Source organism: Rhinolophus ferrumequinum, chromosome 5 (assembly GCF_004115265.2).
Source record: "Rhinolophus ferrumequinum isolate MPI-CBG mRhiFer1 chromosome 5, mRhiFer1_v1.p, whole genome shotgun sequence".
Classification (NCBI taxonomy): domain Eukaryota; kingdom Metazoa; phylum Chordata; class Mammalia; order Chiroptera; family Rhinolophidae; genus Rhinolophus; species Rhinolophus ferrumequinum.
In genome coordinates this window covers 150,231-294,409 of record NC_046288.1, presented here as the reverse complement: position 1 = coordinate 294,409, position 144,179 = coordinate 150,231, and the positions used below count along the sequence as shown (strand labels likewise).

At 38.3% G+C, this 144,179-nt stretch overlaps 2 protein-coding genes across 10 annotated transcripts; one reads left to right on the top strand and one right to left on the bottom strand.

Moving 5' to 3' along the window:
* Nucleotides 1-34,660: 34,660 nt before the first annotated feature.
* Nucleotides 34,661-46,277, bottom strand: LOC117022581 (uncharacterized). Its single transcript, XM_033106703.1, has 3 exons — nucleotides 46,184-46,277; nucleotides 44,799-45,377; nucleotides 34,661-35,524 (listed from the first exon to the last, which is right to left on the bottom strand). The coding sequence occupies exons 1-3, from the start codon at nucleotides 46,275-46,277 to the stop codon at nucleotides 35,343-35,345; spliced, it is 855 nt and encodes a 284-aa protein (XP_032962594.1). The 3' UTR covers nucleotides 34,661-35,342.
* On the top strand, nucleotides 43,526-104,780 carry MKX (mohawk homeobox). Of its 9 annotated transcripts, none has more exons than XM_033105277.1 (9): nucleotides 45,300-45,505; nucleotides 45,606-45,686; nucleotides 46,197-46,463; nucleotides 46,896-47,042; nucleotides 48,248-48,407; nucleotides 56,199-56,352; nucleotides 56,785-57,120; nucleotides 102,088-102,121; nucleotides 102,227-104,780. In XM_033105277.1, the coding sequence occupies exons 3-9, from the start codon at nucleotides 46,276-46,278 to the stop codon at nucleotides 102,411-102,413; spliced, it is 1,206 nt and encodes a 401-aa protein (XP_032961168.1). In that variant the 5' UTR covers nucleotides 45,300-45,505; nucleotides 45,606-45,686; nucleotides 46,197-46,275; the 3' UTR covers nucleotides 102,414-104,780. The 9 variants fall into 9 exon arrangements, with proteins under 9 accessions (XP_032961169.1, XP_032961175.1, XP_032961172.1 ...); XM_033105285.1 differs by having other exon boundaries at nucleotides 102,232-102,366; XM_033105278.1 differs by lacking the exons at nucleotides 45,300-45,505; nucleotides 45,606-45,686 and adding an exon at nucleotides 43,526-44,019.
* The last annotated feature ends 39,399 nt before the right edge of the window (nucleotides 104,781-144,179 follow it).

The window sequence follows — 144,179 nt, the reverse complement described above, 5'->3', positions numbered from 1 at the left end:
TGCCCAATAACCAATCAACTGAAAAATAGAATGGGCTCACCTTTAGACCGATCAAACCTTCACCTGTGTGAGACAGAGCTGGCTACCTGAACAAAACTGAGGTTCTGTTGGAAGGAAGAGGGATAAATGGATTCTGGTTGGTTAACCAATGATGATTACAACACCATATAAATAGTGACCAAACAAAAGCTGAAATATACTAAACAGACTTTAATGGCAAAAAACCATTATTAACGATCAAGAGCTGCTTTACTTGATAACTTCACCAAAAAGACATAATTATTCTGATTCACTATCCACGTCAATACATAGGCTCAAAATACATGTAGCAAAAAATAAGCAGAAATACAAGGGGGGAAATTAGCAATCTACAATGATAGATCGTAATGGAAAACATTTTAACATAACTTTCTCAAAGAGAGAGCAAATCAAAGTTTAGTAAGAATTAAGAAAATAGGAACAAGATGATTAAGCTTTACATAATTGCTATATAATGTTTATATATACACCGTACATATATATATATATATATATACAGTCCCACGAATAAATAAATACATATTCATTTCAATCATACTGAACATCTTCAAAAAATGATCACATATTTGACCACAAAGAACAACTCAACAAAAAACAATGCAATAAAATACAAATGCAGTCAATAGCTAAAGATAGCCAAGAAACTGATAAATTCAGAAACTTTAGAACCCACTTCTAAATAATTCATGAGTAAAAAAAAAATCACATTGAAAATTACCATATAGAACTGAATGACAATGTAAATCCGACATATTAAAAACACACAGGATTATTTGCAAGGAAAATTCTTCTTGAGCTCACTTGAGCTAATCTTTCTTCTACAGCATATTTCCATCCAAGATGTTGACATTGATAGAAAAATTTAGGAAAACATTTTACTTCTTCCATATACATTGGGAAGACTGCCCTTTGTTCTTTCTTTCCCTGGGTGTTTTCATGAAGTCTCAGCTAGAGTCCATATGCTATTAATTTTCTCTTTATTAAGGATTTCTGTGGTAATTTTATAGAACTAGTCCAATATTGGTCAACCTTTCTGCACTGCCACCCCACATAGGAATGCTTTCCTTATTCTATCAGGTGGCTATCCGGAGAGTGTCCTTCTCCTTTCTTAGCCACTCCACAAAGAAATCTAAATGTCCAGGTATTGGCGACCTGACCTTCTAGAGGATGCTACCATTATCTCCACAACTCTGCACAATGGTAACTGCTTCTTTCTAGAATATCCTCAGATGTGAATTTAAAAACCTGTGGAGAGACATTAGATCAAAGCCATGCAACATTTTCCTTCTAACTGTAACTCAAATGAATTGCATGATCAACCTGACACAAAAAAGGAGGAAGAAAGAAATTAGCATTACAGTGTCTGCCCTGAGAGGGTTTGCAGAGTCTTTCCCTTGACTTGTCTAATGGGGATGATAATGAACCCAAATAAATAAGATAGGTAGAATGATTTCAGTTTCCAGAGTATATTATAAAAATAATACATTATTTTATTGAAAAGAGAGTTCTTCTCAAGGGTACTTAAAAATGCACAAATATTTTTACAGATCATCTGTTATGGTAAAGAGTGATTTTGCACATGGTTGCATTAAGGAAAACCCATTTTAGTTTCCTTTGACTTCATTCTAAGATCACAAGTGTTGGCACTCTTAACAGAACAAAGGATAGACTTCCTTAAGCATGTTTCATGATAATAGTTTTCATTTTATTTTGGTTGGCTGGATGTATAGTGCCTCTCCAAGACCTCAATTATATAACCTGGGATTTCCACATTGTTTTTGACAGAAAAGTAGAACAAAAATAAGTTATGCGGACCAAATTTGAAACACATGATATGGAATTGAAAGGACTTAGTGATGAAAACGTTGTCTGAGTTAGCGGTAATCAAATCTTGAAATAGATTTCTTCTTAAACAAGCAAACAGCTCAAAGTATTTGGCTATGCATCATTATATTTTCAAGCTTGAAAAGATTATTTTGCTCCATCTCTCGACTATAGTATATTTACAGCTGGACTTTGAAACTGATGCAGTAAACATCAAACTCTTACTCCAATCTCGAGTTATATTCTCCATGAAGCAGCCTCTGCAAGACTCTGGCTTCAGTATCACAGAGAGCAAGCAAGACTTTCTACACTTGAGGGAAAAAACAAGGTTTTGAAAACTATAGACTGACTGTTGCAACAAATGTTCTGCTTTTATAATTCCAAAGGATTAAGCTGCTTTCATCTTCTAATGCTGTAGAGCCAGGTTATATTCAACTCTTATTTAGTATCTATCATTCAATACCTTATAGGCTCTTAATCCAATTTGGGGTCATAGGTGCTTATGTGCATCTGATGAAAACTATGGAACTGTATCATCAAAATTTTGACTCTCATTTTAGTGCACTCATGGATTTATAAATTCACTCAAAATGGACCTCAGTTAAGAATCCCAACTCTAAGGAATCTGAGAATGTAAACTTTAACTTTTGGAATACAAGATCCTCTTACTGAATATTTGATGTACATAGGGGTCTTCTATTTTAGGTAATCTTTTTAAAGATTCATAAGGATTTTTAAAGAAAAAATATGGAATTGTTAGAAGGATTTTAACATTTGCAATTTTTTTTCTGCCACAAATCTACATCAATCTCAAAAATAAATAGCTAAAGTGTAACCATTCTATGTCCAAATGGTTTTACTTTTTCCTCTTCATTCTACTAGATAAGAAAGTTCTAACTCATAGATCATCACGACTGGCAGAAAATGTTTTATGGCTCTGACAAATGGTTCTGGATATTTGGATTGAAATTATGGAGAAATTTCCAACTGAGTACTACTTTCAGCATTCTGTCAAAGACTAAATCAAGGAGCACACCAACTCAAAACTGGACTGTTACACGCTTTGAGTTGGGAGTTCAGGGCAAACAGTTTTCACTCTTTGGTTGCATTACACTCCAGAATGTATTCCCACTTCTGTTACAGTATATGTATGTGGTTTTATAATGCACCCAATATAATGTCATTATTTTTTTTCCTCTAAAGATGGAAGAAAATTGAGTACTTAGTGTTTAAAAAGACTCATACACACAGTGATAGAGCTGTTGGCACCACAGGTTTGTTTCTTCAAGAAATCCTCTTCTTTTCTCTTCAAAAGTGACGAATTAAGTTTATTTTGGTTCTGAAATGATAGAAATAAGCTAATAACAAATCTAGTAGACTGCAACACATGCGACTTTAGCAAGTCATTTGAAATCATGGAAACAGTCTTTATTGGCATTTTTTAAAAGGAATTTAAGTATATAACATTCCCTATTGAAGTTGAGGCTTTTCTTTTCACTTTAAACATGTGATAAAGCTGAATATCACACGTGTTGTACATATGTTCACTGAGCACACTGATTGCAACTTATGACCAATCTCTATAATTTGATTCTATTCCCATTTTCTATTATTACCCCAATATTTAATCAAGAATAGGAAGAGTATTAATTGCCACTATATCAGTTAGGACACAGATACTGCTGCAAGTCAAACCAAAATACAGAGTCCGAAACGAGAAAGATTATTTTTCTCCATCACACAAATATCTACACTGGTACCATCAAATCGTCAGATGTCCATGTTCCTTCTCTTTTGCAATAGTGCTGTTTTGGAGTCTGAATAATCCTAGAGAGCCCACTAGATCCATAATTAGTCTATGGCAAGGAAGAAAAGGAAAGGAAGGGTACAAACCTTGGAAGAGGCACATATCACTTATACATATATACCCCCCCAACAGAGGACAGTCATATGGCTGCTAGAGAGGCTGGAAAATGTCACCTTTATTCTGGGTGGCCATGTGCCGAGCTAAAATAGTCTGATATCATTTGTAAAAAGGGAAAATGGATATTGAGTACAATTAGTAATCTCTGCCAGAGTCACCAGCTATTCCCTGTAAATCAAGCATTATGGGTTTGACTTTCAGTTTGTAAACTTTCATCCCCAAGCAACATTTATCTTGCACACAGAACTTGTATTCCATTAGAACTATTTCTAGCTCAACTTGTTTTCTGGTCTTCATCATGGATCACAGTTGTTAGCAAAACAAAAAGTTCTTTGTCTCTAATAAGGGTTCTCAGTGATAAACAGAATTTTAAAAAAACATTAAGCCCTTTCTCCAAATACTTTCACAGCACATATTTTTGAACAGATTAATATTAAACCTATAAATAATTTAATCCATTGTAAAGCAAAAAATCTGGAGGCACACTTACACAATTAGAATTTCTTTAGGTCCAACTTAAATTGGGGACTTGTTGGTTCTGGTAACAGTGACTTCCAAGGGCTGATGCTGGCTTCTAACACCGGTTGTCTGGAGTCCACATTTAGAGAACAGACTTAGAGGTATGTATGTATGTATGTATGTATGTACGTATGTATCAATTAGAGTTTTTTTATTGCAAACAATAGATAATTGACTCTGGCAAACTCAAAGGGAAAAAGAAAGGAATTCAGCACCATGATATAAGGGTTGCTCATATATCATGGTGAGAAAGCAAAAGGACCAGGTCTCATGAATGATAGAAACCAAAGCAGGACAGCCCTGAGGATCTGATGGAAAGACTCTTCAGGACATCCCTGACACAGTGAGTTGCCCTTGCCATGTTCTGTCCTTGGTCACCGTGCTCCAGATTCCAGCTCTGAGGAAAACACTCTGAAGCTTAGTGTTGGGGCCGAATCGTGTATGTTGACACCTGCCCCATTCAAATGTCAAAGTCCTAATCTTCAGTACCTTAGAATGTGATTATATTTGGAAAGAGAGTCTTGAAAGTGGTAATTAAGTTAAAACGAGGTCATTGAGTGGACCCTAATCCAATATGACTGATGTCCTTTTAACAAGAGGAAATTTAGAAGCAGATACCTATAAGGGGAGAATGCCATGTGAGCATACAGGTGGCCATCTATAAGCCAAGGAGAGACGCCTTAGAAGTAACCAACCCTGCTGACACCTTGACCTTGGACTTCCAGCCTTCAGAACTGTTGGAAAATAAATTTCTATTGTTTAAGCCACCCAGTCTGTGGTGCTTTGTTATGGCAGCCCTATTGGACTAATACACTTGGCTTAGCTTTTCCTTAAGACTGCATGCAGTGAAACAGAGGCAGTCTTCCCAAAGAAGGGGGAAAGAAGAAGGGAGAAAATGTCCAAAATGGAAAACAAGATACCTATCTTTAAATAGCTGAAGGCTCTTCATGTGGAAGAGACATTAAATTTATTCTGCGTTAAAAGAAAATTAGTATCATTGGAAGTTCTAAGAAAATATAATAAAGAGCTGCCCACTATAATAATCTTGTAATATAATAGTAATTAAAACTGTTATCCTGTTATAGGTAACATTTATTGAGTACTACTATATGCCAAGAATTGTGGGGGTACTTTCCTGCATTTTACTATTTAATACATCCAACAACTTCATGAGCAAGTGACCATTACTACCCCATTGTTAAAGTGATGAAACTGAAATCAGTAAGTGATAAAACCAGATGTTGAACCCAGGCCTGTCTGATTTTGGAGCTAGAATTCTTATCCTAGCAAGCAATACTCCCTTTAAAAATATTCAAACGGCAGCTCAACTTGTTGTGGAGGCAGAAATCATAATTGCCATTTTCCAAACCCGTAATCTTTGCTCCAGCTCTTGATTTCAGGAGACACTGTCCTTTTCTTGTTTCAGCCCTGGTTAGTACATTCTTGGGGAAAGCAGAGACTGGGAGGCTTAAAAAGCAGTAGCTAATTAGAAGCTTTGGAAGGTTAAGAGATTGTTGAATTACGTGCTGCACTATGTGTAAGACAGGTAGAAATTGCTAGATCAAAACAAATGCTGGGAGTGTTCCCAAGATATTTAATTCCTACCTATGTTGAATAAAAGGTCCTTTCAGTCACTGTTTATATATTTCATGTCTCATAACCACTCTGTTCTGCACTTTGTGACTATAGAAGTGATTCGGTGCTAATTTTTTGTAGGAAGACTATTTTTTGATGTCAGACTAAAATGTTTAGGACTATCTCCTCTATAATGTATCATTCCTGTTAGGATGCATCTGCCAGCCTAAGCTGTGCATTAGAAAATCTGCGAGAGCTGTTAAACAATATATAAACCTGGGCCTCATGCCCAGAAATAGTAATTCTGTGGGTCTGGGATGGGGTCTGGGCTTGCGTATTTTTGGAGATTGCCCCCAGTGTTTCTACAATACAGCCAGGATTGACAAGCACTGTCTAAGAACTGCATAATCTAACTGTACTTCAAACTAACAATGAAACTCCATTTTTCTATAAGAAATCTACTTGAATTTTTTCTAAGTCAGAAAAGCATCAAACTGTCTCTGGCTTTCATCCTCCCTAAAAAAGTCTGATGGTTTTAGTAAATCCATCTTGTCAAACAACATGAGTATGAAACTTTTGTTCATTCACTATCAACGATACAGGAGATTAGTGATATAGACGCCAAATCGGACCAAATGATGTCTATAACTTTTTATTTAAATTATGATACTTTCATATTCTATTTAGTTTTAAAAGTATATGTACATCAAAGGAAATTATTTAGAAATGGGATGGGGCCCAGGCTTAATGTGTGCTTATCTATTATGACAATATTATGACAATAACACTGCATAACAAACAGCCACAAACCCTCACTGGCAGAAAAATATTTAGTGTTCATTGCACAAGCATCCGTGGTGACTTGAGGATGAGCTTAGTGCTTCTGCTGATCTGAGCTGGATTGTTCACACAATTGGAGCCCAGCTAACCATTGTCTGATCCAGGTGACTGGACATGGCTCTGTTCACATTTCTCACGTCCTCCAGCAGGCTGGCCCCAAGATATTCTTATGGCAATGGCAGAGGTGTCAGAGAGCAAGCCACAGACACCCTTTTCAAGACTTTGCTTGTGTCGGGTCAGCTAGCATCCTATTAGCCAAAGCAAGTCATCTGGCTGGCTCCAGTGGTAAGGGATGGGCAATCACTTCACCCACTTGCAAAAGTTGTGAATACAGGGAGGGAGAAAGAATTGAAGACATCACTGTAATTCTACACTTGTTGGAAAAACAAATCCAATAATATCAACTCTGAAATGGAGTATAGAAACTAAAGCAAGATGATGATATGGTGAAATAAAATGTTGGAAAGATAATTTTTAAGCAAAAATGGGAAACAATCTCGAGAGAGATTATTTTAGATATGTGCTGCCGAAGCAAGCACTCAAGAGACATTATAATGTGAAGCAAAATAAGTCACAGAAAAAGTCAAGAACTATAGGACTTCACTCACATGTGGGATGTAAAACTGAAAGCAACAAACAAACAAGACAAACAAAAACTCAGACACAGACAATAGTTTAGTGGTTGCCAGAGGGTAAGGGTTAGGAGGGATGTAGAAGAGGGTAAAGGGGGTCAAATACATGATGATGGAAGGAGAACTGACTCTGGGTGGTGAATACACAATGCAATATATAGATAATGTATTATAAAATCGAACACTTGAAGCCCATATTATTTTACTAACCAATGTCGCCCCAATAAATTTAATACAAAAATTATTTCATCTGTGAAAAAAAAAAGAGAGAGAAAATTATGTAACTTTGTCAGTTTTCAATTTACTCACTACCAGAAAATATGAAGGAAGAAATTGGCTCCTACTTTCTACTATCTCTCTTCTATTTATTACGTGATTGTTAAACTCTATGGAATATGGATGAATTATAATGTATTCAAGAAAACTTGAAGGTAAAACATGTCACTGTGAATACATTTCAAACCATGCAGTTAAACTGTATCATAATACATCAATGAAGTCACCAAAATTTTCAGGGAATAAATGTATTTGAGCCAACTACTATGAAATACACTGATTAGGCACAAGCTATATTCTTAAATCTCTTAATAATTTAAAAATCAACTTTGAGATGCTATTCTATCAAACTTCATATTATTTGTTTACCTGACTTTAAGCAATAAAACAGATGTTTGGCAGAACATTATTAAAATAAAGAAACTGGCATCTTTCTAATAACTCTATACTGCTATTCCCTTGGTCTTCTCAATTTCAGTTAGGTGTTCTTCGAATGATTTCATTTATATACAAATCCAAATAAAAGTGGTTCTTAGACCTTTTATCATCCCCAAATTTGGCCTGACTCTTGATCTGAATAGCCAGATACAGTTTTTTTAAAGTTTACAAAAATTCTTTGAACTGACTGCATGATATTTAGTGAAACTATAACATTATTTTGAATTTAGAATACAGAAGATGAGTTTCTGTATAAATGCTAAAATTGCTTTCTTTTTAGATCAGAATAATTACAGAAACAAAGCAAAGACTTATTACTAACCATCTCCACATAGAACACAGAAAAATAGAAATCTGTGGCAGAATTTTAAAATCTGGCATAGCTAAAATAATACAAAATTACGAAGTACGCATGGTTTTTTAATGTTTAGCTATCATTTTTTCCACATTAAGGAGTACTTTTCCATAAATGTGTTATATGTGTGGTATTGGAACATCAGTATCATATTTTTTAGACAAGAACCTTTTTGTACTTGTAGGAAATTCAGAGATCACCTGATTTAGCCCCTCAATTTATACAACTGGAAAGTAATCCTCAAATAAGTTGATTTGCCAAAAATCATGCAGCAATTTAACCATCATCATAATATGTAATACTTATGTAGTTTACAAAGCATTTCACATTCACTGTGTCCATTAATTTTAATAACACCTTTGTTAAATTATATAGTGTAGCTATCATCTTTATTATTTAGATAAGTAAATCAAGGACAGAGTCACATTACATAATTTATCCAACACCACAGAACTGTAAAGGGACACAATAATAACCCCACTAGATCACTCTGCCTCCTTAGAGCATAAAAGTAGCCCAGCTGGAAATGCAAGTTAAAAACCACAGTGAAATGCCACTACACACCCATTACAATTAGAACGCCTAAGCTCAAAAAGACTGACCATACCAAGTGTTGGTGATGATGTGGAAGAAATGGATCTCTCATATCCTGCTGGTAGGATGTGGCATGGCATGACCATTTTAGATAATAGTTTGGCAGTTTCTTTAGAAGTTAAGCATATATCTACCATATGACCCAGCCTTTCCACTCCTAGGTATTTACTCAAGAGAAGAGAAAGCGTATGTCCATACAAAGGCTTGCACAAAAATGTTGATAGCAGCTCTTTTATAATAGCCCCAAACTGGAAACACAACAATATTGATGATCCCAAAATAGTTACACTGATTGAAAGAAGCCAAACAAAAAAAGAGTATATAGTTGATTATTTCACTTATTGAAAACTCTACAAAATTCAAATTAACCTTCAGTGACAAAAAGTAGTGGACTGGTGGAAGGATTTAGAAAGAATAGAAAGGGCCAAGAGAAAACTTGAGAGTGACAGAAACGTTATCATGATTGTGGTGATAGTTTCATGGATGCAAATACATACATATATATATTCCACTATATATATATATATATATATATATATATATATATATATATATAATAGTGCATATATTAAAGTATAAATAAATATATTTATTTATCAAATGGTACACTTTAATATATGCACTATACTATATGTTTCAATATGTATGCCTACCTTGATAAAGTGTTTAAAAACAAAAAGTGGCCCAGCTGAAGTCAAGATTCTGAAAAATCTATTTAGTTATACCTAAACTTGCTAGATCATGCTGAGCCAACAAGTATCTTCTTTTTTGATTGAAATAAATCATAGTAATCAAAAACTACACAGATATAAAAAAACAAAGTAACAGTAGCATAGTCACACATTTATGCCTTTTAAAGCAATTGCAATTATTTCTATGCTCTTTTTAACCCATAGTGTTAACCCATCGAAGGAAATCCTATAATACATGACAACATGGATGGACCATGTTGGACATGATGCTAAGTGACATAAGCCAGTCACAAAAGGACAAATAGTGCATGATTCCACTTCTATGAGGAATCTAAAGCAGTCAAGTTCATAGAAGCAAAGAATAGAATGGTGGTGCCAGGGCCTGGGGGGAGAGAGAGGAAATGAGGAGTTACAAATCAACATTTGTAAAATTTTAGTTATGCAAGATAAATAAATTCTAGAGCTCTGCAGTACAATATTGTCCCTACAGACAAACATACTGTATTATACACTTAAAAATTTGCTAAGAGTGTGGATCTCATGTTAATTTACCATAATTAAAAAACACATTGCTGGATAAATTCTCAATTGCATACAAACACACAAGAAAGGGTTTTAACCTGGATAACGTGTGTCCACATTTCACCCAGCCAGACTGAAATCAGTTCAGCTTTGGTAGTTTAAAGAGAACCAGAAAAGAAGTGACAATGTTTTGATAGAATTAACAACAAATAAACCTTCATTTGTGCACTGCAGCTGCAATGAAGCTGTCTTCTAGCTAATGAAGTATTACATAGTTTTATTTTATTGCCAACAAAGGTCTTTTATTTTCACACATTCTAGAATACATGTTTTAGAATTTTGTAATGGTCATTTTGCATAATTTAAGAAGTGATGCTAAACCGTTGAATATGCTTCTATCATTTGAAAAAACCTATTTCACAATATAAGTTCTGGACAGATTTTCTCTATAAAATCATGTTTTAAAAATAAATGGTTGTAAAAAAAAATAAATAAATAAATAAAAATAAAAAAATAAATGGTTGTGCTTACTTTAAGCTTAATTTACCTTTAGTAATCATACCCAATTTTTGGCAGCTTTGAACATAGCTTTTGAAATCTCCGACACAGAATTCTTCACTATCCACAGTAGTTAAATGTTCTGCTGAAAGGCAACACATTTTGAGGGGGGAGCGAAAGTGGGGGTGGGGGAAAAACACAGAAAAGTGCTTCCGCTTCCTATTTTGAAGGAACAAGATGTATTTTTCCATATTAAATATTTTGAAAAAAGTTCAAAATAAACAAACAACACACACACATACACAAACACACGGCTGAAGCTTGAAAACATCATGCTAAGTGAAAGAAGCCAATCACAAAAGGCCACATACTGTATGATTCATTTACATAAAATGTTTTGAATACGTAAATCCGTAGAAAGTAGATTAGAGATTCCCAGGAAACTGGGGGGAGAGGGAGAGAACAATGGGCAGGGATTGCCAATCCATAGAGGGTTTCTTTGGAGGGTAATGAAAATGGCCTAAAATTAGATAGTAGTAATGGTTGCACAGTTCTGTGAATACACTAAAAAAAAACTACTAAACTGTACACTTTTCAAGAATGAATTTTATGGTTTGTGAATTATATCTTAATAAAACTATTATTTAAAAAAGAAGCCAGAGAAGAGTATGAAAAGCATCTGGGGTTAGCTGGGGTAAATGAGGGAAGTGATTCTTAGCTGAAGTGCTACATCCTGAGTTGATTTTTCTACTTTGAGGTTCTAATTTGCTAGGTTTATTATGGCAATTTTGGTGTTTTTCATATATGTCCACAAAATCTTTGATACTCCTCTCTTCAAGAGGTAGAGCCTAATAAGTGACTCCCTTACGATGAATAGAATAAAGTGGAAGTGGCAGTGTGTGACTTAGGAACTTAGGCCATAAAAGGCAACACGGTCTTCTCCTTGCTCTCGATTGTGGTGCCCTAAGAGGAAGTTAGCTGCCATGTCATCAGCAGCCCTGTGGAGATGTTCACATGGCAAAGATGTGAGGCCCCCAGCCAACAGCCATGTGGCTGAACCCTTCTGGACCCTCCTTCCCCAGTCAGGCCTTCAGTTTACTGCCACCCCATCTGACAACTTTCCTGTAACCTCATTAAAGACCCTCAGTCACAACCACTCACCTAAGCCATTCCCAGATCCCACTGCCACAAACTGTGTGAGATAATAAATGTAGAGTAAATAAATGTAAGCTGCGAAATTGGGGGAATAATTTGTTAGGCAACCATAACTAATACAACCAATCTGCCAAGAAGGCTGGACTTCTTCCCAGCCTCAGTGGTAAGTGTTCACTGAAGCAAGCTAATCATGGTGGTCATTGTCCAGGACTCAATTTTGGGCAGTGAGACATTAGTGTAAGTATGTTTCAGAGGGTTGAAAAGGCTTCCTCACTTTGCAAAAATCACAAATATCCCTTCCCATTTTTGCTTCAAAAAGTTGTGATATGAATGAGATACCTGGAACTGCAGCAGCAATTTCAAGATCATGAGAAAAGGAAGGAATACCTCAATGGAAACACAATGTGCAGACAATTAGAAAAGATGAAGGAACCCAGGCCCTTGATGGATTCGTAAGGTCACCCAGCCCTGGAATTCCCTGAAACTCTGACATTCTTAAGGGAGATAACAAATGCCTTTAATGTTTAAGCCCCTTTTAATTAGACTTTCTGTTTACTTGTTTCTGAGCACACCCTGTTTGAGTCCAAAGAAAACTCTTGTATTAGTTAGCTCAGGCTTCCATAACAAAACAGTATAGACTGGGTGGCTTAAACAACAGAAATCTGTTATCACAACTCTCAAGGATGAAAGTCTGAGATCAAGGTGCCAGCATGCTCTGGTTCTGAGGCCCCTCCTTCCTCCAGGCTTATAGACAGCCACCTTCTCCCAGTGTCCCCACATGGCACACAAGAGAGAGAGTTCTTTCTTCCTTTTCTTCTGAGGACACTAATTCTATCATGGGTGCCCCACCCTTATGACCTCATCTAAATATAATTACCTCCCAAAGACCCCTCCTCCAAATACCATCACACTGGGGGTTAGGGCCTCAACGTATGAATTGGGGTCGGAGGGGTGGCACAAAAATTCTGTTCATAACAACTTTTTTAATCTGATAAATTATATCAAAAGCCTACAGTAAGTATTTTCACTGACACAACTATAAAAATGGTCTCACTGAAGATATGATCAAGGCAAGGATGCTTGATATTACCACTTCCTTTCCACGTTCAATTAATGAGTTGAGAAAAGAAAATAAATGTGTAAGAACTGGAAAGAAAGTGTTTAAGTTTCCTTCTTTTGGTTAATGGTGTAATTATTTGTACAAAACTCCAAAGGAATTTTGGAAAAATTCTTATCTATTTTTTATGTAATTATATACTGGTAGTGTTTTGAATGATAATTAGATAGCATCTACTAATATTTTAAATGTGCCATGTCTAATCAAGTATACCACATCCAGGAATAATCTTTCCTATAAAAGAACTTCAAAGTGGGTAAAAATGTATATATGTGTGTGTGTATATATATATATATATATACACACACACACACATATATATTCAGTTTATTATAGCATTATTTGTAATATAAGTTTAATTGGAAATAACCTAAATGCCCAAATGATAGAGGAATAGTTAAATAAATTCTAGTACATACTAATACCATATAATTGTTCAGAAGAATGAAGTATATTTTATATACTGACATAGAAAAACATTGGGGGAGGCTGATAAAATTTGTTGAAAATCCATTTGTTGAAAGTCCAGAAGAATATACACCAAAGTGCTAAACTGTTATCAGGGAGATTTGAATATTGTGTATGTATCTCTGAATAATTTGAAATTTTTAAATGAGAAAGTCTTGAGATTTTTAAAATTTATTCTCAATTACAATTGACATTCAATACTGTTTTATATTAGTTTCAGATGTACAACATAGTGGTTAAACATTTATATAATTTATGCAGTGATCCGCCCTGATTAGTCTAGTAGCCACCCAGCACTATACATAGTTATTACAATATTATTTTACATCCCTATGACTATTTTGTAACTACCAATTTGTCTTTCTTAATCTCTCCACCCCATCTGGTAACCATTAGTTTGTTCTCTGTATCTATGAGTCTGTTTCTGTTTTGTTTGTTCATTTATTTTGTTCTTTAGATTCCACATGGAAGTGAAATCATATATTTGTCTTTCTCTCTTTGACTTATTTCACTTAGCATAATACCTTCTAGGTCCATCCTTGTTGTCATAAATGGTAAGATTTCATTTTTTGTGGCAAAGTAATATTCCATTGTATATACGTACTAATTCTTTATCCAATTGTCTACCGATGAGCACTTAGGTGGCTTCCATATCTTGGCTATTGTAAATAATACTGCAATGAATTTAGGGGTGCATATATCTTTTTGAATTAGTGTTTTGGATTTCTTCAGATAAATACCAAGAAGTGGAATTGCTGGGTCATAAGGTAGTTCTGGTTTTAATTTTTTGAGGAAACTCCATACTGTTTCCCATAGTGGCTACAACAATTTGCTATCCCACCAACAGTGCAGAAAGGGTTCCCTTTTCTCCACATCCTCACCAACACTTGTTGTTTGTTGATTTATTGATGATAGCCATTCTGACAGGTGTGAGGTGACATCTCATTGTGTTTTTTTTAAGTTTTTGTTATTTTATTTATTTTATTAGTTTCAGGTGTACAAAACAATGTAATAGTTAGACATTTATCATTTATACCCCTCACAAAGTGATGACCCCCCTCCTCCAACCTACTACCCCTTTGACATGGCATACAGCCATTACATTATGGTTTTAATTTGCATTTCTCTGATGATTGGTGACATTGAGCATTTTTTCATATGTCTATTTGCCACCTGTATGTCTTCTCTGGAGAAATGTCTATTCCAGTCCTCTGCCCATGTTTTAATTGAATTGTCAGGTTTTTGGTGTTGAGTTGCATGAGTTCTTTATGAATATTGTATATTAACCCCTTATTGGATGTATCATTGGCAAATATCTTCTCCCATTCAGTAGGTTGCCTTTTCATTTTGTTGATGATTTACTTTGCTGTGCAAAAACTTTTCAGTTTGATGTAGTCCCACCTGTTGTTTTTTTCTCTTTTGTTTCCCTTGCCCAAGAAGATAGAGCCATGTCAGAGAGTTTACTGCCTATGCTTTCTTCTAGGAATTTTATGGTTTGGGTCTTACATTTAAGTCTTTAACCCATTTTGAGCTTATTTTTGTACATGGTGTAAGAAGATCGTCTAGTTTAATTTTTTTTTTGCATGTATCTGTCTAGTTTTCCCAACACCATATATTGAATAAACTGTCTTTACCCATTGTATATTCTTGCCTCCTTTGTCATAAACTAATTGACCATATAGGCGTGGGTTTATTTCTGGGCTCTCTGTTCTGTTCCATTGATCTATGTGTCTGTTTTTATGCCAATACCATGCTCTTTTGATTACCATAGCTTTGAAGTGAAGTTTGATATCAGATAGTGTGATACCTCCAACTTTGTTCTTCTTTCTAAAGATTGCTGTGGCTATTTGAGGTCTTTTATCATTCCATATAAATTTTAGGATTATTTGTTCTAGTTCTGTTAAAAATGCCATCGGTATTTTGATAGGGATTACATTGAATCTATAAATTGCTTTGGGTAGCATGAACATTATAATGATGTTAATTCTTCCTATCCATGAACATGGTATATGCTTCCAGTTATGTGTATCTTTTTCTATTTTAATGAGAAAATTTTGTTTTTTTATACAAATAAGTTTGTTAAAATACTTGGTAAAGAATAAATCTCCTGGAACCATGCATGTATGTGGGGTTCCCATATATATGTATGTAACTAAATTTGGTTATTTTTCACTTGTTTAAAAAATAATTTTCTTGATTTTAGAAGAATTTTTAAACAAAAATAATCTAATATGCCTACCCAAAATAAATTACTAAAGATAAGGGTATGTACAGTGTCCTACATAAGACATAACTATATCAAATTTCAGTGTTAACTTCAGATTTATGTATCAGTAACATGTCACATTTTTTTCAGGTATCTAACAGTAATTATAATCACTTCACATATAATTTTAATATCAGAGAAAATAAAAAGTCCAATCCAATTTTTTAAAATTAGACGTCACTTGAAGTTTTTGAGAGTATTTTGATATTTCATTCAATTAATAAACTCCAATATATTTCAATATTGACAAAAATAGGCATTTATACCCATTTTGCTCATATCAGTTTGTTTCAAACATCTAAAAAAATCAACATGTTTTTTAAAGAATTTTTATTGCAAACACTACACTGAGAGCAAGACATATCCTCACACCTTCCAAAACTTGCTATTCTCCTTTTCTATGTCTGTATCCCAATGACACAAAGAATTGGATGCATCAGTCCTCCAAGGAAAGGAGTTGGGGAATGCAGAAAAGAAAGAGAGGCAAATGAAGTAGTCTCCCTACTTGGAAAGAGCAAGCAATCCATTCATCAGTAATTAAAATAACCATGGGAGTCTCAAATTTGTCCAAAAAAAATAAAAAAATCTATGATTTTTCATTGATGCCAATTTGATTTGTCTGAAGTGTTATTTTCCTCACAGTGTTTCAGAACAAACTTGCCCTTGTGAAACACCTGCTCTCTCTGCCCCAGAAGCCATCAATATAATCAAGAACACTGGATTCACTGAAAGAAACTTCAAATTACAGAGTGACCTTCCCAGGACAGCGAATCTAAAGGGCCACCTTTATAAGGAATTTCACCTCCCCAGCCTAAACCACTTTGCTTTTTTTTTTTTTTTCCTGGGAGACATCGCCTATCCAACTGTCCTTCTCTCATTCAAAACTGCTTCCAGAGCAATTGTGTCCCAGTGTGCATTTGCAAGAGTTGAGTACTTTTATCCAAGAGATGGCCCATGAATTAAAACGTGGGCATCTTTTGAGATATTTTGGAAATAGAGTTTTCTAAAGTGAGGAAATTGGGTAGAGGTGGCTGTCTAGGGAGAGGATTTAACCTCCTCCTTTGCTTAAGTAGTAGTTTTCCCTTTTCTTCTTTTTGCCACTTTAGTACTCCCACAACGTTCTCTGGGGAAGTAACGCTCATAAACAACATATTCTTGTTATCATCTTGTCTCTGTGAAAGCAACCATAGACAGACAGGGAGGAGTTGGGGCTGCTGAAGTGTCTGTAGCATTTAGGGTATCTCCTCACCCAAAGGAGGCAATGATTTAAGGAAGCGAAAACTCTCACCACAGCCTGACTGACAACAGGTTTCCGAATGGTGCGTCTTGTGGACAGTTTGTGAAAACTATCCCAAGCAGCTTACGAGTTTCTTCCACGTTTCAAAAGGCCTGTTAACATTGAGCCACATGAAAAAATTATACTCTGGAGGGATTTCCCCCTCCATGATGTGATTAACATCTGAAACGACTCAAGTTATGCTCCAATGAGGAAAATTTAAAGAAGAAAAGCTCTCTTGAACATTAAAAGAATCTACTTGTTTTGTAATCTGCAGTTTTATTTCCAAAAGTCCTTTCATTCCAGGTCTAATTCTGCAGGATTCTCCAGTGCTGTTTTTTTTGGGGGCTGCATACTTTGATGTCAGTATCCATCTTATAGGTGGATGGTCACAAGTTTTGAAGTATTTTGAAAGCACCGTTCTTGCCTGTTAATCGTAGCGACACATGCGCTTCATATGTCAATCCTTTGATGGTGAAAATCTCTGACAGGATTTGGACACTGAGAGCTTTGCTTATAGTTATTCTGCCAAGTTTCATCATCTGAATTTGGCAGTTTATCGTTTTCCTTTCTATCTTTCTTTTTAGAAAACATTTTTTTCTTTCCTTTGATCTCTGTATGCCCTTACATTGAATTTTAATTTAATAAACAAAAATGAAGCTACTTAAAACTAATAAAAAGAGGCAGCAAGACATAGAGTAGAAAAATTGTCATGTCGAAGTCAGGCAGGCCCTAGTCAGACCCTATGACTTGAAGAAGCCACCAGTCTCTCTGACTTGCCTCAGTTTCCTCATCCATAAAATGGCGTTAATCAGAACTCTCTAAGGCAAGGTTTCCAAGATTTGATGAATATGTGGAGACCTTTAAAAACAACTGGACCCTAGTGTTGACTCAATGTCTCGAAATGTTTTCTAATTTAATGCAACTGAAATATGTATAAACATAAAACTAGATGTAAATTCTTTATGCTTATACTTCTCATATCAATTTTATTAGTCAACTAGTGTGAAAATAATGCTGCATAACTGATAACCCCCAAAATGTCAGTAACTTATAAATTAAATATTTGTTTCTCTTATTCACAGTGGTCTCAGCTGGGCTAGGTGAGGATTAGCACCAGGCTACAAGTAGATTCAGTCTGTTCCCCAGGTCTACATTCTGGGATTGGAAACTACCTGGAAAATGGTGTGTTTTTTGTTGTTGGTTGGTTGATTTGCGGGGTAGGGGTGGGTTATTTTTAATGATGTATACAGGACTCCAGAGGCCAAACCAAATCATGCACACACACTTAAAGCCTCATCTTGTGTTGTGTTCATTAACATTCCAGCTAAGTCCAGCTTCCATGGGGCAGTGAAACATACGCTGCTTCCTCTCGTGGAGGTTCTGCAAAGTCTCATGGCTACAAGCATGGAGGTATGAATCTATAACTGGGAGGAAGTGAAGAACGGAGAAGGATAGTTCACCACAATATCCCTCACAGAATTCTGTGTCACAGAATACATCATGTCACTTTGCTCCCTGACATGATGTAGTCCCCCACTGGCCCTCAAAATATGCCAAAGCCTCATCCAATCACAGCATCAGGCTCAAACTTCAATGATCTGTGCTCTACATTGGGGCCAGATGTGGCTCTTCTTGCTCCAGCTATTTTATGAACAAAAAGACAAAAAAATCTGTCCCCTACAGGCCAACATACAATCGTGAAATGGGGACAAGGAATAACAGTGAGACATATAGTGGTCACTGGTCCATAGGAACTCCAAAATTCTATTATGAAAGTATTGACCACTTTTCCCCTGGGGTTGGGAACATTCCATTTTTTTTTATTTTATTTTTTTTTTAGACCCTGGCTCTGCTCCCTGGGACGAAGCCCCAGTCCATTGTTCTCCGTGGCCCCACTCTGCTTCATTCATGACCATCCTTTTCCCTCATCCTTCCTGACCACATCTTAAGAAAGTATTGGCGAGACTGAGCAGCTCTCTCACCTACTTGGGCTCCTACTGTAGTTGAGAACCCAGAGCTCTTTTATCCTTCTCAAAGTAAGTCTCTTTTAATCTAGCATGGCTGTACTTTCAAAAACACAGCTCTTAAAAACCTGTTGGTTTTTGATGCAGTTAATTACCAGCAATTCCATGTGCCAAAAGCCACGCTTGTAAAATTTGTGAGGCACGTCTCTCTAGACTTAATTACAAGTACACTGGGTGCATCAGGCATCAGTGGGACCACTTATTCAATCACTTTTCTTCTAAAAGTCATTTTGTCCAGCTAAAGGTACCTACAGTTGGATATTGCCTCGAGGTTTGTCTTGGATGGTGCCAGGATTTTCTCATTTCCGTGAGGCTATTATAGTAGGTCTTTCAAATCCAAGGTGTTTTTTTCAATTTTATCATTTACTGATTGGAAACCAGAAACAATTTTATTTACCAACCCTACAGCTTCTGGAATTTCTATGCTGTCTACATTCCCTGTCTATTTTCCTTATAAACTGGCCAATTCTTTTCTGAGCTGATCAGTGTTTTGTTGTACCTTTTCAAATGCAGCAAATTGCAACCTACTCACATTATCGACATTCTGACTCGACCCAGAACGCCCTTGTCCAATGCCACAAGTTCATTTGGTATACTTTTTTGCCTGCATGTTATTAAAAGGGACAGTTTTGCTCATGTCTCACTGCCACGTTACACACATTGCCTTTTTTCCAGCCTTCTCTAACAGTCTGCCTTCTCTAGTGACAGGTGCTGCAAAGTCACAGGACACAAGCTTGGCTGTATAAATCTATACTAGAGAGGAAGTGAAAAACTGGGAAGAATAATCCCATTTACCATACTGATAAAAATTAACACAAATTTGTAAATTTGTTAAAATACTCATGAAAACAACAACATTCAAAGAAACAGCATTAACAATGTAATATCATTTTGCTTATACCAAACTATAGCTCATAATACTAATATGATACTGCTATGATGCATCCTTTAGAATATGACCTTACTATCATACGGCAGGTGATGACTCAAATCTCTCAGTCCTGTTCTGAACTGGAGCTCCTGCAAAGCCATCGCTCATTTCAAACAATATGAGGTCTTTTGATCTCTACTTGTTCATATGTGTGTCATTTACATATTAAATCTGCCTTTGTGCCTTTCCCATTAGTCTACCTCAATTAAAGTAGCACAATGAGCTATGATGAGACTCTTTGGTTATAAGTATTGTTATTATAAGACATATTATTATAATATTATTATAACATAAATTATTATAAGATTATTATAAGATATATATTATTATAAAATTATAAGGTATTTCTCCTGATGATCCTGAATTTGCTCATGTGTTTCATGTGGTCTCAGCCTATGGACATTGACTACGAATGCCTGAGGGCACTCAGCTGGGCCTATATTACCTGTGGAAGGCCCCACACACATTTCCCCCAACCAGAGCCAATGTTGTGTTTGTGGCTGGACCAGCCCTTGCAGTTCTTATTATGATTGCAAGACACAGCTCAGCAACAACCATCAGGGAACTTAAAGAAAAATATTTGTTACTCATAGGTCCCAGAGAGAGGGAGGGAGCGTGGACTTGGGGTTCTAACTTTATTGAGCCCAAGGGTGGGGTGCCTAGGGTTTTGTGGGTTCACTCTTTATTGGAGAATTTAAAACATAAGAGCAGGAATTAGGGCTTGGGAAAGGGAAAGCAGGATCACTCAAGCGGTCAGTTATCTAGGGTACCAAGAGCTTCATGGGTGGGGGCCACCTGATTCCTTATCCAACTGTATAGCTTAGCTGTAGGTGTATAATACAGCTGGCACTATATTGATTACACTGATTAGAGATGGATGTCTTTGAGATGGATGCCTCTGCAATCAAAATCTTACTGTCAGGCACTTATATTACACAGTGTTGAACATTTTAATATTATTTTTGATGTCAAATCACAGCATTTTTAAATCTCACCACTCGGGTACGAGTGAGAATATGGTCTGTAGATCCCCAAGCTGAGAACATTGATCTGAAAGGTTATTGAGGGTTTTAAATGACATGACATTGTTTAAAGACCTTAACACAATACTTGAGTAAGTGCTCAATAATTTTCAGTTTCCTTCCCTTCCCTTTTCACTTTATAGATTAGAGTTTCTTAGTCCACTGTGAGCATTAATTTGTTCAGCTCTGCCTTCAGGTGGAACATCTGCATAAATCCAGCTTTGTGAATATTTTTAAACTGAGAGCTTTTCCATCTGTTTTGGAGTTATAGCCATCCACATTATCCTCACTTGAGCTCTTAATGATATATGTGTGATGGAAACAAGACATTTTAATGTGTAAGTATTCATAGCCTCTCCATTCCTGTCTGTGCAGATTTTACCCTCCCCCACCATCTGAGGCATTTTTTTCTTTGCCAGTCTAGTTCTTGGTATTTTTGTAATGCGAAATTAGGAGACAGGGAGAGCTACCAGGCCAGAGATGCATGAAAAAAGGGGAAAAGATTTTGGCTTTCTGGGTCAGCCCTGGGTTCTTTCTTGTGGAGAATCCAGGTAATGAGCAAAGCAGAAATGAAACTATAAAAAGAAGCTCAATTCTAAATTGGTCTAAAGAAGAAAGAGCTTGAGGTGAAGGCAGGAGGAAGAAGATAGAAGAGCCATAAAAGGTGGATGTCAAGATGAGGGAGTTTGGGGAGGCTCTGGAACAAACATGGGGTATGCAAGAAGTGTGGAAGAGAGAAAGTATTTTAAAAAGTATTGTTGTAGGTTATAACATAGATCTCCTTAACATTTCTTGAGAAATGCACATAGAATGTTCAATTGTAAATTGTAAATTACTTTGGGCTGCTGGAGTATATATTTTGTAAATTACTTTGGGCTGCTGGAGTATATATTTTTTTTCAAATGGAGCACTATGTTAAAACTGATTCACCTGAAACACACACACACACACACACACACACACACACACACACACACACACACACACTCTTTTATATTTGGATCATATGTGGTCCTTCGTAGTTAAACAGCTAGCACCAGGGTTACATATTCTCTTTAAAGTTCAGCAAAATACTAAGGTTCATTTCCTGGAGTGTCTTCTGTGTATTTTGGGTAAGATTTTTCATTTGAACATACTTTTAAGAAGAGAAAGTTACTAGTATCGATATCACAAAAGTAAACACAGGTACTTTTGTCAGACTTCAAAATGCATTTAAAACTTCTAAGCAAGGTCATTTTATACACACATAGACTCACACAGTGTTGATTACTAATTGATCCTCAGTCCATCCTCCCTTATCTAGCCACACAGCTTAAGATTGAATTTCCCAGCCTCCCTTGGAGCTAGTTGGCCATTGGACTGTCTGTGCCAGTAGAAAGTAAGCAGAGGTGATTGTGCAAGTTCCACATCAGACCCTTCAAAAAAAATTGCTTGCTCTCTAGATTCCTTCATGATCCCTTTCTGCAGGCTGAACTGTAGACAAACAGCTGAGCCAGTTTCAATCACTTAGCTAGAAAGATACCATAGTAACAACACAGAAAGAACATGGTCTCTCCATGATCTTTTGCCCACCCAACCAGGGCAACCACTTCCCTCCAGATTGTTTGCATGAGAAAGAAATACCCTTCTATTATGTTTGAACCAGTGACTTTTGGTAGGATCTGTTATTGCCACTTAGTCTATAGCACATAATCAATACATTTAGAATATGTTGCTTTCAGTTAGGGAGTTATTGACTAATGGATAATATAACTTACATGTACTACTCTCTGTATTATGCAAACAGTCTGTTGTAGCAAAAAATATCAGGGATCATCATGAGGTTTGAGAAGTACCATTCACTAGAATGAAAATTCATCTATTCCTGTACAATTATGATGCGATTGGTTAAAATAAAATTCAGGCTTGCAAAACTAGAACAAACAATCATAGCGAACCAGCTGATAGCTGTACATTCTTATAGCATTTATTCAGTTAGTTTTTAAAAAATATTGAAGGATTTCCAGTTTCCAGCACCGCACGTCAGAAGCTTAGATGTTGTCTCTCCCATCCACACAAAAGAAAAAAGCTGAACAAACTGAAAGTCAACAACTCTTTTTAGATCCATCAGAGGATGGAGGTCACAGGGCAAACCTCTGCCCCAAAATTATAGAGACAGACAGGTAGATCCTACCAGGAGAAACCTTCAGGAACCATGCCAGAGTAGAAAACCCTACATTGGAATTGGCAGATTTCTGGAGGTTCCATGTGGACAAGTTTGAGAATTAAAAACTCCGAGGAGGGTCTGAGGGAGGGGAAAATAGCCATTCTAAATACTCCCAGAGCATTCTGCTGTTCTTAACAAGACCTGTCTTCAATAAAACTATGTTTCAAGAGCCTAAACTATTGAAGTTATATCAGAGCCTAACAGATCTGGAGGAAGGGAAATACCCCACTCTATTCCATTCTAAACATCTGTCATACCTAATGTGGGCAGGGAGGGGACACTGATAAGCTCGCGTGAAGGTCACAGCCCAGGGCACAGTCTCACTAAAAGACCGAGACCTAATCCTAGGACTACAGAATGCTTCCCCTCCCCTGACACCTTACCACCCCCTCAGTAGTGCTCCTGTGTAATAACAGAGGAATAAAATTGAACGAAATGTGCATTGCACATGATACTTAAGAATAAATCTCTAGGGAAACCTAAGAAATATTGGGTGCCTACTATGTACCAGGCAATATGATGTTTGTTGAAGATACAGTGGTATGAAATAAAAGCTCTCCTCTCATGGAGCTTATCCACTAGTGAAGAAATAGGAAAATACATAACAATTTCAATTAGTGACATGTGATATGAAGAAAATATGGTAAAGAGAGGTCTGGGAATTGACAGGGGGAAGAAGGCACAGCTATTTTAGAGACAGTGATCAGGGAAGGTGTTCTGAGGAGGTGGTGTCTAGTTGAGTCTGAACAGATGAGAAGCTCGCTTTGTAAAAGCAGAGAGATCCACATTCAGTCCATTCACGTTTTTGCTCCTGACCCCCTAGACATGCATGAACAGCCTGGATCCCAAAGAAGTTGGCAGAAACCTAATCTAACCTCCAACATATCAAGAAGATCAACTGCTTGATCTCTGATGCCTGAACTTTACAGAGTAATGTTTGATGAAAGTCATCAAATCCCTGAGTGAGTCATGAGATAGCTCTGTGACCAAAGTTTCCCCTAAAAGCCTGTCACTCTTTTAGAGTTCCTCATTAAATAAAATGTTCTGTGATTGGTTAATATATCTTCCCAATTATTGGAATTACTTTATTTCAATATGCTAATCAAATATACTATTTTGCCTCATTAAATATAGTATCTGTAGTAATTTTTATTTCAGAAATTGGGCTTTTAGTCTTCACTCTCAGTCCCTATTTTAACATCATTTCTATGGAAAAGTCAGATTCAAATGATATCAAATTATATCACTTTGATGAACAATGCCTTTTCCAGAAAAAGAAACAAGATTCCATATATTAAACTTTAAAAATATGAAAAGAATGATTTTTGCACTCTTCCTGAGCAGTGGATGTTCTATATGTAAACTGTTCTCAATGAAGTGCGATGGGAGAAGATCATCTGCTTACCTTTCCACCCTGCTTACAGTCATTCCTGGGTTTATCTGTAATTGTAATACTCATTTTTATACAGTTTTTTAAATTCTAAAACTAGAGGGGAGGGTATTTTAACAGTCTAAAGTAATAGCTTACAAACTCTGGTCTCCAGAAATAGTTGTAGGAGTTGTCTTAGGAGGTGGGAGCAGGGGTAGAAGATGCAGAAAAAGGCTGGAGGTGGAGTGATGAGAGGTGGTGACTACAGGACCTCAGGCCCATATGTATCAAAAGCGACAGGCTCTGTTGTGATGACATAACAATCTCTATGACTTCATACCACAAATGTTTGTTTCTCACTCCACAAATGCCAGTGCAGGTCAAAGGTCTTCTCTTCCATCTCGTAAATCCAGGGTCCAACTATCACCATTGTGTGATGCCACTATATCAACATAAGATCTCTGCTGTTGCTGCAATAAAGGAAAGGAGAAATGGAGAGTCCAAGGTGGGTTTTAGGGCCAGCTTGACAGTGACACGTTCCATTGACCAGAATGCAGTCACATGGTCCCCATTTATGGAAGTCTGGGAGACATAAGTGAGCACCTACAATATACAAAGACTAGGAAATATTTCTACCATGAGCCTCTACTGCTGCTTCAATGAGAGCAGCTATTTACTTATTTACTTGTGTATGTTTCCAAGGGATATTTTATTGATGAAAGAGTTCTGGCCAAAAAAAAAATGTATGAAGGCACTGATGCAATCATAAAAATTATGGCAAATATACGATTGCCTGATTTTGGTATACTTCTGAGAATATAAAATGTTCATGGTTTGATCAAGTTGAGGGAGAATGTTGATAGATTAACATACTGACTTGTCAGAGTCAAAAAAAAAAGACATCATCACATACAGATGTCGAGTTCGTGTTCTAGAACAAGAGTTCTAGAACGAGAGTTCTAGAACATGACATGAAATATTGGTGCCCGTCATCCATTCCATCCTTTTTCTCGTCAGTCTTCTCGTGCTACAGAGACTGGGAAACTATGATTTACATTTTCCAGACTCCCTTGCAGCTTGAATTCTAAATGCAATTTAGATTTGACAAATCAGATTCACTCTGTGTGAGATTTGGCTTTTGGAAGTAGGGTAGAGGCCTTGCCTCTGCAGTTTTGCTGTTTCTTCTGGCAGGCCTCCTCATAGAGATATTTGAAGTTTTTCACTCCAGTATTAGTAGATGTTCCAGTGGGTATCAGAGACCCGGTATAGGCCATCCATGCTGCTCGTGTGAATCATATTTCTGGAGCCAGCAGCAGTGGTGGCTTCTTAATTATGCCATTTCTAGGTTGTAGCACAGAGTGGTGGTGTTCTGGAGCTCCTGAATCAGGAACAAGATAGAAGCCCTTTTGGTTGTCCTGCTCTGCAATATACTTAGGGAGTCATTTCTGAAAACTCTATCTAGCATTTACTTATTTAGCACCTCCTTTCCTCCTACTCTTAAGCACTTAATGATTTTGTATGTGATTTAATGTCCTGTAATAAATCCCTTCCTGATTAAACTGGCTAGAGTGAATTCTGTTTGCATCAATTAAGCCCAGACTGATGCAAGACCCAAATGGCAAACAATTACAAATCTTAACAAGGTAATGAAAAAGATAGTTCTATGTGGGAACATCTTAGCATCTTACTCAAATAGCCTCCCTAACATCTTGTACCAGAATATGTACAACTCTTGCTAAGACCCTATTTTTCAGCATTTTGTATAGGCTGCTGATTTTATAATTGAGCGTCACTTCGCCAAAGATGAGAGAGGAGAAAAAAATAGCCTAAGATATGTAACAGAGACTGTCATTTTGGACCAGGTAATAATCTCAGGATGGAAAGCCATGCTTTGGGGAAGCAACAAGACAGAAAGTGATGAGATCCCTGACATCTTGGAATGTCAAGTAGACTCTTGGATATAAGAAAGAAGTACTCTATTATCTTGTTTAAACCATTTTGATTTGGGGTTTTTCTGCAACAAACAAACAATCCTAACAGATCAGGCAAAAAATTCAGAAAGCACTGTAAATGAATAAGGAGTTGCTCAATAAATAATTATTGCTGAGTTAATAAATGACTATGAATTAAAATATGTACTACATGGCTATTGGGGTTTGGTACAAATGATCTAAATGTCGACTTTAGTTACAAAATATGAACATTTATTTGGTACATGGCATTTGCAATACCAAATTTCTGTATATGAAGTTTCTTTGTCGAAAGTAATTTGTATATTCATGATATGAAATAGAGAAAAATGAATTTCATTAAAGAGGAGTAAAACAAGTCAAAATCTAGTTATAAAGTATGAATTAATTCATAAATAAAACACCTCAGCAATTACAGGCTAAGCTGTCATTGTATGTAGTGTTCAGATTTATATCCACATTCCAGCCACTGTGCAATAGAAATCACTTTCTTAATTAGTTTTACAAATATTTCTCTATAGCAATAATACCATAAAGGTCATTTTTCTCATCCCTACCATGTCCGCACCCCTCTCTATGATGCCAGTATCCCATTGGGTTCTATTTGTTTTTCTAGGTTAAGAAGAGAAAAACTGAACTAAGCCATAGTCGTGCTCTTTACAACCTTGCTGTTGAAAGTGCTTGGACCACCAGCACTACCTAGGAGCTTGTTAGGAATACAGAACTTGGGCCACATGGCATTAGAATCTGATTTTAATAAGATCCCCCAGGTGACTTTACATGCATGCTGAAGTTTGAGAATGATGCTTTTTCAATCCTTCTACACTGACATCAAACAGCACATACCCTTTAAATTCTGTTAGCTCTTTCAATCTCAACAATACTTAACACCTAAATTAAATAATTTTGTATTCCTAAACTACCCACAAAAATGTCCAGGTCAAAGATCTGGAAACCAGAAAAAAACAAAACAAAACAAAACAAAAATCCTAAAATTAAAACTATATGTCTCATAGGATAACATTCTTCCCTTTTTATGGCCTCAAAGCACTTCTTTTTACTAGAAAGCATGTGGGATTAGGCTCATCTCTAGTCCTGAGAATGAAAAATGAGATTTTAGTCATAAATCCTAACAATAAGATGCCATATCTATAGAGCTATTGGGAAATTCTAGAGTTTATTAAACTCTGATAAATAAAACTAATAGTTTTATATCTTGAGACATCAATTGATTAAGGGTCTGCAACACTAGGCTATTAAATAATGCCATTTTCACTACAAATATGTAAGTTTCATGAGTGCTATAATTTTAAAAATGTAAAGCCTTGTATTACAAAGCAGACATTGTTTTCTCCCAAAGACCTGTGCTTGTAGCCTGCTTGGTTAATACACCAAATCTATACTTCAGGGATTCAGAGGAGAGCCACAAATTTAACTAAGGATTTAAAAATATAAACTTTGAAGAAGATTTAAAAGCTTTTTGAATTAAAATACTGAAAGGAAATTAAAAAATAATCTCTAAACTCTGTCAGAGAATGATTCCTAGCTGTTCACAATTTCTAGTATCAACCAGAAAAAATATTTTAGGTATAATATAAAATTAATAATGGAATATCCCCTTCTTTGAGTCATTTAAAAATATATTGGATGGAGTCCCATCATGGTCGAATCATGGCTTTGACTGGATGTAGAAAGATTCCTAGACAGATTACATAACTTCTCAAGGTCCCTTTCAACTTAGCATTCAAGGAACAGTCTCTATAAACAGTACTTACTATAAATAAAGCTCCATGGTGAAAAACAACTCAAGAACACGGTACCTTACACCATTCCATTTTCAAAGCTTTGGCTGAAATATACAGAAATATTGGCAATTATATTACCTCTTCTGAAATAAAAATAGGTAGTGAGATACTTGAGCCCTTTTATACTGGCAGTTTTAGAGACTTTTAGTGCATTCCTGATACTTCTTAGAACTCGTATCCTTATGTACCAAAAAAGTTATTTTCCTGCAAGTTTGACATATCAATGCATATCTGAATTAATAGCTTTGGTAAGTGTCTGAGTCAGTAACAGGAAGATTCATCAGAGATCTGTTATTTGGATTCCATGCTGTTTTTTATCTGGCAATTTTAGGGTGATCAACCAATCTGTTTTGCCTGGAACTGGAGAGCTTACTGGGACATGTGATTTTCAGTGATAAAATCAAGACAGTTGGTCACTCTACAATTCAGTAATATATCTCTCAGTGTGTATGTAAGTGTGTTTGCACACGTGTGCGTGCTGACATGCTCACATGTACTTGCTCATGCCCATTTATCATTATCATTTCCTTCTGAGTTTAATTTTATTTTAGAGAACAGAATAATGACCAAACAAATATAAAGCTCTTTTCAATGTATAGGCTATGTAATGAACTATGCAATTTTCCCAACAATTAGCTATGTATCAACTTATTTTTAAAAAGAACTGACTCTGGGTGGTGAACACACAATGTGATATATAGATGTATTACAGAATTGTACACTTGAAACCTGCGTAATTTTACTAACCATTGTCACCGCAATAAACTTTAATTAAAAAAAAGAAAAGAAAGAAATCTAAGGATCAATATACATATTGATAAATAAAAAAGAAAAAATTCCCCAAATGGAGACATCTTGTCTTGATTATGGCACAGGTGAACTGTTCTTGAAATGGTACTTCTCTTTCAGTCTCAGAAAATCCATTTTCCAAGAGTAAATCGTTTTAATCATGTGAGGCTGACAGAGTGAACTTTACACCACAACTGGCTGGTGAAGGGCATTCTGTAGACTGAGAGGCTCTTCGTGTGTAATGAAAGGGATTTCCAGTGTCTTGAAAATCTCATTTTTTCAAAATGTTCATAAAATTGTAGAACTAGCTGTTTCTATCTCTTTTAAATAACATTGCAATATAAAACAACTGATGCTGAATTATTCAACTTACAACGTTTTAGATCAAAAATGCTGCAGAGATGTAGAAGCATTGATTAAATCAATGAGTATCCATGAGTAGATAATAAAACTAAAAAAACAGAAGCCCTTCCCTAACTTACATGTCATCATCATTTGAAGTTCCTTCCTTTGAGAACACATATCTAATGGAAAAAAATTACACATTTATCTTGCCTTTCCAGTAAGACTTTATTTCCACTAAGAACAACAACACATTTGATGAGAGAAAGTTTTATTTTACAGAAGAATGCCACCTGTTAAGAGTAAAGGAAAGACTGAACTAGATTTTAATCATTGTCAATCCCTAATGAAAATTATTGACCCAGGCAAGCATTGTCAACTAGTGTTAAAAGGAGCAAGTGCATGATTTATGGGGAATCTGACATTCACAGAGTGCCAAAGTAATACCACAAAGATTTCTTTCTAGTCACAGGAGAAAAACATAAGTGTAAGTTCACGGAGGGATCAGATTTTCATCACCCTAATTCAGTGGTCAAATTTAGCCCCACAAATGGTGGAACTATCAAATATTTTGACTCCTGATATGATACACAATAAAGTACAAACCATCACCTGTGGCATATTTTAACCAAAACATTTAACATGAATCCAGAAAACATTTAGACTTTACTTTCAACATAAGAAAATAGAGGGGATGGGGAGAGTTCAACAGCACCAGAAGGAACCCAAACAAATTGAGAAGATAAATCATTCTGTTGGATTCCTTGGTCTGGTCTGGTCTATTCAAGTCAGTGTGCAATGGGGTGTTGGGGGTTGGGGTGGGATTAGAGATGATGTGGGAATAGAAAAAACTACGACACGTAACTAGATTCAAGATTGAACCTGGATTAGATTATAGTTTGGACAAACTAGATCTAAAGAGTATTTTGGGGATGATTGAGAAAATTTGAATATGGATAGACGATTAGATTAAAATTTGACTTGTAAAGGTAAAGATTGTTATCAAAATACAAAATAACTTGCCAAGTATTATCCCATTTTAACAAAAATACATATATATATATATATATAGTACGTTATCTGAAAACATGAAGATATTAAAGATAATTTCCATTGGGAGGAATACAGTGCTTTTGCTTTCTTATTTTTGCTTATCTTATTTTCTAGCTTTTTCAAGGCATGTATGTACTTTTGTAACAAAACATATTTCTTTATTAGAGAAACTAAAATAATTGTATGTTGAGAATGGGATTGCCATAATTCAATGACATTAGAGTTTTAGACCTTTTTGGTACCTAACACTGATTACTGCAATAATGTTAGATGACTTTAAATAGAGAACCTTTAATCCTAGGTAAGGACTATTGGTGAAGATTTGCTCATCTCTCTCTTGTTTACTACTAATAATACATCTTTTGATGATTAAAAAAAAGTGATTCTTTTTTAAAGGAAGGAAAGAAAAAGTAGAGAGGTGGGTGGAAGGGAATTTATGAAGAGGAAAATGGGGAAGGACAGAGGTGAGGAATGAAAGAAGGAGCATGTGATATCCATTTGCAAGTATTATGATAAGCAAATGAATTAAGCCTCCTCTCCAGTTCCCACCTAGCTAACTCTAAATCACTCCTTTTGACAGTATCCTCTGTCTTCCCCATCTGTGCACAGATGTTTTATTCCTATAAACAATCTCAACACACTATATCAACGACCTACCCCCTTACTTGTTTCTCTCTAAACTGTAATTTCCCTGAGAGTAAGGGACAAGTCTTTGAAACCACTCTATCTTAAGAGGCTAGCCCAATGCCTGGAATAGAATGGATGCTTATATATTGACTCATTCAGAGGAAGCCCTCCAGGAAAACACAAACTAATATTTATAAGAGTCCAAGAAAATGCCCCAACCACTAATATTATATCTCTATATGTCCCAGAAATTAAAGAATCATATTCTGCAATAAATGATATCTAAAACAACCAGACAGAATTCCTGCCAAGAAATCTGTAGATTTCAGGAAATCAATGCTTCACAAGACCAGACTCTGTTCAGTGTGCAGATTTAAGACTGGAGAGGGCAACCTCAGCAGAAAAAAGGTCTGTCTCCTGAGTGTGGAGCATTCAGCCCCCAGATGCCCTCAGGTACCTCCTCCATCTTACCTGGAAGCCAGAATTGAGTCTTAATCAGTAGATTCAGGGCCAGACCAGCACTTTAACATCCCATGTCCACAACTGAAGTCATCATCATCTCCAAAACTTGCTGGACTCCTGGCTTCATTACTTAATAGCTTCATGACCTTGAGCTCAGATTCCTCATTTGGAAAAGGCTGATACTCGGACTCTGCTGTGTTTAATGAAGGGATACACATAAAAGCCCGAGAAAAGTGCCTGGCAGCTAAGAGTTCCATAATTATCAGCTCTTGTTACTGTTATTTTTCTCTCTCACAATGAAGGATTCCACATCCACCCAGTCACATAGGGCTGAGAGTCATCCCAGAGGCCCCAACTCTTCCCACAGTGAATTAGTGATGGTCGTGATTGGCATTTATGATTGCTCCCTTCTTATAGAATAAAAATGAGAACAATGGGCACAAAATACCAGCCCACCGTTATCTAGCCTTTGCACGTTTTTTGGCAGTCTTAAGATTTTCACCATTTCCTTGATTTCTCCTCAACTTCAGCCTTAAGCCACAGTCATTTGTTCCTCTTGTAGAGGATGTGTCTTTCGATGGAAATCTACCTTAGCTATTTAAAAATTAAAAACAAACAAACAAACATATAAAAAACTCTTAATCTGCCCCCTTCAGGCAAAGATAACATTTAACCATAACTGAGAAAGTAACTGCTTTCCAAAAGACACTCATGATTTAGAAATGTGCCCATCATTGTGTGATTCTGTTCCTGAAAATGACTTGGATTGCCTAGTGAAACTCAGCACTCTTCAGAAACTTGGAAATGGAATTTTTAAATCTATTTTAAAATCTCTCAAAGAATCTCAGTGAATTATTAAAGTCATTTTCTTGAAAATAAAATTATAACACTTTGCGACTAATTTGCAAGAACTGATTGTTATCAACGAAAATTTATAAGCAAAACTTCAACCAAACCCTTTATATAATTTGTGGATGGGGCTAAAAACAAGTAGTAAATAGAGTCAGAAAACTACCTCTTCTGTGTGTCTGTCTTGTCTTGAATTATCTCTTTTAGGGATGACAGCATTAAAAAAAAGTCTCTAATGAATGTGAACTTGAGTCCCAAACTTTGAATCATATTGAACCAAGATTTTTTAAAAGTATGCAGCAATTCAAATTACAGTGCCTTCACTAAAAATAGTCTTGTGGATACTATTAATAATTACTTATTCATTAACAATGGTATTTTGGTGAAAGCAAAAAATATTTTGTATCATTAATGATATTATGTATCATTAATAGATAAAACACAATTATATTAAAATATTATTTGTTTCATCTTTGCCTTTTAAAAGACTTTCTGTTTTTGTGTGTTTTACAATTTACATGCTATATTAGCACAGTAGTACACATATACCATTTAAAATTAAATGACTGTATATTAGATCCACCAGCCCAAAATATTTTTACTGATAAGGGTGTACAATAAAAAAAGCTTAAGGGCCGTTGTTCTAAACTAATTTTTCACAAGTCTGGTTTGAGAAGCATTTGTGTCAGCGGCACCAGAGGGTTTTGACCATGCAGAAACTGCGTTTTTAACAAGTACCTACCTGAAGGTGCTTCATAGGCACCATGTTAAAAAACATGGCATGGAAGGAAATAAAAAGCATTCTGTGGTGAACCCGAGTGCCCATGAATAAGGCATTTAAGTTGTAGCCATATGCCATATACAGTGCCCATAACCACCAGTCTCCTCGTCAGTCTTATTGAGGGAAAGAATTTGCCAAACTGACCTTAAAAAAATAACTGCAAAAACCGCAATTACTTTTGTACCAACCTAATATAAACCTCTGACCCTCAGTGAAGACATCATTTTCTAAAGGATGATGCTGTAATCATCACCCCTATTAAAAATGGATGTTACCTGGGAGGGCTTTAAAAGTGACCCTGCTTTCTGCAACTTCAGGTGTTGTGGTATGTGTTAATCATTGTTGAGATCACCAGAGGATAAATTTGTAAAAAGGTTTTGGTAAGTGTGATTTCATGTTTATTATCAGAGTGATCAAATTTAATCAACTTTTTAAAATAAGTAAAAAAGTAAATGCATACATTATACATACATACATACATAACATTTTAAAAACATTCCCAACAACCAGTAAAACCCTGAGACCTCGGCAAAGGGCCACTGCCCTAAACCCTTCTCCTTAAAAGACCTACATCACACACACACACACACACACACACACACACACACACACACAAATGTGTTAAAGAACACATGGTGCCTCTGTAGTTGGGGATTTAACACTCAACAGGATGCAGTGCAACTTTAAACCCAAACATCTGCTCTGTGACTAACAGCATTCAGGGCTCACGGAAATGCTTCTACATATCGTTTGCCATATGTCCTCAAGGTAAAAGGTGATCACATCCAAATGTCGTAAAGGTTTGGGATGTGCTACTAATTGCACTGGAGGTGAACACTGCTTCCAAGAGCAGGGAGAAAATACAAATTAATCAACTCAGCACGTCCCCTGAATAAAATATATCCTTGCCTCATGCCGTGCTGTGTCTCAGTGGGGCCTGGCATCACTTTCTTGCTTCTCCAGTACATGGTTCTGAGGTATTCAATATTTAGCGAATCTTTGCAATACATGCAACTGGCAGAAAAGAGCATTTTGCAATAGTAAACAATGCATATCAGTCCTCCATTGGTAAAGGTGTAGATCTAGACAAACCATTCATGAAATCTGATACCAATACTTCACAGCGACAAGCAGCTGTGCATTGAACACTAGCATTGCAGATAATTTTATTTGTATAAAATATTTTAAATTAATTTTTAAAAAATCAAGTGAGTTTGGTTTTATTAAAATCTTATATTCATTAATTATAATTTTTCTTTCCTATTTTAACTTTATGTATTCTTTGAGTATTTTAGCATAAAAATAGCATTTTGTAAACAATGTATATTAATGAGTTTAACTTTAAAATTTTCTATATTTGGTTTAATGTACATTCCTGATGAAAATGTATTCAAATTGTGGGCCCCCTGAATAGAATTACATTTTATTTGTAATCCTTTAGAACACAAATCATGACAGAATATTGATTATAATAACACAATTAGTGATTTTTGCTGAAGTGAAGAAAAATAAATTTAATGGAATAAAATCCATAATAAATTATGAATTACATATCTGTCATTTTATTACTCATCTAAACAATGCCAGCCCAACAACAAAACATCCAGATATGTGCAATAACAATTAAACTTACTTGTCTTTGATTTTTTTCCCAACAAAAATTATAACTACACAGTTTTCCATTTTTCATTAGGATGGCATATTTGTCAAGATAGAAGGATGGGATGTATTTTATTCAACAGTGTTTTGATTTATAGACAGACCATTAATAGCTTGATTTGTAACTTTTAAATATTTAGACATATAGTATGCGGGCGTTCATTTGTACTCTTGCCTTGAGTTACACAAATGTTAGAGGCAGGCCTGACAACTACAACAAATGAAGAGAAGACAAAACAAAACAAAACAGAGACGAAACAACAAGGAGACTGTGAATGTGTAGAGGCCACTCTCACCTCCTTAGGCTTCAAAGCTACTGGTATTCACCCCACCTGAGATATGCCACGTACAGTCATGATGTGCCAACTCCTGCAACACAGCAACATTTCGGGATAGCTGGGGTGACTCCAAAGCATGTTGTGTTTCATTGCTGAGCCACTTCATTGCCCAGTGGGAAGGATGTTCTCCAGATGTAAAGAACTCGCAGAAGACTCAGCAGTTATTGGCTTTTGAGTGTGAACCCACACATGAAGACTAACATGAAGTACAGCCTTTTTACCATGATGTCGGGGCTGTGTGATGTCATCATACTCCAGGCGACACAGATTCCATTTGCTCCCCACTTAGCGAAAAGGTCACATACAGAAGGAAAAATGAACACGTTAGCATTGAATTTCTTACTGTTAAGGGAGGAACCAAAAGATGTGCAACTACATACGTAGTTAGCTGTGCCTACAATTATGCGGTCAAGTGTTTAAAGTTCTTTTTCTCTCTCCTTCCTGTGTACCTTTAAAGAGGTGACATAATTTGATTCTGCACACAAGCTCTGGCGCCTGCCTGACTTCAAATCCTGGCTCCACTAGTTACCAACTTGTGATTTAGGGCAATTCTGTGCCTAAGTGTCCTTTTCTACAAAATGGGTTCTAATGAGTACTTACCTCATAAGGTAGCTGTGAGAATTATATGGGTTAAGTGTCTAGAATAGTGTGCGGGCATGTAGTATGTGCTGTGCACGTTATGCAAATTTTTTAAATGTCCTTAATTATGTCTTCATTTATAGACGTCTGGGAGGACATATGTTTTGAGCTGAGTAGTACTGCAGGTCCAAGAAAAAAACTGTGACATTTGGATATTGGAAGACTCTGCTAATCCTAGACTTTGGGCTATTTACGTTGCACAATTAATTGGAATAACACCTTTTTTCCTTTTCCCTTTCTCTTAGCCCAAACTCCCTTCTAAATTAGGATTTGTGGTAGCTTACAGCATCAGAGCACACTTAATAAAGACCAGTGAATATCAAAACAAAGAGATGACTAATTACTCAGGGTCAGACCTGACCTCTTCCTCCCCACCAGCTGCCTGCAGTTCTGTGGCATACTTGGGCAAGAATTCGTCTCCTCGTGCTGGGGAACAGTGGATGCTTCTCTGTATATGCTTCAAGAATCAATACACCACCACACATGGCAAGTTTATTCACAACTCCTCTCCTCCAAAGCCCCCCACCCCCCTTCCTGCACTTTTCCTCAAGAGGACCATAAAAGTGGAGGAACCAAGGTAGGTTCAAGAAAGACCTGGACAGGGAAGGAGGAAAGAAGATCATGAACTAACCTCAGTGTGTTTACTCTTACTGTATTTTTTCCCCCAACGGAAGCCCTAAAAATCTCTCTTGAAACCCAGAGGTTTTTGGCATAAAACTTAAAAAAGTCTGATGTAAGAGGTGAAAATGCTGTTTTTCAATCAGGCTCAAATTTCTGAAATAATGACCTCTTTTTGCATGTTTTCGGGAAGGATGTCGGTAGTATGGTTACAAAATTTGTAGCAGACACATAAAATGGCCGTTCTATCGCCTTCAAGCTCCCTCATGCATTTATTTCTACAGATGATTTACAGATTTACTGAATTTAAGCAATCTTTATATCAGATACCCTAAAACGTTTTAGATGAGGTACAATTTGTTTTCCTGCGCTTTCTTAACAGGTTTGTAAGTTAGGCAAGGATGGTGCCTTTTAAATCAAATTCAATGCAGTTCTTGGCACATGGTTTTGCATGCAGGTGCCCCATAAATATTTATTGTTGATTATTTAAAAAGGAAACAATGAGAAAGTAGTTCCAATCGTGTGGGTTTTTTGGAAGGAAGGGAGTGAGTCAGAAAAAAATAGTAATCCTTAAAAATTAGTCACCATTTTCCATGACTACAAAAAACATAAACATCAAAACCCAAACAACAATATTATGCCTAAAGGTATATCAGTACCTTTAAAAAAAAAAAAGTGGTTATAACTAAAAAAAACACAACAAAACACCAAAACCATAGGATCAAAAATTATTGTAAAAATAATGAGGCTGATTTTCTGAACACATGCCACATGTTCTCAGGGAGAGAGGTGAGAAAGCACTTAATCATTCCATCTCCCTTCCAGTTCTCCCTGGTTGTGGCAGCGTCTAGTCATCTAAAAGCACTTTCCTTAAGCCCATCTGTGGCAACTACGATCATCTTTGGGTAGGCGTGAATTATGTAGGGTTCAGGCTGAGTTCTTTTAGCCAGAAAACCCCAAAATACAGTGACTTAAATAAGCGGCAGTTTATTTGTCCCCCGTAACAGTCCAGAGCTCAGTAGTCCAGGTCAGAGGTCAGCAAACAGCCTCATGTCAAATCTACCCTCTTCTTGTCTTTGTTTCTGAGGTAAGAATAGTTTTCACATCTATAAATGGCTTTTTAAAAAAAAAAAATCAAAGAAAGAATAATGTTTTGTGGCACGTGAAAATTATATAAAATTCAATCTTCAGTCTATTAAACAAAATTTATTGGAACACAGCAACACTCATTGATTCATTCATAGTCAAGTATCTGTTCATTCAAATCAAATATTCATTCATAGTCAAGTCGTTATTTAGAGCTGCTTTTGCACTACAATGGCAGAGCTGAATAATTGCAACAGAGAGAGTATGCCCCACAAAGTCTAAAGCATTTAATATTATCTGGCCTTTACAGAGAAAGTTTGTTGAGCCTAAGCTGGGGAACTCTTACCCTGTGGTCCATTCAGGGCCCCAGGTTCCTTTTATCTTGTGGTTCTGCTGTTCTTTGGTTTTTATCTAATCAGTGGATGTGGGTCACTGTGTTCCAGCCCTTGGTAACAAAGAAGTTTTTCAAAAAAAGGGCAAACAATTTTTTTTTAAGCATGTGAAGCAGAAGTTGCATGCATCACTTTTGCTCATGTGCATTCCTTTGGTGAGTTTATTCAAATATCCTACACATGATGAAAGCAGGGAAGATGAAAATGTAACAGGAAGGATGGATTTGGGGTGAAGTGGAGGGTCACCCAAAAGCTTAACACAGCACGAAGTACATGGGGTAGTTAAATCTTAAAAATCTATTGAGTACCTGAAGTCCATTAAGTTCAAAATACAGAGAGGCATACTAACCTATGTTCAAAAGTCTTCACTATATGAGTATTTATGAAAATGGCCAACTTTTGAAGTGAAGATAAATTGATGTTCAAGCTAGAGTAAACTTCTAGAAGGAATTCTAGTATTTCAATGCACGTTTTGAGGGCAAAATGTTCTCCAGGTTCCCTTTGGGACCCCAGTATATAGTGCATTTATTTTCAAGTTTATAAGTAGTAGAGACCCAGTAATTGGAGGTTACTGAAGGTACTTGGTATCAAGGGAAAAGATAGAGTGTTGGAGCTCCATGATTCTTCAGTTCCTGCCTGAAGCTCTATGAAGTAGCATAAGATTCACTTGCATTTTCTGCACTTATATGTAGCTCCTGTTTTTTAGAAATGGTAGTGACAAAGTACTTGCAATTTTGTCCAGAGTGAATCTGACTAATATACAACTCTATCAATGGTTCTCATCTTTGCTGGTTGCTTTGTGAAAATAAATAAATAAATAAAAGAATTCCCATTCCGTAAAAAATTGAGCAAGAAGAAAAATGCACTTTACTTTTTCAAATTATGGATACAGGGAGTCATCACTTTTCCAAATAACCTTATATTGCTCGGGATCAATGATTACTTTATCATGTGACATGTTCAAAAAGCTTTGTGGGGCCGTACTTTAGAGAATATGGCTCTCCTGCTTCTGAACAAGACAAGGACAAAATAAATGGCTTCATCATGAAACAGTATTGAATTAACCTTCTAAATTACAACCATAATCAGGCAATGTACATTACCATTTTGATAGCTGACATGTTCTGAAATTAGAACAGAATAATATTGAAAAGTCTTTGGAGCACAAGATGGTTTAAAAATTTTTAAGTCTACTGTAAATATATTACAGTCTATCATGTTTTGCAACATCTCTCAAAGCCTTGTTAGACCAATCTATATATGGAAAGGAATTCACCACATATATGAGAAACGTTATTTCCAATCCAATCAATGGGGAAAACCTCTTTAATAAATGCCATAGGAATCATTGACCATTCAATTGGAAAAGAAAAACGTCAGATTAGATTTCTGCCCTACAACATATACACATTAATTCCAGAAGGATTAAAGAGCCAAGTGAAAACAATTTTTTAAAGTATTGGAAGAAAATATAGAAAAAGCCGTTGTACGGAAGAAACAAAACCCAGAACTCATAAAGGAAAAGACAGCTTTATTGGCCTATTAATATATTCACGTTTAAACCTTCTGTAAAGCAAAAGACAAAGTCGTGGGGCTGGCCCGGTGACTCAGGTGGTTAGAGCTCCATGCTCCTAACTCCGAAAGCTGCCGGTTCGATTCCCACATTGGCCAGTGGGCTCTCAACCACAAGGTTGCCGGTTCAACTTCTCGAGTCCCGCAAGGGATGGTGGGCTCCTCCCCCTGCAACTAAGATTGAACACGGCACCTTGAGCTGAGCTGTCGCTGAGCTCCCGGATGGCTCAGTTGGTTGGAGTGCATCCTCTCAACCACAAGGTTGCCATTCGACTCCCACAAGGGATGGTGGGCTGCGCCCCCTGCAACTAGAAAATGGCAACTGGACCTGGAGCTGAGTTGCACCCTCCACAACTAAGATTGAAAGGACAACAACTTGACTTGGAAAAAAAGGCCTGGAAGTACACACTGTTCCCCAATAAAGTCCTGTTCCCCTTCCCCAATAAAATCTTTAAAAAAAGACAAAGTTGTGTAAAAGGCAGACTTTAGACCAGGTAACATTTTGCAATGTATAAATCATGGAAAAAATGATATACAAAGAACCTTTATAAATTATAAGTTATCTAATGAAGATGTAAGCAATGGATATAAGCAAATTTCTTCAATCAAGAAATAAAAATGGCTTATAAATAAACGAAAAGATTCTCAAACAATGTGACATTGTTTTACTCATCATATGGACAAAAATTATGAAGACTGAACATATGCAATGCTGTGTAAGCATGTGAGGAAATGGGGATTTTCATGTGTTAGTGGAGGAGTAGGTTGAAGGGAAATTTGGAAGTATCTATCCAAATCTGAAAATCATGCTTCCTTCAACCCAGCAATTCTACATCTGTGTAACTATTCCTAGAGAAATAGTTACACATGTGCAGAAAGAATCATATACAAGAAATGTTTGACTATTATAAACATAACAGTGAAAATTGGAAAGACAGAAACATTCATAGAAGAATGGTGAAATTGATGATGGAGTATTACATAACAGTTAAAAAGAAGGAATTACATTTATATGTACTATTATGAAAGTTCTCTATGAAATCATTGAGTGAAAAAGCAAGTTTTAGTTTAATACTCCTCTGCGTGTGTATACACTTATATAAAGCATGATCTCATTTATTTCTTTAAAAATTCCTAAAACAAAACCATAATGTTTTGTTTGTATTTGTGTACATGAATGCATAGGAAAGGGTCTTAAGAATGCACATCAAACCAGCAATGACCACCTCTTGATGGCTGCCTCTGAGAAATGTGATTGGTGGCACTGGTTGAAGAGGAAATTTTACTTGCACTCTGTTCTTTGATTGCTTGAGAGTGAAATGTATGGAGAAGACCCTCTCTGAGAGAATTTATTCTGCAATATAAGTATAAATAAAGCAAAATGCTTTGTGAGATATTTGGGAGCCACCCATTGTACTAGTTCTCTCACAATGTTTCTGCAACTGTTTTTCACCACCTCTTATGGTTGTTCCACTTACTACTCAAATATGTATCTGTACATATCCGACTAGCCAAGTGTGTGAGGTGAAGCTGCTGTTTGTTCATAAATGTACTATTTTATACCATTTGAATGGGAAATGACAGTCTTGCCCTGGCTTTGTAATTTATTTCATTGCCTATAAGTAATAACTGGAAAAGAGTTTAAAAGCAATCATTATTTTCAAAAAATTTGACCAATATTTGTTCTGAAATGTTAGGTTCCTTTAAAATATCAAAATACTAAAAAATGAAGTCTTCTTTTTTTCTTCTATAGAAAGTAAAAATTACGTATAACTACACTCGAAGTCCAATAGAATGGATTTAGATTTCTGCCAAATGTTCTTACTTAACATTTTTCTAGCTTTAGCAATACTTAGCTTTCACATTTAAAAAATATCTTAATGATAGTGTAAAGCAAGTTTGTGGAAAACTTAATCATCTTCATTTCACACTTTGGTAAATTTAGGCTAAATCAACATCAAATTAACCAGAATTAAGATTAGGGTTCAAGTCTTATGACTTCTGGCCTAAGTTATTTTCCCCCTACATATGCTCATCTCCCATAAACTACATACACTTTCTAAAACTGAAAGTTTTATTTCTGAGGATTATAATACAGCATTTCATATGCTGAGATTAGAGTATAGCAAGTAAAATTCATTTTAGAAAAATGTGACATTTAAGATAATGACAAATGTATCTGAATGGTGGATTAAAACAAAGAAGATATTTCACTCCTGCATAAAGAACGAAACTTGCAAAAATAAAATTTTGGTCTATCACAAAATACATGCTCATTTGTATATTAGAGAGAGAGAGAGACTCTCCACACAATTTCATTTTTAAGTGTATTCTAACGACTAAACTATAGACTAAAGGAATTATCACATATGAATTTTTCAGTGACTTAATCTGAGACTAAGGTGTATATTATTCCTATACTTAATAAAAAACACTTTGCGGAAAGATTTTTTTCTGTATATTTTATGTCAGATTTTAAGAAAACAAATCTTACATGTGTTTCTTAAATCAAAGTTCTCTAAATGTGTTTTTAAATTGTGTAAATACACTGAAGACTAAAACAACAAAATTTGTCTTACACTAGCCTATATTAGAGCATATAGTTCCATAAGTCGGTAGAGTAGGTATTGTGAAATTGCAAGCAATTATATACATGCCTGTTGCTTTATCACGCACAGCTGACCAAAACATGTGTGCCAGAGGGGCAAGTTACAGCTGATTTCATTATCACGTCTGGGGACCACCATCAGTCATAGAGACCATCGAAGGAAACAAGGCTTTTTTCTCCTATAAATTAACAATTAGAACTGATTTTGTTGTGAAACTTACTTGCTGCAAGTCTGTGACTGAAGCTTGATGAAGTATACCTGACTGGAAGTCCTTACAGCGAGGTCTGTAGGTTGATGTCTGCACTGAACCCACATCTTAGCAAGTCAAGTGCAGCGCCAATGACAAGATGCGCGCTCTGCAACCTCAAGTTATATAATAAAAGAGAACCAGGGACATCAGGAAACGATCAAATGATAATATTTATCTGCGTGATGCGCAGAAACTTAAACCTATGTCCCTTTCTGCTTTAGATTGTACCACTGTGCGGTTTGCTGCCAAGTATTTTGGGAGATAACAATGGAAAATTTGGGGGTCTGATTAGCCTTGGAAAAAAACAGTTTTAGTATATATTTTAACCACTTCCAGGTCATAATAAGAAAAAAAAAAACGCTTGAGTCGGCCACTGCCCCAGTGCTGTCCAGCCACTTTCAGGAAAGAAAAGGGCAAATGATGCTATGATTTTTAGGTTTGGGTAAATCTACTTTCGCTCTTTAAAAAAGAGGAAAGGTGTCGCTGCAGCAGCCGGGCCCGCACCGAGAACGCGGGCGTCTTGGTGCTCCTCGCCTGGAGGGTCTTCTAGGCTGCCAGAAGCTCTGAGCCTCCAATTGCACCGAAACCATAGCTTCACTACTTATTTGGGGTGATAGTGGGAAGCCAAGCATCATCAATAAAAGAATCTGATAGTTATTCTCTCTCCTTACACAGTGTCCCCGCTCGGGAATTCTAAGTTCCGTTCACTTTGCTTCGTACACATCCCTGGCCCTGAACTCGCCTTCTCTTCCACACCTGGGTCATCGTGGGTTGGACACCTGAGCTCGCCTCGTCTCAACCTTGTCTCTCTCCAACCCTATGCCCGGAGGCGAGGGCAGTCTCTCCAGCGCGGGACCCAGAACATGAATGTGTGTCTGGCTTTGAGACAGACAGGACCTCAGAAGCCCAGTGACACCAGAAAAGAGGCTCCCGGGGCTCAAGCGCCTCCTGCAATGTGTTCAATCAATATAGGCGCAAACCCGAGCTCTAACTATCTTTACTCTAGCTAATCGCGAGGAAAATAAAGGGCGCGCCGTAGTGGTCTCTCCCGCCCAGCCACTCGTGGTGAAATTTCCAACACTTGGGCCAGCTAAGACACGGGATTTGCACCGCAGCCTCTCAGCTCGCAGAGCCCGAGCCCGGCGCTACTTGCGATTTCTCCCATTTCTCCCCTACATGCGAAGGTAGTAGACCCTTTTGCTCCGCGCCTGCGAGGCTGGCGGAGCTGGGAGCCCGGCCCGCCTGAGAGGACGCGGAGGTCCGGGGACTGCCCCGCGGCGCCTGCAGAGGCAGCTCCACTGCGAGGGTTAACTGCCGTCCCGGCGGCCGGGCGGGCGCGAAGGCTTCCTTTCGCCCGCCCGGGAACGTGGATACCGCGCCCGCAGGATGTTCGCCGGCTGGGCCAGGCAGTCAGGAAACATGAGAACGCCTCGGTATTCCTGTTCCCGGGCCGCGCGCGCCCGTCTGGGTAAATAAAGCCGAGACCACGGCGGTGGCGGCGGTGAGCGCGCTGGAGCCCGCGCGGAGAACATGCGGCGGGGATGGGAGTGCGCCTAACCTCGACGCGGGAGAGCCAGCCGCCCTGCCGCCGGCTGCCGGCCCCACTGTCCCAGGTACAGCCCTCGGGTCGCCGAGTCCCGCCCGGAGCCGTGGGATGGGAGGCTCGTTCTGGCCCCTGGCGCCTCGGGAGCCCCTCGCCCTTCCCCCACTGCCTCCGCGTTCCAGAGTGGACGCGCCCGGGTGGTGGCCAAAGCTGGCCGGCGGGTCTGCTAGGAGCTTAGGAGCCCACCTGGCCGCGCCTCTTTTGCTTTAAAATTGTTCGCGGGCGTTGGACGGGTCAGTTCCGCAGGGAGGGAGCTCTCCAAACGACAATTTGGAGTCATTCAGGGTAAGTGGGGAGCAGAGGAGCCGAAAGGAGGCGTGGGGGACCGCGCGTGGGCTCCCGGGAGGCTCAGGAGCGGCTGTTCGCACGCCCCCCGGACGCTTTGCGTCAGCACCCAGCTGTTGGACCTTTTCCTCCCCCCCTCACACCGCGCTTGCTGCCTGCAGACCCAGACTGTGCGGGTTATCTGTGTGGGCTACGGTATCTCTTGTGTGGGCCGGGGACAGCCGGGGAAGGGCCCTCTCTGCCACACCTCGGGGCGGATTCGCTGGGAAAAAGCAAAAGCAAAAACACACCAGTGCATCTAGGAAGACAAGGCTGGGGTGGGGGAAACGGTGGGGCTGGGAAGGGGTGTGTTTTACAAACGCAGCAGCGTGAACGCTAAGCACGAAGCGCACGGATTTACAAAGGAAAAACAAGGGGAGTCCTGACCTTAGAACCGGGGCTGAGAGGACAGAAATTTGCTTTCACACTTATCGCGGAGGCTGTGTCTACACCCCAGATACGTACCTGTCTGCGCGGAAGGACTCAGTCTTATGGAACGCGGGGCCGCCAGCAGAGGTCTGACTTCACCTCCCTGGCAGTACGGCAGCCGTCGTTTAATCGCTGTGGTCATAGCCCTAAATTGTCGCGCGTGGCCGCTGCTGTGGTGGCCGGAGGGCGGGGCGGGGGGCGTTGGCGAGTGTGGGCGCTCGGCAAGGCAGAGTATCTGTACGTGGGTGGGGGGTGGCAGCCCACGCCGCGGCGGGGCGGGGTGAGGGGCGCTGGCTACGAAGCGGAGGTGGTTCGAAAGGAACGCCAGCTGCGGGGAGTCGCGAGGCGGGGAGATGGGGCGGGCTGGGACGGCGGCGTGCCTCGGGGCGGTCACTCGGCTGCTCCTCCGCGGCGCGGACTTGACCCTGACGTCTGCGCGCCGCGGACAGAGGCTCCCAGCCGCCGGGTGCGGGGAGGTGAGCTGGAGGCTTTTCCCGACTGTGGCCGCCTCAGGCCCGGTGGCGCGCGAACCACGAAGCCTCCTTCCACTCCTACCACCTTTGCAGCCTCTGAAATGGTTCCCCGAGACTCCAGAAAGGGGCGGGTGTGGAAGGGCTCAGAGGTCGAGTCTCACACCCGCTCTGCGGAAGAGGATCTTACTGACAGCGGGCTCCAGGGGTTCTGGGACTCCCGCGCCTTTGACCTGCGGGGATACTGCGCTTCCCAGAGCGGGCTGGGGGATGGTAGGAAGACTTGGGGGGAGAGGGTTATGTGGTGCTTTTGTCCTTGACGCCACTTAACACTGCAGTCTGCTAACTTTGCCTGCCCTCAACCCCACCCCAGGGACCTTAGCCGGAATAAGGACGCAGGGGGTTCAGCCAAACCACCCAGGATCTAGAGAACGTGAAAATCCCTGAAATCCGGGTACGGCATGGGACTCATTAACTCGGGCTTGCGGGTGCGGTCGTTCATGTTACTCTAAAATCTCCCAACTGGTCTTTACGACCCGAGTGGGAGCTTGGAGAGGCTTTAGTCTTCCGTTGTGACCGAAGACAACGCGGAGCCTCTCGCCAATCGCGCTCCGCTATCTGGAGTGTGCTTGTTCCAGATTAAAACCAAAGCAGGAAGGCTTGTTTAGGAATCACTTTCCTTTGCCGCTGCGGGTACACCATTTCTGGTTGAAGTGTCTTGGGGGCTCGATCGCCGGGTCAAGGAGGAGGGCAGGGACCTTTTCCCGGAGAGTGCGGGTGGGGAGTAGGTGAGGGGGGAGCGGTGTAGCCGAGTAGGGAGAGGAGCAGATCCCCTCGTTCGGGTGAGGCAGTGCTGCTCCTGCCCAGGACTCCGTAGCCGCTGCGCCACGGCCAAGTTCGGGGCTCGGATCGCTCAGGGTGTGAGCGCTCTCAGCGAGTAACGTGATGCACCTTCATCTCCTAGAACCTGAGCCCTGCGGAGCTCCTGGCGGCCCGGCTCCGAGGCGCTGCGGCTGCACCGGGTGCTTCTGCCAGCCCACACCATGAACACCATCGTCTTCGACAAGCTCAGCGGCGCCGTGCTTTTTGAGGACCACGGCGCTGCGGAAAGGGAGCGGGGCGGCCGGCCCTACGGCGGCGTCCTGGACAGTCCCCACGCCCGCCCTGAGGTGGGCATTTCGGAGGGCCCGCCCCTCAAGGACAACCTCGGCCTGAGACACCGGAGGACCGGGTATGCTCACACTTCTGGGGCTCCTGCCAGTGCCCAGCCCAGAGTGGTTGGGCCGGTGAACGGCGCTGGCAACCGGGGTCGGCGGGGTAGGGGCGCGGAGTTTCCCGGAAGGGCAGGTCTCCGCCTCCTGGTCTTGCGCATTCTCATTATAAGGTAGTAGTTTCTCAAAATATGGGGGGATCGATTCGTCAGGACAGCTCTTAAGAGGCTTATTGGAAACTGAGGACATCTGGGACTGCCCCCGCAGCCCTCCCATACCTGGACCTCAGGGTGGTGGGTTACCTGCCCCTCTCCGGACCGCGGGTGCAGACGCGCGGCTGAGATCCAGGTAGACAGGATTGAGCAGGAAGCGTAATAACATGGTAGGGCCAAGCAATCGGGGCTTCCCAGGTCAGGCCAGCCCCTTGGACTTCCCCTTTTCTGTCAGGACAGGGCCTCGCCACCGCCTCGCGGTTCGCCAAGGTGTTGGGAAGGTCGGCTTTTCGCAGAGTGCCTTAGACGCGCGCGGCTCGCTGGGGCTCGCTGCCAGCCGGGAGGGGTAGGCCGCAGGCCTGCCCGGCCGGATTTCGGTTTAGCAGGGTGAGGAGCTGCTGGCGGGGGTGGGGGTGGGAGCGAGAGCTCGCGGGTGGGCGAGATGCTCGGGCTGCAGACGCGTGGACGGCCGTCTCTAGCCGGGCCACCTCCCGGCTGCTCCCGAAGCGTCGGGTTGGGGAGGGGCGGCAGCCCTGGCCGTCTCCACCTGAAAGATTGCATCAGCTGCTTGTTCTGTGGCGCTGCTGGTTAGTAAAACAGAGATTAGGTTTCGTCAAAATGTTACTACCAGTCCTTTCGGATGGAATTGCATTTCAAAGTGTTTAAAGAGGCAAAGGCCCGGGAGACTGCGGCACAGGCGTGCGAGTCTCCCGGAGTGGCGTGGCGCACGAGCGGCCACGCGGCGACACCTCCCGGAGCCGCCTGGGAGCGCAGCGCCCAACGCCCGGCTCCGGGCAGCATGTCTCTTTCTCCTATGCTTTTCCCGAGGTCTTTTTACTTAATGGGACAGAGCTTTCCATACTTTTAAACTCTCCCTATATCGGGAAAAGACCCTTAGCGTGTTTTTTAGGTGCAACATCCTTTCCCCACGAATCCTTCCTTTGGAAAGTTTCTCCTTTTCCCAGAGGATCAAAGGAAACTGGAGAGAGTCCGAAGAGAACCAGGGCAACGGGGCGGCCGTCATCCATTGCTTTACTGCCGCCGTCCAGTGGGCGACCTATCCTTTGACTACAGGCGACCGGAAGCCCTGAGCGGCAGGCGTGAATTCTCTGAAAGAACCGTCAAGAGCCGGCAGTGATCTCTACCTGGCCGGCGAGGCCGGGGCCACTGAGAAGGGCGCAGTGCAGACTGGCTAGGGAAGGGTGAAAGCCCTGTTGTACAGATCTGTAGCTTGAATAACATTTCCCTTCAAATCACTTAACCATCGTCACTAAACCTCTAATCTCGGGTTACTGGCTTTTCCCCCGTTTCAAGATAAACTTAGGATCCCTCACTGCCACAGGACCCCCCTGCGACAACCAGACCATTTCAAAGAGAGATGCTTAGGAAGGGATATTCCCGCCCAGAAATTGTGTGGCTCCCTCGCTTCACCCTTGTGGCGCGCCGGGCGGGTGTACGCGGCTGGGCTGAATGCCCTGGGGTGCCTAGTGAGGGTTCTGTGGCCGCTGAAATGCTTCCCCTCGTGGGGGATCCCGGCGGGCAGCGTCCAGACGGCGCCACTCACCAAGACCCCTCCTCTCACTGTGTCCCAGGGCTAGGCAGAATGGCGGGAAGGTGAGGCACAAGCGGCAGGCCCTACAAGACATGGCGCGGCCCCTCAAGCAGTGGCTTTACAAACACCGTGACAACCCGTACCCCACCAAGACGGAGAAGATACTCTTGGCGCTGGGCTCGCAGATGACGCTAGTACAGGTAATCCGGGTCCACCAAACCCCTGATCCGTCTCCTGGCAAAAGGGTGAGGAGCGGGCACACTTCATTATGTTTGTGCGGATCCTCACCTGGCGCCAGGCCTTGGGGAAGGATGGAACAGAGAAAGGCTGGCCAGATGCTTTGGCTCCTGCTGCTGAAGATGCTGAGGGGTTGGCACAGGACGGGAGCAGAGCTGTGTTCTGGGAAGTTTCTGGGTTTCCTTTCAGGCCTATCTATCAGTTCAGTACTAATGCTCGGTCCAGGAGGGATCACATGGTGTTCTGTTAGGAAGGGCAGTGAAAAGTCAAATGCAGAGTTATGAGAAGGTGTCTGGGAATCTGGACTGGTGGACCTTATATAGATGGATACAGATGAGACTACCCTAAGTGATTTTCACAATCACTACCCTAAGTGTGCATCACAATCACCTGGAGGACTTGTGAAAACACATTGCTGGGCCCCATCCCAGGGTTTCTGATTCAGTAGTAGGTCTGGGGTGGGGCCCATGATTTGCATTTCTAACAAGTTCTGGGGACCTGATGCTGAAGCTGCTGGCCCTGGACCATACTTTGAGAACCATACAGGCAACCCACATAAGGGCCCCATATTACAGGTCAAGTACAGGATAACTTTCAAAATGACCATTACTGACAGATTGGAGGTGGGTTGAAGGGGCAAGAAGTAGGTTTGGATTTTTTTTTTTTTTTTTAAAGGAGAAGCATCCTAGGCATTAGCTAGAATCCACAAAATTTCTCTGATGGTTATCTTTCCCAAGATAAAGAAGAGGGAAATTTCAAATGGTTGGGTTACTTGTCAAGTGTAGAGAGATGGTGCAAGTTTGTTTCTTTTCCAGTGAACATTGCATTTGACTAGCTTTTCCCCTACATAATCTTATTTCATAATATCACAAGAACCTGGTGAGGTATACAAATTATTGTCAGCATTTTACATGCGAGTAACCAAAACAGGTGGAGGTTAAGTGTTAGTAAGGATAGAGGTAGACGTGGAAATAATGTAATTCCATATCAAATGCTCTTTCCAACAGACCACAGTTTTGTTTAATAAATATGGTGAAACGAACTTTTATACATGCAAACAGAACACATGTATTCAGAAAAAAGAGGAGTGAAATGTGCTGAGAAGTTTCACATATTATAGTAGCACTACATCACTGCGTTTATGAAATTTTGGTCATTCCATTAACTTTATAGTAGGGGAGAACTCCAAAATAAAAAACAATAGTTAACTATTAGATAATATATAAATTGCTTTCCAGAGTATTTAAGAAGACCATTTGAGAATTAAAGAAAAGTATGACAGAGTATGAAAGTTGACGAGTGTTCAGGCATATTAAAAGTATAATATGCATTTCTCTGCTTATTTTCAGAATGCAATTGTAGAGAAAAACATCTGTTTTGCTTTATATTAACAAGCAATAGTATTAATAGTGATTTGCTGCAGCACTGGAGGGGAAAATTAATTTAGTGTTCTTGGCTTAATATCTGCTTAACATAAAACTATGTAACTTTCAGTGATTTACATAAGTAGTTTCTAAATAAATTATTCCAGTCAGAAAAACTTGACTTATGGAAAATACATGCATATGTTCAAATTTCTTTTTAAACAGGTATGCTATTTATTTTGAGAATACACTAATTTATAGAGCTATTTGAATATTTCACAATGATATTAACAATAAAACATTAGATTATTTTGGTTTATTACATAGTTCTATGTTTAATACTTGCCACCTTTCTTATAAAAGCAAAAAATACTTATGACATATTTAGAACACTTTTTTAATTATGAAAAATAATATTTGTCATTAGCAGACATTTAAATTTTCATGTGCGATAGTTTTGTTGAGATGCAATACAAGTAGTTTTAATTTTAATACAGAATCGAATTATTTTCTATCTATAATGATAGTGCAAATGCAAATACTTCTTTTTGCCTTAAGATTTTGGTAAGGCTATTACATTTTCTAATTTACATGAAAGTTTCATTCATGAAATGAAAACTTTTCTTATTAAATTTTCTTTCTCTTATGCTCAGAAAATAAAAATGCACAAAATTATGTAATTTTAAAATAGGGCAAAGGTAATTATTTATAATAATAAGTGATACCTGTTTAATAATTTCCCAATTTTATAGTAAATGATGTTGATTTCTGGAAATTTAAAGTGATAAATGGAAAAAATAAAAATGTGTAGTACAGCCAAGTTACCTTATATATAATCTTATTTGGGTTCAGTTATTTTCAATTAGGCATAAGGGATATCTATGTAAGAAATATATATATATATACATGCGCACACATATCTACCTACCTACCTATATGTTTATGTATGGGAAATTTGTAAAAGTCAGATATAAAACATCAAAGCAAATTCTGACTCTATGGGAAACCAAATACATTATGTAAATACTTTACACTTCTGGGGGGAAAATACAAAACTCTGGTCTAAATAAAGGTTTTACTCCCTGCAAATTAGATCTTTATTTAATGAGTCAGGTTCTCCCACTGAATAAATTTCTCCTGTGGATTCAGGCTTCTTGAGAAGAGTGATTATGTCTTATTCATCTTAATACCCCTATACCACACCAGCACAGTATTTTCCATATAGTGAACTATCCGTACATGTTTATAGAGTAAATAAGTTCTATCGGGGAAATACCACTTCTATCACTACGTGGCTTTCCAAACCACCTTTCCTAAAATTAGAGAATGTTTTAAAATCCATTCCATTGAAAGGAATACACAGAAGGCAGCTCATTATCTTTAATGCTATATGATGGTTCTACAAAACAAGCAAGAGTATAACTAATTTTATTATTTTCAATATATCTGGAAATATGTCATATTTTTATGCTTATAAACAAATATGGAGTGTCCCTTATTTCAGGTTCCAAACTCATATTTCTTGTTTATTGCAACACCTCTTATCTCTGTTTTTCATGATGTATATTAATAAGCTGTTAGCATAACTTTTATTCCTTAATTACAAGACTATCTTATATTTTGATAATTTTTTTACATTTAACATTTTCCTTTTCATTGTGTGTCAAGCTGTCAAACTTTTCATGAGAAGCATTTTTGTCTTATTTTGTTGTTCTTAAATTGATAAGGAGAGTGTACAACCTGGTCATCAATCTTCATTAAACCTAAACAAAAAGCCAAAACTTTAGTGGAGGAAATATATTTAGGACCACAAAAGGTACTTTTTCTGATAAATAAAAGCTGTAAGGACATGAATCAGCACCTACTTTATTTATCCCTGAAAAAATGAAGCAGAAAGAATTATGTGCGCAACTTAATTTTTTTCTCCTTACTAGACTTGGCAGCTTGTCTTAATGTGCTATCATATAACTATGTTTGATTCTCATTTGCATTATTAATCTGGTATCTTCCTAATGAGATACAAGTATTTGTATAAATTTAACAGGGAGATGATTTGTGTGTGTGTGTGTGTGTGTGTGTGTGCGCGTGCGTGCGCGCACGTGCGTGCACATTTTGACTCTTAACCAACCAAAATTTTCCACTGCGCTTTATTCCTGCTGGCCATTATTCAAACATTATAAAAATATACTCTGTACTCTCAAAATATAAACAGTTTTATTGTGGAATAATATAAAGTGGTATACAGTTGGGGTTTTGTATTATTGTAAGAAATGGATCTCACCAAGGAATAATTGCCTTTGGAGAGTTTTTAAAAGGGCAGATGGAGGCTGTATCTGGTTTTAATATTTTCTATTGTTTATGTGTGTATATATTTTTACACATATTTATATTTTTTCTGGACTATATAAGTGCAATGTCTCCTTGGGATGATTTCTTTCATGATTACAATACAGAGTGCAATTTAATGATTGGGTGTTAATGCTTCCTCCTCTTATACCATTTTTCCCTGAAAATAAGACCTAGCAGGACCATCAGCTCTAATGCATCTTTTGAAGCAAACATTAATATAAGACCCGGTCTTACATTATGTTATATCTTATAATATTATGTAAGACCAGGACTTATAATATATTAAAATAAGACTGGGTCTTATATTAATGTTTGCTCCAAAAGACACATTAGAGCTGATGGTTCGGCTAGGTCTTATTTTCGGGGAAACACAGTTAGTAGAATTTTTCAATTTGTAGGATATGTCCATACACCATTTGATTAAAACTGCTCTGTTGCAAGATTTTGCCTCCTATGTTGACATAGCTCTGTTTTTGCTTGGTATGAGAGTTTCTGCTGAGATATATATCCAGTTATTAACTGCAAGGATTATGGCAACTGTTAAATATTCAACAAAATCTTAAAAAGGTCCTTCTACATTATTCCAAGTGTTATATGACATGGTCTGCAAATGAAGTGCTCAATATTTCAGTTGAGTAACTCAGAATGTGTTAATTCTGTATGTTCACAGATGGACAGATGCCAGCATATCCCTTTGGGTTTACTGTAATGATTGCTCAGTCAATATGATGAATGTAAACACGTCTGTTAAAGTAGCATGAAAATTACTTCATTTTCTCTTCCAGTTTCTAGATATTTGGTTCTCCAAGCATTCATTATAAAATACAGTGTTTTTAAAACTCTGAGTTTGACATTAAAATGCTGTTCCAGAACCAACCCTTGGTAAGGAGTCCTGCTTCATGTAAAATAGAATTTTAAAAGAATTTGAATAATAACTAAAGGAACCTATAGTAAGTTAAAGGTAGAAAACCTGAACTGATATTTTCACCTTCAGTGAAACAAATGGAGTTCACATTCGTTCCTCAGGGGGAAAAAATTGTAAAATAATATTTATGCAAATTTGTTAACCAACTATTTGTCTGTTGTTTGCACAACTTAATGCAAGTACATATTAAACACCTCAGACTATAAGCAGTCCTTTGGCTGTACTGTAAATTTCTAGTAATGAAATACTGACAGAGGAAATATATTAGCAGATTTGGTACCCGTCAAACTTATGAAATAAATTTAGAAACAGCCTATATTAGGCATAGCAAACCTTTCTGGAAAGTCTCTTAATATTCCTTAATATTAAGGAATTCCTTAATATTCCTTAAGGAATAATTAGTATAATTAATATATATGGATATATAAAACAAAGAAAAGGATATGACCTCTACATATGAAAAGCTAGTTTAAATGTCATTCCAGCATGACATTTAAAGGTCCCATTTTTCTATATTAGAATTATAATATGTTAATGTTTTCTGAAATTAGAAGGCCATTATATTGCATTTTCATAAAAAATATGAAGAGTTTTGTAAGAATTTGATTTTACACTGTACTGTGTGGTATAATATTTGTGTTGAGACTTAAGTTTAGTTAAGAATTAAGGTTAGCTAAGATTTAAGGTTTATCAGAATTATGTGATGTTTAGTAAAGAAAGTAACAAAAGGTTTGGGATTTAGAGTCTAATAACTATGTGGCATAGACAGGAAGTTGTGGTGTGTCCTCTATGTGTGAGAGGGGCAGAGAAGGACATAAACACACATCTGATTGCTAGAGAGAGTGGTCGAGAGCAGAAGGTAGATTGGTATCAACTATAAAGAGAATTAACTGCTGTAGGAGAGTGGGGGCTATATTCACAGATCTTAATTTTTAGAGTGACAAGTATATTAGGGACCATCTAATGCATTTTGTAGATGAAGGGTTTGAAGTTCAGAAAAGTGAGTGACTTACCTCAATTCACACAGCATGTTTTTGGCAAATTCAGAACAGTAACCCAGGTCTCTTTCTACCATACCACAGTTATAACTGTGGTAATGAGGATTTGAAGAAGTTAAGTGATTGAATCATAATGGTGCATCAACTTGAATTTGATGGTGGTTAAGATCCATTCAAGTGGAATGGAAGTTTGAAAAAAGAATGTCCTGAAATTCCTAGTTAGTAGTAACGAGGACTTGGACCAACACTTTGGCCATGACTTAGAGAATAGGAGGAGGTTTGAGAAATGTGGTGAAGAAGTCGACAGGTATTTTGTGCTTCCACAGTGGTAACCCACCCGTGTATCCCAGTTAATTATGTATAGTTCTTCACTGCTGGCCCTACTGTGTGTGCAGGGGACAAAATCTATCTGTTCCTAGCACTAACCATCATGGCTAAAGCACAGGAGCTTTATATATAAGAGATATATCTTTGTTGAAGGAATAGTCCCAGAAGTTGTCTGTCTGTAGAGATTGGAAAAGACTGAGAACTTTAAGTGGGACTGAATCATCATCATAATAGCACAGCTTGATGGGAAGAAGGGTTGATGAAGACTAAGTCTTCTGAAATGCCATGGTGAAATTGCACGTAAGTTTAAGCGGACAATTGTCATTGCTAGGACACAGAGGAAGTAATAGGTAATATTGAATATATTAATAAATATATATGTGTGTGTATATATATATATATATATATAACATTATATATTTTGTATATATATGTAAACTGGAAAAAACTACCATTTTTATCCATGGGGACAAAGAGAAAAATATTGTAGCTTTGTTTTTTTAAAAAGTAGTAATCACCACAGGTCCATTCAACAATTGGGGCTTGAGCATATGCAAAAATTGTATATAGTATAAATCTAAAAAAAGGAAAAAACGAACTTCCAGTACAAGCATTGCCACACAAACCATTATGGTAATGTGGGGTCATGTTCTGGAACAGATTGGTAGAATGATGTAATTCTCTTTCCACAATTCATTCTTTTAAAGGTAAATATCAGCCTTCAAGTTTTTAGTATATATGGTATATTGTGATGATAGCCTGATATTTTAAAAGAAACTTCAAGTACCACTTTAGCTTCTAGAAATCCAACAGCACCTTATAAAAACAATGGAAGTAACTTTGATGTGCAGTGTTCATTTCTTTGGAAGCACGTGACTTTCAGCTTAAAGCTCCGTGTTATTTGGCTTTTTTCCTCCCTCGACTTGTCTTATTGCTTTGTCTCTGATTGTTTTGCCAGCTCCTCTTTTGTAGTTCTACCTCCTTAATCGATGGAGGTTTCCAGGGATTGGTCCTTGACCAACTTATCATTCTGTCTCCTCTCACAACTTCAGCTATCACTTCTGTGCATTCCACCCAAATCTGCTCTTCCTCTCCCTTAAGTGTCAGGTACCATTTTTATTTTCTTGCTGCACATCTCACCTGTATATTTTTCTGGTGCCTCAAATTAAACATTCCCCAAAACAAACACATCATTTTACCCTTAACCAGATCCCCTTTCTTTCTCAAAATAACACTGCCCTTTTCATGGTTATACAGGTTTGGTGACTCTCCCCAATTCCTTACCCATCACGTCTCTGGAATTTGACCTATATTTTTTCTAGTATCCTCTTTATTGGGAACACATTTCTCTAGCCATTATACCTGATATATTCCTTCAAAGCCTTAAATTTCTCATGGAGTCTTTAGTTGCATATAAAAATAACACCTCCTTCCTTTGGACTCCTGAATGATTTTGTTTTAATGCCTCTTAAACCATTCTTCACATTCTTTCCCATATTACAGTTATTTGTATACTCTCCTATCTCTCTTATTAGATTGAAAATTTGATGGCAAAGCCTTTTCATTTTTTTTTTTTTATTCCCAGAATACAATACGCGCTGAATCTCTGTAGTAAATGCTCAGCATGTTTGTTGAATGAATGAGTGAACGAATGGAATGAATGTCCAATACTGTTACATTCTGGGAATATTGAATGATCAGAGATACTGAGAGAGGCTTACGTTCCTTATCGGAATTGTATGATGGGGATTTTTTTAATATGTTGTTAATTGAAAAATAATACTTTTTTAGGTGTCAAATTGGTTTGCTAATGCAAGACGTCGGCTTAAGAATACTGTTCGACAGCCAGATTTAAGCTGGGCTTTAAGAATAAAGTTGTACAACAAGTACGTTCAAGGAAATGCTGAGCGGCTTAGTGTAAGCAGTGATGATTCATGTTCCGAAGGTTTGTTCATATTTTTATTCTGCTTTCTTGACTTTGCCTCTGTAATAAGAAGTTCACCTCAATTGCTATTTTTAAGGTCAATCCCACAAAACATGATGGTGCCATAACGGTTCTTTTTTATTGCATGAGGTAACTTTGCTTTTACAATACTATAAATGACCAACAGAATTATGGCTGTTTCCTCTTGTTTATAGATTTATTGTGTGTCAGAATAACATTTTCTGTGAAATTCATTAAAATTAAAATACCACAGGGAGAGCTTACATAGATTCCACCTTTCCTATGCCTAAAAATTAACCTTGAATATCTGAGATAATTTTATACACTTTAAATATTTTTTCTTTGCATGCATTTTTAATGATTAAATATAACCGTTGGGTGGCTAGGGAAAAGTATATGCAAATATTACCTAGCGATATTTTTTCCCCTTAGATGGAGAAAACCCTCCAAGAAACCACATGAATGAAGGGGGCTATAATAATCCAGTTCACCATCCTGTGATTAAAAGTGAGAGCTCAGTCATAAAAGCTGGAGTGAGGCCAGAGTCACGGGCCAATGAGGACTACGTGTCACCCCCAAAATACAAGAGCAGCTTGTTGAACCGTTACCTTAACGACTCTTTGAGACATGTCATGGCCACAAATGCTGCCATGATGGGAAAGACAAGGCAAAGAAACCATTCTGGCTCTTTTAGTTCTAATGAATTTGAGGAAGAATTAGTGTCTCCCTCGTCATCAGAAACCGAAGGCAACTTTGTCTATCGCACAGGTAAGTCTGCTTTTTTGTGATACCTTGTTTAAAACCATTAAAACTGCAGCAGAAAGGTTTATTTTGACAGCTATAAAGGCATAATTTTTACTGTTTTGCATCAGACTTTTCACATATCACCCATAATTAAGTTTTAAAGATTTTGTTTTGTTTTTTAATTACCAGATATGCTTGTTAATTGATCATGGGAAATTTTCACTCTTAATAATAATGATAAGAATTTTCATTCTTAATAATAATTTTTAATCTGAATGATAAACATTCTTAGAGGATATATATATTGGCCTTTATGAATAAATTTTAATGGGGGAATGTTCTGGATTCCATTGCCAGCCATGCAAATACTTTGTATCCCATCTTTTCTCTTAAATTCTTTGATTGCCATTAATGGTGGAAAAGGAACACAAATTAGCATGGGTGCCAAGACTTTTGTGATGGAACAGTATAGGACTGGCTTAAATTGCTTTGGAAATTTTACTTTTATTCCTGGAAAGCACAAGTAGGGCTGATAAATAGCATTCAAAATTTTACTTTCATTCCAGAAATAATGGATTGGCTCCTACTGTTATAAAACTTTCAGATGGAGTAGCGAGTTCAGTAAACTTTTCTATCTCGACTTCAGTTCCCAGAGGCCTTGTTCATAAAGAGTGCTTGAGCAAGTTGCTTCAAAACAAAAGATATGAGGGACTGCTTCTGATGTAGATAGAGTCCAGGTCCTGAAAATGCCAACAAATGAGATCTAGAAATGTTAGAGCTGGAGATAACTTCAGAAAGCATCTAGTCCTGCCACATTATGCTACAGATAAGAAAATGCAGACCAAGGACATGAAGCTCATTATTTTTCTCTGATCAGTAATGCAGCTGAGCACAAGAGGTAGGAGGAACGTTAACTACTACTAGACTATTACTGTTATTACAAATACTAATATAACTAGTATTAGACTATTACTGTTATTATGCATACTAATACTATTACTGTTATTATTACAAATACTGCCATCAATTATTGATTAGTTATGGTATGCCAGGCCTTATGCTAAATAGGACACAAGTGTTACTACATTTAGTCCTCAGCATATGAAGGAGCTTTATATGTAACCAACAGAGCCTTATAAAGGAATGTATAAATTTGGTCTGTTTAATATTCCCGGCAGACTATTTAGCCAGAAATCTGATTCTTAAGTGTCTACAAATGTGTTTAAGATATATTATCTCTGAGGAATCAGAAAAAAAAAAAATCTCACTATATTTTTAAAGACTTAAATCAACCTCATTTTTCTGTTTGCATCTCCAATTTCCAATAATGAAAACAACTCCAAAGAGTTCAAAATATAAAAATAGTCTTGTAAATAATAATTGGATCTATGAAGAAGTAAAAGATGCAATAATAGACTATTTAGCTAATAACAAAAAATTTTAAAACTAATGCAAACATTTAACTAATGTGACCGGAGCAGAACTTGGAGGTAATTTAAAGCTTTATGAATGTTAATTTATATACAAAGGAAAATAAATCAACATTGAAAAAAGAATAAAAAAACAAAAAAGAGTAAAATGGAAAGCTGAAAAATAGATAAATAAATAAAGAATTGACTCTTTGAAAGCAGTCAAAGAAATAAGCAAAAATTATCACAAATTAAAGTTAGAAATGCGAAAGGAGATATAGTCGTCACTATATAGGTACTAAACAAAAAATATTGTTAAAATTATGATGAAACACTATTTACAATTGTTGAATTAGTGGTGATTCAACCTGTATGTAAATGCATATATGAAATGAATTGGTATTATCCACACAAGTTGGTATTATCCACACAAATTAAATTATAAACTCATAATAATAAAAGTTTTAAATCACCACTAATTCAGGAAAAATTAAGGTTTTTAGTAAACCTAATTCCCAAAACACAACTTGATAGACTCATTGGATTTATTTCAAACTATGAAAAAATAATTAATTCCCATGCTTTATACATTTTTCTAAAACATATAAAAATATGGGAAGTATATTAGTTTTTAAAAATGTAAATGTGATCCTAACCACAAACCAGATTAAAAGCATAAAACTCAAAAATTTTATATTGATACTGACTATGAAATAACATAAGCAATATTAATAATGTAACGTTAAGTGAAAAATAATTTAAAAGTGTGGTAATCCTGAATACAATTATGATAATACAAATATGTACAGACAGAAACAAGAAACATTTTTGGAACAATGAAAATTAATTTTGATGAAGTGGAATGATGGTCTATTTTTTTTTAGTTTCTTATAAATTTTTGTATGTTGCTCAATAAAAGTAAGGTCATGTCTCTGAAATTTACCCAGTGTAATGAGTCTTCTGAAAATGCATGCTCTTTTCAGAGGTGACAAAATAAAAAAAAAATAAAAAATCAAAGCTGGAATAACATGCCTGTATAGTTGATGCTTTTCAAAGTTAAATATCTTGGCCATTTATTTTTATTAATGCATTCCAATGGACTCCTCATTTGCCAAGTTCTATTTTTAAATAAAACCCTAATTTTTAGTTATGCAAGCAGTGAGAAAGCAGCCTAGACACGTAAACTTCTGGTTTTCCATGCATGTTTATAAACTTTAAAAGAACAGGATACATTTTTTGGTTTTGTGGATGGAGAATTAAGAAAGACTGGTGGTGTAAGACTGGTCTGCTAAATTTAAGATCAAAACAATAAATGGCGATCTTCTATGGGAACTGAGTGTCAACATTTGCTGCAGTTGTAACTGGGTTACCACTCATGCATAAATAGTAGAACAGGGGACTTCAATAAATACTTTCTGAGCAACTGCTATGGTTTTCGCTGGCATACAGACTTACTCTGGATTCCTTCAATTCCTTCTGGTTATATCTTTCTTTCCTCACCTAAATATCTTCTAAGTCTACTATTATTAAACACCACTCCTCGTCCCAGTTCTATCATGGTACAAAGATTTCTTTTAAATTCTTTTTCAAGAACTGACCACCTTTAAATACAATTTATTGGTCTATCTATGCTAAAAAAATAATCCATTTTTTTCATCCATTTCTGTAAAAGAGCTGCTATCTCATGATGCATTTCTTTAAATACATGGAATCAAAAAGCCAAATGAAAGAATTGGTGTGTGGAAGGATAATGTATCATTGAATTTCATTTTCACTTGTTTGTGTTAAGGAGACACCTGGTAGATTATAAAATAATAATCCCAATCGAAGATTATTACTAGATACCATCAAAGTAGATACAAACATGTTTTCATTGATTTTATATAGATATTAAATACTTCACTGTAATCCTCAGTCTCCTGCATCGTGTGGGGGGAAAAAGTGTTCTTTTTTCAGGGGCGTAGTAGGCTCTCATTAAATATGGGTTTAAAACATTTCTGGCAGCATCAATTATAACATTAGCATTGATCATAATTATTAAGGTCATTGTTTCCAAATACAATTAAGTAAAGAATAAAATTTATTCAGTGTCGTCCATTGAATTAAGTCATCTAAATTAAAGTTACAATCGATTTTCATCATGTTAGGTAACAGATGACAATTTTCAGATTTTTGATGGAGTGAATTCCCATCACAAACTGAGCTACAGGCCTCTAGATCCTAAATGGGCCTGCTCTAAGGTATCAGGATAAGGACTCTAGCCATCATATCCACCTCCATCTCTGTTGAATCAGTGCTCATACTCTCCAGATGGTAGCATCCATGAAGGAGCCATCTGCCATCTGTGCCACCTTACAGAGTAAGTCCTCACTGCAGCCTTTCCTAACTTGGATAGAATTTGATTTGCCCAAGCCTATTACATTTCCTTCTTTAGTGAAGGAGAGAGGAAAGGTTTCTAAGAAGTGCACCGATGGGGGAAATCAGGCAAGTCTTGAAATTAAATGTGTGGATTTCCCTTCTCCTATTGCTCAGCTTGAGGACAGGTCCCTATTCTGTTCTTTTCTTTTTGCAGCTCACAAATGATCAACTTTTGAGCCCCATTGCTCTGCCGTCATATAATTTAATTCATAAATTTAACCTGCTCCCACAAGACTGAATATTTAAACTTCATCTTGTTAAACTGTCTAAAATACCTCTTAATCATACAAATCTGGTGTTGCAAAAACATATAGGCAGATGGGACTCTTTTCTCTGTTAGTGTGAATTAATCAGATTAGCTTCCCCTCCACTTGACTGACATGAATATCCATGAAAAAAGAAGAGAAACAAGAAGTCATCTATTTGGTACATGGGATACTGAGTCCATTTGGACTCAGCTGCCACAGTTGGAGCAAAATGAGAGAATGAGGTATTTCGGTTACTGAAGAAAGAGAAACTAGGAAGTAGAAAGAAATTTGGGGAGGATGACAAAGGCTAAACACCATTTCCAAACATTTTTTTCTTGGCTAATGATGACTCACAAAGGAAGAGATGGCCTTTTTTCCCTCTCTTTCTGTACACTCATGTGCTTTCAATTTTTTAAAATTTTTTTTTAATTAAAGTTTATTGGGGTGACAATTGTTAGTAAAATTACATAGATTTCAGGTGCACAATTCTGTATTACATCATCTATGTATCACATTGAGTGTTCACCACCCAGAATCAGTTCTCTTTCCAGCACCATATATTTGATCCCCTTTACCTTCATCTACCACCCCCCTCCCCCCTTACCCTCGGGTAACCACTAAACTGTTGTCTGTGTCTATGAATTTTTGTTTCTTCATTTGTTTGTCTTGTTCTTTTGTTGTTTTCAGTTTTATATACCACGTATCAGTGAAATCCTATGGTTCTTGACTTTTTCTGTCTGACTTATTTCACTCAGCATAATACTCTCAAGATTCATCCATGTTGTCGCAAATGGTACTAGTTCATCTTTTCTTATATTTAAGCTGGTATCACCGGTAGTAAAACCCAGGTATGCTCATGAGCTCAATAAACCATTGAGTTAGCCTTGGATTCAATCTTAATTGATGGCATAGTTTCTTTGGAGAAATACACTCACAGTTCTAAACAAGTGAGTTAACAGGTACTTTTCTGGGATACATTCCATTCACATATGAGGTGCTCCTTCATGCATTCATTCCACATACAAAAATGTTTATTAGAGCCACTGTCCACAGGCCGTCTTTTAGGCTCAGTGGAACTCTGGGCTTCGTGCTAGGTGACTCATCAAAGAAACTATAGTTGAATGAAGCGGAAGAAAGATTTAAAGACACGCCTTGGTAGATCTTTTTGAACAGAGAATAATCACTCCTAATTTATGTTTCATCAATTTTAGGTTATGTATTTGGGGATAGCTTAAAGAAAGCTGCATGGCAGCCAGAGGGGACTTCCTCAAGAGCCAGCTGTTAAGGATAGGGTGTGTTTCTGTGTGCAGCAGACCCTTGAACAACACGGGTTTGAGCTGCGCAGCTCCCCTGATATGCGGGGTTTTTTTCCAATTAATCCTATAAGTATATTTTCTCTTCCTTGTGTTTTTCTTCATAACATTTTCTTTTCTCTAGCTTACTTTATTGTAAGAATACAGTATATAATACATCTAACATACAAGATATGTGTTCCTTGACTGTGTATGTTAGTGGTAAGGCTTCCAGTTAACAGTAAGCTATTAAGAGTTAAGTTTTGGGAGAGACAAAAGTTGTATGTGGATTTTTGTATTGCATGGGCATTGGCACCCCAAACCTCTGCATTATTCAAGGGTCAACTGTATATGCCGGGTTTTTCTTTGGGGTTTTGTTGACCAGTAAGTCTACTTTGGACACTTTTTTCTTTTTTTGTTTCTCGTTTTGTGCTTGTCACTTCCTGGTTTTTTGTGAAAGAATTAAGCTGTGCCATTTTGGATTATTCCAGACATTCTTTTCCTGGCATGCAAAGGACTGTTGATGTACTCCAGCAGAGAATCATAAAACCCTCTATCAGCAGCCCAGTTACTGACATTTAAGAGATACTTGAAAGGTTATCCAATTTCTTGTCTTGTATCTTTACTACAAAAATACCTCACTTTTCAAACACCATCTGTGAATGAGGTATTCCACATAAGTTAAATTTCCAGATAGAAATTTAAGTACCAATTTTTAAAATGTAGGATTTCTGCTCTCCTAAACTTACGGATGTAATATTAAACACAGCATGTGGGCTGTGCATCCACATCCTCTCCCTTCTCTAAACTTCCTCCTCCTGTTGCTTTTTTATGCTCTCCCACCCTTCAAATCAGTAATTTTAGGATTAACCACAATCCTAAACCTACCCCTCACTCCTTTGAATAAAGAATGTCTTTCTGAGAGCCTTTTAAAAAGTGATCTTTTCTAATTATTTCAAAGCAGTCATCTTATAACTGAGACTTATAGAAATTCTGACCTTTGGGTAGGCATGGGGTTACTATAGAATTATAAAAATTGAAGCATTGTTCTAAACGCAGAAGATTCTTAAATATTTATCAGTGATGACAATGGGAAAACACGTTCACATATATTATTTCTGAAATTCAAATGACCTTGATTTTTTGAAAATTACATATTTTTTATGGATTCACTTGCAAAATTTATATGAAATTTATAACTGGTACATTTAATATTAAAAAAAACTGAGAGATTAATGACAAACAAAAACAAAACAAGGGAACAAATATTGGCGCGAGCAGTTTGCTGGCTCCTTCAGGGGTTAGCTTTTCATTCACTTTTCTTTGTTTTGTTATTTGTTATGTGAGAGCCGGAAAAACCTAAATGTAGATGCTGAGACTTACATCCCTATTCAACATTTACAAACAAATCAAAAGTGTATGGCAGCTCAGTTTAGAAAATCTACACATTTTTTAGGGTTGTGTTTGATCCTGACGTTTTTTTGTTCTTTTATGTTGTATTTCCGCTATGTGGTACCTAAGAAAGATATAACACTGATTTCATGTTTGTGTGAATGTAAACAAACTGTTTTCTGAAATGAAGCTATATTCTCTCCTGTTTTGTGCTGATTCTCACTGCCTTGTGTGTATTAAAAGCTCTTTGAGGCACTGCAATGTGTTTTATTCATTTTTATAGTCCCCCTAGCACTTAGTACAGAGTTTTTCACAGATTTGCTCCGTAACTGTTTCTTAAATGAATGAGTTAGTGTTTTAATGATTTAGTCTGTCTGCCTCTTAAGTCATAAAAGACATTTTAATGTACATATGTATATGATGATCTGTGTCTGTGGACATGATAAAAGAAAGAAAATGGTCCTAAATAACTTTAAATGGGTCAAAAAGAAAAGGCAAATACAAAAAAGTTAAAACCAGAGGAAAAAAATTAAACAAAATGAAGCTTAAAATTATGAGACATTTAGGAGATTCAAAATAAAAAGTATTAAGTGAAACGAAACAGATTTTCAAGCAAAAGAGTGACTTTCAAAAAAATGCAAGGGTGATAAATGGAAACAGCTAGTTTAAAGAAAATCCAGCAAAGAATAAAGAGTATAGCAGACAGACAAAAATAAATGGAGCTTTAATAACTTTGATTTCGCTTAAGTAATGATACTTGTTGTCTATCTTTATCTAGCACGTTGCCTTGTAGGTGAGACATAAGAAACAAAGCATAGATTTAGACCCATTAATTTAAACTCTTCTGCTGCATTCACTTTCCGGTTGACACGGCAGCTTTGACTTTTTAAGAATGACTATTTTTAATCATATGATAGAATTGGAGAAAGTTTATGCAGAAAATTTTCATTTTCTCTCCTTCTCATGTGAGAATAAAGAACCCATACGTTTTACATATTTTCCTGTAAAAAACAAGTTTATCAACATGAAATTTTGATTCTGCAGGGGCATTTTCTATATTTCAGCATCACTTTCTACAATTCAATCAATTGTAATTGATTTTCTGATACTCTGTGCATTTCACATTTGCTACAGTGGTCAGTCACATCCTGGTGCAATCTCATAGAAGTGCTTGTTCATGTCACTATATTTAAAACTGTGTCAGTATTTCCATTCAGAGACTTTTCATTCCCTAGGGTTTCTAAATAAGTCATAAAAATTCAAGCCAAACTCAAAGCTGGCATAAAAGGGCCTTTTTCCCCCCTTCTCCTATGTATGAAGAATATAAGTGCCTAACTCCTACTAATTCTAAATTTAGTTAGGTTTGTAAACTCTTTACACACTGTCAAGGCTAAATAACATCTGTTGACACCTCTCCAGTCTGGTGCTGAAAAGGATGTCAAAAAGGTTTGACTGTCTGTGAAAATAACAAGACAGTCTATTTAATGAATATGGAAGTGGTTTCTTTTCTTTCTTTTTTGGTTCATCACAGTTAGTTTTTCCCTTCTGCCTCCCTACTTTGTTTCTAAAATTAAACAGGTATTTTTCTATGTCAAAATTTGTCTTGTTGATGTAACAGAGTTTTTACTCAGGATAAATATGTGTTTACTTCTAGTCCAGAATTTTGGTACTGTTCAATTTGGGAAGTTTGTGTTCTTGTTTTTTGTTAGAAATTATATCATTTATAATTGTGAGGTTTGAGGAAGCAAAAAAATAATAATTTAGTTCACTTTGTCCAATTTCTTTCACAAAATTTGAAATTTTTTTGGTTTTCAATTTAGGCGAAGAATGGCATGTTTAAATAGCAGCTGCATAACAATTCTTTTCTCCCTTTATTCTTTGACAGCTTTGTTATCCAATTTCTCTCATTTTCATTGTACTAAAGAGGGAAATAGTCAAGAGTTTTGTAAATCCAGCAGTAAAGTTTAAGGGATCCTCTACTTTAGTCCCTTAATTTAAAGATTAGGAAGTTGTTTTAGGCTCTTTACTAGGCATCGAAATTTTGGGAGTTTTGGATATGAGTTGCTTGATTTGCTTGTAGATGTAATACTGATCTCCGGTACAGTAAGTATAATTGCTTTGGGCAACTTTAGGTACTTACTTGACTTTTACTTAAAACATACTTAAGTCATTAGTGTTGAGCTTTTGAGAATTTAGGCTAGGTGTGTGTACATTTTTTAAAAGTTTCTGTTTTAACGGCTGCAGTGGAAAGGTCTTCACACACATTGATAAATTACAGGTTGTAATAGGCCTACAGTACCTCGGGATCATCTTTGTATCCTACCGTATCCTAGGGATGTAGGAATGGTTTGCAGAAAATCCCAAACAGTTAATACTCATGGTGTGTGTGTGTGTGTGTGTGTGTGTGTGTGTGTGTGTGGTTGCGTAATAGTAATAAGTAATAGAAATTGAACATAATTGAGTAAACAAAGTAGCTTTTGAAAATAACTACTTTGTGGTATCTTCCCTCTACCTTGTGCACACTGGAGACATTGAGCCATTACCTGAAAGTGGACAGAAAAAATGAGTTATGATGACAACCCAATTAGAAAGTGGTGTTGGGACGATAGATAAGACACAGCTTTAAACAGCATCACTCATCTGCTTCGAACAATTTTGAGTTTTCCCAGTCAGAGGAGCTAGTCCTCAACTATTTGTCATGCGCAGTAGGACATTCTGGTGCAAGATACAATGATGTGTTTCCCTGTCGAATTCATCTTGAGCATTTCCTCAGGTGAGGCACTTCAGTAAATGTACCACGAAAAAACTAAATTGAGGTTTAGACTTTACTGTTTCACAGATTTCTGGAGCACCTGAACAATGGCACTATGGCCAGGATGCTCTCAACTGCATGTTGGGTCTTCTGCAATCACTGGACTGCAGAGAGGATTAAAAACTGCCTGTTGCCCACTGGCTGCAGTGCTGTGGAGCATTTTTGATACAGTGACTAAGGTGGATATCTTTGACAGAAAGAATGTGTTCCCTTTTTGGTACCATTATGCATATACACACGTATAATATATATTGCACAGAGGGTGCCAAAAACTGTATACACATTTTAAGAAAGGACAAAACTATTAAAATTGTAATACTCAATATATGCCAATAACAAAAGATGAACACAAGTCCTGTTTGACTTCTGCAATTACCAGAGGTGCTCAGAGTGGTTACCGTCAGCGTCTAGACACTTCTGATGACGGCGAACTACTGCTTGAGCAACGTTGACCAAAGTGTCCACTTGTATACATTTTTTGGGGCACCCCCAGTATATAGTGCACAAAAGAAATTTTGCCTTTGATCAGGCTTTAAATAAAGAGAATAAATTTTTTTAAGTAGTAATTTTGAGAGGAATACTTTGGCAATTTAAAATGAAAATGAAAAAAAAATGCAAATGGAGCCTTTTAAAAGCGCTGAAAGGTGGTCAGAGACAACTGTTCATCAAGTGTGATTTCCAAGAAACAGTTTGCTCTTTAAGTTTTTACATCACTGCCTGTACATTTAAAATTTAGAACTGATAGTCCCTTCGATGGAGCCAGATTCAGGTTACGGTGGACAAAGCTCTCAGTATGGCAGAGACATTTCAAGTAAGAATGCCCTGTTCTGCCAAGACTGTCATTACGACACTAAAATGTACCCTTTTGCTAAGGGCCAAAATTCAGTCTCTCCTTCCAGTTTCTACACTAATTTAGACAACAGATGCAGAAAAGGCCAAGTGGTATTCAGGATCATTTGTCACATGGCTTCAGGGCAAGAGGATGGCTATCTGGCAAGAGCGAGAATTCCTTAAATGTTACTGGGTCTTACATTTCTAAACGCAAAATCCATGGCCAGGAGTTGCTCGGTGCCAAGTGCCTTTGCTGTGATGTCTTTGCCCAACACAAAGCTAGATGGTTTCGGTAATGGGGCTGCTTGAAAATCCACACAGCCTTCACTTGTTTGCAGCTGAGGTTGAGCGCTATTAGTGTTTCGCATTTCCTTTTATTGTTGTCTTGGTTGCATTTCTTATCGCTGTATTGTTTCTCCTTTAATTCTCTTCTGAGCTGCTAAATCTTTGCAGCTGGATCAAAGAGTTTTTTCACAACCTGTCAGTAGTGCACTGGTCTTGTTTTAACTTTTATTGTGTCTCCTGGGTTCCTTTACTTTAGACCTTTGCAGAAATATGGCACCACTTCAGATTTACTCATAACCCACGGGGTTTCCAGTTTATCTAACCTGTGTACTTTTTTTCTTTCAAAAAATTATTTTTATTTTTTTTTCTTAAAATGGACTTTAAAAAGTATAAACATAAATCATCTGGAATAGTAATTCTCAACTATCTTGAAAGGTGTTTGAGGGCTATTTCATGGTTACTATGATTGAAGCAATAAAATTTAGTTTATAGTTACAATAACTTTCCTTTCATTAGGAAAATATAAAAAAGCTCAACTTTATGATTTCATGACATATTAATCCCCACCCCCTAACACACACACTCAGTGAAATGTTATTAGGAAGCTCAAAGAAGAAACATAAAGGCAAATGATCTATGTTCTGTTTGACTTCAGCCTGTCTCTAACGTGCTTTAATTAAAAAGATAGTATAAAGGTCTGGGTAGAGGCTTAGTTGAAGGAATACAAATATAATCTATGTTTTGACTGTAATTTAATTACATTTAATTAAATTTTTGCTGCTTCATCTGTGGTTTGGAAAATGGCCTTGCTGGGCCCAAATTTTCTCTTCAGTCAGCCTCCTCGTCTCACCTGAAAGTGCCCATATGTAGATTAGGCCACAGGAAGTTATAATGTGGAAATAGCAGGAAGCTCTTAGAAATCAGGAGCTCTAGATTCAGCCAGAATTGCTAGCAATTGGGTATGTGTTCTAAGGCAAGTCCCTTTATTAACCAATGGCTCGGTTCCCTTAGCTGTAGAATGAGGGTTTGTGACAAGGTAATCCATAAAGACCTTATCACCTCTGAATAATCTGAGATTCTGTGAAATGCGTAAAGAGAGAAGGAAGCCCACAGTTTACAGAAAGTCATAGTTAAATGCATACCGTATTATCTCTATTAGAAACAGAACTAGGGCTCTGGGCAGCAAGACAAAGAGCATTTCAAAGGAGCATTGGGGAGCATGGCAACAGTTAAGCCCCCTTGGTGGCAGATGAAGTTCCTGGGTTAGGAGACCTAGAAGGGAGAGGGCACCTGGTTCAATCTTCAATAGATTCTTTATGTCTTGTGTCATTTTTAGGGAGACCTTTCCCAAGCTGTTAAAAGCTTGCGTCTACATTTTTTTAAACTACTTTTATTATTTCAGTTGTACATTTATATACTCATAATCGACCTAAAAAATTTGGTGTAAATTGTGTGAGGTAATGATCTGACTTCTATTTTTCCTCCAAATTGATAGCCAGTTATCCCAACACAATTTACTGAGTACTTCCACCTTTCCTTACTGACTTGAAATGCTGCCTTTATTACACACTAACTTCCTTTATATGTGTGTCTACTCCTAGACGCTAATGTATTCTATCAAACTTAAAAAATATTCCTATATCAATAGCACACTGTTTTCATGACTGTAGCTTTATGGTACATTTTGGCATATGGCAGGGTATGTCAACTTTCAGTCTTTAAAAAATATTCTCATCTAGGCTCTTGAATTTAATTTTCCAGTTGAACTTTGGAGTAAGTTTGACAAGTTCTATTTTAAAAATTCCCATGGAAATTAATTTGGGATTGCGTTGAATGTATATATTAATTTGGGGAATACTTTTTGTCCTTATTATATCAAGTCTTCCCACTCAGGAACATAGTATATTTCTCCATTTATTCTGATCATCTTTCATGACACAATGAATTTTTATAGTTTTCTTTACATTGGGTTTACATATCTCTCATTAAGTTAATTACTAGGTATTTTATTTTGTTATGCTTATTGTTTCTATTGTGGATGGCTTCTTGTCTGTTACATTGTATAATAGTTATCACTGATACATAGGAAATCTGTTAGGTTTTGTTTATTTTTCTTATATCTAGTTGAATTGTCAAAGTGTAAGCAAGCATATAACCTCCAAATAGTAACAGTCTTATGTATTTATTCTCCTCCCCTCTCTTTCACTTCTTCTCTCCCTCCAGTTCTTACAATGCAGGTTTTCCAAAACAATGTTGAGTAATAGAAATGATGGCAGGCATTAAAGGGAATTTTTCTTATATTTAACTATTAAGTATAATGTTTGCAGAAGGTTTCTGGTATAATCACTTTATCAAGCTAAGGGATTCGCCTTCCATTCCTCGATTGTTTAACAAGAGATTCCCCCTACCCACAAACACCCACGTAACTAAAAAGTCCATTGCACTTATCAAATGCTTTTTCCACAATTTTTAAGACCATCATCGAATTGTCCTCTTTTAATCTATTTATATAGAGAAAATTTCCTAGTGTTCAACTGTCCTTGAATTTTTGGGGGAAATTCTATTCTATCATGATATATTATTCATTTAATATATTTCTGGATTCAATTTATTAACATTTTATTTTAGTAATTTTTTATCAAAGTTCTCAAGTGAGATTTGTCTATTATTTTCTTTTTTTCGAATGTTCTCCTTCCACAATCTTGACATTAGTCTTGAAGAATGAATTGGAAACTATTTCATTTTTTTTCTACTCCAGGCAAGTTTAAATGAAGTATGGATTAGCTCTTCCTGATATCATGAAGGTTTGAAAGAATTCACCTGTGAAATAATCTTGGCCTGGGATTTCTTGGTTCTCTACTTTTCCTCTCACATTTTCCATTTTTTCCCCTCTATATTATAAATACTTTCCTTAACTTTATCTTTCCAGATTACTAATTTAGTCCTCAACTTTGCCCCTTCCATTGTAGTTTTGGTATCTTGTTTTTATTTTCCAAAAACATCTTTGTTTTCTTATTGCTCCATTTTTTCATAGCAGCCATGACATCTGTATAGATCAGAAGTTACCTGAATCTACTCTGCACCTCTTAATGGCCTCACTGCCTTTGCTAGGATCCCTCCTTAGACAGGTCCCTAACTTGCTGAAAGAATATTTGTAACAGCTGTGTCGTGGGGTCAGCTGACCCAGAGGCATTCTATAAACTCGGAACCAAAGGCGTGACCTAGCTCTTCTGATGTCTGTCCTTTAACTGTAACCTTTATGATTCCCTTCATGGCCCACTTGTCGTCTGTGAACTACTGAGTTGGCATATCTTATGTGCCCTGTTGGGAGAAGCAGTCACACTGTGCCATGGTCTTGCTGTCCACCTATTTTGAGTTATGGTTCTGTTTGGATTTCCCACCAACTTGGTGCCACATGCATTTCATCTTTCACGAATTTCTCAACTTTTCTGATTTGGTGATGGTACCCTTTATTGCTTTCGCGCATTGCTAGCTATTTATTTGCTTTTAAATTTTCATTCTGTAATTTTAATGGGATTTTGAGAGAGAAATAAATAAAGCTTATTCAGTGCATCATCTTAAAGGAACTCTGTAATATAGACTTTTAGTAAATGATTTTATTATAAAATTTTTCCCTTTTTTTCCGATAGTTATTGGTGGGAATTTGCACACATTCAGAATTATAAACAGATTCTGAATAGCAGAATAATACATTTAGAGTAATTATGTACAGAATGGAACATGGGAACTCCTGGAAAATTCCTAATAGGTTTCCTCTACATAAACATGACACGTTATGAACTACAGTGATTGATATGAAAAGCTAAATATAATTTAAATAAAAATGCCTTTAATTAATATAATATAATATAGTAATTAGTGGCAGTTGACAGTTGTGTACCTAATAAATACTACACTTTAGAAATGTGGTTGGAATCCAAATTAATACTATTTTACTCTGTAGTTAAGCATGTGGCAGGGCATGCTAGAAGTAACATTTCTTCTTCTTCCTTCCAGTGGAAAACTTAAGTTCTTAGTTTGAGTCAATAGCGTTAGGAATTTTTAAGTAAAAACAAGGAGTTAAGCATTCCATTTCTTTTTGCCAATCTTTCCTTCAAGCAAAATTATCAATTAATGGAGCATTAAATAATCATATGCTTCATTTTTTATTACCCTTCCATACTTAGATTACTTTAATAATTTTTAGCTACTGCTACAAATATACTTAATTGAAGTTATACATCAAAATAAAATATATCGTGGGAGTGAAAGGGTTATCATGTTTCAAAACGTTAATAAAGTACACATTAAAATTGCATATTCAATTTATTTCAAAAATATCAAAGTATCTTGGCTTTCTCCTAATTAACTAATCTTTCTCTTTTTTCTCTTCTTTCTCCCTCTCTGCTTCTTTTTTTACTTTTTTTCCTTCCTTCCTCCCTCCCTCCCCTCCCTCTTTTCCTGCCTTCTTCCCTGCCTCTCTCCCTCTCTCTTTTTCTCTCTCTTTTCGTTTTTAAACAATAAAGTGCATTGTCTTTGTTCAGGGCTCTGCTGTCCAGATTCTTCTTTGGTTTGTTTGATGGCAGCTGAGCTAACTGAATATTTTGCTGTATTTCTGTGTCTCTGGAAGTGGTGGACTGACCACAGAGTACTTTTCTATGAGTTTTCTTTCTTCCCTCAGGGATATACTTGATTGTCCAGCTGTCAACATGTGGAAATTGTGCTGTTTCTACAGTAATGAATTTAAAATGGGCCACTATTCCCAATACCTTTCCTAGATATTGCACCCCTTTTATTGCATCTAACATTTCCAGAGCCTTTGGCTTACAGTGACTTCATTGTCATCGTATTAGGCAGTACCTGTTCTCCTGGGTGGGTCTTTCCCTCGATTATATAGCTAATGCTTTGGTACACTTTTGAGTTACTAAAATCATCCTGATGAGGTCAAGAGCTTTTCATAGTATCACAAGTTGATCTCGCCGTTGGGCAGACCGCTGAACAGCAGATATCCAGACCTAATTCTTAGCCAATCATTGCTGCATATTTCTTCACAAGGCTGTTTCTGGACTATACGGATTTGAAAGGTTTTTTTCCTGAAGATCTTGTACACCCTCGTTGGACATGCTAATAAGCAACAGCATATCCAAGCACTTATTTTAAGCAAATATTAAGTGAAGCCCCTGAAACTTAGGAGGACAAGAGAAGTGCCAGAAGGCGAGCTTGAAATCATGGCACGTATGTTGCCAGGAATGGACAGTTTGGATGCCACAGTCAGGAATGGAGTGTGTTGTTTTCTAATTAATTAACCATGACAGATTCAAAACTGATGACTGGTTATAAATCAAAGGATAGTTTTTATGCCTGTGTGTTGGTTTTCTATGGGTACACAACAAATTACCACAAATTTAGCAACTTTAAACAACACCATTTACTATCTCAGGTCAGAAGGCTGGCATAGCATGACTGGTTTCTCTGCTCAGAGTCTCACTAGGCTGACATCAAGGTGTCAGTCACACTGGGTTCTTACTGGGTGGCCCTGGGAAAGAACCCACTCACAGGCTTACTTAGGCTGGTGGCATAATTCATTTCCATGTGGTTGCAGGACCGAGGTCTCCATTTTCTTGCCTCTCAGCTTCTGGAGGCTGCCCCATTCCTTTTCTCTGGTCCCCTGCATTTTTAAACTAGCACCATCACATTGAGTCCTTCTCACACTTAAATCTCTCTGCCTTCTCCCTGAGCCCCCAGCCAGGAGAAAGCTTAGCATTTAAGGATTCATGTGATTACATTTGGCCTACCCAGGCAATCCAGGATAATCTCCCTAGGTTAAAGGCCACTGATTGGTAATCTTAATTACATCTGCAAAGTCACTTTTAACATGTAATGTAACATTCACAGATGTGACACTAGGGGTAAAAGCCATGGGGCCAAAATTCTCCCTATCCCACCAGACATCACTTAGGGGAATTTTTAGATGAATTTTGGCCTGTTCAACCTCAAATGTTTAAAGAATAAGTATCATCATTTGTGTGATATTTTAATTATAAAGTGTAAAAATTATACTGCTTTAAATGCTTTTGATATGGGTAATCTATTAACTGAGTAATCAAACCTTATCCAAATATATCAGTTGATATTTACATAATTATTTACATAATTAACAAAAAAAACAACAACTCCATATATACATATTCTATTTGTACATTTGGTTAATCTTACTTTCCTTAAGCTACATACGTTTTATCACATTATGAGGCAGGAATCTTAACATGCAGGCCAGCATCAGGCAATGTATTTCTAAGGTAGATGTCTAGAAGGTTCCCAGTGGTTTGATGGAGGTTTACCACACATACTAACAACAGCTGCCTTTCACTGAGCACTCAGTATGTGCCTGGTGTTGTGCTTTACTTGCGTGTATTATTTTATTGAGTCCCCATAATAACTCTGTGGTGTATGTATTACTATCCTTGTTTTGAGAATGCGAGAACAAACTTCAGTAGCAGAATTTGCCCACATAAGCTGTGATGTTGCAGAAACATTCAAACTCAGATTCATTTGACTCTAAAACCTTGTTCGTGGCCACTATCTTTTACTTTTTATCAAACATGGGGAAATTCACATCGATGGTAGTTTACCTTTGAGAGATCATCCTTCCATCTCCTTTTCTAAGTCTTCTGCCTGCCGCCTTCTTTTTACCTCCCTTCAAAGGCACCTACCATGTTTCCCCAAAAATAAGACCTACGCCGAAAATAAGCCCCAGTTAAGATCATCAGCCAGATGGATGCATTTAATTTGCTGGGCAACTAAGAGAAAATAAAGAGCAGCACATGTTTTCAAATCACTAACACGGGGGTGGGGGGGGCAAAGTGGAAGTGGTTTGTAATACTTTGTGATAATTACTTAAAAGCAGTAATTTTCTTAGAAAAGTGAGATGCAAACTGGGTACAAGTGATTATGTAATTAGTACACATTTTTTTGTATACATATTTTTTGATCCCGAAAATAAGCCCCAGTTAAGATCGTCAGCCAGACCGATGCATTTAGTACGTTATGACGATGTAGATTGTTGTACATGAAAAACTAAGACATCCCCTGAAAATACGCCCTAATGCGTCTTTTGGGGCAAAAATTAATATAAGACCCGGTCTTATTTTCAGGGAAATACGGTATATCCTTGCCTTACACTGTGTTAGTCCCCAGCCATCCCAATAGGTACTCTCTCTGTCCTTCAATCCTCCAGAGCATTATAATGGTTAGCCATGTCTCAGTCAAAAACTGCAGGCCTTTGTCTCGGGACAGCTGACACCTGTGATGCGATAAAAAAAAAGCATGGTCAAAATACTTTACGCTAGAGCGTAATAATGACAATAATAGCTAGTAGCCATTTGAGCACTTATCAAGTACCAGGTACTGTGCTAAGCACTTGACTTGCGTTTTCTTACTCAATCCTCATAATAACCCCATAAAGTCAGTACCATGATTGTCCCCATTTCCCACAGAGTATTTTGAAAACAGAACTGGTCAATCTCTCTGTGACTGAATGTGCGAGAAGGTTGAAGGGAGCCTCCTTGGCTCCTCTGGGCCATGGTAATCCTTTCCTCATTCCAGGAGATTAGGATCAGCCCTGTGGCTCCTTCATCTTTGATTACAGCCTTCTGTCCAGAATGTACTTCCTCGCCTCCTTCATCTTACTGCAGATCCTGTCTTTCTGAGTCCCAACGAGGCTGGCAATGATGCCATTAGCACAGAACCTTTTCTATAGGACAGGCAATGGCATTCCGGCCTCAGACTTCCAGGAGGGAGCATGGAGCATATCTGTAGAAGGAGAGGAATCAAGGGACATAACAGTGGCCAGCGTGAGATGAGTATCTGCCTAAAGCAATCCTCCTGAGAGCTGTGGAGTCCAAAAGTGTGGTAAAGGTAGATAAAGCAATTGCACCGAACAAGGGTGGCGGGGCCCTTAGCAGGGAGAAGCAGATGAGTGGAGAAAACAAGCAGGATCACAGTCAGATTCCTTCCTGTAGCTTCCTGAGTGGCCCCAGAATGCTGAGGACAGGAGAGGAGGTGGCACTTGTTTGGAGCCCAGGGTCTAGGCTTTCACTTATTGCCCCTGTGGTGCATTTGACTTAAGACTTCTGTTTAGGGCCACTCTATATAAATCCACAGAAAATAAAATGGTGCCTTGGATTTCAGAACAGATACATTCCAGAAACTTTACATTTAAGTTGAACCACATATTAAGGACAGTGCAGACGCTTGGTATTTTAATCTTGCAGTGAATTATTTTGTTGTATGAACAATGTAACTGAACTTCTGTGTTTCATAAGTTTAGATTCTAAGATACTGGGTTTTTCTTAAACAACAATATCAACTGCCTTTTTTTAAGTCCGTCGTTGTGTTGACAGTAATGCCTATTAAAATATTGCATCCTGGTCATAAAATGTAACTGAACTCACTGGAAAATATAATACTGAGTGGATGAACTGTGACTATAATAGTTTTAAAACCACAAAAATGTTGTCTTTATGTGTGAGTGTGTGCTCTCAGTTTTTGATCTTCCTATATTAATGAAGATTGTTACTTCAGGAGAAGAATTAAATTTTTTTAAAATTTCAAATGCTTTCCCCAAAAGTGGGACTTAATAGCGTTCCTTAAACACACACACACACACACACACACACACACACACACAAACTTTCGCTTTTAATCAGTAATTAAAGCCACAGTTTTCTTTTAATTTTAAAAGCTTGTCCTTGAACTAAAATAACATGGAACATTTTAAAACATGGCTCCAAGCTGCTGTAGATGCATTTTATTTAAACCACAGAGACTGCAGTGAGATTTCTCAGTGCCAGACAAACTACAAATTATAACTGTAGCAGAAGCGACTGAGTTTTTGGATGTTGTAGTACCAGCAAGGATGGTTGTTTTTTTGGAGTTGTTCCTCCCTTTGGGCTCTGCTCATGAATGACTTAATCCCTGGGTGAGATCAAATGTCATACCCGTTGCCATGCATAGAAAAAGCCAGCGAATACTCTTCTGCCTTCGCACAAATTTGTTGCGCTGGCCTACAGAGGAGGGAGGCAGTAGGAAAGACACAAAATAGACATTGTCAAGGGAGGTTAGAACAAAGTGAAACTCCAAAAGTGGGACGACTGATAAAAATAACCCTTAAAGTGGAAGGGCTTTGTTTATTACGGCAAGAAAAGGGATAATATCCATGATTGAATTGTAAAAATATTTTTACTAAGATCATTTTTATACTTACTATTCTGGTATTAGGCTAGCAAATCTCATGCCAGATTAGATCTAATAATATATTGTGTTGCTCTGAGTACTGTAGACAGTACATGAACATCTGTTATTTTATTTGATCTTGATTATGACTCCGAGAGGTAAAAAATAATGACAGTTATTCCCACTTTCTCGCGATTAGGAGGGAGTGACCCACTGATGCCCAGCTACTTAGTGGCAGAGCCAGAAAGAGAAGCTGAGTCTCTCAGCTCCTCATTCAGGTTCTTTCCACTCGATTTTACTGTGTTTTCCATCTTGGTTAAGTGTACTCAAAAAAAAAAAAATCATTTATGGAGTAGAACTCTCCAAAACAGTGACTCTTAACTTATTTGGAGCTGCTCCTCCTTTTCTACATGGACTGCTTTGAAAATTGGATGAAAAGCTTTGGATCTTTCTCCAGAGAAACCTCCCCTCACTGCCACACTTTTGTGGAACCCAGATGACAGCAGGGGTATCTCTTATCCTTTAGATTGTTAATAAAAAGTCGTTGGCACGAATCCAGTGCCAGCAGGAGGCCCCAGTCTGGGTGCAGTAAAAGGAGAAAATTTATTCAAGTGAGCAGTTTGCAAACCGGGAAACACAGCCTTTGTGCTGGTGCAAACCTTAAGTGCCTTCTACAGAGACAAAGGGAAGATACACTTATATAGAGAAAATGCCTGTTCTGGTCCAGTGGGTCCATTTTTATGCAAATGAAGGGTTCAAATTTGCACAGTCTGATGGGTTCAATAAACTGTTCTGATTGATCTAAATCTCGAGTTACGATTGGTCATTATGGAACTGTACTTGATTGGTCAGTAAAGATGCCAATGAGGCTATAGTTTAGCAGCTCCCATTGGGTGGGGCAGGTCCCAGCTCATTGGTCAAAATAGAGTTCCAGGAACTCCCATATAAGTTTTGGCTTAGAGGGCAGGAATGCAATGCAAGAGACTTCGGTCTGTGGATTTTCCCTGAAATGTAGTGTGTGTGAGTCACCCTGTAAACAATGGCTGGTAGACTCTGATTATGAATTTGGACCCAATTAATCACAGAGTCCTTATTGGCAAGTATACTCCTTCTTAGGGTTAACAAGGTCTAAATAGGATTCTCTTGGGCACTTTATTCATAGTGTGGAAGGTTGAACCCTTCAGAAGATTTCTGTTGATGCCTGAGGGTTCTGTTTTCAAAGCATACATCACCGTGTACTTTCTACAGTGCGTTCAGTCACATCGCCATCCCACACATGTGGATCCTGTTCATCATGTTGATTCAGATATGAAATGTACTCCCTTTCTCAAATGCCAGAAGCTTCCCCCACTCTCAGAAGGCATGTACATGTAGCGGACTACGTGGAAAATTTTTGGAGGGGATAAAAGGAGAACCATGCATCACGCAGTTCACATAACTTCATATGGAGCACTGCATTTCCTTGTTCCTAAGTGTCCTTTAGCCACTGCACATGGGACTCTGCCCTGCCTGCTGTGCCCTACGTGGTCCCCAGCCTCACAGCATCTCACTGTCTCCACACTTCCCCCTCCCACCCTTTCCTACTCACCTCCTAGATCCCCAGTAACCTCAAAATCTCCAAGTTCTTTCACAGTGTAAGATAATCACAGTGTAATCTCAAACTTTGTTCAGGCCTACATTTCGTGCATTAACCCACCCACCAAGATGCTAAGCAAATTGAAGGGGCCTTGTAGTTCAGAACCTTCTCCTTCCTTATACGGCATTTGTGATTGTTCAATGGCAGTGTATTTTCTTCAGATTATAATTTTAGGGGTCTCAACGATTCCCTAAAACCCAACCATCATCCCTGCCAGGTTTGGAAGCCCATTTGGAGATAGCTTCTGGAGTTTCTGGTCTTTTAGGGACTGAGTTTAGAACTTCCTTGGAGTTCCTCTTTGGAGCAGAGTTGGCAGTTAGGCACAGGGCACTCTTATGACCACTGCAGGCTTGCATCCAGGGCAGGATGGCTGGTGTGGAGGTGATGTCTGGGCTCAGGAGCCCATTCCATTCATATGACAAGTCTAGAAACTGAGAGTGGTATCAAAGCTTCAGGGGGGAAAAATCAGTCCATCAAAGAACACTTTGGTTCATGTTTATGTTCTTTTTAGAGAAAATGATACATGTATTATTAGGAAAAGTGAAGAACATGATGTAGGACTAGAAAGTGGCATAAAATGGTATGAAAAAGTGGATAGTGATTTTAGAAAAGGAATCTTTTAAATGATTTCTTCCATTTGATTTAAATTTGAAAATATGTTATTCTAAGAGATGAATTCTCTTTCCCAGTGATGGAACTTTCCCCCTTGGTGATCATCTGTGATTTCAAAGCTCTGCTGCTTGAGGTCTACCTCTGTTTCCAGGGTATTCTAGCCAATGTTGTTTTGTTTTTACTTGTGATCAGGCAGTACAAAAAAAGATTTTAATCTTACTTGAAAACAGTGATATGATTGGGCCAGAATTTATCACTATTCAGCCCAATGAAGGAAACTCCCTATTTAGCCCCACAATGTGATTTACATGTATCACTGGTAAACACAAACATTAAAAACTGGCAGAGGTAGGGCGTTAGGGATAGACCAGAAATGTCATTATGCCCACCAAAGTTCTGAAGTTTGTTGAAGAGGTAGAAATCCTCAAACTGGAAATTGGGCCCTGTCCACGCTGCTCTCCAGCATTGGAGTACCTTCTGTGCTCCCTGATGCCTAAGCTTACTCTCCGATTGATCAAGTGGAGGACGCAGTACCAGAATGTTAAATCAAAGGAGCAATTTCAGACACATTTCGTGTCTTTTCTAACCAGCTTCTCATGATTAGACTGGTCTCTTCAAGTCCTTTCTGCCTTTATAAGAAGAATCAGCCAAGGTCAAAAGGCTCTTGATTCACCTCTTTATTTTAACCACAACCTTTTAAATTTGGGTACTTGAAGCAAATTATATATAAATTTCTCTCCTGGGAAGGAAGGGTTGTCTTAATATTTGATGACGTATCAGATAAGTCTATTTTGATAAAGAGAGAATTTGCTTTTGAGGGACAGTAATCCAGAAGAAAGACAGAAAGTGCAAATATGATAACATCCAGGTATAAGAAATATAATGATGTCAGAGACAAAAAGACAGAAGAAACACTGAGTAACAGGAAAGAAAATCTAGAGGAGAAATATCGAAAAACACTTGATTGTGATGTGGGGGAAAGGATATTGGAAAAGTTGATTGGATTGAGAAAGGAGAGAGCTGAGGAAGAAGGGAAAAAACAGAATATAACAGGGGAATAACTCTTTTTTTCTGGATCAGGTTGTGCATGTTAAAGATCAGAGAATCTTTAAATGCCAAGAATTATTGTCAAGTTAGGCCTGAATGGGCTCTTGAAGGAATCTGTGGAGACATATGATATACCTGCTGATAAAATAATGTTACTTCAAATTCTGTGTTGCTCTATTCTTTAGGTATAACTAAGGCTGTAATGAACAACATTCATAACAATTTTAGAGCTATAAAAATCTTTTAGTCCAACCTATTTATTTTACAACACTAAGGAGATAAGGACCAGAAGCGAGTTATCCAATAGTGCACATTTTTAAAATATTTGATTTTTTAAATATCCTTACAGAGATTCTTTATGTATTTTAGACCAAATATGAATGTAAATTCTTATTTTCCCCCATTTTATATAAAGGGTAGACTATTCAACTCAACAACAAAAAACAACTCAATTTAAAAAATGGAAAAAGGACTTGAATAGACATTTTTCCAAGAAGATATACAAATGTCCAATAAGCACATGAAAAAATGCTCAGCATCATTAATCATCAGAGAAATACAAATCAAAACCGCAATGACATACCACTTCACATCCATTAGGATAGCTATTATTAAAGGAAAAAAAAGGAAATTAAGTATTGGTGAGGTTGCAGGAAAATTGCCCTTGCCTTTGCCCACTGCTGATAAGAATATAAAATATCATAGCTGCTATGAAAAACAGTATGGCAGTTCCTCAGAAAATTAAAAGTAGAATCACCACATGATCCAGCAAGTCCACTTATGTGTACATACCCAGAAGATCTGAAAACAGGGACTTGAACAGATATTTGCACACTTACATTCATGGCAGCATTATTCACAATAGCCAAAAGGTGGAAGCCACCCAACTTATCTGTCGACAGATGAATGAATAAGCAAAATTTGCTATGTACATAAAAAGGAATGATATTCAACCTTAAAGAGGAAGGAAATTCTGGCACATGCTACAAAATAGATGAGTCTTGAAGGCATTATTCTAAGTGGAATAAGCCAGTCACAAAATTCCATTTTTTCTGTGTGTATATATTCATATTCTTTTTGCTATGGACTCTCTTGTTGATAATATTTTATTAATTTGAAGAGTACTTTACAGAGTAGAGAGATTAGCCTTTGATATTTATGAGTAACAAATATTTTCTCCCAATTAGTTATACATGCTTTGATTTTTTCTTTTGATTTTTTCCCCACATAGCATTTAAAAAAATGCAATAACATTTATCAATCTTTTTTTTTTAATGGCTTCTAGATTTTAAGTGATAGAACTTAGTCACTTCAAAACTTTAAAGGAGTGTCCCAAGTTTTCTTCTAGTATTTCTATGGGTCTCAGTTTTTCCCTTAAATCTTTTATCTATTTTCCCTTAAATCTTTTATCTAATACCAGTTATTTATCAATCTGTATTTCTCCTCCCTCCCTGGTTGGAAATACAACATTTTACGTTGAATCTATCTTATCTTTCTGCTCTCCTCTATTGATTTGTCTTTCTACTCATGTTCTAGTCCCACAGTTTTAATTATTGAAGCTTTAGAATATGTTTACTCTCTGACTGTGCTTCTTCCTTTTTCATAGTTTTCTAGCTATTATTGCTTGTTTAGTTTTCCATGTTACCTTAAGGATCAACTTATCTACTAAGAAAGCCTCTTTCGTTATTTTCATTGGGATTGTGTTACGTTTATGTATTGGGATTGTTATATTTATGAATTACTATAGAAAACCAGTATTTTTTAGGATGTAGATCCATCTTATCCAAAAACTTTGTATATCTGTTTATATCATTTTCGTGACCATTAGTTCAAAATAGGTCTTGCACACTTCTTGTTCAATTTATGCCTCAGCATTTTATCTATTTGTTGTTTGGTTGAGTCCCTTCTTCCATCACATATTTCTAACTGGTTGTTTTTTATATGAGAAAGCCATTATTTTCCATGTATTAATATTGTATTCTGCTACCACCATAAATTTGCTTGTCATTTTTGGTAGTTTTTCAGTTGACTTGCTTGTGTTTTCTAGTAATACAATTACATTATTTGCAAATAGTGATGATTTTACCTCCTTTCTGAAATTTTTGCCATGGGTTTCTTTCTCCAGCTTATTGCATTGAATTGTACCTCCAGTATAGTGTTAAATAACAGTGACAATAGGGCACATTTTTATCTTGTTTCGGACCTAGTATTTTCCCATTACCTATGATGCTGGCTTTTGGGTTTCAGTCAGTGCCTTCAGATTATGGTTTTAGACTTTGAAGATATGTGTTCAGGTTTTTTTTCTCTACCACTAACTTAACTGAGAAACATTAGATAAACCATCTAACTTTTTTGGTGTATTTCTGTATCTATAAAATGAGGGAAAGAAAACTGTCTACCTCACAGAGCTATTGATAATGACTGTGAAAGCACTTGATAAGCTGTGCTATATAAATGTCCCATCTAATTCCTGTTTCCTTCTGTACAAAATGCTTTCCTACAGAACTCTTTTAGGGATTATAAAATGGATTTCCCTTTGTGGCTCTGAGCCGTTTTGTAATTCCATTCACAATACAGTTTCTACATATATTCCAAGGCTGGAAAGAAAAAGTGCTTTTTGAACGATGAGCAAATTCCTCTGCTGACATTTAACCAAAATGTATTCCAAACCTGGAGCTTTTTGGAATGCTGTGAAAATGTTGGTCACCTTCTTGTAAAAAAGTGAAATAAAAAATGTTTATGTACCTCAGCACTTCCTGACTGAGCTGGAAGTGAGTGCACTGAGGTGGTGTTATTTTGTGGTGTTTCAATTCTGGGAAAAATGAAACCAGGAAATTTTTTAAGATTTGGGGTTTTGAAGGCTTTTCTTTCTTCTTTTTTTTTTTTTTTTCTTTTTCCTACTTTGGTTAACATTGAGAGGGAGATATAAGTTTGATTCAACCGCGGATCTCCTGTAAATGAATTCTGGTCAGTGATACTTAACTAACATTTTCTTCTGTGTTAAATTCTGTATTGTGGAGAATAAATTGCATGTTTTGAGATACGGATGCCTCTTCTGACTTTCTTAGACATAACACGGCCTCCCGATAGCCTTGACTGAATGTGACATGATTAGTGCATGTAGGATTTTTGTAGTCCCTTTTAAAGATGAGCTTCTGTGCTAGTTTCTGTGCAGAGTTATGTTTTGACTCAATCTGACACAGTTTACAAATTGACTTTTCCTTTGTAAGAAGCCACCCACAAGTGGCCTTGCTTCTTAAAGGGTTTGCATTACTTGAAGTTTGATCTGTCAACTGCCCCCTCACTCCATGCTTGAAAAGTAAGATGTGTGGTCATTTGTCCCGTTTTCTAACACCGCTCACCTTCCTCTTTTAGACGGCTGTCATAGGACCTCGGTATTAAGCTGTGAAAGTTACTTTCGAGAAGCAGCAGCCTTCTTCACTTGGCCTGCTGTTACATCAGTGGCTCTGGAAATGCCTCTGGCTTTGTCATGTGGCTGGGCTTCAGGAGAAATGGTTGAAACTCATTTTCCTGGATTCAATTCTCTAACTACACATCGAATGTGAGGAATCTGCCCTGTCTAGATTGCAGATGCAGTTTTGTATTAAAAGCTAATGAGGGCATAATGTCTTGTCTCGTGGAGACGGGCATGACGAGGCCACTATGGTCTCCAGCCCATGTGATGGATTTGATTGCTGACCTTAAAGGCACGCACACTGGAAAACATATTCCTTCTTTTATATATGTATAATCATTTTTTGTGAGTCTCAAAGTAAACGCATAATAAGAGAAAACTATGGGAGAATGTGGCATAATGTACATCAATAGATTCAATTCTTTTGAGGGAAAGGCTGTTGGAAACCCTTGCTTATTAAAAGTTAAGCAGCAGTTGCTCCACAAGTAGCAGTACCATCGTTTACATTAGTCCATTTTAGAGAGCTCTTATGAAAGCAAATTTAGTAAATTAGAATAGAAGGCATTAAATGAATCAATAAAAACTAACCACTTTACAGACAGAACTTGAACGGCTAGAGGGAGCGCCGAGAAGAATATTCACGGCTCCCTTCACACCCCACCATTCCAAACGAAGGGCTCCATTCCTAAGTACATTCAATAATAAAACAGGAGTCAGGGAAGAACATATGTTACTTTCAGTGGGGGAAAACTCTTCACAATTGTATAAATTAAAATGAGCAACCTAGAAAATGACAGTATTTGTTCACTTATTATTTTTCTCATTAGATAAACTTCAGAGGCCAGAGACCATCTTTCTCTTGTTCACTACTGTATTACCAGCTGTTAGCGCAGTGCAGTAAAGTTTTGTTGATTGATTGGTTTATAGGTCGATCACTGGGGAATATAAGTACTTACACCTTTGAAACAATCTTAGTTTGGAAAGTATGTATATCTTTTGTTATGTAAATATAACAGCAAGGAAAGTAAATACGATGGGCCAGAATCAATTCTTGGGTAATCGGGAACAGACTCTGTGCCATGGAAATGGTTTATATTACTCCAAAAGCAAAATTTTGCATTTAGTGTAAGATATAGTGGTAAAACATTGAGCTTTTGCTCTCTACCGATAGTGTAAACATTACTCCAAGATGTAGTCTCTGGAAATAATTTAGCTAACTCTTATTTTTATATGCATGTTCTGTTCTGGAGACTTGTTGCAAAAATTGATGGAAAGTTATTTTCTTTAAGTGACAGTTTATTTACAGAAATTCCTTGAAATCTTGATGGTTATTGAAAAGACTGAAATAAATGTTGCCTGAAACTGCCTGTTGCCGAGCTACTCCACACCTTCCAAAGCAGTACCATACTTTGTTAGTAAATCACCTAAAATCCATGAAGGTCATGGAGGCTGCTCCCTTTGTTAAATGAAATATTTATGTTTCAATCCCAAAAACATATTGTGGATCATTTTTGTGTTTCAAGTTGAGGGTACAGAGTAAATTATTCCAAAATTATGGAGGCCAAATGTCATTTTCTCCAAGTTTGTGTAGTATCTATTTATCTGTGGACAGATGACTGCTCAGTGTAATCAGAGGCAGCCTTTGTCAAGTTAAGTCTAAGTAAACACAGCTGAACATGAGCACGTTGGACTACAAGGTTTTTTTGAGCTTTGCCAACAGCATATGGCCTTGGAGAACGTTGCTTTTTTTTTTAATACAATCTGCTTTCAATGTAAAAAAGAATTCTTTTTGTTTCACATTAACAACTGATGATTAGAAGCTTGTTATGTTCTAATTTTTAGATGCAAGGCAAATGAACGTCATACACGCACCCAACCAAAAGCCACCTTCCTGAGGGAGTTATTCCCCCCTGTCAGGAAGCTGAATATAAACTTCGAGGGTAGAAGCCAATTAAATGCAGTTTCTTTCTAAAAGAAAACCATTTTCTGTTTATTTGTATTTTGTGTTTTTGTCTTCCTGCCATTTCAACAGATTAAAATTGTGGTTCCAAATGCCACTAGAAAATGAACTTTATTGATTTATCCGTTGTTGAAGAAGCATCTGTCCTCAATCGGAAAGAAACTTTGTGTGGTCATTAACTTTCAGTTTTCAATAGAAATTCTCATTAACTGCTTTATGCTTTCCACAAGGCCTTTTTTCCTTCTTCTTTTTTAAAAATACGTGTTTCTTTTCAATCACCTAATACCATCTTCTTTTAGCCTCATATGGAATCCAATATTAAAAATTTTTTAAGGGCACTTCGTAGCTCAGATGAAGTTCCTGTTAAATAAATATTTCATGTCAAAAGGTGGACTTTAAGTGAGAACTTTGGTAAAAGATGGATTAGTAAAGATTTGCCTTGAAACTGCTAGCTTTTCGGTATTCTCTGACTGGCTAATAGCCAAAAAGATCCTCCACTCTGTCGTTTCTTCACTTAAGGAAACTATTTCTTTCTCCTTCACCCTTTGGGTGTACATTTCCTTCTGAGAGTAAATGCAGTACGTATTAAGGGTGTGTAACTAATAAAGGTTTTTAAATCATCTTTCAAGACTTTGGTGTTTTACACTTTTTTTTTAAATTACATGTTGAATAATATTAGCTGAGCATATGGGAAACTATTTAGATCTATGTGCTAAGTATTATTCTGTAGTTAGATTCCTATAAGACCCTTTCTTCCTTATGTATTTCTTTGTATACCTCTTTTTTTTCTATATGCTGATGCATTTCCACGTAAAAATGAATGAGGAGAAAATATGAAAATATTTCTAAGTATGTTGCTAAATAATCCGGCGACGCAGCTTTCTCTTTTCTGTTAAGGGCAACATCGCACGTCTGTAAGAATAGGTCAACATCCATACTTGAAGGTCCTCAAAGCCCCCCTACTCTCAACATATCGAAATCGAACTCATTATGGGCCGCCACCTTGAAAGTGAAACTTGCGCTTCCTCCTTTCTTCCCTAACTCCGAGAATGCCGTCTCCATCCACTCAATCATCCACGGCAGAAATCTGAGAGATCTTACAAACTCCTGCCTCCCACTCCCAAACCCCATGTAGTCGTTCAACAAGTCTGCCCTCTTAATATCGCTCGAAGCTTGTCTTCCTATCCCTACTGCTACTTTCATAATCTCAGGACGCCTCACTTCTCTCTTAGGTTCTTACCACGATCCTGTCTGCTTCCTCCAATCTAATCTTCCACTAAGACAAGAGATATCTTTCTAAAATCCAAATTTGATCATATCACTGTTAAGCATCCTTTAGACATTCCCCATACCTTTCAGGATAGAGTTCACATTCCTTCGCTTGACAGTCCAAATCATAAACCCCTCAATGTCTGGCCTCTGCTAATATCTCTTGGTTTATTTTCCAACGGCCCCCTCACACATCTCATTCATTTCAGCTTCGCCAAAAAGGGTTTCCTGGAGGAATCATGCAATGGCATGACATTGGCTTTCATACAGCTGTTTTCTTTCCTTGGAATGCTTTCCCCACCTTCGCCTTGGTAACTCCTGCTTGTCTTTACCTCAGGCCCATGCTTTCCCATCTTTTCTAGGTCTTGGCATTCCGAGAAGGATATCATTAGTTGGGCACGCTGGCATGAATGGGAGAGGCTGCTTGCTGCTGGAAGCAATTGCCAGGGCCTCTTCTCTGCTGCCCCCAGGGTGTCATCTCCTCATCTCCTTTGGAGCTCCTTTCAGGACCACCACCCCCTCCCCCTGCCATTGTTCCCTCCCCTCTACGGCTCGCCCAGGACTTACCACACTGTTGTTATTTATTTACCAAACCAACAGTTGCTTGGTGATGAAGTCCATTTGTATTTCTAGTGCCTAACACAGTGCCTGCTATATAAGATGTATTGAATAAAGGTTTGTTGAATGAACCCATGGATAAGTCAACACAGACAACATGAGAAGAGCAAATTCTATTGCTCTTAAAATTAGGAGCTCTGGTTTCTAGTACTAGCCCTATTGTTTACTAACAATTTGGCTTTGGACGCTTTTCTGAGTCTCAATTTCCACATTGTAAAATGGGGAAATTAAATAAATGAGCACAAAAAGGAAATGAGATTAATTGCACATGTATGACTTGCAAAGTGCTCAACAAATATTGTTATTATCACCATGAATTGTGTTAAGTTGACCTGGCCCTTAATTATGCCCCAAAAAGCAAGGGTGATAAAAATGCTCTGTACAAAGTGTAATTTTCCTTTTGACACTTACCAAAAGATGATTTGGTTTTCACTTGGATAAGTTCAGATTCACTGTAATGTGGTTGTTCATTATAAAAATGCCAGGAATTTAAACGTGTCAAAAAATATTCCAAGAGAAATTGACTAGTCTTACCATTTTGTATGCAGTGGAAAGAACTTTTTCATAATTGTCAGTTTCTTTGTAAGATATCAGGAGTATTTGAAATAACCTACATATTCTTGCTTCAGTCAATCTAAGAATTTAAGGATACCAAGTGCAGTTGTTTGGGATAAAGCACTGATACAATGAAGGTGTTTTAAGTAATATATGTCCTAACTAGTTATTTTACTCCTTATAAAAAGCATAGGTATACCAGCTCGTTAGATCTTCCTAGAAAATTCTTAATAACAAGGGTTAAACAAGTAGTTTTTAAGAACTGGAATTTCCAAAGCTGTTCCCCCAGATCCAAATGCTATATTCTATTTTGAGAAAGGACCTTCACATTTAAAGCTTGCTCCAAGCAATTAAGAGAAAACACTCTAACATACCTATACAATTGCATGGGTAACATGTGTAAGCTGCCAGTCCAATAGGGGTTGCATGTGCCAACCCCAAAAATGAACAGCAAAAGATCTGCTGCTGACACAAACCTGGAATTTGCCTTGGTACGCTCATTCTCACTCATCGAAGATGCGAGTGCATGTTATTCTCACTCTCATCGAAATTCCATTTCATGTTATGGCTACTAAGCAATTTCAGTGACCTTCTTCAAGCCATTGCAAAATTGAAGCCTCCATAATATGCCGTCTTGCTTTTTTGAGAATTTTCCACACCCGAGCATCATAGACATAACATGATTGCCCCTGACCTAACTTAAGACAATTCAATACAAAAACTATTTTGAATTGTTGTGTTACTCGTTATCTGTTCCATTCCAAGGTCGATCTTCAAAGTTCATCAAAGTTTGCTGCCACTACAAAAAAGAGTATGTGCAATTGTGGAATGATTGTAGCTGCCATTTGTTGAGTATTACTGGGTGCCTGGTGTTTTATAGCAATTATTGCTAATTTCTACAACAGTCCTTCTTGTGCATTGTGTTCGTATCTATTTTACAGATTAGAAAAAAAAAAAAAGAAAGAAACTCAAAGAGATCAAGTAACGTGCCCCAAACCACATGCTAATAAGCAGCAGAACTGGGATTCAGACCCCAAGTGCTCTGGCCTCTATCCAGTGTACCTTACTGTTGGAGGAATAAACTGTGATGAAGTAAATCCACCCTTCACAGTTTGCGCTGATTTGCAGTGAACAGGTGTGCTTCATTTCTCAATTCAAGAGAAACCAAAAAAAGGCACAAATCCCATTAGAAGCAGCTGTAGGAATTTGAGTAACTAATTGGTTATTCTCTTTCTCTGTGCCGTAAAGACTACTAAAGTTATTGTGGAATTCCATTTGAATAATTCTTCAATTAATCATAAACTCTGATTCCTGTTTCTAAAAGCAACCTTTGGATAGATACTTCCAACACTTGCCCCGCAGAACTCCCATTACTGTCTCTTTTCTTTAGTATAAAAATAATCTTCTGTTTTTCCATTTCTGAGCCTATTTTTTGCTTCTCCTATCCCTTCCAATTATTTTTATTATGATAATTAGTCATGTAAATAAATAATTACTGTATTTTCACCTTTCAGTCTCTTCATCATCACTCGTCTTTCATTTCTTTACTCTTCTCCTACAAGCTCTTATAAGTCAACACAAATAGAGATTTCTTGCTCCTTTCACTTTAAAAGTATCTTTCCTGCATGTTCTTGTCCAGCTAAGAGTTTGCATATTACGTTGTCTAATAAACTATCTATCTTATATGATGATTTTTATAAATCTCTTAAATTAGCTGAAAAGCAGCTGGATAATGTATCCAGCTACTCAGAGTTTGGAAAATAGAAGCAGCACTTTTTCTAAAAAGCCTCCCCGACCAACTCTGCCTTCCCAACCTCTTATTCTTGTCTTATGCTAAGGGCTGGGTAATTAAATGCTGCACCGAGGCCTGAAACAATGGCTCACTTCTTCATGTGTGTTTCATAATGTCTTGTGTTCGGCTCCCATTGTGGATGGCCTGGGAAGGATGTTTCTCCTCCTATGGTAGGTAGATGCCTTCGGTTCCCTTGGTCTTGGACCCATGTGCAAACTGTATGCAGAGTAGAGATTGGCTCCCTCGTGCTGGGCATGACCTGGGTACGCGTCTGACTGCATAGACAGCTAAAGTATTAGAGGATGTCATGTGGTGCTGTGGCAGGTTCCTAGGCTCGGGGGCTTTCACAGCTCTTGGTTTCTTGTGAGAAACTATTCTGCTTATGAATCCACAGTTGGCCTATACCAACCCTTCTTGCTTCTATCTCCTGAGTGTGGAAAAGTGACCAGAACGACCACATCTGATTAGGGACGGGGAGAAAGCCACATGCCTACAAGAGCTGGGGAATCTTACAAGGAATGTATGATTTTCCTGGCTGTTATTACCCACCCTCAGCCCCACCCCCCCCAAAAAAAAAATAAGAAAGAAAGAAAAAGGCAACTTTTTGTGTCTCCATGATGAAAATACGTAGTTTGTATACTCTTATCTATGAGAGCCAGGCTGTTTTGTTTAATACTTTGATTCAAGGCAGTAACTACTATCTTCTCATTGCTCATTCACCATCTATTTCTGGGCATCTGGAGAGAATTTAAATTGGAGGATTTGATTCTTAAGTCACTTTTGAGTATGTATAGTATATCACCAAAACCAAGCGTGTTGATAAATGGATCTGGTTTGTTCTGGAAATGCCATTTTTGCTTCTTTTCTGTTTTGCACAGCTTTCTGCCCCCCTGCCCCCATTTATTTTAAAATTGTTTTTTATTATTGATTGTTAAAAATATTAAATTTCTCTCTAGAGTCATAAAAATCTATGGGAAAGGATAGAAAATATAAGAAATAGCAGAGGATTGCTTTGGTCCAAAAAAATGTATTAGGCTTGTTGTCCCTCTCTCTAAATCTATAATTTTTAATGACTAAAATAAACATATTTTCTCTTTAGCTGCTGAGGTATCTTATTTACTTATACTAGCATATGACATTTATAAGACAATACTCATATGTATAGTAGCCGCTTGCCATTTAAATATATTTAAATCATGTAAGCATGCCATTCTTTTATATCTAAATTTGCATGAAATGGCTTTGCAAAATCTTTTCTCTATATTATACTTGTTCTTCTTTCCTGGTAGTCAATGAGCTCAGGTATTTTTGTAAATCTAAGATCATAAGGGTGCTTGCTTTCTCTTTTATACTTTCTTTGATTTGTGTTTAAGCGCTATATTTTTAATATCGTATGATGCCCACAGAAATACCTCTCCTGAATATTACTTTTCGTAAGGCTGTATTTGTGGAGCCTAATTATTTTAGACTTGCTACGTCTACTTTGCGTGGCCATTGGCAATGGAGGTCGCAGCACAGGGTGACCCCGAGTACTCTGGGAAATGACCAGCTCAGCTTACCCTCCAGCAGACACCCAGCCAAGAGTCATTCTCAGTTCTCAGCCTGTCCCTGGACCTTTATTTAGGTGGCTTCGAGACTACTACCTTTAGCATTTGGGTTCTCATTAGCCCTTCGGTCCCAGATTTTCTGACATTCCGTTGTTGTTCAAGAGCAAAGCCATCAGCAGGCCTAGACAGGACCCCCTCAATCCTCCTTCACAGCTCGATTCAACATCATGACCAGTACACTCTGTTTTGGTGATGTTAGTATTGGTGGTGGCCAAGTTGTTTGCATGGTGGTTCTGCACCCCTTATCCCTGTTCCTCTTTAGAGATCGTATAGCTCCAGCCACCTCTCATGGCTGCTGTAAAAATAACAGATTAAAAATAACCAAAAAACTGTTTGTAAAACCTCATCACTCTGTCGATGTATAATAAAACAATGCTCTGTTCTTTCTGAAGCAGGCCTGAATAAAATATTCTACTAAGGGCAGCAGAAACTAAGTTTACTTTAGTTTATAAAAGCTTATTATGCTACCCTAGAAAGAAAAAATTCTATGTTAGGTTGAATAATTAGTTTTTGATGACCCCGTGTGGATTAATATATGTCACCCTATTTTCCCAAAGGAAAGATAAAAAAAATACAAGACTTACAAAAATAAAAGGCCCCACCATCATAGCAATATAGAGCTGGGCCAACGTGTTTATTTTCAAAACAGAAAACAGATCTTATAACAGTATATTATTACTGTTGCTGTTCCAATTAGAAGAAGGAGGGTGGTTTGATTATTCTGAAGTAGTCTGTAATATATTACAATGAAAATCTTGGTGTGTGTTTTTTTTTTTTTCAACGTTGTGTTTGTAATGACAGTCTCTGAATTACATGTCATAGCATAGTAAAAATGGTAATAACTGGGGAAGGTAATGCAAGTAAAGTGTTTTGTCCCCCCCAAAAATGTGTTTTTAGTGGTATTATATTTAAGCAAAAGTACACAATACAAAGTATTATTGAAGCTGGAGTCTCCCATTTCTGAAGAATATTTCCCTATGGAAATGTATACACGCATCTGCTATTCACACGAAGGGAGAATCAATAATGTGAATCATTACATACAGCCTTAAGACTGTGAATAGACCCTTTGGGAATATTAGAAATCCATAATGGTTTTTGATCAGTAGCATAGAAATAGTGCCTTGTGCAGCTACCTTGGAATGAACACTCAGGAATTCCAGCATGCTGGAATTCTTTCCTGAAAGCAACCTACTTCTAATGCTCCACCACAGTTCTGTTCATGGAGCAGCCCCTTTACCATCTACATCAGATCACCCGGGAGCTTATTCTTCACCATATCTGTGACCTACATAATCAAATCTCAGAGATGAGACAGGAATCTGTCCTTCTGAGACATTCCCCTATGAATTGTATCCTTCTTCTCTGCAGCATTCTCAGAAGATGGGTTGGAGGCGAGGGTGCAATAGTAGAAATCCTGTGTGGGGCTTAGCACCTCCATGGAATTTGGAGTGGATCCATGACTAGTGACGGATGACTGAGTGTCACGTCTTCACTTCAAGAATCATAACTCTATAGCACTTACTATGTGCCAAGCACAGTTCCGAGAGCTTTACACTTAGTACAGCCGGTCCTCGAATAACATTGTTTTTCATTCAACATCATTTTGTTATAATGTTGATGACAAAGAAAAACAAAACAGAGCATAAGAAAAAAGAAATTGATTCCCAGCTGAGACCACGGTTCGTGTGGAGCTCACGCGTTCTTCCCATGTCAGTGTGGGTTTTCTCCGGGGACTCCGGTTTCCTCCCACCTCCCAAAGAGGGGCAGTTAGGGGAATTGTCATGTCTAAATTGTCCCTGTCTGAGTTCAGCGTGTGGGTGGAGTGTGCCCTGCAATGGAAGGCCACCCCGTCCAGGGTGGATGCCACCTATGCCCTGAGTTGCTGGAGGAGAATGCCATCCAATTGCTATCAACAAAAATCTTCCCAATTTTCATTTCAAAGTCCCTCCCCACCCCGGTTTAGACTTTAAATGACGGTTCCTGAAATTAAAAGCAGAAAATGGCAGAACCTTTAAATGTAGAGATGTGTGAACACAGAACACTGACATGCCAAGTAACAGTTTAAACAGCTTAAGTGTGTTAAGAACATTGAAATGTATTTGAAATGTAGAAGGATGGGTAATACTGTTCATCTTGTGTCTAAAATATGCGTTTTTCTATTAATGAATGCAGCAGATGAACTGTGAGTAGGGAGATTGTCATTTGCTACTGTTCTGAAAGATCCAAGAAGTTTGTGAACATCCTCTTTTTCACTGTGTCATTTCTGGTATTAATGCAGTTAGACAGGTTTAACACCAAGATTCCCAAGTCTGAAATGTCATTTCTAGAGATGGTAATTTGAAGAATTTGAAAAGCATGGCAATAATGTCAGCCAGTTCGTATATCAAAGGAAAAATACTTTTTGATGGTTTTTCAGAGATACTGAAGAGCTTGAAAACACATGGATAGAGCCAGACTTTCCAGCCAATTTCTAGATTATTACAAATGCATATTTTTCATTTGAAAGGCCTTCTGCTGAAGAAGGTCCTATTAATATTTTGTAATTTAATACTACTCAGTTATATATTTATTAAACAAGTCGACCTTCTAGAACTACAGTGTGGCAGCTATTAAGTTGATCTCGGGAGAAATCGCCCTCATAAAGCTTCAGCTAAGAATCAAAGTCCATCCAGTTTTCAGAACTAGTAGCCCAACTTGTATGTAAAAAGGAGGGCCTTTATAACAATTAATGCTCCTTGCAACATACAGGCACACACAGCAGTTATTCGTGCATAGTTAGGAAGTCATTTTCTGAGACTTTGGCTGGAAACCTACCTTTCATGGATGAAACATTTTGGGTAACATCTCCAAAATTCCCCTTGAGAAAATGAAGTCACAAAACCCATCAGACACTTAAAGTGAGTAGATATTCTTTAATGTGGCTCCAGTGCTGTTTGTCTTGGCATGTTGCGGTACTTTGGCACAGCATAGCGTCAGAAAAGCCATTTTGTCTTTGAAGATGATAGATTCTGCACACTTAATCCTTTAATCTGAGCTGATGGGCTGTGCCCAGGGTAAAAGTATTTTATCCTTACATAATGGTTTTCATATTAAGTGTGAACAATGCTTATTTTTCTGGTGACTGCATTCAACCCCATATACTAGATGTAAAACAAAAGTAAGAGAGAAGGTTAATTTTTTTTATTTCACAAGGATTTATATGAAGCTTGATATATGTGCTCAAACTGTCTTGACAAAATATTAAATCATGTGGTGTTCATAACAAGCCTAAGCATCTAGTACTATTAGCCCCATTTTATAGGTGACAAGGTTGAAGCACAGAGAAGGCAAGCAGCCGGCCAGCTGTCACACAGATAGTCTATGGGTTCAACTGCTGTCTGGTTCCAAGGTCTGGGGCCCAATCACTGCACTATGCTGCCTCGTGCCTCACACCAGACCACACTCCTAGTTCCTAACTACAAGCTAATAATAGAAATGTGAATCTTCAATATTTCCAAACCTCCTTTTGGTCACTCACCAACAGCTTCCTCCCCGTAGACCACATTCTAATCTTCAAAGTGAAGTTTCAGACTGAAAGTTTTAGACTTTGGGAAGGTGGAGCCTTTGAGATCACAGTGGCGCAATCTTGGTAGACGAGACTATACAGAATAACTTAGCATTACGAATATTTAACATATTCAGTGAAAAAGATTAAAAGTGAAGTTGAGACGTCATAACTGGGTGGTACTCTGCTTATTTGAAAAGTTTCTTTCAAGTTACAAATTCCAGTTCCTATACCGTTAGGCCTCCAGTTCAGACTGATGAAGTCAGAATAGCTGTGCATTTTCCCAGAACAAAGATACAGCTAGGAATTAATAAGGATCCACCAGCCTCAAGCTCCGCATAATAAGGAAAGCCATCAAAGCTATAGCTTTCTAACTGATAAGGAACCAAAGAGCATTCTTACAGTTTTATCCACAGACATGGGTACTCCAGGCACAGTAGAGATGTGCTGTTAGTGGTGGTAGTAGTTGAAATATAACCTGTCCTGAAAGCTTTGGGATGTCAGCTTACCCCCATCCTGACCAGGGAACTCATCACTGTTGGTCCAAAATAGAAGAGCATGGTTTCTAATTTTTATTTCCTGGCAGATGGAGAGGATAAGGCATTGACAGAAAGGCTGCTGAAGGTAGCGATCCTGGAGATCAGGACATCTGGGCATCATTCACCATGGAGGGGCCAGCCCATGTGAGAGGTAGCAGGAAGGAAAAGAGTCTTTGGCCGGGGCCTGGAAGTCATGGCTGGAGGAAACACTGGCTTCCTTTTTGGAAAAGATTTTTCTTCAAACTCTGAAATGATCTTGGAAACCACTCGTTCTTTAAGGCCCCAGAATAAATAATTTAGCTAGTATATTGCAAAAAAAACACACAAAAATACTAGATCCATCTATTAAGATGAGGTGGGTTGCATTGTATAATTCTCACTACTCGGAAAGCTTGAAAAGCTCCCCCACTCTCAAGGCTCCAGTAACGCTTCTGAGAGCAGTAACCTGGATACTCACCAAGCTTTAGTTGCAGTCTCATCCTGTCATGTGAAATTTTAAAGTGGAACTCACTATTTTGATTGGTGAAACTAGAAGAAGCAGTTTAGTCATCAACAGATAAGCGTTACGGGTTATTTATTGGGTGGTTTTTTTCCCCCTTCCTTTTTGGGAAAAATTAGAATGATTTATCTTTACTCATTCAAAAACTCTAACTACCCTAAGGAGAAAATGACCACAAAAATTTTCTCTAAAAGTGATGCAGCCACAGCTGTCTAGGAGTCATTTAGCGGTAATGCACTTCGGGCGATAGAAGAGTGATTATACAGATCTCACGTCTAAGAAAATGTCATTCTAATTAAAGTGTGAGGAAGAGCTCAAGAGACCTTATTTAGATTCCCTATTCTGTGATTTGGACAAATATTTTGATATTACAGATTAAATCATAAGGAGAAAAAAAAGTCTTTTTGTATCTCTAGGGTCTAAAACACTAGCAAAAAGAACAGAAAAAGTGTTTAACAGATTTTTGATAGGTTATTATTCCACAGGCTTTCTATATGTAAACAATGCATTTGACCTTGCCAGGGTCCTTGAAGGTGGCTTTAGCAACAGAAATCACTTGGATAATGGAATGCAGCAGTTAAAAATATGACCTTCAGAGTCCGCTGACAGGGAGCCGAGCCTCATAGCCCCCACTGCCTAACTGAGTCCTTTGCGGGTTTCTGGACTCCTCTAAGCTACACTGTCATTTTTGTAAATAAGGGCCATGGGTGCTCTCTCACAGGGATGTTGTAAGCATTTAACTAGATAACATTTGTAGAGTGCCTCGCATGAGAAGAAGCATTCGATCAATTTTAGTAATTGTTTTAAAGATAACCCCTTCTTGCAACATTGGGGTCTCTCAATATTCACATTTACACTGGGTGGAGCTGGATTTTGAATTCTTTCAACCTGTTTCTATTTCATAGACAAAATCCACTGCCACATCAGGAAGGCCAAATGGTAGATTATTATTTATTAACAAAGGGTAAGGCTAAAGTGAAAGTTCAGTGAGCAAAGCAAGTTATAAAACGTATACAGAAGCACCCCATTTTAAAAAAATGTATGTAAACTTGCTTAGGAGGCCATATATCCAAATAGTAACATTAGTTAATCCTAAATGCCCTTTATTTTCTCTTTTATACTTTTCGCCAGATTTTCTGCAGTGAACCTGTATTTTCTTATTAGAGAAAAACAACAAATGCTAATTTTATAAGAAAAGCAACATAAAGTCACAGTGGATCCAATCTGTAGGAGTGGCAAGCCCAGGCTGCATCTAGTGCGTGCAGAAGTAGAGAGAGACCGTGGTGATGGGAGCAGAGAGCCCCGGAGATCACTACACCCATTTGGTGTAAGAACCTGCAAATTTGGAGCAGTCGGTATTTCAGAATCTTCAGTGAGGTTTTCTATTTGCCCAAATCACCAGAGTCTTGTTCTTTATCTCACTTGTTCCAAGTATGTAAATTCCTCCAGCAACTGATCGGGTGTCTGAGAGGCTCTTGGAACTAAACCCTGGCTGTCCACACCTGCTGTCACCAGTCATGGCCCCCAAACTGACCAAGGGTGAGGAAACACAGTTGTCAAGCATCTGGAGCTCTGACTTTATTTTAACTTAGGGAAATATATCGTATACAATTTTCAGATTATTTAATTTAAAAATACTCATATTCTTAATCATACTTAATTTTATTTACATTTCAGTGGTGTGAGTAATATTTTGTGGAACATTTAAAAACATTCCTAACTAGGGCTTATTAATTAAATTTGGGGGAAAAAAAATCTCAGAGCAAAAGAGTTGGCCATAGTTTTGTCTCTTTTATGACAACTTTTATTTCAGGAATATATATCAAAATTAATGTATTTGTAAATTGCATTTGCCAAAGTTGACCGGACACTTTGCCCATAGAGTTTTGAGTTTACCCATCTCGAGTTGCAGTAGAACTGAATTTTCTGTATAATTGTTTCTCTACTTAACTTTATAAGAAAACACATATCCCAACCGAGGATAGCCCCACTTTAGGTTTCAACATGGTTTGGGTTTTACAGCGTTCAAGATTTTCCTAACTACGCACCTCTTTTTTTTTTCTTTCCTTTTCTTTTTTGGTCTTAAAACACGCTCTTTTGGCTGGTTCAATAAGTTGTTCCTGCCAACCAGTTGCTTTTATGGTAATTGACAGTGTAGCTGATTTTTGGAACCTTAGAATGTAAAACGCATTTTAGCTCAGACTCCAGAGATGCTGAGCCAAGCTACTCGCAGAGTAAGAGCCACAGCTGAGCAGAACGTAGGGCAGTCATACCCTTAGTCTGTGCATGTTAATTAATGGCAGTGAAACGTCTGTTCTAGCTCAGACTTAAGATTTCCCTCTCTTCGGCAACATTCAGAATCCTTCCTTCTCCTGTCAGATTGTTTCTTGAGCTACTTACTGGGTGCCCATTCTGGAGGGGGGCTGGGGAGACCACCTGTCTGAGGTGGGCAGAAGTGAGCCCCTGAGCCCTGGTGATGGGTGAACACACACTGCTCCTTGAACACAGTCTATAGGCTGAAAAGGCACAAAATACAGATCCAGATAAGGGCCAGCAAGCTTATACTTCAAAGGAAAAGAGCATAAGAAAAAACAAAAATCTTCTCATTTAATACAGTTATTTAATATGAGTAGATTGTAAATTTTCTGAGTTCCCCTCAAATGATACCAGTTCTCTAAAATAACTGGAGCATTTTCCCAAATTTCATCTCAGCACAACAAATAGAAAAAACTCTCCCCAAACTGCCAGATCTCTATAAGCCCTTTGCTTTCCTACAAAAGCACAAATATTTCTGAGTAAAAGGGCCCCTGTTTGCTATCTTCCTTCTACTCGTTCTTCTGGGAACTAGAACACACTACACTGCAGGAGGTGGCTCTTGGACGCATAATGTCCTAGTGACACTGGGCAGCCCCCCAATAACAGCAACAGGAAAGCATGCCCTCCTAACACCAATTTACGTTTCGAACCAAAACCGCCCTGGACACAGAGATTCCCCAATAGCAGTAGTAGTCAGCTTTTTCTTGTTCGTTTGAAATCTTTGACAAATCTTTGTTACACGCTGTTTTAGCATTGACTATTGATGAAGAAGCAAAATGTTTCTTCTATTCCTTACTTTTTGCAAAGGCTTTTCTTCTGTTGCTGGGAATCTGAATCTATACCTGATGACACTGCATGTACTCGTCTGCCTTAGAAATAAAATACAGGATTCAGTCTTTTGAATACTGCCGAATACACTGTTGAAATTTGTGAAACTAATTAGGAATACCCGATCAGGGATTGGAGTCTGTGTTTTTACACTTCAAAGGTATTTTCATAGGCACCAAACTGTAAAACACAGACACCCAAAGAGTAAGCAGAATTTTATAATCTCACAGTTGGCTGCAGTAAACTTGTTTCTCGGTGGAAGGAGTTCAAGGAGGCATCCACGGGGGGCACTAGCGGCATCCAGTCTTTCATGGGGGTGCGGGACCTGCAAGTTCACTCTTCGTCTCAAATAGAAGCTCTCCGTGGACCTTAACGGTGAATGGCACGTTCTCCTTGTCTTGAGAGGCAGGCTCCATTCATTCTGGCATCTCTGGGCTCTGTAACCCATCACTTATTTGATAGCCACCGGCTGCGCAGTAATCACTCTCAGGTTGACCATTCAGGTAGGGAGTCTGATTCTGGCCGCCCGTGCCTGGGAGACTGCTTGTTTAGGAGCCAGAGCATCAGTTACATGGTCTTTTCTAAATTATGTTTCGTTATTTCCCTAATGTTATTTAAGCTTCATGGAACTTATTCTGCTTTTGCCAAGTCTTTCCATTGAATAAATATCTCCATAACCTATTGCTTCACTCTGGCAACAGAATTGTTGCAATTTGTGGGCAAAATTGAGCAAAGGCCTAACTCTTTTATTTTTATTTTTTTCTCTGTAAAATGTCCAATGTTTCTGGCTTTCTTCCTCCTAAACAAAGGCCTTGACTTGTTCTGTGTTCTGGTAGCGCCTTGTCTCTGTCATTACCGAGTAAAGATTTACAGATAACAGCACTAAACAAAGAATGATTAAATGGACATCACAGAGACATGCTGTCCACACACAGAGTCACTAATGCTAAATAAGTTAAGACACAAAGTGCTTAGAATAGTGCCTGGCACATACGAAGTGATCTGTAAACTAGGATTATCAGAGTTCTGTGAATTACAAGCTGTCATTCTTTTCCTCCCTTTGCATGAGTACTTTTATAATTCCAAAATTATTGAAAGCAGCAGAGGTGTAGCTAACTATCCAGGCCCACCTAGTAGGAGCCAGAAAATCCAGAGGCTGACCAGCCAACGCTCACAGATCCAATTATTAATATTTCCCCAAAGGATTCCTCAAATGAAAGGAGGAACTAACATTTGTTGTTCCATTTGGGGCCAGACATACATCATCTAATTTATTCTTCCTAACAACCTTGTCATTTTTTTACTAAGTGCTTTTGTTTTGTTTGCTTGCTTTTTTTTTTTTTTTTTTTTTTTTTTTTTTTTTTTTTAAAGCTCCCTGGGTCCCTGGGTGAAGGGTTGTGCAAAGAGTTCATAGTAACCTATTATTGTCTCCCGGCCTACTCTATAAGGCCCGACTCCTGATTCTTTTCCTTCACAGAGGGCATTGCAGTTTAGCTGCCTAATCTACATGTCATGTACATATTTTCTCTTGACCGTGTCTTCCCTGGGAAATTTTGCCATGGTTGGACTATATTATGATCATGTTGATGTTCTTTTCAAGCCTCTTCCAGTTGCATGACTCTCGTAGAGCCCAGAGCTAGAAATTATGCTGCATGGCCTAACTAGCCTTGAACACTACAGAGAGGAAGAAAAATGCCTTCAGAAATATTGAGTTTGGGGGTGGTAAAAGAAAGGGAGAGGACTGAGTGCAGGAAAAGACAACTTTCCAAAGGCCACATAATTAGAAGATGGTCTGGGCAAACACTGCGTTTTTCATGTCTCCTGCACGCGGCACAGCACCTCTTCCTGTAGCTGTTCAGTAACGGTGATTGTTGACGATGATGGTGGTGACGATGGTGACTTAACTGCTACATAGTTTTGGAGTGTCATAGGCTGATGGGGACTCCCAACCCCACTCCTTTGTCCCCACTCCCCTGCCATGCTGGTAGCCCCTCTTTCCCTCCACCTGTCTGTTTTTGTGTTCCCAATACCATATTCTTTCAGTCAGAGAGTTAATCAAGATCAATAACCCGTTTCATCTTTCTGTATATTGATGTGGTATTGGTAGACATTAGTGTTCTGAGTGAGGGAGCAAATCTAAACCAAAGGTGAGAGTGCATAAGCAAAAGCTTCCACCCTAACTTTCATTTCCTGCAGCAGCAGGATAAGGAGTTCATTTGGAGCTTGAAGACTGGTGCCTACTTACGCCAGGAAGCCCTGTGTTGCTGTCAGCATTGGGTCTGTTACTCATTTGCTCACTAGCGAAATGGATCTATTTGCCAGTCTTGTTTCTGAGATGGAGGTTTGATTCCCATGAAATCATAGACTACTGAGACAGAGGTACCCTGAAGATCGTCTAGGAATTCCCTTACTTTATAGTTGGGGAAATTGCACCCCAAACATTGTAGCACTGTAATCTGCCCAAAGGTACACAGGACTGGTGGGGAAAACCCAGAACCTGGCCCCAGGTACAATTAGCACTCTTTTCCTTATACCATTCGCGTCCTCATGAAAAGGCCCGATTTCTCAGAAAAATTAAGCTCAGATTTTTGTATATCTATGAAAGCTACTTTTCCTTCTTTATTTCCTGTTCTCATCATATTACTGGTTCTTTGCAAAGAGATTTGTTTTTGTACCTTAATTTTAACTACCTTTGCAAGAAAAAAGAAAACAAACCTAATTTTCAACTATATTTTCTGATGAACTTTTATTCCAGATAATTAATGATGAAATTCCTGAGGTTGAAAAAAGAGAAAAAGAAAAGTAATTGAATTTCTGCTTTTCTTTACAGACACTCTGGAAAATGGATCCAATAAGGGTGACAGGTGAGCAATAGGATTTTATTTGCCATTTGTGCTTTTCAGTGATAGCATTTTCTACGTACACTGCAGTGAATTTGATCATTTTCTCTCTGTTTTGCTTAAATCCAGTGCAGCTAATAGAAAGGGACCAAACAAGGATGACACATACTGGAAGGAGATCAATGCAGCTATGGCCTTAACAAATCTTGCACAGGGAAAAGACAAACTGCAGGGAACTACCAGCTGCATCATCCAGAAGTCATCACATATAGCAGAAGTAAAGACAGTCAAAGTGCCACTGGTTCAACAATTTTAAGAGTTATCGCTTTTCAGATCAATGGCTATTCTTCACGTTGGTGTTTTTCTTTCATAAATTTTCATCTTAAGAGCCAAAGCAGGAGTGAAAATGACTCCCTTTCAAACCTCTTCTTATTTTTAAATATCCTCAATATATCACTTAGTTGCTTCTGTAAAAGACATATAAATTATAAAAAAAACTCACTTTAATCAAAAGTATTAACTTATTTTATGTTACTCAAACTATGCATACAAGTGTCTGCATTGCCATTACAGTAAGTGCCTTGCTTCCCGAAAATAAGCTACAACGTGGGCACAGCAGAGCAGCTATGCCTCAAAATGACAGTGCCCGTAAGGCTTATTAGTCTGTGTTTGTCATTCCAGATGGACTTGACCATTCCAGGACTGAAACCATAATTGCCGAAAGCCCTTGAAATGTATTCAACAATTCACATGTTAAAACTTGGAAATCTATTCAGCCCAAATGAAATGTTTCTTTAAAAAAAAAAACAAAACCTTTTTCTGTATTTAAAATTGTTCGGTGTGCTTTATAGAGCGACAGTGAGAATTTTATGCATGTATCTTGCCTGCATATCTGATATGTTACAAATTTCCAAAATGAAAGGTGTAGTGATCACATGTTGTGTATATTTAAGAAAAATCGCAATGAACACAGTGTGATCAGAAAAACTTTTTCCAAGCACTGCTGCAAAATACTGCAGTGCCCTTTAGAATTAATTTGGATTTTCTTTTTCTCAAGTTTTGCTGAACTTCTAAAAAATTTATTATATAGGTAATTCAAAATTTTTCTTTGTAGAACTAAACCCATAGTTTAGTTTTAAAACATAATCCTGTTTGCATTAAAGTTTGGTATTTTTTTGTGATGGAAGTTGTTTTTCATATGGAATGGCTAAAAACCTTTTACTTGGTTCATTTCAAATTACAATTGCTGATGGGCAATTTATATTGCAATGAGAACAAGACAAGGAAAGAAATGTATCTCTGTGAATATGCATATACACACGTAAAATTGATTTTTAAATTTAAAACATATGGAAAACAAAACATTGAACAGTCTCTGAATTTTGCCAAGTAGGACATTAAAGTAAAAATTAAGTGAAACCGTGCATTAAAAGAAAGAACATTTTGTTTCTAAATTAGACTATCACTGAGTGAAAATAATCAATATCGAGAAAGAAGAATATGTTTTTCAATCAAACAATAATATTCTAATCAGCTTGGGGAGACTTGAAACTTGGATAAACAGTAGAGACGCCAAGCATAACAGCGTATATGTGCTGCAGAGAAGTAAAAAGGATTTGACTCTTTTATGGTGGGATGTTTTTTTCTGCGTATGTAATCTATTTTGTAATTTTTTTGTTTTAAACTGGAAAGCATTTTTGTGAGTGTGAATGAGAGCCAGTAGTGCAGCCATGTGGTGACATTTTTCTTTATTTTGCAAAATGCTTTTAAAACCAAAGGCTGCTCTAGTTGATATATGGACATTACCAATCTTGATATAAATCGTAGGACACTTTTTCATGTAACAAAGCATTTGGGGATTGGGTTTATTTAGTGTAATGAAGATAATTTGATATAAAATATTTTGTATATATATATATTTTTACTTTGTTTTCTAAATTGCTGTTTGCAGTAACAGTAAGTGCAAAGCAAGATATGTAAGTTATGACTGTATGATCAGATGAAGTATGAGTTCCTTTGGTTTACATCCTTAAGTAATTACAGATCCATGATAAAAAAACCTTTTGAATCTTTATAAAATAGTTTTGCCAAAATGGTATCATGTCAATGAGAACTAAAGACAAGTACTTCATTCTTTTTCATACTATTATAAGTTATTCTGGTATGAAATATTTTAATAAAATTGTTTTTGTTTGGACTATTTTGGTTAGATGAATGGATGCTGGTTTTTTATTTGAATTAGTCATAATTCACTTTTGCCATCTTTTTAAAAGAATCAGCAAATTTGTTCTATGTTGTAAACTATGGATGACAAGCCAATATAGGACAGTTATTCACATGATTTTTTTTTTTTTTTTTTAAATACGAAAGCTTGGAGTCTGGCCTAGAAACACATCAAGAAGATTTTATAATTAACACATCCTTGGCAATATCTCCAATTGCAATTAATTTTAATTTATTTTTTCTTTTGCTGCTTTAACATTTTCTGGAAATTGAAGTCATCCTTTAAAAGAATCTTGAACAATGCTGAGCCAGCAGCTGAGAATCTAACTCATAATTTATGTTGTAGAGAAATAGAATTACCTCTATGCTTTGTTTTGCCACATGTAATCATTTCAATAAAATTAATAACTGCCAGGAGTTCTTGACAGATTTAAAATAAAAGTTAATTTCTAGACCTCAATGATCATATGAATTTTATTTTCCTTTGAGAGTTGACCAGGTGGAGAAAGAAGCAGAACAGAGGGGCCCATTATATGCCATAATTCTCCTTAGTTTGGTAAGGGGTATGATATGAGAGTGCTGCATTTGTGTTAGGTTTGATTTCATCACCTCAGACCACCAACCCACCTTTTAAGAGCTGAGAAAAAGAGAGTGTGATTCTAACTGTTAAAATATATAACTTTAAAATGTACATTTTCACAAAATACATTCATTCTTTCAGTAGCTAGGACAATAAGCGTTATTTCTGTGCGCTATGTACTGGAAAGAACCTTGGCTTTGAAGCTAGACAGATTGATATTTGAATCCCAGCTCTGCCACTCACTGCTGTAAGATCCAGACACTCTGGGCTTCTGTTTCTTCATCTGTGAAGGGAGAGGAATGTGTTAAACCTTGTAGAGTTTGCTATAAGGTTTACAGATGATATACAGTTTATAAGGTGCCTACCAGAGTACCTGGCATTTTTTAAATAGATGTCAATAAATGGAAGCTGTTATCATATAATTATAATTCCTCTACATAGGGCTTATATGCAAGAAAGTAGAAATGCAGTAGAATATGAGACATGGGTACTTTAACGAAGAGCCTTGGGAAAGAAAAAATATCTGACATGAAAGACTGCAATGAAAGGGTGAAAGTTGGTATCACCATTAGAAAGATCTTCAAGGAAGATCATTTTATTATTAGTTTGAACTTCGTGGAGAAAAGCATAAAGTAAAACAAAGATAGAGAAGAACAGACACGCCAGTAGAAAACACAGCATGTGCGAGAGCTTCCTTCATTCAAATCAACAAGAATTGCTTTTCCCTCTCTTCATCCTGCTTGATACTGTTCAAGATGACTAAGAGCTCAAGTCACTGTATGTATTCTCTGCCTATTCCAAGTAGCAATGTTTAGCAAACAGTGGCAACAGCCACGGTCTGCTTTTAAATTCATCCAGCTCAATGGCACAACATCATGCAAATAAACACAGAGAATACGAGCAAGCTGCCCAGACTCTTCTGTCTGGGGCGGCTTAGGTTGGCCATGCCTCGGAGCGCAGTGTGGAGTGGTGGTCAGAACTGGGCTGGCACAGCCTTGCTGTGTCTCTTCACTCTTTAGTGACTTTGGGAATAAACATATAAGCCTTCAATACCCAGAGTTTGCATCTATAAAATCTGATCTATAAAATTTACTCCAAAGATCTGGTGTGTGGATTAAGTAAGACAGGGGATACAAAAGTGCTTTGCACACTGCGTGGTACTGTACAAATGTTAACGATTATTAATGTGTTCCAGATGACTCTGAAAGTTCTAATATCCCAAAATTTTGGAATTTTGGCAATATACATTGTGGTTTCCATGAAGCATATAGGACCCCTAGATTTTGTCAAATACATGTTATGATATACCATCTTTGGCCTTTTTAAGCACAAAGGATCTTTGGTCCTAAGCTTCTTTAAAACAGGTATGATCAGAATTAGGTGACTGACTGTCACACTGCAGGGAAAGAAGCCTGACTGCCCTACTTCCTAGCTTTGAGACACATCTTAGAGATGGACTAAAAATTTGGTTTGGGAGGTGTGTGCATTGCCCGTAACAATCTTTGTTGTTAAGGTGAGAAAAAGATTTCTGAGTTTAGAAAAACAAACTGATGTGTTTTTACATCTTTATGTAAAAATGACTCCATGGAAATTCACGTAAAGGTTGTCTCAGTAAGTCTTCTGAAATGAATTTCAGCCCAAAGCCAGTTTCTGGAAATTTAATTAGCAATGAGTCTAATCTGACTTGTATTCATGACTTTTAAAAAATTTCACATTTTAATTCATGTTTTCAAAAAGTATAAATGTAACTTATGCTATCTGTGGTAAAAGGGAAGCAGTATAGAAGAGTACGAGATGAAAAGCTCCATGGCCCATCTCTCCATGATTCCAACCCCACATCCCAAAGATAACCATGGTTAACAATGTCTTGTGTATGCTGACAGAAACTCTATGCATATCCAAACTTGTACTCTTTCATCTTGCACTTCTTACTATATTCATCAGACTGCTCTGCAACAGTTTTTCCATTCCATCATGTACATATATGTATCATATCTATATATAGGTAGATTTCATTATTTTAAATGACTAGATAGAATTTTATTTTGGGATCTTTTATAATTTATGTAGCAAATACCCCCTTGATGGACTTTTGGGTTATTTCCCATTTTTAGTTACTGTAAACTAATGCTATTCAAAGTGCTGCTTCACAAGGAGATAAGGAGCTTGCACCAGAATATAAATCAACAAACTTCTTAATTAAGAAAATTTTCTATGAAAAAAAACCTTCACCTGAATTCACAGTGCTCTTAGAAGTATAATTGATTTACATTCTGACCCCTTATCTCCTCACAGACTAGTAACATCACTGGGCAAATCATATTTGAATAGCACTGCTATAATTACTGATGCAGTGACCATCCTGTGCATATTTGTCTTAGGCCATTTATACCTCTGTGGAATAAATACCTGGAAGTGGCATTAATGGCTCAAATGATAAGTCCATGAAATTTTTTGATGGACAATGCCAAATTACCATTTAAAATTTCTACCAATTTATATACTTCCAGCAGTAAGGTGTGAGCGTCTGTCTTTCCACAACGTGGTCAAAACATTGAGAATTATTAAACTTTTCCGTACTTGACAATGTGGTAAGTAAGAAATGATATCTCATTAGTGTTTTAACTTATACTTTTTAAGATGAGTGACGTTGTGCATAAGGTTATTGGCCATTAGTATTTCTTTTCAGTGAACTGCTTGTTCATGTCTTTCCTTCCTTTCTTCTTTTTTCCTTCCTTTCTTCCATTTGTTATTAATTAGTATGATCTATTTGTATATTTTAAAATTCAGTATCTTATCTATAGTATGTTACCAATATCTTCCTGTGTTTTTTAATATATTTTTTACATTATATTTTTTAAATTCAGAAGCTTAAACATCATCTGTGCATATACACAGGGTGAATGGGAGGGTGCTGCATGTATTTGGCCATCACAGAAAAAGTGTAATATAGTATTTCAGAGCACAAACTCTGGAGCCAAACTGCTGAGGTTCCAATCTTCTCTCTTCTGCTTATTAGTTCCACAATCTTGGACAAGACACTTAACCTATCTAACCTCCGTTTTGTCATCTGTAAAATACTGCTCATAATAATACCTATTTCTGAGTGTTTTTGTGAAGATTAAATTACTTATTATGTATAAAGCACTTGCAATAATAGTACCTGGTAGAGAGATAGTGCAAAGATTGTGAACAGATTCATCCATCTCTTCTGCTATTAGTATTATGGTATTATTCTGCTTTTAGTAGTTTTGTGTGCTTAAATCTTATATCCACTGGACTAAAATTATATTTTGGCCTAAAACTAAGCTAGTCACCCCTGCCCAAAGAAAGACATGTATAAATCTAAAGAAATATGTACAAGATCCATGTCGACAATCTGCAAAACTGATCGACAAAATCAAAGAACTAAATGTAGAGAGAGAGATTTCATGTTCATAGATGGAAAGACGCAATATTGTCAAAGATGTTAGTTCTTCCCAACTTGAGCTATAGATTCAATGCAATCCCAATCAAAATCCCACCAAGTTATTTTGTAGATATCAACAAACTGATTCTAAAGTTATGTGGAGAAACAAAAGACCCAGAATAGCCAGTCCAATATTAAAGAACAAAGTTGGAGAACTGACACTCCCAACTTCAAGACTTACCATAAAGCTATAGTAATCAAGGCAGTATGGTATTACCAAAAGAATACACAATTTCAGCAATGGATTAGAACAGATAGCCCAAAAATAGATCCATGCAAATACAGTCAACTGATATTTGACAAAATAGCAAAGACAATACAATGGAGAAAAGATTGTTTGTTTTTCAAAAAATGGTGCTGAAACAACTGGACATTCACATGAAAAAGAGAAAAAAATGAATCTAGACACAGACATCACATCCTTCAAAAAGTAATTCAAAATGGATTACAGATCTAAATGTAAAACACAGAACTATGAAACTCTTAGAAGATTACATAGGGGAAAACCTAAGTGATTTGGTGTATAGAAATGACTTTTTAGATACCTTATCAAAGGCAAGATACGTGAAACAATTGATAACTATACTTCATTAAAATTAAAAATGTCTGAAACACAATGCCAAGAGAATGAGAAGAAAAGCCACAGACTGGGAGAAAATATTTGCAAAAGACACATCTGATAAAGGACTGTTATCCAAAGTGTACAAAGAACTCCTAAAACTCAGCAATAAGAAAATAACCTGATTTTTAAAATGGGCCAAAAACCTTCAGAGACAACCTCACCAAAGAAGATATACAGATGGCAAATAAGCATAGGAAAATATGTTCCATATCATATGTAGAGATGTAACATCTCTACAAGGACTGTAAGAAAGATCTAGCTGCTTCACAAAATTGCCAGTTTTTAATGTCTTACCCATTATGGTAGATTTGCAGAGGCTTCTCACTGTGGTTTGAATTTTTGTTTTTAATATTAAAATTCCTTATATTCATATTATTTAATATTAATATTTAATTACCATTTAATTTGTGGTTTTAATATGTATTGAATATTTAGATATTGTGGAGTGCCCATTTAAGCTTTTTGCTCAGTTTTGTATTGGGTTCTCTGTTTTTTTCTTATTGCTTTTGAAGTATTCCTTAATACTTTATGGATATGAGTCTTTTATCAGATGTATATGCACTTGCGTGTGTAGCAAGTATCTTTCAGGAAAGTGTTTTCTAAATATTTTGAATCTCCTTGAATGCATTTGTTTGTCTGTTTGTTGATTATTAAGTTATAATAAATCTCTTCTGACAGTTGTCTCAGTAGAAACTCCTGTTCTGAATATCATGCTTGTTATTTCCCTCTGGCTAAACAACACTAATTTTCATTGCATGCTCAAGACTTTCTTCATTTGAAGCCCAAGTCCATCTTCAGCAGTGGAAAGCCTTTGAGTAGGGGGGCAGGGAAGACACTTCCAGCCCCTGTGACCAGGAGGCAGACCATCAGCATGGCTGAAGGCATCCTCTCCAGGCTGCACAATTGCAAAAAGTAGAAAGAACTCTGCCAATTGCTCAGCCATCCCACAGCGCTCCGAAGGTCAGGACCTCACCCTGTCTCTGCTGCCTTCTTCTCAGAGATTTCTGTATTTTCACAAGCCAGACTTTCTCTAAAAACTTAGAGCTTCATGCTAACCTTGGGGGTCTCCGGTACAACTCTCCAAGTTCTAGTCTAGACAGAGGGAAACAAACAAATGATCTCCCGTCCTCCTTCCCTTCTCTCCTCCTCCTCCTCCTCCTTTTCTACTCCCCATCTCCTCCTCACTCTCCTCCTCCCTCTCCTTTGCTCTCTTTCAGTCACAGGACCAAGTCTTTCCTCAACTCCACAGGCTCTGCCTGACAGCTGAACAGCCGCTTCCCTGAGGAGTTGAATCGAAGCAGTGAAGGGTAGGACAGCTGTGATGTACATGTGGGCTCCCATTGTCCCAATCTCTGTTTCTTGAGTTACACACTTGAGTTACACACAAGTACTATCTGTTGAATCCTCGATATGAATGAGGACATGACTAGAACTCATACTTCCTCTCATTCCCACACGTTGTTTTTAAGAATTTTCTTTTTAATTTTACATTGTCAGTATTTATGCTACGTAAATGATTCTCTGAAACCATTATTCCCGCAGTTACTGAAATGGGTTTAATGCTTAGTGTGAGTCCTTTCATATACTACTTCCCCTTCCTGAGTTATCTATTTTGATTTATCTTTTGATTGGATGGATGCTGTCATTATTTGTTTTTGTTGTTGTTGTAGAAAAAAAGATGAGCTCATACAGGCTGTGCTCCCCAGGTTGAAGCTGTCTTCTGTTCCTTTATACATTCATGATAACCTAGATAGGTACAGGTCTGGGGTCTTATTTTCATCCACGGAATTCTTGTTACTGCTGCACTACTTACTAATTGACTGGTTGTATAGTGTTGGGGAAAACTCTGGTGCCAGCCTTATCTTCCCACCGAAACATTAGTAATATTTTTTTTTTTTGCCTGAATTCCATAAAATTCTTTATGTATGCTTAAAGTTCAGTAATTTAGCCAGATGTGTCTAAGGGTTATTCTGGAGCATACTGTGTCTTCTGCATCTACAGATCGAAACCTACTTTATCTCAGGAAAAAAATTTCTTATATAATAAATTATTTAAGTTCCCTTTTTCTGTTCGCATCCTCAATATTGCCCATTTGCCATATTCACTAATTCAATTTTTACTTACTATGTACTTATACTATATACCAGGCACTTTCTAGGTGTTGGGTATAAGATATACTAATAGAGCATAGCAGAATTCTGGTTATATCACCTGTGTCAGTCTTTCATACCTACTTTTAGCACTATCAAATTTCCTTTTTGTTGTTTCACAGGCTCTGCTTTGTTTTATTTTGTTTTGTTTTGTTAAATTATCTTCTATTTCTTTCCTGCCCTCAGGAGGCTCACTTTTCACATCCTGTCATTCTCTCCTCTGTGATAGCGATATCATTTATATCCTCTTTGAGCTTGCTTTTCAAACTGTATTTCTTCTGTAGTTTTTTTGAGTATGTAGAGTAACATTTATCAGAAATATTCTTCTTTTCCTGGAAAATTTCTTTCCATGCAGGTTCTTCGTTTGCTTTTTGCTTATTATGCTTGGTTTCCTCCTTTTTGAGACTTGTATTCAGGTCCTTTTTTTGTCCTTTTTACTTCCTCTTTGCTTAAGAATGGGTGTGGGAGCAGGGAGGGCACAGTATCCCTGGCAGCTCCAGTCTAGGTATGTGCTTAAAAAAAACACCGTGTTCGTATTTCTTCCTAAATCTGCCTTGTGTCTGTGTGAGGGCAGAATTTACGTCTCCAGGATGGGCAGGTCTCCTGAAGAGGTTCATAGTGAAATATGGTCACTCTCACAGATTACTTCTTTGTTCAACTGACTCAGGTCCGCAGTTATAAACCAGATCATTGTTTTGCCCCCTTTTCCAGGCCTGGCTCACTTCTAGTCCATTTCTTGATAGGACAGATTAAATCTCACAGCTCCACTCCCCTTCTACTCCCACTGGGATTGACCATCTCCCCGTTTCCTGTGGTCTGCTCATGGCGTAAGTGCTTGTCTTTCTAAGTAAAAGATTATTAGTTGGCTATTTTAGAATTTTGTTCCCCTACTTTTAGAACAATCTATACCTTGCTTGACATTTGGAGAGGTATGCATCAACTTTTATCCCTCAATTTGGTCAAAATGTCATTGCACACAATAGATATTCTTCATATTTTGTGGTTGTGTCCAAGCCAAGTTTTATCAAAGATGGACCTTTGCCCTCTATTTGCCTCCTTGTTGATACTGGGGAAGTACTAGTGAAGGGAGTGGAGTAGCTATAATTTTGTACTACCATCTTCTACCAAGAGTGTCAGGGGAAATTATATTCTTAATATCTTCCTTTATTGTGGTCTTAAATTTTTCTGTTCTATTTCATTTTTTTACTTTCCTTTTTGTAGTTTTCCTAGATTTTCACAATTCTCTTCACCCCTCCTTCTGTCTCTCTCTCTGCTTGACAATATCATGTTACCTAGAAATGATTTCCTCCTTTAAATAGCCTCACTCTTGCTTTTCCCAGTGAGTCACAAGACCCCCTGAAGTCAATAATGAATGCAGTGGCTATGAAGAAGTGATAACCTCTATTTCCTGTTCACTTTCTCACAGGCGGTTAAGCTTAAATGTGTGCTATAAAATCTCTTCAACCAACAAGCCCAGCCATTTATCACTGTAGTCTTAACTACCTCTGCTTTTTGGATATCTAAACTCCCCAAAGGACTGTCAATTTAACCATAACTACCTAACAACTGCCAAGCCTCACTTTATGAGCTGCTGTTGAGAGTTTAGCTATTTAAGGCTGATTTTTAAAAATTTTTATTGGCACTTCATGGCATTTGCTTGATTTACAGTGCTTACTGTAAATAACCACAAATTAGGGACATTTCTTTCCCTTTCAGGTGTAGGCAAAGATTGAAATGAGTACCGAATTGTCTTTCTCCATCTATTTAGCTCCTTGCCAGATCATTCCCCCAAGTTCACCCAACTCGAAAGGTCAAATGTGGTCGGTTCTATGGGTAGGAGACCTCCGTGGAAAATGACTTCATGCATCTCATCAAGTACTCTGTGTTTTTTCAAAGATACCCAAAGTGGGAGGAATCTAGTGGTTAAAAAAGAGACAGCAAATGCGTTTCAGCCATAAGAAGGAATGAAATTCTGACACATGCTACAACATGGATGAACCTTGAAGACATTATGCTGCTAAGTAACATAAGCCAAACACTAAAGGACACATATTATGTGATTCCACCTAAGTGAGGTACCTCGAATAGGTAAATTCATAGAGACAGAAAGTAAACTACAGGTCACCAGGGCTTGGGGAAGGGACAATAGGCAGTTATTGCTTAATGGGTCCAGAGTTTCATCAGGGGTAATGAAGTTTTGAAAATAGACAGTGGTGATGGTTGTACAACATTGTGAATGTAATTAATGCCAGTTAATTGTGACTTTAAAATTGTCTGCATGGTTGTTTGTGGTTTTTTTTTAAAGATACATATTGCTTTATATATACATATGTGTGTGTGTGTGTGTGTGTATATATATATATATATATATATATATATATATATATATATAATCCAGAAGTAATTTCAGGATTTTCATTTCCTCCACACACCTCTTCTGAGGGAACTGCAAGTAAAAGTACACCCTTAGGGTCCTGCCTGGGGTCCATTCTCCTCACTCAGGATGCTGAGGCCTTTTGCCTGTGTCTTGGTGGATCTCTCTCCTTCACCCTCCAAAGTTTCTCCATTCCTGGTCCTTCCTCCTCTCTCCCGTCCTCCCCCTCTGTGAACACTCCAACCCTAAGTCGCCCCGCTGAGTGACACTCCCTTCAGCGGTCCTCCCAGCAGTGAGAAGGTGGGTGTGACAGTGCCAACCAACACAAGCTGAGATTTAACAAAACACACTCACCCAATTCCATGCTGGCACAAAAACTTTCTGGGCGCAGACCACCATGGCTCCTCCCCCTCTGCAGTCCCTCATGAGAAACGGAAGAGCCCTCAGACAGAGTATTGGGCTGACCTCGTGACCATGGCCAGGAGGAGCAACAGCCTGGTCTCTGTTCTCTGCTCCGGAAGCAGGTCAGATCACTGAGACTAGGGTCCAAATCACCAAGTGGGCGGGTGACCAGTTTGACTTCTACCCCTGCTCTGAATCCCCAAAGAGCTAGGGTTTCACTGCCAGAAGCAGGGGGTAGGTACAGGCACATGGCAAGAGCAGGTGTATGGCACAAATCAACAATAATGAAGGCCGTGAACAGGGTTTAAAGAAGGATTGCTCCTTTTTCTAAAACACTATAGAGGCAGGATCAGATACCACTGGGGAAAAAAAAATACTAATACCAGGCCAGCGGCTAAATCTGCTAGAGTAGAAAAGAAAGTAAGCCATCTTGTGTAGTTATAGGAAAGCCTCCCATTTGTACATTCGCCCCTCTGTAGCTTCGGGTTCACATCCGCAGATTCACCTAACAGTGGTTTGATCCAGGATTGATCGAATCCGCGGATGAGGAATCCAAAGATACAGAGGGCTGACTGAGGGACTTGAGCATTCCTGGATTTTGGTAACTGCGGGGGTCCTGGAAACAATCCGCCTTAGATATTGAGGGAATACTGTATACAAAATAGTAGTGACAGGAGAGGTGGGCAGGGTTGGAGACCTGTGCAGAAGCTAAGGCAAAACTAAAATTTGGGAGAAATCCTCATTATTTCAGGAAATTGGTCATTAAGTGAATTGATGTTTAGTGAATCTGCTTTCAGGTAATCGGAATCTGTAACCCTGTGACTCCCAGTTAGAATCGCCCCTGGTTCATATAAAGCTTATTTTCAGATTTTTCAGAAAATAGCATTTGTCACATAGACACAGGGAGAGAAATAACATGCCAATATATTCGTATGTATTAAATATGTTATTTTACTTAGACATGACAAATAATTCCAGGTTCCAAGAAACAAAGGAAGTAGAGTTTAATTGCATTTATCTGTTTAAATTTGTGCAAAATCATCCAAGGAAACTTCTCATGAGCAGGTGAAGGTGGCAAGAAACAGTGTGTCAGAATTTCTGAGGCTGTGTGGGCCAGTGGAGCCACAAATGTGCGGGAGCATGAAGGGGACTGCCTATTAGCCTAAGAAAAACATCATTAGGAAGGAAATCTGCTACTGAAAACTCTGCCATCGTATATCATGCACCCCAAAGCCAAATACACTGGAAGGTTTTTGTTTATCCACTGTCTGGAATTTTCCATACTTTTGCCATTGACCAATGGAGAAACAGCCTCAGCATCAGGCTGGCTCATTAAGGCCTTTCAGAAAGGAGCCAGTGGACTTAGCATCTCATCCCAGAGGGAAGGCTCCTGATCACATTAAACCAGAATGGAGCTGACTGCTTCCTGCACTGCACTCTTAGTTCAAAGTATAGCTGCACTAAAGTATCTGGAATTACATTCACTCTTTTTCTACCGCTGTTTTTTCTCAGAAATGTCCTACACAAGCACACAATTTCTCCAACGGGGCCTCACACTTTTGTTTTACTTCCTTATTTCTCTTCAATTCTTTGCCCACCCGCCTCCTCCTTTCCCCCCCTTTCTCTCTCCTTTTTCCTCTTTATGTAGCTACTTGGCAATTTGTCTCTGAGTCGAAGTCAGTGCTCTGGTGGTAAAAACAAACCACACACACACACACACACACACACATCCAATACCTCAAGCTTGAAAACTTCTTTCTAGAAACTCCCTTTACCATATTTGGGTATCTTATAGAATGAAAATCACAGGATCATGTGTGTCAGTATGGTTTTACTGTTGAATCTACAAGGGTTGGATTGCTCCTCCATTAGTAGGTGGAGTCTCACTGGAAAGATGGAATGATTCTTGGGCCAACTTCTTTGAGAAAGAAGTGTGAGCCTCGAAAAGGAAATTGGAACCAAGAGCATGGACTAGGTGTGAAAGAAGGTTCAGCTTTTCTTGGTCTGGATAGCACAAGGTCCAGTGTCTAAGACACTGCTCCGGAACGGTGGTTGTTAAATATGGCATTTTCAAACTGAGACTGAGAAAAGAAAGTCTCAGAACAAGGCTAGATTTGATACTCAGGTATCCCACATGCGGTTATAATCTTTGGGCTGCAAGCTCTACCTTGCAAGGCAGACTGCCTCTGTTCTCAGTGTTTTCTACTTTTATTTCCCTTTGGTTGTCCCCATCCATGATTAAATAATTTTTCACATGGAGTCAAGGAAAACGGCTTTTGCCAATGTTTAGGTTTGAATGTCTTAGAGGTACAATGAGTTCCTGAGGCCAGCATGACAAAGGAGGGCCTGAGGCAGGGACAGACCTGGAGTTTCTCTCAGAAAATGAAAGTCCCCTTCTAACACTAATTTGAGTGTCTTGGCCTTAATTCATCATGGAAGTTGGTATTTCTTTTGCCTTTTCCTGGCCAATTCACTTAATGATCTCCCTCTTCCTTCCCAAAACATTTGCAGCCAATTACTAACTTTTTGCTCAATAGAATTAAATTTAAACCTTGTTTAGGGACTTCATTTTTGTTGATTTGTGCCACGCAGCAGCTCTGGTGGCCCTGCTCTTGCTATGTGCCTATACCTGCTCCCTGCTTCTGGCAGTGAAACCCTAGCAAACCAGCCCACCTGGTTTGAGAATTAAGGCAGGGGTAGAAGTCAAACTGGTCACCCACCCACTTGGTGATTTGGAACCCCAGTGTCAGTGATCTGACCTGCTTCCTGAGCAGAGAGCAGAGACAAGACTGTTGCTCTTCGTGGCCATGGTCACTCAGTAAACCGAATATTCTGTCTGAGGGTCCTTCCGTTTCTCATGAGGAACTGCAGAGGGAGAGGAGCTCTGGCAGTCTTTAATCAGAAGGATTTTGCAGTACTGCACCACCTTGTGGCAGCATACCCTAATTGCACATTCTGGCTGGGGTAAGGGGAGAGGTGGGGGGTGGTTGTTGGCTAGAATAGAACATGTGAAAATAAATAAAGGAAAATGTCGTTCAAATTGAGTTGGAAGCCCTAAGGAGGAGTTCTCACCCACATAACTGCAGCAGCTTGCTTACAAACCCTAGTAGGAAAAAGCTGACTTTGCATACCCCTGCAGGAGGAAGATTTTCTGCTTGCCTAGCAACAAGCCAGCCAATGAGAAGCTACCACATCTCAGCCAATGAGAAGTGGCCAAAACCTTGACCGCCAGCTTTTCTGTAATGGACTTTCATTCAAAGCAACCCCTCCCAACTCCCCTTTTTCCTCTATAAAAGAAATTTCCTCTTTCATTCTCTGGACTTGCCTGTGGTTCCCCAGTGTTGGCATGCTACAAATTATAATGCACATTTCTATTTTGCTTAAAATCCAACTTAAAAAAAATTTAACCAAAGGTCCCTTGACTCCGTAAAAAAATTTTCTATTTATCAAAATATAGAACTCTACTAAGTTTACAAAGTTGGCCTCCAAAACTGTCTCTCTGAGAATATTTTTCCTCCTTTTCTCTTCATTTTGCATTCTCAAATTTTCTTAAGCTTGTCTTTCATATTACTAATTTGATATTAAGAAAGATAGCAATTCAAACCTTTTATTTTATCTTGCATTTTATAGCACTCCTTCCTTGATCCATTTAGCTTTTTTTAAGAAAAATCTTGATGACTAATTTTAATCTATTTCATAGAGTCCATGTTTTTTTTTTTAATTTTATTGAGTCCATAGCAGATGCTATCTAAAATTGACTTCCTTCTTCTGCAATAAATCTTTTATAAAATTATGTTCCTCTGCCTTCTGAGCATGTTTTCCTTTACATATTAGAGAATTTCTTCCTAGGCTCTTAAGTGTTAGAGTTCAAATAGGAAAACACAAACACTCCAGATATTTTAAACAGGGAGGTTATATACAGAGAATTGGCTATAGAGATGATGGAAATGAGAGGTTAAACAGGGATGCTGAGGCAGCCTCCAAAACTGGAGACATGAGAAAAATGGTACTGGTAGAGCCCCAGAGCCAGACTACCTGGCAGAAGCTGGACCTCAGCAGCCAGCTCGCTGGGTTGGGACCTTAAGGGGAGGAGGCTGTCCTGTCCTGTGGAGCTGAAGCCACAGGGGAGATATGGCCATGCCAAGGGGCCTTCTAAAGCAGAGAGAGAACATCCTGGCTTTCCCCTTCCTCCCACCCTCCAGAGAGCAAGAAAGCCTTTGATACAGAGCAGTATCATAGTGTGAGGATCTGAGAGCAAACAGAAAAAAACGACCTCATGTTGTTGGCTGCTTTTGTTTCCTTTCTACTCTTTTTTGAACAATGAGAGTTCTATATAGGCCTAGTATTGTTGCCAAAAGGATTCTTCATGGAAGGCTTCTTACATCCTAAGCTGGCACGATCTACTAACTAGGGAAATGAGGGAAGGATTTGGGGCTCTCCTGGCAGTGGAACTCCTGTCTGCTTTTGGTGACTCTGCCCTACCAGGCTCCAGTCTGAACCTCTTCCTGGGTCCCCAGCCACTTCATCAGGGTGCAGCTCTGGCTCTTTGGGAGCAGCTTCCCCTCACGGCTGCACTGACTGCTACATGGCATGGCCACCTTGACAGCCTCTCAGCCCAGCCAGCCTCTTGTAGCTTGGCTTTCTACTTGATGTTGCTGCCTGAGAAGCTTTATAATGCCCACCACTGACCATAGCCTCCCCAAGCCACACATTCCCCCTTAACCCAGATCCTAAAAGATAATATGTTAACAGAAGACCCTTAGCACTTCTGCAGAAACCTCGCTCCCCCTGCCCCCGCCGCCAACGCTGCTGTCCACGTTCCCAAGCCCTTATTATGCCTGCTTATGTCTGGAGCTGTGGGCTAAGTCTCCCTTATACTGGCCAAAATGACTCCAAAGGGAGTGTTCCTTCTCTGTCTGGCCATCTTTCCTTGACCTTGCACACAGGATATTCACGGACTTTGAGATTTTTTTCTATTTACTTCCTGCAAAGCCACCAAAACCAGAGACTCTGTGAGGCTCAAAGAACACAAATTGAAAGAGGATACAGTCCCAGCCCCACTAGGAAGATAGACAAACAGAGAGGACAAAGGAAGGCCCGGACAGGGAAGGACAGAATTTGCAGAGGACGCAAGTAGGAAAGGCACCCTGTCTACCGTGCAGTGGTGGTGGCCTAGGAAGTCTTCCTGTGTGGGCATCCCTGAAGGGAGACCTGGGGGAAAAAACAGAAGTAAGTCAAGCTACCATTAGATATGGGTGGCATAAGGGAAAGAGGGGCTGGAAGGTAGAGGGAAGAACATGACCAGAGGCCTAAAGTGCAAGAAATCCAGGTGTAACTATGGGCCTGTGTGGCAGGAGGAGAGGGTGGAGAATTGAGGAGCAGGGATAGGGGCATTTTGAAAGATCTGAGAAGTGTGGCACCAGATTGTGGAGGGCCTTACTTGCCAACATGTTCAGACTTTAGGCTGATGGAAATGGCCATCCAGTAAACATGCATGCCAGCCAGAAAACCTTCTCGCTAAAAGAGGGTCTGACAATTAAGTTCGTAAACTTGCCACTGTGCACTTACATTGGCAGCACTGTACAAACAGCTCAGTAAGGTTTCATAACCTTGGTATATCAGTGTCTCAGAGCTGTGTTCGTGTCAACGTGTGGTGGTGTCTTGCTAAACGGCGCTCATTATTGTTGTTGCGTGTTTGTGTGTGCCATCACAAGAATGCCTGAACTTGAATTACAGCAATGAACAAACGTTAAATTTCTTGTTAAACTTGGCAAGAGTGGAAGTGAAATCAGGGACATGTTAGTCCAAGTTTATGGGGATAATGCCATGAAGAAAACGTCAGTGTACAAATGGATTAAACATTTTTCTGAGGGGAGAGAACGCGTCACTGATGAAGAGAGGTCAGGGCAGCCAGTAACAAGCAGAACTGATGAAAACATTGCAAAAATTTGTCTAATAGTGAATCAAAACTGTCGTCTGACTGTGAGAAGCATAGCAGACCAAGTAAACATCAATAGAGAAACAGTTAAGAAAACCTTACCTAAAAATTTTGGCATGAGAAAGGTGTGTGCAAAAATGGTCCCGAAGGAGCTCACCGATGAACAAAAGCAAAGGAGAGTCTAAGTTTGCCAAGATCTTTTGGACAGGCAAGATGATGCTTGGGGCCATGTTATCACTGGTGATGAAACATGGGTGTACCAATATGACTTTGAAACAAAGCGTCAAAGTGCACAAGGGAAGTCAGCCAATTCTCCATGACCAAAAATGTTCTGTCAGTCCAAATTAAGAGTCAAAACTATATTGTTAACCTTTTTTGATATCAGAGGGATTTTTCATTATGAATTTGTACCAACTGGACAAACAGTTAACCAAGTTTACTATTTGCAACTGTTGAAAAGGCTGTGTGAAAAAGTTAGACGACCTGAACTTTTTGCCAACAATTCATGGCTCTTGCATCACGACAATGCACCAGCTCACACAGCACTGTCTGTAAGGGAGTTTTTAGCCAGTAAACAAATAACTGTATTGAAACACCCTCCCTACTCACCTGATCTGGCCCCAATGACTTCTTTCTTTACCCAAGACAAAGGAAACATTGAAAGGAAAACATTTTTATGACATTCAGTACATCAAGTGTAATATGACGACAGCTTTGATGGCCATTCCAGAAAAAGAGTTCCAAAATTGCTTTGAAGGGTGGACTAGGTGCTGGTGTAGGTGCATAGCTTCCCAAGGGGAGTACTTCGAAGGTGACCATAGTGATATTCAGCAATGAGGTGTGTAGCCCTTTTTCTAGGATGCGTTCGCGAACTTAGTTGTCAGAACTTGTATGGTCTATCTTGGAAAATGTTCCATGTGCGCTTGAAAAGAATGTATATTCTGCTGCTTTGGGGTGAAATGCTCTAAAAAATATCAATTAAATCCGTATGGTCTAATGGGTCATTTAAGTTCACTCTTTCCATGTTAGTTTTCTGTCTGGATTATCTGTCCATTGGTGTCAGTGCGGTATTAAAGTCCCCTACTATGTGTTACTGTTGATCTCTGCCTTTATTATGTCAGTCAATATTTGCTTCATCTATTTAAGTGCTCCTGTATTAAATGCATAAATGTTTACTAGGGTGATGTCCTCTTGTTGGATTGATCCCTTTATTATTATGTAATGTCCTTCTTTGTCTCTTATTATAGTTTTATTTTAAAGTCTGTTTTGTTCTATATAAGTATTACTACCCCAGCTTTTTAATCATTTCCATTTACATGAAATATCTTTCTCCATCCCTTTGCTTTCAGTCTGTGTATGTTTTTGAATCTGAGGTGAGTCTCTTGTGGACAGCATATGCATGGGTCTTGTTTTTTATCCACTCAGTTTTTTATTGTCTTTTGATTGGAGCATTTAATCAATTACATTTAAAGTGATTATTGATAAGTACATAGTTATTGCCATTTTATTATTCATATTTTTTATCTTTGTTTTCTATTTTCTTCTGCTTAAAGAAGTCCCTCTAACATTCCTTGTAATACTGGTTTGGTGGTGATGAACTCTTTTAGCTTCTTCTTATCTGGGAAGCTCTTTATCTTTCCATCAATTTTAAATGATAGCCTTGCTGGGTAGAGTAGTCTTGGTTGTAGGCCATTGTTTTTCATTACTTTGAATATTCTATGCCAATCCCTTCTGGACTGCAACATTTCTGTTGAGAAATCAGCCTATAATCTCATGGGAGCTCCCTTTTAAGTAACTAATTATCTTTCTTTTGCTGCTTTTAGGATTCTGTCTTTGTCTTTAACCTTTGCCATTTTAACTATGATGTGTCTTAGTGTGGGCCTGTTTGGGTCCTTCTTGTTTGAGACTCTCTGTGCTTCCTAGGCTTGTATGTCTATTTCTTCAACAGGTTAGGGGAATTTTCAGTCATTATTTCTTCAAATAGGTTCTCAATCCCTTGATCCTTTTCTTCTCCTTCTGGTACTATGATGCAAATGTGGTTACACTTGATGTTGTCCCACATGTCCCTTAAATTATCTTCATCTTTTAAATTCTTTTTTTCTTTTTGTTGTTCCAATTGGGTGTTTTATGCTACCTTATCTTCCAAATCACTGATTTGATCCTCTGCTTCATATAATCTGCTATGGATTCCTTCTAGTGCATTCTTCATTTCAGTTATTATATTTTTTATTTCTGACTGGTTCTTTATGGTCCCTATGTCCTTCTTTATGCTTGCTATCTCTTTGTTGAAATTCTCACTAAGTTCCTTAAGCATTTTTATAATCAGTGTTTTAAACTCTGTCTCTGGTAGGTTGGTTGCCTTCCTTTCATTTAGTTCTATTTCTGGAGGTTTCTCCTATTCTTTTACTTGGGACATGTTTCTTTGTTTTCTCATTCTGGCTGTCTCTCTGTGTTTGCTTCTATTAGGTTGGTGCAAAAGTAATTGTGGTTTTTGCAGTTATTTTTAACCTTTTAAACTGCAATTACTGCAATTACTTTTGCACCAACCTAATATGTATTAGGTAGATTTCCTATGTCTCTCAGTCTTTGCTGGGGGGCCTTATATAGTATGTGTCCTATGTGGTCCAATGGCGCAGTCTCCCTGATCTCCTACGTATGTGTTCCAGGTGTGTCCCTTGAGTGTGTTGTGTGTGTTCCCCTTTTGTAGTTGAGCCTTGATTGTTTTTTGCATGTCAGTGGTTGGCTTGACTCCCAGGCTGACTGATTGTGAAGATTGGCTGTGCACACTTTGTATGAGCTGCTGTATGGGGGCTGAACCCTCAGAGGAGGCTTCGCCCCTGTGGGCTCTTGTGCCTGTTGAGACCCCCTTGGGGTGTGCTGCTTGTGCACTAACCAGGTAGTGCTCTTTTGTGGTCTGAAGCTGGCCTCTGGGTGTGTTGTTTCTGGTGTCTCTTGGGACGGGCTCCCATGCAGGCCACTTTTAGCCTTGCCTGTTACTGGCCCTCGGAATGTGGTAGGAGCCACAAAGCTGTATATGATTAGTTGCTGCCTTTGCTGGACCTCAAGGCCTATGTGGGTGACCTCACTGTGAAGCAAGGCTGATTGCCATCAGTAGTGGGCCTGAGGCAGCTTATCAAAAGGTCCAGGGCCCCCTAGGCCTATTGCCACCCAGCAGCTGCCCAGAAGGTCCAGCCGTTGAAAGAGTTTCCGTAGATGTGTGGGTCAGGCTGGTTGACCTGGTGTTAAGAATACCCTCGGTGATGCAGCACTAGCAGGGTAGGGTGGAGTCCCAGGCAGTCAGGAGATGTGGCAGGTGGTTTTTACAAAGTTAAAGGAGACTCAGTTCTTATGTCAGTGCCTGGCCTGTGACCACTTCACAAAATACCCTTAGAATATTGCAGCCAGCCACCACTTACCTCAGGTTCGCAAATCCCCGAGAGCTGCCCAAGAGTGGCTACAGTGAAGGTTTTGGGTCCACTATCAAATTCTTCCCAGGCCATCATGAGCTGTCCACTGCTGCAAAAGGCCTCCACGACTTGTGGGGCAGGGCTGGCCACCCAGAGTGCCCGTGACAATGCAGCTCTAGGTAGGTGGGACAGGGTTCCAGGGAGCTAAGAGGTGTGTTGGTGGTTTCTACAAAGTCAGTGTCGTGTCATCTCCCACACTCATGCTGGGCCCGTGACAACCCTACAAAAATGCTCCGAGAACACCATGGCCAGCCACCAGCCATCTCAGGCCCGCAGGTTCCCTAGAGCTGACACAAGTTAGTTTTAAAGATGACAATTTTTATTAGAGTGTGTATTGTAGTGATACCTATTCAGTTTAACAGGTTAGCAGATCACCTAGTCAGAAGACCGATTAAAACACATTGAGAGGGCAGCAGAAGCATCAGCCTGCACACACAGGAGTTCTTCATGGAACTAGCTGGTTCCTCAGGAAGTTGTGCCTCACAATTGCTGAGCAGGACAAACAAGACTGTCTCTCTAAGCAAACATGGCCACGTCAGGAACTGTGAAATTTGGTCTCTATCAAAAAAGTCCCCAGAGAGCCTGAAACTCATTTAGAGCTGTTTCATAGAGGACCCATTCGAGGAACATGACTGGCCTTGTACAGCACCTTTAAACTAACAACTTTCCATTAATCTGTGAACACTAAGGAAAACATTTCTCGCAAATATTTTTTAACCAACTTCCAACAGAGCGTTGCCTTATACAGCTGCCCTGGCTGAAACACTGCTTTCGTTCTATAAGGAGCCATAGGACCTCCTGCAGCCATGAGTACACTTTCAGGGCATGGCTCTTTGCAGCTTTTCTAGGAACAAAATGGAGTGAGAAGTCTCCACATCATTTGTAATGTGAAATGTTCTTTGGCTCTATTTCATAAAAACACAGACTAGAATGAAAGTAATGGTAAAGTGAATATGGATTTATTATTGAAATTTCATTCTTTCTTTAAAAAAAATAATTATGAGCACTTACCAGATGCCAGGTACTATTGTTGTAGGTGCTGGTGATAAGAAGCTAAATTATAAGGTCTCTCTGTTTTCATCAAGCTCACATTCTAATATGAAAAGAAAGAGAGTAAACAAGAAAACACAAGTGAACAAAATAATTTCATCTTGTGCTAAGTTGTATGAAGAACTACAAATTGGTTGGGAGGGATATTAAAGGATGTGAATAGTTGGGGCAGTGTGCTGTTAGAAGAGTTGTCAGTAATGTTTAGTTCAAACATTTCACTGCAGAGAATGATATTCCGTGACATGTGAAAATTATGTAAAATCCAAATTTTAGCATCCATAAATAAAGTTTTATTGGAACATAGAAGTGTGTCTGTATTGTCTTTTGCTACTTTGTACTATCACGGCAAACTGGAGACATTGCAACAGAGACAGTATGGCCTGCAAAGCCGAGATATTTACTATGTGGTTCGCTACAAAAATAGATTTCTGATCTGGCCTCGATTTAAGAAAATGGGAAGGAAATGTTAAGAATGCAGATTCTTAATGTTAACATTAAGAGTGTTGTGTCTTTTAGTGCTACATTATGAATAGAAAATATATATATATATTTGAGGAAATAATCTCCAGTATTTAAAAACTATTATCCAATTCAACAAAGAAATCTCTCACATTATTACTAAACAAGTAAAGTTTTGGCATAATTTTATGTTGCTTCACTTTCTTCTTAGTCAAACAAAAATATCAACTGACATTCATGATGTGAGTGATAAAAAAACATATTCCATGCAAATAGTAACTAAAAGGGAGCTGGGTGATTATACTAACATCAGACAAAATAGAATTTATATCAAAAAAGGTTACAAAAGACAAAGGAAGAAATTATATATTAATAAAAGTTTTAATAAAATAAGAAGACATAACAATTATAAACATTTATATACTTGTGGGGTGGGAGATGAGGGTAAGGGGGATCAAATATATGGTGATGGAAGGAGAACTGACTCTGGGTGGTGAACACACAATGGGATTTATAGATGATGTAATACAGAATTGTACACCTGAAATCTATGTAATTTTACTAACAATTGTCACCTCAATAAATTAAAAATAAGTAAAAAAAAAATTGTAAGGAGAAAGAAAAAAGAAAAAAAAATTATGTACCTAATAATAGATCCTTAAAATATATGAAGCAAAAATTGATAGAATTGAAGGGAGAAATAGACAGTTCTACAATAACAGTTGGAAAATAGCCCACTCTCAGTAATAGTTAGAACAATCAAACAGAAGATAAGCAAGAAAATAGAGGACTTAACACAATAAACTAACTAGACCTAACAAATATATGCAGAATAATTCATCCAATAACTGAATGCACATTCTCTCAAGTGCACATGGGACATTCTTCAAGGTAGACCACACGTTACTCCACAAAAAAGTCTCAATGGATTTTTAAAAAGATAGATATTATACAAATTTTCTTCTCTAACCACAACAAGAGGAAGTTAGAAATCAATAACAGAAGGAAAACTAGAAAATCCACAAATATGTGGGTGTTAAACAACACACTCTTAAATAACCAATGGGTTAAATAAGAAATCACCATGGAAATTAGAAAATATTTAGAGAAGAATGAAAACAAAAGCACAAGATAACAAAACTTATTCGATATGGTAAAAGCACTGCTAAGAGGGAAATACATATCTGTAACCACTTACATTAAAAAAGGAGAAAGGCCTCAAATCAATGACCTAACTTTATACCTTAAGCAATCAGAAAAGAAGAATAAAATAAACCCAAAGCTTGTGGAAGGAAAAAGCAATAATAAAGGTTAGAGCAGAGATAAGTAAAATAGAGATTAGAAAAATAATAAAGCAAATCAAAAAAACCAAAAGTTGTTCCTTTTTGAAAAGATAAAAAAATTGACAGAATTTTACTAGATGACCAAGGAAAAAAGAAATAAGGCTGAAATTACTAAAATCTAAAATGAAAATGAGGACATTACTTCTGGTTCTACAGAAATAGAAAGGATTTTAAGAAACTATTACAACCAATTAACTGCCAACAAATTGGATAAACTAGATGAAATGGACAAATTCTTTTTTTTTAATTAAAATTTATTGGGGTGACGATTGTTAGTAAAGTTACATAGATTTCAGGTGTACAATTCTGTAATACATCATCATATATCACATTGTGTGTTCACCACCCAGAGTCAGTTCTCCTTTGATCACCATACATTTGACCCCTTTTACCCTCATCTACCCACCTCCTCCCCCTCTTACCCTCTGGTAACCACTGTCTATGAGTTTTTATTTCTTTGTTTGTCTTGTTCCTTTATTGCTTTTAATTTTATATCCCACATATCAATGGAGAAAGTCTTAGAAACACAAAGCCTACCAAGACTAACTCATGAGAAATAGAAACTCTGAAGAAACCTATAACTAGTATGGAAATAGAATCAGTAATAAAAAATTCTCAACAAAGAAAAGCCCTGCACCAGATGGCTTCACTAGTGAATTATACTAAACATTTAAAGAAGAACTAATACCAATCCTTCTCAAATGCTTCCAAAAAATTGAAGAAGAGGGAACACTTCCTAATTCATTTTACTGTATAAGGCCAGTAATACTCTGATACCAAAGACACTCCAAGAAAAAGAAACCTACAGACCTATATCCCTGATGAATATTGATGCAAAAATCCCCCCAAATATACTAGCAAACCAAATCCAGTAACATATTAGAATGACGATACACCATCACCAAGTGGGATTTATTCTTGGGATATAAAGCTGGTTAAACACAAAAATATCAATCAATGTAATCACCACATTAACAGAATGGAGGAAAAAATCCCCATGATCATCTCCATTGATGTGAACAAAAATTTTGGAAAACATGCAACCCTTTAAAGGATAAAAACACTCAACAAACTAGGAATGAAAGTAAACTACCTCAACATACATCCTGTATCCAAATGGTCAGCAAATCACATCAGCTTTTCCTTAAAAATAAATCAGAATTTAGTCTCTCACCACATCCACTGCTACCATCCTGATTAATGGAAACCTCTATCCCCTCTCATCTAGATTGTTACAACAGCTTCATAGCTGGTCTCCTTGCTTCTTCCCTTTTCTTCAGTCTATTCTCAAAACAGAAGCCAACATGATCCTGTTAAAAGCTAAGTCCCATCATGTCCCTCCTCTTCCCAAGATTCCTCCAATGGCTTCTCAGCTCACATAAAGTAAACGCCTGAGTCCTCACTATGACCTAGTGGCCCTACATGATCTTTCCCCATAAACTCTCTGAAATCATCTCGTCCTGTTGTCCCCCTTGCTAAGTCTTCTCCAATGTCTCTGGCAGGCACCTTCCAGCCCCGTATCTTTCCCCTAATGGTTCCCTCTATTAAAGTGCTCCCCTTCTCATGTCCTTCTTGTCTTTATTCAAACATCACCTTCTCAGTGAAAATGTTTCTGGGCACCCCATCTAAAATTTCAACTACAGCAGTACCTTGGTTTTCAAACGTCTCCGTTGATGAACATTTCAGTTTACAAACACCGTAAACCCGGAAGTAAATGCTTCAGTTTTCAAACACACCTCGGAAGTCAAACATGTCAGGCGGCTTCCGCGGAATGCAAGATCCTTAGGCCTAGCTGTCGGCTGTTTTCCAATTTTTCAGAACTCAAACAGTCTTCTGGAATGGATTACGTTCGAAAACCGAGGTACCACTGTACATCCATCCTGATGTTTCCTATTCTTATCCCTGCTTCAGTGTTAAGTCTTAGCATTCACTACTGTCTATCATACTAATTAGTATATATACTAATAGATAGATACTGTATATCTATACTAACACTATAATACTATGCTATAATATAGTATATAATATATAATGCCCTATTAATATATAAACTATTGTATATTATAGTATATTATAATTAGTATATATATATATATATATATTATAGAGAGAGATGCAGATGTGTCTCCACTAGACTACAGACACCATGAAAGCAGAAATTGTGGGGTCTTCTTTGTTATGTCTTTTTGTATTGCTATATCCTCAGCACTTGAGTAGTGCCTGGCTCACAGTTGCTCAGTGACTGTTTGTTGGAAGAATGCATGAGTATAATGCACAGGACTTGGCAACTGCCGTTAAGTGAGTGCTTTTGTGTTTGAAGCAGGGGAAGCATATGTGAGGAGACAAGGACCCAACATGGGACATTTTCGCTGTAGCCTTGGGTTTTGTTATTCAAAATAATATCATGTCTATAGATAGCAAGTTGGAAGAGAGTGTCCTGAAGTCGTTTTGAAAGGGAAAATTACTTCCAAACTCAAATTTTCTTCGGAGACTACAAATGAAGACAAAGATGAGGTGACATTGGTAATATTTGAGACAGATACTTTTTCAATGCATTTTTACCTACATTGGGATTAGAGGAATCAGCAGGTCAGACTACAGCCCAGAGAAGGCTTGTGAGCAAGGAACAGGAGAAGCCTTATGTGGGGCAAAAAGACAGTGGGGCAAGGCCAAGAGAAAACTGAGAGAAAAGGGCCAAGAGTGATACAACCTTTGGCTTCTGTGGCATAACTCAAATATAACTGGAACCTACTTGGCCTAGCTTCAGCACATACGTTTTGATTCAAAGAACCACACTCTGCTCAAAAACATAAATGAAATCAGTTCCAACTTTTACTTAGGGAAAAATTGCCAAGAAATTTGGAGAGAACTACAATTTTAGTGCACAACCAATCATACTGAGTCCTTTGAGTCTCCTCCACTCTCTACATTCACCACAGAAATCGTAGCTGACCCCAGAAACCTCTTTCTGCCTCCTTCTCATCTCCCAATCCAAATCTTCTCCATGGCCCCAGTCCTACTACTCTCCATTCTCTGTCTATCCTTCTTTTCATCTCCAGTTTTCTTTCTCATGAATAATCTTGTCCTTTCCAATGTAAACTCCATGTCCTCACTCATCCAGTTGTGTGTCTGTCTCGCCCATTGCCTCAATTTCATATCATAAACCCAGACTCTGAGCTGACAAAGCTAGAATTCTCTTGATGAGAGAGGCAGAGGGGGTCCGGGAAAGGCTGTGACCACAAAACATTAATAATTTTCTTCCCCATCACAGTAGAATAAAGTCTCTTTTCCCTCCCTGGACTTTAAGTGTCTTAAAATATCTTATTTCAAAAGGAGGAGGAAGAACCCCTTGGAAAGACAGAAATACTAGTGAAAAGAGAAATCCCTCTCTTTGACTAGGGATTTCAGCCAACTGAGCTAAAAGGCCAGGATTCTTTTTAACCATCCATGCCACAAGATGTAAACGAATCTATTTACTCAGCAAAATATTTCCTTATTACATTTTGAGTAATTTCCCATTGAAAACAAACAGTGCATGTCAAAAAGCTCCAGGAGTCCCTCAGGCCCTCGAGGCTAGAATGGGCCCATCTCAGGCATCTTTCCTCTTCTTTCAAGAGAGAAAGCCAGACAAGTTTATTTTTACTTTTGTCTTTCTATTTTGATTTACCAAATGCCACTGCTCAATTGAGCTTTGAAAAAGACAGACAAAAGCAGCAACCATCTTAGTTTAGATTGACTGCAAAACATTGGAGCTGAGAGGGATCTTAGTGGGCAGCTAATTCGATGATGTTTTATTTACTGGTTAGGGAAACTGGGAGCGGTCAAGGTTACCAACTTTGACAGGGGTTGCCCAGCTCTGATGAACTCTTCATTAATTAACCATTGAAAAAGAAATAAAATCATTTCCCTCTCTTTTGTTAGTGATTATCATTGGACAATCTACTCTTTTCCTATTAATATAAAATGCCACTTTTTTCATAGTTGGCGGTCTCATTTACTTCTACTCTGTTCTATTGAGCTGTATTTTCTGGCAGCAGAGCCTGACACTTTTCATTCCTGTAAATTTAGGAGTAATTTTAATATATAATAAACCTACTTTCCTTACCCTTTAAAAATTATTGTTCTTTATATTTATTACTCTGGGTGAAATTTAGACTCATTTGACAGATTTTGTTAAAAATCTCTATTAGGATGTATTTATTAAATTAGGGTGCACTTAACATCATTGCAATTTTATTTATTTTTAAAAATATTCCTCTTTTACGATTTTTCTGTTTTCTTCATATGGGTATGATCCAGATATCAACCACGCTCTGCACATTTTTTAACATTCAAATTGATTTCTCTTGAACTTTTCCTCAAATGCAGCGGGAAACCCAGAGTAGGTAGACCCTAGAAGACAGGTTGGGCTATTGGTTCTAAGCTACCCAGGGGACATGCAGAATGTTGAGAACCAATATCCTAGACTCTAGCTGACTGAAGCCAGTCCTGCTGAAAGCCAGTTGCTTGGGCTTCAAGAACACAGGGCTCTTACAAGAGAGGGTGAGAGCCATCTTTTCATTTGAGATTGGTAGTTTCCTCAGAAAGGAATCAACCAATCTTCTGCTAGAGAGTTCACACTGGCTGTTAGTTTTCTGGGACTCATATGAAGGAAGAGGGCCAGAGGTCTCACCACTGAGGCTGACAACTTTCGTTTGGCCCTCTGTTTTCAATATGGCACTTCCCTCTCACTCTTCTGCTGTGCCAGGTGTGCCCAAATCCAGAACCTGCCAGATTCACCTTCTACAAAGAGCAAAGCTCCATCCAGTCTTCTGCTGAAAATAAGGAGAAGTAGTGATATGACAGTGTGGGGTCAGAGAAGGGATCCAGAAGTCGAACTGCTCAATATAAGGACTTTTAACCAATCTTCCCAACCTCAGCCACATCCTATATTTAATTCCCTGAGCTTTTGGGGGCCATATGTGGAAACTTCCTGTTGGTTTCCCTGCCTGTGGGCTTAGATTTCAACTTTCTACTTTGTTAAGTTAGTCACCATTTTCCAAAAATGTTCATATATGTATCTTGTTTGCTATTGTTTTCTATCCTTCTCTTCTTGTCTTTGTGGATTTAGACCTTTTGAATGTTTTTTCACAGTCATCTTAGTGGGGTTTCTGGAGAAAATAGAGATAAACTCATATGTTCAATACCCCATGTTTCCATTATTTATTTTTTAAACTTTTCTTATTATTTTAAGGTATGTCTTTAGAAAATAGCATATAGTTGCATTTTTAAACTCAATTTGAATCTATTTTTCCTTTTTTTTGAGGTATGACTCATTTACATATAGTCAAGTGTACAAATCTTAAATGTATAACTGAATGAATATTTACATATGCGTACACTTGTGCATCCAACTCCCAAATCAAATTATAGATCATTTCCAACAACCAGCTGATTCCCTTCCGCCCCATGTTGCAGTCTGGGTTCTCTTGGAAGTAGATTCTGCAATAGAGTTTAGTGCTCAGGATATTTCCTGTGGACGCTTGGGATCAATACCTGTGGAAGGGAGGAAGGAAGCAGGGTTGGGAAGAAAGGGTTGGCAAGGTGTGATGCAAGGCCCACAGCTTCTACCAAACCCACAGGAAGCTCAAAAGCTGAAAGGACCTATCAAAATTGTCCTGAACCGGGCCAAAGTGGATAGTCCTTTGCCTTTATACCCCTACCTGCATGAGTTATTGGATGTAGACAGCCTCTGGAAGAGTGTGACCTTGGACGAGGCGGTTCTCTGCAGCCGAGGCAATCCCTAAAGCCACTGACAGCTGAAGCTGTTCACCACAGCACTCCCAGCAGCTGAGCAAAAAGTTCCCTCATGAAGGGAGTGTCTGGGCAGTACTTCCTCATGTCTACTATACTCTCCTTGTCAGTATCCCCCAAAGAAAAGATCATTCCAGCTTCTATAACAATAGATTAGTTTAACTTAATTTTGAATTTCATTTAACTGGAATCACCCAGCGTGTATATTCTTTTTATTGTACGTAGTATATTTTGTTCAACACTGTGCAGGTGAGGTTCATCATGTGGTTGCATGTAGAAGACGTCATCCTTTTTCATTGCTATATAGTATTCCACTATAAGAACATAACACAATTTATTTATCCATTCTTCCATTGATGGATATTTGAGTTGTTTCCATTTTGAGCTATTATGAATAATGTTACTATAAACATTCTCATACATGTCTAGTCCATGCCTTATATATATATTGTATTTTGGAGGACATAAAAACTCATTTTTCTTGTTAAGTATTCCAGGAGCAGAATTGTTGGATCATATTATATGCATATGTTTAACTTAAATAAATGTTGCTAAATAGTTTTATTAAATGGTTTGTGCTTTCAATTTGTTGATTTCATTTCCATTATATCTTTGCTTTCTGTCATTGATTTCTGCCTTAGCTTTATTTTTCCTTCCATATACTTAGGGTTTAATTTGTTCTTTATTTTCTAATTTCTTGAGAAGGAGACTTAAATCACTTGATCTTCAACTTTTCTTTTAATGACCAAATTTCTTTCTGGTCATTAACTACATCCACAATTTTTGATATGCCAAATTTTTGCTATTATTGAGTTAAAACTATCTCATAACTACTATTGTGGTTTCTTTTTTAATACATGTGCGATTGAAGTTGGAGATTTTCTACTTATCTTTCTGTTATTGATTTCAACTTTAATTCTTCTGTGGTCAAAAAAACATTTTCTGTATGTTCTTAGTCTTCTGAAATTTTTTGAGACTTACTCTATGATCTAGTATATAGTCTATCTTGGTAAAAGTTCCATGTAAACTTGAAAAGAATGTATGTTGTGCAGTTTTGAGTGTGGTGTTCTATCCCATATCAATTAGGTTCAGATCTTCTAGGTGTTTATTAATTTTTTTCTCTACATATTACTATCAATTAAAATCAGTTACTGAGAATGATGTATGAAAATCTCCAACTATAATTGTGCATTATCAATTTCTACGTTTTTTTCATCTTATTTTTTGACATTCAATATTATTTTATATTAATTTCAGGTGTATAGCATAAGGGTTATAAATTTATATAATTTATGAACTGATCCCGCTGACTAGTATGCACCTGGCACTATACATAGTTATTACCATATTATTGATTATATTCCTTATGCTTTACGTTACATCCCCATAACTGTTTTATAGCTACCAATTTGTATTCTTAATCCCTTCACCTTTTCACCCTGCCTTAGAGCCCCCTTCCTTCTATCACCCCAAAAGATCTAGTACCAATCTGACCCCATACATAGTTATTACAATATTATTGACTATATTTCTTATGCTATACCCTACATTCCCATGACTACTGTGTAACAACAAATTTGTACTTCTTAATCCCTTCCCCTTTTTCACCTACCCCCAAACCCCCTCCCATCTGGCAACCATTAAATAGTTCTCTGTAGCTCTGTTTTTGTTTCTGTTTTGTTTGTTTTGTTCTTTATATTCCACTTATAAGTGAAATCATGATATTTGTCTTTCATTATTTGACTTACTACACTTAGCACAAAGCACCCTAGGTCTATCCATGTTGTCAAAGATGGCAAGATTTCATTCTATTTTTTACGGCTGAATAATATTCCATTGTATATGTGTAACACCTCTTCTTTATTTATTCTGAGACATCCAGGTTGCTTTCATATCTTGACTATTGTAAATAACGCTGTAATAAACATATAGATGAGCACGTCCCCTTGAAATAGCGTATTGGGTTTCTTCAGATAATTACCCAGTAATGGGATTACTAGATCCTTCTTTGTCTCTTGTTATAGTCTCTGCTTTAAAGTCTATTTTTTCTGGTATAAGTATTGCTACCCCAGATTTTTGTTTGTTTGTTTCCATTTTCATGAAATATCTCTTTCCACCCGTTTACTTTCAGTCTGTGTGTGTCTTTCAATCTGAAATGAGTCTCTTGTAGGCAGCATATATAAGGGTCTTGTTTTCTTATCCATTCAGCCACGCTATATTTTGATTGGAGCATTTAATCCATTTACATGGAAAGTAATTGTCGATATGTAGTTATTGCCACTTTATTATTCCTACTTTTCTCCTCCTCCTCCTCCTCCTCCTCCTCCTCCTCCTCCTCCTCCTTCTTCTTCTTGTTCTTATTCTTATTCTTCTTATTCTTATTGTTCTTATTCTGTCTTAAAGAAGTCCCTCTAAGAATCTTTGTAATACTCATTTGGTAATGATGAACTCCTTTAGCTTTGTCTTGTCTGGGAAGCTCTTTATCTATCCTTCAATTCTAAATGATAGCTTTGCTGGGTAGAGTAATCTTGGTTGCAGGTCCTTGCTTTCATCACTTTGTATATTTCCTGCCACTCCCTTCTGGTCTGCAAAATTCCTGTTGAGAAATCAGCTGATAATCTTATGGGAGCTCCCTTATCGGTAAATAACTGCTTTTCTCTTGCTGCTTTTAAGATTCTCTTTGTCTTTAACCTTTGGCATTTTGATAATGATTTGTCTTGGTGTGAACCTCTTTGGATTGATCTTGTTTGGGACTCTGTGCTTTCTGAGCTTGTATGTCTATTTCCTTTGCCAGATAGGGAAGTTTTCCACCCTTATTTCTTCATATAGGTTTTCAATTCCTCTCTCTCTTCTCCTTCTGGTACCTTTATAATGCAAATGTTGGTACGCTTGATGTTGTCCAAGAAGCCCCTTAAACTATTCTCATTTTTCTGGATTCTTTTTTTCTTTTTGCTGTTCTGATTGGGTGTTTTCTGCTACCCTATCTTCTAAATTGCTGATTTGATCCTCTGCTTCATCTAATCTACTGTTGATTCCCTGTAAGTATTTTTCATTTCCGTTATTATATTCTTTATTTCTGACTGGTTCTTTTTTGTTTTCTATCTCTATTTTTATGTTTCCTATCTCTTCGTTGAAGTTCTTTCTGAGATCATTGAGCATTCTTATAACCAGTGTTTGGAATCTGCATCTGGTAGGTTGTCTTCATTTTGTTTAGTTCTTTTTCTGGAACTTTGTTCTGTTCTTTTATTTGGGACATGTTTCTTTGTCTCCCCAGTTTGGCTTTCTCCCTGTGTTTATTTCTATGTATTAGGTAAGGCTATTATATCTCCTGGTCTTAGTAGAGTGGCCTTATGTAGTAGGTGTCCTGTGGGGCTCAGTGGCACAGTCTTCCTGGTCACCTGAGCTATGCACTCCATGTATGTCCCTTGTGTGGGTTGTGTGTGCCCTCCTCTTGTAGTTGAGCCTTGCTTGGTATTTGCACATCAATGGGAAGTGTTGACCCTCAGGCTCCTTGGTTGTGAGGACTAGTAGTGGGTACAGTGGAGAAGTTGTGGGGTAGGGGTTGATCCTACAGAGCATGATTCACTTTAACATGGCTCTGGTGCCTGCTTAATCCACCTGTTGGGTGCGTTGTCCTTGGAGGCAACGGGGTGGTGCTCCAGCTCATTTTGAAGTTAATCACTTGGTGCACCAACCCCCGGGTCACCTAGGAGGGGACCCACTGCAGATCAAGTTTAGCTGCAGACCATGCCCCACTCAGGACCACCTGGCAGAAGCCATAAAGAAATCCACAGATGGCCACTGCCTGCACTGTGCTTGAAAATGCCTCAAGAGGCCAAGCAGTGAACCAAGGTCAGCTGCCACTAGTGACAGGCTTAGGGCTGCTCAGACAGAGGTATGGGACACACTCAAGCCAGATGTTGCTTGTCTGGGTTCCGTGAACCTTTGAGAGACCCTGGGAAAGTGTGCAGCTTGAGCCAAGGAGGCAGTTTTTACGAAAATGTCACTGGAGGTGGATTACATGGGCCTGAAAATTGGGTGGGGCAGGGTCCCAGAATCACCAGGGCATGGTGAATGAAAGGTGTCAGCCAGCTTGTTAGGGACTCAGATATGGCAGCCATCTGAGTCTGCCCACCAAGAAGAGGGAAGGCTCAACAAAGAAACATGGCTTCCGTCAGCTCCTCAGTCTGGGAGAAAGCTGCCCCTCCAGCCCTTGTCCTGCAGCCAGAAAACTCATTTCCCCGCATATGTCCCTGGCACTTTTCCAGCTGCTGTCCCAGCACTGGAGCTTAAAGCCAGTGATTCAGTCTTTCTCCCTTTAGTAAATAAGTCCCTGTGTGCTCCCTTTAAGAGGAACGCCTGGGACTCCAGCCACCCTCCATCTCACTCAACCATAATCTCTGCTGGTTTTCACAACCAGAAATTATGGAGACTTCTCTCCCTGGCACTGGAACTGTGGAGCCTGGTGTGGCACTGACACCCCTTGCTCCTTCAGGAGGGACCTCCACAGCTGAGACATCCCTCCTGATTTTTAATGGTCACATGCAGGTGTGTCACCAGCTTGTCCTGCGTCTCTGCCCCTCCTACCAGTCTCAAGGTGACTTCTTCTGTACGTCCTTCGTTGTAGGTCTTCAGTTTAACAAGATTTTAGGTGATTCTCAATGATGGTTGTTTTGTAGTTTAGTTGTAATTTTGATGTGGTCATGAGAGGAGGTGACCACAACAGCGTTTACCTACTCCACCATCTTGACTGGAACTCCTATCAATTTCTACTTTTAGATCTATCAACTTTTACTTTATATCTTTTATAACTATTAGACATATATAAATTTAAAATTATTATGTTTTATTAATGAATTGGCTCTTTTATCATTATGGAAATCCCTCTGTCTCTATTAACATTTCTTGCCTTAAATTTCATTATTTGCTATTAATATAGCTATATCTGCTACCTTTTGGTTAGTGTTTGTATGGTATATCTTTTTCCCCCATATTTTTCCATTTCTTGTGTCCTTTTAAAGTCTCTTGTAAACAGTATTTTAGGTAAAGTGTGTCTCTTATAAATAGCATATAATCAGTCGTTTTTTAAAAAAGACAAATTGGCAAATGAGCTCCACAAAGAAAACAGGTGATAATTGCCAGATAACCTCAAAACTGGAATTCCAACTCATCTACTTCTCTTTGTTTCCACAACTCTCCTATATCTTTAAATATATAATTTTGTAAAATTTCAGGATTTTCTCACAGTGAGAATACTGGATTACTCTGACCTATTACGTCCTGCCATGAAGTGCAAGTCTCTGAGTCTTTGTCATTTCATAGCAAGTTTAACTATTCACAGTTAATGTGATGACTCCTTTATGTGATCTCACTTCTTATTGCTTATTTAAGATTTATTGCTTTGTGGATATTTTTCATTTTACTTTTTGATAGATATATCTTTTTAATGTAGACACTGTTTGCCCCAGGTGTCACATGGCTCCTTGATATCGGAAACAAAACCAAACCAACGACCCTCTCTACTACATTCAATGAGAAATGTAACATCCTCTCCAAGATTTTGGCAAATTGATAGACATTTACATTTTAATAGTGAATTTTGCTTCTGATTGTGTCTTCTGCCCTCAGTATCTCTTGAGGCACTTCCTATAGCTGTGCAATCCACCACAGCTTTACTCTGGCCCAGGTGTGTTCTCTGTTCCGTTTTCTTTTATTTCCTTTCAACCTCCACATCACTCCAAACCTTATACTAAGCTTTTAAGTACTTCCAAACCTTCTGCAAAGTTTTCACTGAAGACTTGAGGTGATGAAGGGATGAAGAATTATGGCAGCACAAGAAACGTAACATGGAATGAGGCAAATCTTTTCTTAAAAGTTCTTTGATCATCCTGATATTAGAGATTTCTTATGAGCCACGTTTATCCACAGGTGACTATTCTCTCACCATGTAAAGTTGACTTTCTCTCTTTGGGCCTTTACCTTTACATAGGTAACATTTTAGCACTTCACCCCTATTCAAGTCTATTTACCTGTGTAGATCCCAAAACTCATTAACATACTATGCTAGAAAAGGGGCTTATTTCCAGATCTTTTGCACAAAGTATTTGTGTGTGATTTTAAAGTTCAGGCTTTCCTTCAAACTTTCTCTATATGTTGAAAGGGCCAATGTAAAGACTTTTTCCCCCTTTTAAAATAACTTAGGCTATAAATATTTTTATCTCTTTATATTCCTACGTTTGTTCCATAGGAGGTTGCCTTTCAATAATATTTTAGCTTAAATTCTTAATCATAATCAAACAAGAGATCATATCTATTTATTGTCCTTTCCTCATGTAAAACAAGATATTTAACAGCCTTTTACTTCATATCCCCCAGCTCCAAATTAGTGTTAAAGCAAGCTAAGCTTTTAGATCCAAATTACCAATATTATTTTTTTATGTTGTGTTTATTACCTTTCAAGTTACATTTATCGGTCTTCCCAGGAGTAGCAGCCTAAAAATATTAGGATCAACCCTCTCTTCTCTCACTGCTCTTTTATAATTGTCAAACTTTCTTTCGTAGAAACCAGTTAAATATTGATACATATTTCTCTGTTGTGTATTTATTTGGTTATTTCAACAGGAATTTGAAAGGGGAGGGGTAATTACCTGCGTGCTTAAAAGCAGGAGAAGTTACCTACATCCTGAACTAGAAATCCATTCATTTACTTTTACGGAGGCAAGGTTTCCTATTGAAATTCATTCCTTAAATAATTTCATGTCAAATTTTTAAATATAAGTCCGTGCTCCCTCCCTTAATCCTACCTAATTTACTTCTTGAACGTTCTCTCCCCAACACTGACTTTCCCATTACACTCGTAGGCCACCATCCCAATACTTGCCTAGTAAGAGTTTATTCAGGGAATGCAAATTTATTTTAATATTCACCCCAGTCTGTTTTCTATTTAAAAATGCCTTCTACATTCCCATTGTATAACATAGAATTTATTCCTAAAGTTCTGTTTAAAATTAATTTTTTTGTAAATGAAATGCACCAGTAGAGATGTTATTTATATGTAAAGGAAGCTTTCAGTGAATCATTTTGCAAAGTAAAGAATTTTTATGCAATGTGAATAAACTCCTATCCCAACCCATTTTCACCTCCTTGTCCCACTAACAACAACAACAACAAAAATCTGTTTTATAAATTTGGATTTCTGAATAGCAAATAGGGCTTAACCATATTTCATTTAAAAATCAAATATAAACATTTACAGACTGCACCATGGTACTCTCATCCGTATAAATAATTATGCATTCTCTCTAGTTGAGAACTTACTATTTCTTTTCACTGCTTTCACTTTCTCTTTTCTTTATTTTTTTACCCCAGACTGTACAGATGCTTAAAGGGAGCTGAAATGAGAGACAAGAAAGATTAAAGAGAAATAATATTCTTTTTCTGTAAATGTTACAAACCTCTTAAGTTTTCTTCCTGGACTCAAAGCTCCTTTAACTTTGTTCTGTCATTAGTATTTGCCTCTCAGAGATAAAACAAATGTGTTAAGTAGCCTGTACAGGTTTTTATGTTTGTTGCTTTCTCTCGGCAATGAAGCCAGCAGCCTAGGAAAATCAATTTATTTGCTGGAGTTTAACGTTCTGGCAAAAGCCACCACTCCAACACGAATGTCCATTCCCATTTCAGGAATTTCTTTGCATGGTACTTTTCCTAGCACTGCACTCTTGATATAGTTAGTAATGATGACTGTTATGGGGACGAAGGTTCCAAAAATGAGAAAAACTTGCAGTGAAAGATAAGCTTTTGCAGTTGTCCAAGAAACACAATAAAGTGGTGTTATTGAGCCGTGGTGCTCGCTAATAAGACCTGCTTCTGATGATTAAGGGAGAGTGTTCAGTAAGCTTCATGCTGAAGTAATTAGCGGAATTTTTGATTATATTCTGACAAGTTCAATACAGAGTTGTTTGGTTACTTTCTACAGTCGCAACACACATGGAAAACACATGTGGCATGGATTGGAGTTTGTTCTACTTCAGAGGTGTTGATAAAATATTTTTTAAAATGTAATTCACAAGCCTGTAACATTCCTCAACCCTATACGATGTCAACCCACCTCCTAGTCTAAGGGTGAAGTCTTTGCAGAGAACCCCATTGCTACCAGGCTGTCTGTGCCACCCCAAACCAACACCACCCTGCCCCAGGCCTGACCTTGGCCTCAACCCAGGCTATGCTGGGACCTGGCTCAGCAAAGGAAAGCTCCGCATTCCAGAGAGAGAAGACTCCAGGCTGGGGCCCACTCTCGTTCTCTTCTGCTTCTAGCTTTCCCAAAGGTTCTGTGATCCTAGAACCCAAGCACCAGGCTGCCAGCAGAATTCAGTTTTAAATCTGAGAAGGCAGCACATACACGACTATTGAACATAGACTAAATAAAATCACCGTGTCCTTGTGATTCCTCCTTCTCAATATTTCTCATATATTTTGAATGCAACCATTATCACTACCAATCTCTTAACCTTGGCCCCCATCATCTCTACCTTGGATTAATGCAATCATCTTCTAGAACATCTTTTGCCTCCAGTATTCTTTTCTTCAAAACATTCTTCTACTGCAGCCAAAGTAATATTTCTCAAATGCAAATGTGATCTTTTTCTTCCTTCCTCAAAGACCTTCACTGGCTCTTTGGGTCTTCAACATTCCAATCAAATTCTTTAGCATGGTTTGAATGGGGTGACCATATCATTTTTTTTTTTCTCCAAACCATTACTGTTGAGAGTGAAGGAGGGGAGAGGGTGAGGGCTATGCTGAGACAGCAGGTGTAAATAGAGACTATCCAAGGTAAATTGGGACATAGGGTCTCCCGGAGCACAGAGAACCTTCATGAGCTAATCCCTGTTCATCTCTCCTACCTCACCTCCCACCCCTTTCCCATTTTTGTACATGCTGTTCTCACTGCCTTGAATTCTCCTTTCCACACACCCCTTCGCCTGGATGGATGGCTCTGATTGTTTCTCTAGGTCCCTGCTTAGGATCCTCTTCTTCTTGGAACCATCCCTCAACCTCTTAAGACCACATTAAGTGCTCCATTTTGGGCACTCTCTCTTCCCTTGTGCTGACTATAGCCTTAGCGGTGACCACGCCCTATGGTTTACTTGTTTTCCTCCCTCCATAGATTACTAAGCTCCTTGCAAACAGAGATCTTGGTGTTGGTTGGCTTTCAATATGTATGGTATGGAGTGAATGTTTATGTCCCCCCCAAATCCATATGTTGAAATCCTAACCCCCAAGGTGATGGTATTAGCAGGTGGGGACTTTCAGGTCATGAGAGCGAAGTCCTCGTGAATGGGATTAGTGCCCTTATAATGGAGAACTCTTTCACTTCTTCCACCATGTGAGGAAACAGGGAGAAGACAATTGTCTATGAACCAGGAATTCAGGTCCTCACCAGACACCAAATATGCTGGTGCCTCAATCTTGGACTACTCAGCCTCTAGAACTGTGAAAAACACTTTTTTTTCTGTGTTTACAAGCCTACCCCGATCCATGGTATCCTGTTATAGCAGCATGACTGGACTAAAACATAGAAGATGAGTGAATTTATGAACTCCAAGGGCCACTGGAACTGAGGAGGTGGAGATCTGGAGAGATTTGGGGAGATGGCATTTGAACTGGACTCTGAAGCCTGAGGGAAGTAGAGGCACAGCCGGAGTGCCTGAGAAGGGCTCCTGGGTACACAGCACACCCCTGACTTGGGATAACTTTGCTCTGAAGTTCTGGCACAAGATAAATCATTATCATCTTTAGTGGCTGAAAGAAACATGTGATTTAAAATGCAATGAATAAGGGGGAGAGAGCAGTACCTGGAAGGGAGCTGAGTGGAGCTTCTGGGGTGTTGCTGATATTCTTTTCAGTGAGCTAGGTGCTCATGACACAGATGTGCTCAGTTTGAGAAAATTCATTGAACTGAGAGAAGCACTTCTCTGCACGCATATTATAAAAAAGTTCAAAAATAAGAGGAATACTTTCTCTCTAAATCCCTTTTCCAAACTTGGGAATCGCAGGGTGTTAAGTACGAGAAGTCCAGCCCTCATCCTGCCGCCACCTCGGCCACAGCAGGAATCTGGAAAGCCTTCCATAGGGCTAACTGTATCCACCACCACAGTATTCGATTTTGGTGATGTGGGCCCCACAACCGAGTAAATCAAAATGAACCCGCTTGCTAATTGCTTAGGTGCAAGTTCAATGTTTCTAAGATATGCCTTCATTTCTGTTAATTGTGCATGTGTTTCCAATGAAAATTCCAAATGTGTATTTGAGCGCTCCACCCTTTTGGGGATGTTCACAAACATGCTCCAGTATACCCTGTGTGTGTGTGTTAACATTCAATTTGAAACACACACTGCCCAGACATGCATAGTTATGGCTGGGCCTCTCTCTTCAGTCTGCCTGGGCCCCCCTCGCATCCCCCATTTTTGTTTTCCTGGAGGCTGCCTTGTCTAGGGATGCCTGGGATTTTCGTTGGCCCATCCCTGTGGTCCTAAAATGACACCGGCTGCTGACATCCAGTGGCTGCCTGGCTTCATTACAGATGTGTATTCTATCTTGTGATGCTGGACTCTATCCTTGCTAAAGGAAGCCCTGCCCGGAGCTGCATAAACGACCCTACCACAGACAGAGAGTAATAGCTGCTTCTTTGTCATGAGTGTAGGTTCTGCCAGGCCTTGACGGTCCCATCCTGCCAGACATAGAGGAACAAGTGGAAGCCTGCAGACCCCAGCCTGATTCAGGGCAGAGGACAGAGCACATCCCTTAAATTCTGCCTTCTAGGTATCACTCCCCTTCCCCCTCTCCCTTCCTGCCCCCTCCGCCTCACCTCTCCCTTCCTCCACCTTAAAGGCCTAATGGGTAATCATTTCCTGACAGAAAACTCAACTTGAATTGTGAAACAGAAGCCATTTTAAAAGAAATCGGCTCCACATTTTATTATTTTTCCAGGGAAAACAGGTTTTGCCTTTCCCCAGGCCTCCATGCCCTGGTAGGATATGAGTTGTGACAGGCCTGAAACACATTCAGAACAGTAAACGTGAACCCCGGCCGCAGCACCCTAATTTAAACCGGGGGCATTCTAGGCAGGCAGTGTTTACCACTACTCTGAGCACAAGTGGCTTCGTTTCTGAGGAAATCATTCCTTTTGAATCCGAGACTGAGAGAGGGAGAAAGAAAATACAAGAAGGAAAAAAGTTTGGTTTCAATATGTGAAATTGGTTCCCCTGGGGGGAACTTTAATTCTTGTCAAATGTTTAGGGAGAATGCAGAAAGGAAATTTTCCACATTTGCAGATGCATTCCATCAGGCTCCAACTCCAAGTGTCTGTGTAAAAACTCTCACTCCTGTTCGAGGTGCTTCTGAAGAGAAAGAGCTCTGCGGTCCTGGGAAAGGGGAATAAAGGGACCCCTGGCAAAAGGACCAAGTGGCTGTGCAGCCACAGCCAGCAAGACGATCCTTTTCCTGTTAGGAGGAGGGGACTGAGGTGGGCGCAAGATGGGGCAGAGGCTGGCACTCAAGAGAGGAGCGGCCCCGTCGCAAGACAGACTAGGCTGAGAAAACTCTTCCCATAAAATTGCCTTCACCTTCATTCTGGCTGCGCAGACTCTAAGGTCCCGGGGGGGGGGGGGGGGGTCCATGTGCCAGGAGGTGGGCCAGACAGGAGACCTTGACACCCTCAGAAAAGGAGGTCAGAAGGCAGTGTCCTCCCCTGATCCAGCTGGGCCATATAGACAGAGCCATGGTTATCGTCATAAAAAACACATTTCCCAACCTTGTTTCTAAAATCCATTGTCCTTGGGCTAGAACAGTCAGGAATTCTAATTCTAACAGGCAACTTCAGGCACTTCTGGGCATAGCTGGTGTTTTGAAGAGGAAGGGGAGACTCGGTGGGGAGAGCTGGCGACTCCGCCAATGAGATGGAAGTGCTACAGACATTCCCTCTACAAAAATAAATCACCCCACCGGTAGGTAAATATTTTGTAGATAAACAAAGGCTGTGACAGCCCCAGAGTTTAAATTGAGATGGGCTAAGAAGCGAGATTCTATTAGATCCCTTTTCCACGATACAGACTGGCCCTCAACTTTGGAGGAGCTCAAAGAGTTTTGTGGGACACAACTCTGGGCATGGTCTCCAGGGAGAGCTGGCTTCTCTTAGGCTTTTAGGTGCACTCAGG

Excerpts from the sequence above, each read along its gene's own strand:
- MKX (XM_033105278.1), top strand. The coding sequence starts at position 46,276 with ATGAACACCATCGTCTTCGACAAGCTCAGCGGCGCCGTGCTTTTTGAG. Across the intron at positions 47,043-48,247 it reads CCGGATTTCGGTTTAGCAGG|GGCTAGGCAGAATGGCGGGA; the intron begins GTGAGGAGCTGC and ends ACTGTGTCCCAG. Across the intron at positions 56,353-56,784 it reads TGATGATTCATGTTCCGAAG|ATGGAGAAAACCCTCCAAGA; the intron begins GTTTGTTCATAT and ends TTTTCCCCTTAG.
- LOC117022581 (XM_033106703.1), bottom strand. The coding sequence starts at position 46,277 with ATGGTGTGGGCTGGCAGAAGCACCCGGTGCAGCCGCAGCGCCTCGGAG. Across the intron at positions 45,378-46,183 it reads TCAGGTTCTAGGAGATGAAG|CCCTTCCACACCCGCCCCTT; the intron begins GTGCATCACGTT and ends TCGACCTCTGAG. Across the intron at positions 35,525-44,798 it reads GAGTCCTTCCGCGCAGACAG|TGGGGAGCAAATGGAATCTG; the intron begins GTACGTATCTGG and ends CTTTTCGCTAAG.